Genomic DNA, 121,896 nt, shown 5'->3' with positions numbered 1-121,896 from the left:
AGCAAACTTGAACACAAGTCCAAGCCATTAAATACCCTCTCTTCATTTAATTTGGAAGAAAAAGAAGGAACAGGAAGGATACTAAAAATTTGAAGGCTTTATTTGGAATTTTGTCTCTCATGCATAACGATTGGGGTGACTGATAGTACTGATAATTTCTGCTATAATCATCACTTTCTTTTTCTTTGTAATTTTCAGAGGTGCTGAGTCCCCCTCACCCCACTTGAAATAGTATTTGTGGGCAAACTCCTGTTGTATGTTGGAGACAGAGGTCTTGCACCTTACTCATCCTTTGCTGCACAGCAGAAATCTTGGGCCTGATCCAGAGATACCAGTGCTCAGTGAATCAGGCTCAGTCACTTTAAATGAATGTAGCTTTCAAGGAATTAGCTTTACAAGAGGAAACAAGAGCGGATCATTTTACATTTCTGGCTCATTTTTTTTTAAAACGTGGGAGGCTTCCTCCAGTTCACACATTTGGCATATTGTCCAGTTAGTCCTCCTTCCTGAAAGGAGAACCTGCAAGTGTAGACCGCAAGTCAGGGCAAGGAAGATTTCTTCCTCGGCTATAAACTGCTGCCAATCCCAACGAAGGATTGATCAAAGCTGGGATTTGAATTCAGATCATCTCTGCAGTTATGAAATGCTTAAAGGCTTTCTTCCTCTTTACTGAAGAAGGAAAAGATGACAACTATTTTTTCTGGGAGTAATTCAGTTCCCCTTCCCAGTGATTAACCTGCATTTTGCAGCATTGCTCTGGCTGGAGTTGTCACCTACAATACATACAGCAGTCAGCGTTCAGCTTGTATTCACCGTTGTACATGTGCTCAAGTGAACTCCGATTTTATGATCTCTTTCAGAATCTGAGTTTTTTTTTTTCACTCCAGACAATTGCCACGTCCACCTCACCCAGATGCCTTATCACTATGAGACATGTTTCCAAGGAGTTCACTCAAAGCAGATACTTTGCAGAATAAAGTAAGCATTTTAATATCTCTCTCCTCAAACTAAGATGTTCTTATTGCTAGTACCTCATCATAAGGTTTGCCTTATGCCTTGTATTTTTGTTTTACACTTGCAGCAGAAAAATAGAAGTGTACTGAAAGACTTTACAACCGCTTCACTTTTTGGAAACATATCCCTCTGATCATGAAACAGCACATACAGCACTAAGAAGCATTGACATTAACTAATGTCATCAATCAGGCAGAAAGCACTAAAAAAGAATCTCAGTGTTCTGCCTGTGTGGAATTGCTCACAGGAATGCTGGATGTTGTCTTCTAGGCTCACTAACACTGGGAAAAAAATCAACTCATCTTGAAAGAAAAATACATTTTTTTGATCACAATGAAAAGCAGTGAAGGTAAGATGAAGCAGGAAGACCAACAAGAGGATTAACTCTTGCCTGCAGCAAAAATACAGTTTGCCTGGAGATATGATGATATTCCTGAATATGGGAGCAAGGTTGATGCAGTGTCATCCCATCATGAGCTGGGAATAATGACAAGTCATTCCTATGCTCATCCTCATGCAAAGCACAAGCATAACATAGAAGTAACAGACCCTTTGGTTGAAGATTTTGAAATTGAAATGCTCGTTTCCATGCAGTGTGCCAGTGAATTTGGAGTGGATTTGGAGTGACAGACACTGTCAAACCTGGTATCCTAATGCCTCAGTGGCTTCTTCCTGAAGGAGGACCAGGTTAGGGAACTTTTAAACAAACTGAACATACGTTAAGTCCATGGGGCTTGTTGGGATGCACCCACATGTGCAGAGGGAGCTGGCTGATGGCATTGCGAGGCCGTTCTCAATTATCTTTTTTTCATGGTGATAGGGAGAGGCTTCTGAAGACTGAAAGAAAGCAAATGTCACTCCTATCTTCAGGAAGAGCAAGAAGAGCGAGCCAGGGAACTACAGGTCGGTCAGCCTCACCTCGATCCCCGAGAAAGTGATGGAGCAACTTACACTGGACACCATTTCCAGACACATGAAGGATGGGAAGGTGATCATGAATAGATAGCATGGATTTATGAAGGGGAAATTATGCTTAACCAACATGACAGCCTTCCACAATAAGGTAACTAACTCAGTGAGCAAGGAGAGAGGTGTGGATGTTGTTTACCTCAACATTAGCGAGGCATTTGACATGGTTTGCCATAAAATCGTCATAGATAAGCTGACAAAGCATGGGTTAGGTAAGCGGACAGTGAGGTGGACTGAGAACTGGCTTGGGGCTCACTGTGTGATCAGTGGCCCAAAGTCCAGCTGGAGGCCAGTCAGTGGTGGTGTACCCCAATACCCATACGCATCCCAATACTGTTTAACCTTTTCACTAATGACCTGGATGATGGGTCAGAGCGCGCCCTCAACAAGTTTGCAGGTGATGACACAAAGCTGGGAGGAGTAGCTGATGCACTGGATGGGCGTGCCGCTGTTCAGAGGGACCTCAACAGACTGAAGAAATGGACAGACAGGAATCTCATGAAGTTCCACAAAGATAAATGCACAGTCCTGCCCCTGGGGAGGAACAACCCATGCACCCATACACACTGAGGGCTGAGTGGCTGGAAAGCAGCTTTGCTGAGAAGGACCTTGGCATCCTTCCTGGTGGACACTGAGCTGGCCAAGAGCCAACAATGCACAGCAAAAAAGGCCAACGGTATGCTGAGGTGTGTTAGGAAAAGCATTGCCAGCAGGCTGAGGGAGGTAATCCCTACCGCTACTCAGCCCTGGTGAGACAGGTAAGCAGAAAAGGTTTTACATTTCTCCACCCCATAGATGCTGCCACTTAATTAATTTCCTCTCGGTTTGAAGACATAGCATAAAATGGATAAAAGACTGCCTGGGTAGAGAGACCTGTGTTACTGAATTAGTGTCTTGATATACACGCAGAAGCTCTGGTGAAAAAATGTCGTGTCTGGTACTTAAACTTGTATTTAAAAAGAAGAAGATAAAAAGAGTTAAAGACGACGTTATTTTCACTGAGACTTGAGGAGCTAGATACGGATACAATTTACTCAGCTTACTACTGGGAATGACTTATTAATCTCCTAGAGGGAGATTAAATGCCTGCTGCGTAGCTCACTATTTAGAATCCATGCAGTTCTTTTCAGCCACGGGTACTATGACCATGATCCAGGACTGTAAGGATGAACTGTAAAGGAACGATTGACAAGATTTGCAGACAGAAACAGGTAATCTGGAGATCCTTCAATAGAACAAGGAAAAGAACAGCATGCTAGAGAGAGGGCTTTTATGACAGGCATCTCCTGGGGAACACAACAAAAACCTGTAAACTTTACCATGCTGTCTTATAGAATCACTACCAAGGAATAAAACCATCCCCTACCCTGAGTGAAAGTGAATTTAAAGCAGTCTGTTTATTCAGTCTGCAGCTTTTTTCCATTGTTCATTAAAATATGTTATTGTAGCACAAGTGGAATTCAGGAGGCGATCTCTGGCTGATGGTTTGATTGGTGAGAATATTAGACTTCAACTTTATTTCAGCAAATAGTGGGCTCTCTCTGGAATAGCTGAAACTTTGACAGGAAGGAAGAGACATTAGTGGGAATTTCCCCTAGATAACAGTCCTTGGTTTATAGAAATCCTGTTCCATTATATCTAAATATTATACAGACATAAATACAGAGAGCAACAGCATTTACTGTGCTGAATTTAGAAATACAGTGCTCTGCAAAAATCTTCAATATTTTTGTTTTACATCCCTCTTTATTCTCAAAATGACAATCATAGATTTGGAGAAATTTAGTGACAAAAATACAGAACTTCTATTTTAACAGAATCAGTGCATTTTCTAATTCTTTGTCTACTCCAGTTCTATAAAGTGAAGCATATAGTCTACTTCTTTTTCAGAAAACTTTCTAAGAGAGCAGAACAACTATAAATCCAGACCCCACTGTTTTTTATTATTTTTTGTAAAAGGCTAGATTAACATCTGGCTAAGATTCCTATCTGTAGTCAACTGCGCTTTTTTCTCTTTGATCAGGACTAGTTTACAACATACCAGGTGGAGGAAGTTATCAATAGGTAGTTTATAATTACATTACATGTAGAATGTGAAGGAAATATATACATGGAGATTTTGTTTTATGTAAACGTTTTCTGAAATTTCTGTATCATAAAGCACATTGTTTCTGTATCAGTCCTGTTTTTGTTCTATGCTGAATCTCTTTCTATGTATTTTTGTCAAAGTAGAGGTTGCATATGACACTGCAGCTTGAAACCTGAGGAAAAAAAACATTGCAGAAAATACAAATTTTTTTTTCCCTATTATTTCCTTTATTGGTGAATACTACAAAAGTAAAATGCTCCGCACAAGGTCAGTATCAGCTATGTTTCACTACTTTTTATCGCACTTCACTCCTTATAATTACATTAAAAAATGTAAAAAAAAAAGTTAATCAGTTCTCCATTGGGAAATGAAAATTTGCTGACAGATCCAAAGTATATTTGCTTTTATTATAAGAGTTTATACTATGAAGCAATTCTGACTTAAAAGTATGCTTCACATCCTTAGATGTTTTCCTTACTTGTTATAAATTGCTATTTAATTAGGGATGGTATGCTGACATCACCGTTTATCTTATTATACACTTCATTTAAGATAATGCACATGAGAACCTGTCAGGCAGTCCTTATTCAGGGAACACTCCTATTCTGTTTGGCAAGGATAGGACTACAAGACAATTAGAGATTCATTGGGTAAAGCAGACTGAAGTTTCACATTTGAGATGCAATCCAGTGATGGGCCTCAGTAAAATGTTCTGAGGATTTTACACTCGTGCAGTATTTCCTTTTTATTTCTACAAGTTTCTAAAATTCAGAAGCTTATTTCTAAAATTTTTAAATGTTGCAAAAGGAGGGATACTATTAAAACCCGTGACTTCTAAAAACCTGGAAAAATACTTCTAAGAATATCTGTCACTGTAGTGGTGAGCAAATGAGCTCAGTAGTCCAGCTTTCCATGCTGCCTGTGCACATCTCTCATTCTTGGTCCATTGGGGCAGGAAGGAAGCGCCTGGCTTCAGTTCTTGGTGTTCTGTAAAGCTTCTATGAGAGCTTTGTTGTATTCTGTGACCAGCTTTCTCACGTTCTTCATTATTGGCTGGTAGTCACTCTCCTGACTTTTTGTTGCTATGACTGATTAAAAGAATTAAGGAAACAAACTGCCAGTGTAAAAATTAGCATAATTAGAGATCATAAGGGAACGACAATACAGTAAGTTTCCTTCTGTGAAAACTGTCAGGGGTTGCAAATAATAGAAAAAACTCAAATTGGGTCTAAAAGATTTACACCAATTTACTAGCTTCCATCTCATGCCAAGAATGGTAAAAAAAAAGAGATTACATGCCTGAGTCAGTTCTGTTTTCATATATACAGGCAATAGGTCCCTCGTGGAAGACTCTGCCCATTGTTACACTGCAAACAAAACCATTTCAAGGCACTCAGCTATTTACAGCCATACAGTTTGGCACTTTAGAACTCCGGCTACAAAAGTCCCAGTCCAAGAAAGCAGGACCTTTCTTTCCACTAGCCCACGCAGACGTAAAACTCTGTATAAGGGTCTGCACTTGGATAGGTAATACATTCTAGCAAGTTAGGAGGCACTTTTAATGTCCTGATCAACTTTTTCTCCTGGTTTTAGAGTTTTTTCTGTTAGAAAAAAAAGGATCTAACATTCTTGCCTTAATAAAATATCCCTGTAGACCCTTCTTCGTAGAGGAGGTGGCTCCAATTATATTACGTTGTCCAAGACTTTTTTCAGATTTTTTCTAAGAATCAGAGCACTTACCAGATACGAGAAATGGGATATTTGGTATATGAAAAAGATAACACTATATGCAGATCCTTTTTTTTTTTTTCCCCCCTGATGGCTAGGCTGTTACAGAATTGCCTGAAATATATTCTTATGCCATCTTTTGAGACATTTATCAATGTCCACTGTCCAACCCACAACTCTGGATGATACAGTCTAGTTTTGCTGTTCCTTTTACCGATTACATTTGTACTATGATCACGTAACAGTGATTCTATGCATCTTTGAGATTTCAGATTTTTTGTTTCCTAAATAATTTTAAAGAAGTGAATTTATTGTACTGAATTCAAAGTCCCTAGAATATAAAATAAAAGTGCAACTATGCTCTACTCAGATCTCTACCATAACTATGGAGAATAGTACAAGAAAAACCATCAATTCTAATTAAAAAAACTTGAGTGCTTTTGCTAATTTCAAAAACTACCTCATGAAAGTCACTTGCAGCAAATAAGATTTTGCTGATGTTTTGGAAGGTCTTATATGATTAGTGGAATGTAACTTTTTAATTAGCATGACATAATGAGAGAGCTACAACACAGTTCCCTCATCCCAGCCCATTTTGTAGCTAAAGTATCTCCTTTATGTCTCTCCCAAATATCTTACCACATTTATCTGATTTTTTTCCCCTCTAATATGCAATTCCTCTTCTATTTGATAAGAAATGCATTAAATGCATACAATTTGTTGTTTACTTTTTCATCATTGATATTTATGGTGTTTTAAAACTGCAAAATACCATGCAAAGTCACCACGCTATACATTCAAACAATGCTACACTTGCTGGATAATTTCAGGTAAGACTGGACAGATGTGAAGATGATCTTCATATGAAATCTAATGGCAAAACTGACCCAACAGAAAAAACTCCAGACTGCAAGACAAATCTTACGCTTTAGGACCCCGTAAAATTGTTTCAGACAACACATGCAAGTTTTGCCATATATAATATCTATCAGCTAACCAGACATTTGCAAAGCATTGCCTTTCCCCTCCTCTCCTGTCTCCTGCTCCCCATTCCGTCCTGTCTTATTCTGCTGGAGGAAACAGACTTCTTCCTCAATTAATACAGTGTGTGAATTTTACTTATTTCTTAAAAAAAAGGATACATTCCTTCATCATAAAGTTATTTTGCTCATGGTGCTGCCACTTCCTCTCCAAATTTGTAAGCTGAAAACACAAAAAGAGCCAAAAATGAAAACGATAATTATTACACACGTACTTTATACAAAGAATCTCCCAAAAATGTTGTATCAATACCTTGTACTCTATCACCTGATAAGATCAAAGTTACTTCACAAAAAACCCACAGAAATGAGAAACAATGGCAAAATGATTTTTAAAGCCGCCAATGATTAACCTGTATATAATTAAGCACTTCATACATGTATTTATATAAAAGCACTGCATGCAACTGCAGTGGTAGATGGAAAAAATCAGATGAGAATTCAAGACTTGTCGTATAGGGAAGTCTGTAAGCAAGTCAGAAGTAAAAAGGTGAACACTGCAGGGAGATACTAATTCTCATTACACTTCATATCATTTAAATGATCTCTTCTTAAAATCAGTAAGATCTAAAATCACCAAAGATACAATATTTCCTGACACTGTCTTGGACTTTGAGCTATACAGAAGAAACTTCCTTACTTCCATAGTTAAGTTTCCTGTCTGATGCCAGAAGCTGTGATAAGAACAGAGCTGCAGCGAGAAGATTGTAGGAGTGTGGGTTAAGTGCTGGCACTTCTTCAATACTTTCAGCATCAACAGGAAACTAATGTGGACATTATATCGATGGCTGTTTCCTTACAATACAATTTTATATTTGTTTTTCTGATGCTACTGTTCAAGGTTCTGGATTTCAAGATATGCAGATGTTATTTTTAAATGCAAAAACTGAAAATCATTCTGAGACTGAACTTTCAGTGGAAACTAAGGTAATAAATTAGGAAAATATTGCAACATTTTACTTAAAAGCTTATTCTTAAGCTAGAAGATATGAAAATAGTTGCTGTATTACTCAAAATAAATCTTACAGTGAAGAATCAGCTATCTAGTGTACTGGTTCACAGCAAACATGGCAGTCACTTATTTCCAAGAAATGATATTTCTGACCAATTATAATTTTTATTGCCCCCTTTGTAGCTGTTGCTACATGCAATACAGCTGGTAGAGGAGCCTAGGTTTAAAATACTATCTGATATATATCACAGGAAATATCCAGTGCATTTTTATAGCAACTCCTTGAAGGCCACAACTCATACAGTCAACTGCTTGCAAAATTGCCCAAACCCTCAAGATATGTAAACGCTATTTGTACTTCAAAATGCTTGATGCATGTCAACTAATCAGCTATTTTAAGATATACCTTTATTCACCCTCATGACATTTACACTCATGACATAAAAAGCAAAGAAACAAATCCTTTTTGCACACATTGAAATAGAACTGCCACAAGCTAATGAACTGAAGAAATGCTGTACAACTACCATTTTATATAAACTTTTTAGTATCATTATGCAAGTATCTTAACACTGGCTGGGTATCCATTTCTGATTTACATAATCTCTAGGAATAAGAATCTGATCTTGGCATAAAAAATGTACAATATCTGAAGTCTGGCAGACTTTGGCATGCAGCTTTGGGGATTTATATCATCACCCTAGAGTGAGCCCACAATAATCGTATGCTGTGAATGTATATGTGTACCTCCTCATTTAGAGCTATGCCCTCTCATCTGCTCCATAGAGTTCACTCCAGACGAAAGTTAACTTAAACATGTACAAATATCACCTTCAGCTTTTAACTGAATTAGAAAAAAGTAACAGTTCTAAAGGACAAAGATCTCAACAACCTGAAACAATAAAAATCAGTGCAATGCAGAGAAAATAATAGATTTCCATTTTTCAGCTTATTTTGAGGTTATCAATTTTCCTTCTGCGCATTCAAACCTGTATGCCAGTAAAGTTCTGTTACCAAAATGACAGCAATTTATGGATGTTTATAATGGAAGAATCAAAGCTGCTCAAGAGTTTATAATCTTTTCTGATTCACTTTTGAAATGTAAATGTAAATATACTCATATACCAAAGTTCCCTGGGTTTAAAGAAGTCTGAACAAACCCTAAAACTTCAGTGGTCTGCAAGGAGCAGAAGGACTGGAAAAAGGGAAATGGAATTAATAGTACAGGTTGCAAGAAAAAAAACTTACCACCGTAAGTTTAAAAGCAAAAGTGATCTTATCTAATTAGTAGTGACTTTTTTCCCCTGTAGTTTCTTTCTAAGTTGGTCCTCAAAACTCCTCAAGCAAAGGAAGGGCAAAAGGGGGAGAATTCTGAACAAGATTAATACAAACACTTAAACAAAGGATTCACACAATTTTTAAGTTCAGAAAGACCTCTGCCTAGTAACTCTGAAATCCAAAGCTTACAAGAAATTTATTGGCACGATATTAACTTTTGTTTGAAAACAGAAAATATGGCTAAACATTTACAACACATAACTTTGAAAACTCCCCGAGAAGGAAAAAACTGATTCCGCCCATACAATGCTTCATGTGTATGAGAAAACCGAAACCGCGGTAGAAACAACTGAAGAGATAATACGTAGCTTGAGCTATACCTGAGAATGTGTCTCATTCTCTTGCAGCTCTCTCTTTAGTGTCTCATACTCTGTATTCAAATGTTCCATTATTTTCTTGAAAGCATGGCTACGTTTTGTTAATTTTTCTTTGTCATTCTGGAGTCTCTAGTTGGAAAAAAACCAACACAAACCGATTAATGGATGAGTTCATTTGCTGTGGGCTACAGACAAATTATTTTAATTCAGCTTTCAAGATGCTACTTTTTCTTCCTTTCAGAACAAGATCGTATGTATAAAGAACTCAAAAGGCTTTTCTCTAGCAGTGCATGCTCTATCCTAAAGATAAATATTCAACGGTTATGACCAAGTTGTAGGCTTAGACCATACTATATCAGCACAAGTGGGAACACTGGTGTTAAGCATTTGTAGGAAATTTATCACATGTGAAGTAGGAAGTGCTCTAGATGGAGTTTGTCTTAGAGTAAATACAAGCAGGATAGATTTTTCTTTTTTGTTTGGGTTCTGTGGTTAGATTGCTAAATTCAAACTTATGGGTAGTCGTAAGTTACAGCAGAAAAGTTCAGATGAATCACTAAAATCAATGGGAAATTTTGTGGAAGGAAGTTATCAAAAGGTATCCAGCTGATAGCCTGCTACATGTACCCAGTTAACATGTCACATTTATAAGCAGAGAAGCATTTGGATTCATTTGCACTGGTGTGCAAGCCCAGTTTTCAGCTATCAGACAGGATTCCCAGTCATAGACCTGCACGCCCCTCCACTAGGTGTTCAAAACCACACAAATTCTGTATAATCCAAAGTTTCATTCCTTTCATTACCTTTTTCTTTTCTTCTCCTGATGCTTTCAGAGCTGGCAAATTATTATAGACCTCCAACTCCGTTTTTGTTTGTTCGATTTTCTCTTTAAGAGAAGCCAGTTCATCAACCATCTTGCCCTCCAAAAGTTCCATCTTCTGTAGGTCCATCTGCAGTTTTTGACTCTCTAGATCACCAGATACACAATCTCTAATTAACAGTACTTTTAATTTCAAAATACATTGCCCAGTATATAAACGTTTATGCTATACTTAAGCAATACAAACAGCTCCTACATATCTTTCTGATTTTAATATTCATGGGAATGTTAATGTGAATGAAAGAAAAAAAATTTGATCTTCACAATCATCCCATAAGTCAGACTCCTATATTACAATTACTGTATTATACTCCATAAGTGAAGACTAATGAAAACGTGGTGATTTTCTATATCACAGTGTGGTATTTCTATTGTTACAGTTGTTTATAGCATCAGTCAATTTCAAGTCTTAAAGCAGTGGTTGATACCTTACAAAAAGTTGACTGCAATAATGCAGACAATTAAAAAAAATTATTTTTGTTAGTTTTTAGCATCATGTTCTTTTTATTTATGTTGCTTGCATATGATAAGACTTAGTTTTATGCGAGTAAGTAGCCAAATTTGCTTTAAACATTTGTTCTGTACAGGAAAACACTTCCGTATCTCCACAGAATAAGAACTTACAAAATGAGCATGTGCTACAATATACAGCATTTACTTCTGACAATCCATTAAAAAGTAACAACAGAGATACAGGTAATTAAAGGAGTTAGAAGTATGGATGGATTCTTATACGAAGAGAGCTGTAAAGACTGAAACCATTCAGACATGAGATGTTTAAGAGAGGACACAATAAAGATACACAAAACAAAAAAATATACTTTTATCTCATTTTGAGGATAAGTTATCCACCCTGAGTGCGGAAGGACTAGAGGTGGCTAGACTTGTTTTGGATGGTTTTCTGACCTGCAGCCTTGTCATTGTATTTTCTTCATGTTCCTGAACATTTAAACACATGGCTACATGATCTTATGTTTCAGAGCCGTGTCTAACTCAGAAGAATGATACAAATAATGCAGGGTTTTTTTCTAGGTTCTAAAATATCAGGCAAAGTGGGCTATTGGAAGGGATGAGACAGCACAAGGAAACTGCTCTCAGCATAGACTGTATATTTTGCTCACACACTCAGATTTGTGCCCATCACCTGGAAAAAAGGTAGGGAATTTTCCCCCTAACTTAACCAAGGCAGTAGAGATCTTTATGGCAGAAGGGAGTGGATGTGCATATGTGATAGAGTTCACCTTTCCAGAAACTGTGGGTATTGTTTCATTAGTGGAATTATTTGGGAAAATCTCACCTGATCAAAACCCTGTCATAGCAAGATTTTGGTACTCATCCCTCCTCTTGTGTACTTATGCCATATACTCATTTTTTAGAGTGAAACATTGGCTTTAATCAACATTTCTGGCTTATTACAGAGTGCGTTGGCGATTTCTTTACGAACCTCAAAACAAAAAAACAGACAAGCCAAGATTTTTGTGTACAATATGTAATTAACCTGAGGAACACACTTCCATAAGGTGAGACTGAAAGGGTCCTGTATGTGCAAAGAACATTTATATAAATACAAAATTTCCATACTGGTAAAAAGAATGGTTTAAAAATAAAACGTTTGGAACTGCATTGCATGTCTGTGATTCAATGTTTATGCTGCCTTCGACCCTAAAGGGCTTAAGGGTCGAAAAACACTTCCCCTGTGTCCAGAATATTTCATAACTGCCCATAGTTTCACTTTGAAGTTCCTGGTATTGGTCAATGTCAGATCCTAAAACACAACTGAACAGACCACAGCTCTACTTCTCTTGTTCCTATGGCACTGTGGTTTGGTTTAAAGACAGACAAATGCTTAAGGACCTCAATAAATCAGGGCTTTAACATTAAAACCAGTAAAAAATAGAATTATAAAATAAAAATAATTGAAATTGGAGAGAAATAGCAGAAAACTACTTTATATTTCCTTAAGGATTTATCTAGGCCTAATCACAGCATTTTTGCTTTTTATATAGTTGTTCTAATATTTATATTTTGTATTTTAAAACAATGCATAGTTGACTAATTGGGATTTCTTTTACGTGTAAAGAGTAATAACAACATAAATGCCAAAAAGCTAGAAAGGCTTCTTGGACTGTTCTATCTATATACTAACAAAAACTATGGTGAGACAGCAATGGGCTATTCCTATCCATTCACACTTTCTGGAGAAAAGGGAAGAAGCTAGAAGGGGTGAATTTTATCCTTATCCAGCAGCAGCCTCAATGAAAAAAACTCAAAACTAAAAAACCTCAAAACTTCTCTAGGGGAAGAGACAGGAAGAGGATGCAGCCCAGTTCCTTCTGATACGCCATGAAGTTGCAGTGTCTAGCAGGCGGTGTGTACACAGTAGCAAACTCTCAGACCAAACTACAGTGACCCAGGGAAATGTTTTTGGGAAACTATGCCATCAGCACTTTTGTTTACTCTTCATGGTTTCCTTTTCTTTTTTTTCCCTTTCTTTTTTTCTGTCTTTTTTTTTTTCCTTTCTTTTTTTTTTAAGGGTTCTGCTGGTGGACTTTTTATGTCTGTGTTATGACAAGAAAATATGGAAATCCAGATTTTAAACACAGCAAAAGAATCCTGAAGATGACGGTGCTATAATTCAAGGGTTAGGAAGAACTTCAACTGTGCAAACTGAACATTCACTGTATTTTTGAAAGAATCTTAAGTTGTTTATTACAGTATCTGTGACTCTTTGCTTTCAGAAGTTTACTTATGAATCATTTAAATGATATGCTGAAAATTATGTACTGTAACTTCCTTCTCTCCCCTTGCTAAGAAAGAAATGTCTTTCAATAATGTCTATAGCACTATGTGCTTCCAGAACGTACTTATGTTGTGAAGTAATAAGAATTGATCCTTACACGAAAGAAAAAAAAGCTGTATTTGAACTTGTAATGTATGGCCCAGCTTTTTAAACTATGCTAGAACTACAAAATGAGTATTTGCAGTCAAGCAAACACTAAATGTTCAAACACACAACAGAACAATCAATTTCTGTAACATTTTGTGCATAACAACTTATTTGCACATAACTACTTCGAAGTTACAACACAGGCTCCTATTTTGAAAATTACTACCAAGTACAGCACGTAATAGCCTTCTAACAAAATGATTTATGGTTCTTAATTCCTGCCTTCCTTTCAGCCAAACAAACAAGGAAAGGCTTGCTGAACCAATAATGATATTGGCAAAGGCTTAGAATTATGAGAACAATTCCACTATAAACAGTGCAAATGAAGAACTAAACAGATACTTGTCATGGAAATGAAAGGAAAATACTGTCTGCTTTTTGAAATTACAGGCAAGATCCTGCAGATTCTTACACTTAATTTTAAGTATTTGAGTATTTCCAAAATGAAGTCAAAATGAATATTCACTTTGCAGAATCAAAGCCTGAGAATTTGAGAGCTATTCACCGTTGTTGCCAGTTATTCTCCCATGGTACGTACCCCTTTAGAAAAGCACAAACCATAAGTCAGTGATACTAAGAATTACATTTACAAATAATACATGGTTAGATAACTGTGGAAGTCTCTACTTCAATTTATTAAACACTACTTTAAGGTCGTGAAAAATGTTTGTTTCAAGGTGAATATTAGTAAAGTCAAACTTCTCGCTCAAAGAACTTTGTACCCCTGTATTAAAATACATCTGTTTAATGTATATCTGTGCAAGGAAGCTGATCATTTACTGATCATAGGAAGTGAAATACTCCTGAGGAATATAAATAACTTGTTACCCACAAGAGTTTCAATTTATGAACTTGCCACTGTATTTTAATATGTGGAGATTACTGATCTTGTACTTGTTATTAGTGTAACAACTCAGGTAATTTTAATTTTTTTAAGGAATGAATTTGAAAGTTCATTGCTGATCTCACCTGTAATCAGATTCTTAGCAGTGCTCTGTGATTTCTGCATTTCATTTGATTTAAAAGTGAGGTCTTCCTGCATAATCTTCAGCTCTTGATTGCTAACAGATGAAATTTGTTTCATACGATTCACATTCTGTGTGTTACCAATAACAATAATGAGAACATGCTGTAACTTTGAAACAACAAATGGTAACTGGACAAGTGAAAAACTCTCCTGTCCTAGTACATTGTCTATTATTTGGCTTTTCTACTACAAAGACTGAAAATACTGGAAGTAGTCTGAAGTAATTTGAATGTGAACAATTTTCATTCTGCCAGCTTTTGATAAAAGATGTACTGACAGGTCAGTGAAGATGAAACAAAAATGCAGCAAGTATAAACTGTGTTGCCATATCGATCTCTTCTAAAGTAAGTGTCATTGCCTAAAATATACCTTATGGTATATCACGCTGAAAAGAGTTAGAAGACAATTAAAGTGATGATATAATCAAAGTATTACTCAGCTGGAAGATTTCTATAAGATAAAGAAATCCATGGGAACCAAAAATGTTAAAAGAAAAAATGTTTTGAAAGTGCAAAAAAAAGGCAGACTGCAAATGGTAATAATTTCTAAAGTGTTTACATTAAATATTACACAGCAGGGTATTCCAGACATAATTTTAGTAGGTCAGAGAGATGACTGGAATATTGTCAGTTGCTTAACAGTAGTGACAGAATACCCATGAACTGAGATTTGCAGACTTTAGGTAAATAAAATATTGCAGTAGTTTTATTTGCAGTATTCTGAAATGTTTATCATGAATGGAATAATGTTCATTATAGCAGTGATGATGAGTTACAGTAATTATGCAAACATTTCTTTTATTCTGGTCACAAGTATTATCTAATATTCAAAACTCTTTCCCCAGAAATAAAGAGAAATTAAACAAATCTTTCTTTTTGTTTTGTTTTTTTTTTTAACTACAGCTGTGCATGGCTTAATGTTTAATCATCTTAAGAGATTATTATGCAGGTACTGACTGAATAATATATAAAAACCACTGTCCTTCTTTATCCATTCATTCTCCTGTTCTGTGCTTCAAAATTCCTAGCTTGTCACAGGAGGGAAACGCACTTACCCTGCTTGAGTGCTCCAGGAGTGCAACAATGTTGGCTTCTATTTGGGCCTTTCGTTCCAATTCCTGATTCTTCACCTCTTCAAAAGTCTCAAGAAAATCTAGAGATCAACAAACATGACGAAGAAGGCTGCTCTAAGCATGGGTACAGCACAAGCCTTTGCCATTTCCAGTCAAAACTTTGTATTAAATTGATAAGCTGTACAATTTCAGACAAGTTATTTTACGATTAATAGTTTATTTAAGAGACAGGTGGTAGAGTCCTTAAAACTTGTCAATTTATGGGTTGGAATGAAAAAGAGGACAATTATTCCAGAGACACATATTTGACTGATTAATGACATGAGGTCACCACCTTCTTGGATACTATTTAGGTGAGAGTTGCCACCAAATGGGAAAGCAGTTTCATCACCATCATTTCTGACACCTTTCTGAAGGCTTGTCCCAGCAGCTGTTGGTCTTCATTTTTCTGAAAGCTATCAAAATGGGCTACTAAAATAAAGGAAACAGGTGACTTCACTATCCCTAATGGCCTGGACTAAATGCCAAACACTGCTAAGGACCTGAGACCAATATTCACCTGGTATTATCTCTTTCTGTATGACGTCCCTTTGCTACATCTCTAATTTATATTCATTCTAGTAAGTGTCAAACTGAATCTGACACGACAGTTGTAATGGTGGTATGCACTCTGTATTTGTGTCCTAGGCATACTACATTGTATTTCTGGTGACAGACATATTGAAAAAAAGGTGCTGGACACATCACATGAAAGTCAGTGGTCCATCAAGATGCCACCCAGGGCTGTAAGTTATGATGATCCCTCTCCTGCTGGGCATCCTCCTGAAAGATGGCTTATACACAGGAGCACTCAGGAAACATAAGAGTTTGCAAACTTTCTAGCTGGATGAAAAAGGGGAGAAGTGCTTGTTCGATCAAGAAGGATTAGATAATAGTAAATTCATGTCCTGGTTTCGGCTGGGACAGAGTAACTTTCTTTTTAGTAGCTGGTGCAGTGCTGTGTTTTGGATTTAGTGTGAGAATAATGTTGACAACACTCTGAGGTTTTAGTTGTTGCTAAGTAGCGCTTATCTTAAGCCAAGGACTTTTCAGTTTCCCATGCTCTGCCAGCAAGCAGGTGTGCAAGAAGCTGGGAAGGAGCACAGCCGGGGCAACTGACCCGAACTAGCCAAAGGGCTATTCCATACCATGGAACGTCATGCCCAGTATATAAACAGGGGGGAGTTGGCTGGGAGGTGTGGATCGCGGCTTGGGAACTAACTGGGCATTGGTCAGCGGGAGGTGAGCAATTGCATTGTGCATCACTGGTTTTTTTTCTCCCCCCCCCCCTTCCTTTTTTTGTTATATTCCTTTTTGTTACCTTTATTATTATTATATTTCATTATTACTATTGTTAGTATTATATTTTATTTTAGTTATTAAACTGTTCTTATCTCAACCCACCAGTTTTATTATTTTTTTTCCTTTCCTCCTCACCCCACTGGGAGGGGGAGGGGGAAACGGCTGCGTGGTGCTTAGTTGCTGACTGGGGTTAAACCACGACAATTCAAGATGGATTATTTGGGAAGAGAAAAAGAAGACCTGAGGAACTACTTAATGGAAATACTGACAAATCCTGAAAAGATGAGGGTTGACTGGAGAACTGTGGATCGCAGAGCATCCAGGATTTTTTTAAAATACCTAATTTTAAAATTCTTTACTAATAAAACATTTAAGGATAAGAAAACTATTGTAAAATCTGACATCATCTGCAATGCTGTCCATGAAAGAGTTAACAGAGACACTTCACAGAGTACAGCTTCTAAAACTTTTAGAGTGGAAAACGTGCATTATTCGAGCCCGGGGACAATACTAAGATACACAAAGACTATCTCTGAGGCAGAGATTTCGGGATGAAAGACACCTGGAATTCTTAGAGGTCAATGAATGGCATTAGACAACACATTTGTAATGTGCACAGCTGATTGCTAAAAATAGTGACTAGTTCTGATGCAGATTCAGTTGGCTCAAAAAGTTGAAATAAAATGTCAGTCCACCTGACACTGACTAGTAACTGTAGAGAACAGCACTTGGCAAGAATGTAAGAAGTTTTACCTTTTGACAACACTGCTGTGAACTAGTAAGCAGAAACATAGTTAAAACCAAAGCTTAAACAGCCTGCAATTGAAAAAAGCTAGTCAAGTTCCAAGTGCTGAACAAGACCATTTCCAGGTTGTGTTTTTCTCCAGTACCCAGACTGCAAATGAAGCTATCCTTAAAAAGGGAAGTCTTATTTTCTCTCTGTGATGTTCTTTTCCTTCAGAATGAACTTGTCTTGTTTTATCTTAAAGATAGCACAATTATACTTTAATAAGAGGAGCAACAATGACAGCTCCAAAAAGAGCTCCTTCCTCAAAGGGCACTTACTGGGTATTTCATACCATCTGTTGCTGTGAAATACAGACAGGCATTTTCTATGCTAAGAAAGTATTTGAGCACAACAGAACTAAGGGAAAGGCAGTAACAGCATTGAAATTCTTGCTTAATGTTTTGTGTTTAAAACATTTGAGCTGTTCTTTCCTTTTTTTAAAAAAATATTAAGTGGGTAATTTTTACCAAGAGAATCACTCAGATAACCTAACACAAAACTTTCAATCATATTTAACTGTTTAGTCCTCTAGTGGTGAGCAAAGGTTTCATTAACATCTGTCTCTTTTGGGGGTCTGAGCCACTTCCTTTCAACATAACAGATGATGCCATGGACTCTGATGCATCTTAGCAAGAGGTCTTAAATAAGTTGATTGCAATATCTTGATAAACCTATTTATTTGCTTCCAAGGAAGCTGTAGGCAATGAGGATCTTGAATCTTCCAAAGCAAATATGTAGGGAAGGCAGAGGAGTGAAATAAAAGCACCTTCATGAAAGAAAAGCATTCTCACACATTCATAAATATGAAATGAGAACAAAACTAGAGTACTTTACATCCACAAATACATAATTTTATAAAACTGAGCCCGAAACAGTGGACCTAAGAATTGTACCTATATGATTTGAATAGTGTTTTTCTCCCTTGGCATTCTGGACCTTTTTGGGTGTTTTTTTCCAAACCTTCTTTGAATTTATTTAGAAACATTAAGCAAGGTCCATATTTACATCTCATCTCGTTGTCTTCCTGCTAGCAACTGTCCTTTTTATCACAGCTGTCCGATTGACCTTGTTCCATTTGAGCGCTATGTGTTTCACAGATTCATAAAAAATTGAATGGAAGAGACTGCAAGAGGTGCTCTAATTAATTCACTTGCTCCTGGACAAAAACAACTGTATGCCAGTTATTCAGATGTTTGTCTATACTATTCTTACACACAGCTCATGATAGATACTTTACAATCCTCCTGAACAATCTATTCCAATGCTTGGTGAGTTTTAATGTTAGGAAGGTTTTCCTAACATCCAACCCAAAATCTTTCTGCAACTATTGGTGTATTACACCTTTTCTATCCTCCATGTATATGCAGAGATAGATTATTCAGTTATTATTTGAAACAGTCTTTTTACACATTTGATGACTGTCATAAATTCTCTAAAATAAAAGACTTGTTCTTTAGTATTTCCTTGCAGGTCATGTTTCTGCATCCCTCATCAGTCTCTCTTCAGGACTGTCAACCTTTCTTTATGTTGCAGAACTAGAGACAATACTCCAACTGAAGCCTTCCTCAATGCACAGGGAAGATTACTTCATGTGTCTGACAAATTACACTCCTATGTATACCTACTGCTGTGGTATTTTCTCTTTGTCGTGGTTTAACCCCAGTCAGCAACTAAGCACCACGCATGTTAGCGTGACACTGCTCAGCCATGTTCACTTTGTCTTTCACTATAACGCTGAGCCATACCACAGAGCTGTACCTAATGAATTGCTCTCTATTCTTCATTTTTGCTGTTGATTACTTTGCCCAAGTGTACAAACTTCCACTCAATCCTGTTTGAACTTTTTGTACTGCATTTCTAATCTGCCATATTTTAAATTCTAACCCTGTCTTCCAACATGACTTCAGCTTTTCTGATGTAGCATTTTCTGTGAAACTATGTATTTACTCTCTCTCCTGTCACCCAACTGATTAATAAAAATACTGACTAACCTGAACATCCAACACACTGCAAAACTCTACTCAATACATCCTTTCATCTTGGCAGTGAATCCTTCATAATTAATAATTTTTTAATCAAATGCACAGTATAGGTTAATAATGGACGATATTTCCCTAGCTTGCTTCTAAGAACACCACGAGACAGCATTAGATGTACTGAAGTCAAAGTACACATCATCTGCTGCTCCACCCTTTTTCTGCAATATTTTTCTGTCAAAGAAGGAAATCAGTTGGTTGTTCTTGACAAATCAATACTAGTGTTATTCATATTCCTGTTTCTGTAACGTTTACAAATTGTTTGCTTGCTTATTTTTTTTCACAATCTTTCTGGAAATTGATACTAAGCTGACTGGTATATACTTCCCTGGCTCCTCTTCTTCAAGACAGGTACCATATTTGCTCTTTTCCCATCTTTAAGACTCCTGCATGTTCCCCCAAATCTCCTAGTTAATCTCAAACAGCTCTGGAACTGCATCAATATCCTCTGATGAAGGGCAGAAGTAGAACCAAAACCCAAAGAGTCAAAAGGATCATGAGGCCCCACTTTCACCATCTGTATTCATAATGAAAATCAAAATCAAGCGAGCTTTTGCTCTTCTGCTTCTCAGGAAATCAGGTAATTTGAAAACGCAGAAACTCTCTAAGTACGTTCTTATCCATCTTTCCTTACTGTCAGCTGGGACCTTTCTTTCGGTATCATGCTAGCCATAAGTTACACTGAACATTTTTAGAGAACACCTATTATATACCTGCAAGGTATATAATACCTTACAAAAAGGTATTATATACTTTGGCCTTCATGGCATATTTATTGATCATTTTCCCCTTTTGCTGAGTAACAGACCAGCTTTTTTTGTAAGCTGCCTACTACAGTATACTAGCAATGGTGTATATTTTAAAAACAGTTCTGTTTTCATCCTCTGTTAGTTGCTGCTGAGGTCTCTACAACATTAGAACCTTTTAATATGGAAGAAAGCTTTAGTAGCATTCATCTTGAATAAAATGATATGAGAAGCCTTAATTTTAAAGAATTACGTGATGTCTACGCTTGTCCATTTTGAAGTTCTGCTTTTAATCAGACCTGAACAGCTGGTTTTATGTATCTTTTATTTAAATTAGTTTTAAAATTAATTTCAGCCTTGCTTTCATAAAATAAAGCTGTGTTCCTAAGACCTTTAATGTTTGATGAAAAGCCTTGAAAGATGCTCCAAGTATTTGTGATTGTCATGTAAGTCCTAAGATATCAATTATCTTGTCCTGAGGTAGATCACAGAAACTTTATGCAAAGATCACGACATCAGTTCTTTTCAGCTCTAAATTAACTGAGTGTTAACAATACAAGAAAACCTCTATTTTAGTGGAATTAGGCCTAATTAAAGTATGTTAGACAACTTACTGTCCATGCTTTCTTCCCTCTTCTTCAGCTCCTTGTATTTCCAATTTTCCTCTCCTGCAAGAGATGTAACATTGACTTAACTTTATATTGTCTCAGTCCTGGATTCCTTTAGGTAGGCAAAATGTCAGTTTTACAAACAAAAATTCTACATGTCTAGAAACTACAGGACTCATCCCATGTCATGTAATGTAGTCACTTCAACTGACTATGTCATACACACTTTTATATTAAAAAAAAAGATAATTAGCTTAATAAATCAGCCTCAATGCAATTTTTAGAACCTTTTAGAGGTTACAATTTTTGATAAATAAGAGTGGGATAAATACTTGGTTTGAACAAAGGAAGTTCATGATATTTCTGAATTCAGATGAATTTCAATAATAGAGAACAAATGCTTTTGTGTATTTGGGCACCATGGTTAGTTAAAACTTTCTACAGCTCTGTTTAACGTATGGCATTTTCACGTATTAGAATGGACTTTCATAAGGATACGCAGCTGGTAAGCAACAGTGCGACAATCTCAGGGAAATAAACAGGAAAACTGTACAAGCAATAGTATAGGAAAATAAAACGCACAGAAAGCTTTCTACAATTAAGTTTAAAAGAACATTTCCATACACATTCTTTATAGTGGTAATAGGAGTAATGAATAACATACAATACATAATTCATCTTTAAATGCAACTACTTACTATAAATAGCTCTTAATTAAAATGTACTAGTAAAGTAGGAGACCTGATATATTTGTCACAAGTTTCAAGAAGGTGAGACAACTCAGCTCCTAAGAATAATTTTAAGTTTCAAACATCTAAATTTTTAATTGTTTGAGTCTTGGTCATTGATTAATTTTCAGCATAATCTTGTAACTTCAGAGAATACAAAGAAAAAGAATGAAGTAGATACAGATATAACTGAGCAAGCAAATTTCTCCAGGTCTTTTTACTTATACAACCCCATGCTTTCCTTTTTGTCTAGTATATACAAACAATAAGAACACCCGCGGGCCCCTAAGGGACCGTGATTCTGCTTCAGCTTCCTTGCAGCTGTGCCTTTGTTCCTTTCTGGACTCTCTCTTTCATTTTGCAAGGCAAGTCTCCGATACTTAATAACTCAGTCTGTTTTACTCTTAAAAAGTCCAGTTACAGTGAGCCATGAAACAGAGAGCTACACGATCTGCCAAGTGTTAAAGAAAAACAATATTTGAAATAAAGACCATAACCTTTAAAATGTCTTTACTGATAAGTTTTCTTTAAAATATGGCATTACTACATCAATATCTTAGCCTCTCATACAATTTATGAAGTGTTAAGTCTATTCCATTATTAGTTAATGTTGATTTTGACTAATCAGTTAAAAGTAACTGCTAATATATGAAACATATAATAAGTGGGTGAATTTTTTACTTATTTAGATTTTCTTAAGTGAAAACTAAAAATAGTCATTTGTATTTATGGTCTGTTTATTTTGTTTTTCCTGCTCAAAGATGTTCCTAGCACTGAAATATTTATCCTGAAACATTCAGAAAATCCTTAGCTGTAATTTTTTTTTTTTTTTTAACTGGCTATTTTACCTTAAACTTAACTAAAAAACTTCAGGAGCTGAAGTTTTGGGAATGCCTTGTAATAAACAGTTTAAATACTGAGCCAGAAGTAAGCTGAAGAAGGAGGGAGGGAGGACAGGAATCTCAAGGACACATCAAGATGCTGATTTAGAGCAGAAGTAGGAATGGTCCTCTGGGATTCTCTCTCCATTCACTAGAGAAGAGGGTGTTGGGAGTTTAGATTTCTGTGTCTTAAAGCTACTCCTCATGAATATCTTCTTTATTCCCTCTATATTATGCCACAAGGTAACTCTATTCTGAATATTCTGACTGTTCCTGATATGTTGACAGAGAGTATGTGCTTTCTCCTACATATGCTTTAAACCCTCTTCTTCAACAGAGTTGTTTTTCTAAAACAGTGAAAGACATACAGTCCAGCAATGAATGATTGTGTGTGTAAACCTAACTATAAAATGCAAAAAGCAACTCACTTCTTACCTTCTGCATTTCTCCAAAGATACCAAAAAAAAGAGTTGCAAGCCAAACAAAAAGGAAAAATTAAATCAGAATCATAAAGTTGGCAATGATATTATCTGGAAACAAGAAAGCTAATAAAACAGTCTTAAAGTTTTTGCACAAAAATAATGAAATATCTGGAGAAATATGAAATATTTTGTAATGTAAAAGATGAGAAACAGATGTATCAAACATTTGGTTAGGGTCAATTTTAGAAATATATGTTCACCTTGAAGAAATTTACAGCTAATTTTACACTGATCGCCCAAGAAAAGGTATAAAGTAAAAAGGACACAAACACATTAATTCATCAGTCCTATAGAATGTAAATAACTTGTTACAAAGTTTTCCAGAATGTATGCACATGTTTATGTAACTCCTATCTAAACAAGATTCCTTATAATTAGAAGAAGGTTTTCTGTAGGATGAATTTCCATTTTAAGGAGAATCTTCTACAGCTGTTGAGGGCCTATGCTCAAACTAAGTTACTTCCTCCAGAACCATAACTTCCAGTGCTAGGAGAAATCCCAACCTAACCTAGCCTAATGTACTACAGCAGGTGTTTGCTGGAGGTAAGTTTCTAAGCTAATGCCATTTCTAGGCAGATCCCAAACTCTTCTTGCAAAAATCAACCCAAGAAATTTCAAAGACAGATAAAAATAGTACTGAATTCTGTCTGCTGTACACATTATCATTAAACATTCTCAGTTCCACATTCACTGACAGTGTATCAGATTATATAAAAGGTAAAATAAATAAAAGCTGTTCTAAAGCTGAGCTGGTTCTGCAATGCTGCCAGTAAGAGAAACTTCTATTCCTCAAGTAGTCCTAAAAATAAAATTGGGACAGAAAACCAGACAGCTGTACTATTATTTTATATGGCAGTTTTACTACTCAATATGAACTTGATGAACATGCCACTAAAGGTGGGTACTCCCCATTTCTCACATCTGAAAAGAGAAGCCTGCACCCCCAGACACAAAACGTTCTTCTGATGGTGAATAATGGACATTTGCATAAGCTTAAAAGTTTCAAGCAACTAATGTCCATAACAATATGTGTTATAATACGAACAGATGCAGCTCTGCATAGTTTGCTACAACTCTAGTCATATTACCTTGGTGATTCTCCAGATCCATATCAAGTCGTTGAATGACCTTTTTAAAATGGTTTGTTTTTTCTTTTACTTCTGTCAGCCTGACAAATAGATAATGAAATCCAGGGTTAAAAATGTATTGTAAAATACTTTTTTTTTTTAGACAAAAAAAGGAGAGAGAAGTCAAGAATAAAAATAGAAAACCTAAATTTATCAAAACCAAAACAGTATCAGGAGGATTGCTGTTATTATAAAAGGTATATGTAAAGAACCTGTCACTTTAGTCCCTATATCTATTAAATATAAGTACTGCTGCTCTTTTTTATGGAAAACATTTTTTGTTGAGTCATCAGTAGTTCTTAACTTATTTAACTGGTCCCTCTGCTGGTTGCTATACAGCTTTGCAGAGGTACAACATAATTGGTAAACTGCAACAAGGAACTGTATTCCTTAAAAATTACCTACGTGTTCACTAAAATCCATTAAGAAATTGCCAAGTAAAACACTGTATTACGTAGTCAATCAAAGTGAGAAAGGAAATTACCTTAAAAACATTTCTACGTAAATTCTCAAATATAATTCTGTTACTGTTTCTTTCAAAAAATTCTGTTAAGCAACTTATTATCCAATCAAAGGTGTCAATGCATTAAAAATTAACCAATTATTACAGCTGGGAATACTGCTTAAAAGAATTTAAAATTGTTTCTAGGAGATTTCAGGAATTATCTCAATTTTTCTGTAAAGAGAGAGAAATCAAAAGGCTCAAAATCACAAAAATATTGGGCTGTTTTATCTCCCCCCCAATACAGTACTATTTATTATAACATTTACCAGAGTTTCTGGCAAATCTTCAGAAAGGTCCAGTACCCAAGAATCAAGAAGCAATGCCCTGTTACTCTTTAGAATTGAACTTTCTGTAAGCAACTTTGTAACTCTTAGGTTTTAAGAACACATAACAAACAAACTGCACGTAACTGCAGCGTAATGCAGGCTCAACTTCATAGATGTCCCAGATGAGTAGCTCTTACGGATGAATGTCTTCTTCAGCCTTAAATAAGTTTATATCAGTGCTATTACCAATTTATATTCTCAAGGCATGTTTATAAGGATAGGAAGTTTCTTATGCAGATCTAAATGTCCTATCACTATAAAAGTTGTTTAGTTGAAACAGGATATATTCTGTTCTCTGTGGATGGTTAACACTACCAGAGGCTTGAAAATGTGGTGGTGTTCTAAAAGTCCACAGAAATATGTGATAGAATTCAACTATCTGTCTTCAGGGTCTAAATGTAATTTGCAGCAAGAGTATAATGGGATTACTCACTGTCTTTCCATGCTTGCTATTTCTTGACTATCGTCCTTAACCTATAAAAAAGTATAATAACTTTAACATATGAAATAAAATCTACAGATGAAAAAAGGAAAATCAAAGAGGATTTCTTAATTCAATGAACAGGGAATAGAAACTCAGCATATGAAATCACAAACTTGCTGTCACATTGTCCAACAATGGCTCTTCATCGAAGAGAAGTAGTGATATAAGTGTTACATCTTCCAAATGTTCTCCTGCTTTCTCAATACACTTTTAAAAATCTGACAAACTTATCAGTGTCGTTCAGTCCAATAATCCATACAGTATATATAGATAGTTATATAACACAGCACAGACCCTTGTGTCCTGGTTTCGGCTGGGACAGAGTTAATTTTCTTCTTAGTAGCTGGTACAGTGCTGGGTTTTGGATTTAGTGTGAGAATAATGTTGATAACACGCTGATGTTTTAGTTGTTGCTAAGTAGCGCTTATCTTAAGCCAAGGACTTTTCAGTTTCCCATGCTCTGCCAGCAAGCAGGTGTGCAAGAAGCTGGGAGGGAGCACGGCCAGGGCAGCTGACCCGAACTAGCCAAAGGGATATTCCGTACCATAGAAAGTCATGCTCAGTATATAAACAGGGGGGAGTTGGTCGGGAGGTGTGGATCGCTGCTCGGGCATTGGTCAGTGGGCGGTGAGCAATTGCATTGTGCATCACTTGTCTTTTCTTGGGTGTTATTTCCTTTTCTTTTGTTATATTCCTTTTCATTACAATTATTATTCTTATTCTTATTCTTAGTTAGTAGTGTATTTTATTTTACTTTAGTTATTAAACTGTTCTTATCTCAACCCATGAGTTTTACCTTTCTTTCCCCCCCCTGCTCCCCATCCCACTGGGAGGGGGGAGAGGCAAGCAGCTCAGTGGTGCTTAGTTGCTGGCTGGGGTTAAACCACGACACCTTGTAAACTAACTAAATTGTTCCTGGATTACTACATCTGCTCAGTACCCCACAAGGATACTGTCTGGAGTTATGTTATAGAACTGTTCAACAGGATCAGTTTTCCCATACCAACATGATGGATGAATCGGAACAAGTCAACCAGCTGAAAAGCTGACTGTGCCAATTTTGCTTTGGCTGAACCTGAAACATCCCATTCAGCCAATTCACTAACTGTTCTTAATTTCAGATGATCTGTGCTGCTTAAAGAGCACACGAAGGCAAGATTCAAACCCAAGTATTTTCAAATATTATCATCCCTTAAAATACTGACTTAGAGAATCTTTTACATAATAACATTTTATGTTCTTGCCTGCTTTAATAATCTCTCTCTTTCCTCCTGTGGAGATTCCATGTTCTTATCCTCAGCAACCATTTGATCTCGACGTTCCTCGAGTCCATGGAGCTTTTCATACAGCTGCACAGCCTCCTGTTTCACCTGGGAGTGTGCTATTTCCTGTTGGGAAAAGCAAACACCTACTAGCTATCTTCAGATGGCAAGAGAGCATTGCAGAAATTATGCTTTAGTTAAGCAACACTTATCTATACATTGAAAATGAAGCTTATTTGTTATAAACAGTACAGAGACAGTATAAACAATAAACTTCATAATCCATATTCTCAATATTGCATTTTCTGGAATGGAATATCCCAGTCAGCTATTTCTCGCTTTATGAGTTCATCCTCAGGCCAACTTTCTGAATAGATTTACTACTTCATCATTGCTAGGGGATCACAAACCATATACAGTTTGGACTGGAAAAATGTCTAGTAGTATTTGAAAATTATACTTTCTGAATATATATATGACTGTATGTTTCAGCTCATAGATCCTTTTATCCATGAAAGACCCAATACGAAAAAATTCTCCTCAATCTAGCAATATGACAGTGTATTAGAAGTGTGTGTTTTTGTATGTACGTGGGATAAAAAATATCTTAGCAGGTACCACTTTGTGGTTCAAATGCCAGTTGCCTTTGAAATGGAATGTGGAACAAGAAAATCATTCTCACACATCCTGAAAGTTGAAAACATATGAAAAATTAGGTCTCACAAATCCCTGAGAAGGATGTGAATGATAATTTCACATTTATCTTCAAAGAGTAATTCCAAATCAATCAAATGTCACACAAAACATTTGAAACCACATGAGTAACTAAAGCTAGGAAACCTCACTATTGCTATCAAAATTTTGTATTTGGCATCTAGCAAAAACAATTTTTACCCAAAACTGATTAGAAATTATTGGTGGTAAATAGAGAAGCAGCTTTGCCTTCCCATTCTAGGGCATGATCCTACAGTATCTGAAAAGTTAAGGAGAAAGATTATAGGTATTTTTCTACTGTATTATTTTTTACACTAGAGTTCAGTGAAGATTGGTACAGAGACCACTTGTTATACATACAGCTCTTAGAGCCTCCTCCTTTACATTTAGTGCATCCAATTCTTGCTGTTGAACAACCAATTCCTAAAGAGGAAAAAAACGCAAATTTCAGATAAAAATTACTACTTGATGAGATTACTTTTTTATTCTGCAACTTAGTATTTATAAAACGCTGTAAAGCATCTCACTGCTGCTCTTAAAAACTTAAAAGACAAGACTGTGCCCAGCTTCTCCAAGTAACCCAGATATAATATCCACTTACTTTCAGCATCCAACTTGTCCAATAAACTCTTATCTTTGTTATTTGCAGTTGGGCTATAACCAAAAAATTGTTTGCCCTTTTTCCACTATTTTTCTTAAAATCAGTACTGAGGGTGGAATTTTTCATTTCTACTTCAGAAGTTTAAAGTCAGATTTTAAAATCTGAACTAGCCACCACAGTTTCTTCATAGTCCAGAAAGAGACAGGTAGGCCCTGACTAGTAATTCAGCTTATCCTAAGACAGCTGGGAAGCACTGGCCTCAAAAGATGCCTATCTCTCTGTACAGACTATCCAGAGAAACCTTCTAAGACTGCATGCCTGAAGCTAGATGATCCCAGAGAACCTAGAAATCTCACTGCTTGTGTTAACATTAGGATTAGCGAAGTCACAAAAATTTTACAAAGCCCAGTTCATTTTTCTGATACATTCAGACGTACAACACGAACAGCAAAAAAACCCAGTCAGATTCACTTTTGTACAGAAGAAGGAAACTTCCTACTCAAGTGAACTACAAAAACATCTGGGGTTGTTTTTCCCTTTTGCTTGCTTTTTATACATGATGAAACATCTAAGCGCTACAGTGGCTTTCAAAATCTGCATGTCAGTCCCCAAATTTAAAAGGAAAATGATGAACATAATTTGTTCTTAAAATAAGAAATACAAAAAGACAAAGTATTTGATTTTAGTCAATTGCTCTATCTATTTTTCAGGCACTTCTACAATTGATTAAGATAGCAGCAAGCTTTTTTATTGTATTACTCTGTTCTCAAACTCTTTAATACTTAAATTTTATCTGGAACCAATGGAGCCAGACTGAGAAACATTTTAGGTAAGTACAATGAAACAAACCAACCTGGGAGAGTTTTTCATTTGCAGCCTTCATCTCCATATATTTAGCTTGATTTTCCTGTGACATGTCTTTTATTATGTCATCTGCTACAACCTTTTCATGTTCAATATCTTCTTCTACAGCTTGAATTAACTTTTCTGTGCTGTAAGAATAGAATGTTTTTGTAACTTCTAGTTGACGTTCATTTTAAGCACCCATTTCAAACTCCGGTATTCCTTCAGCCTCACTGAAATGATCCTTTAACACAAAAACTCCACAGACTCTAAAAAAAGGAGTTACCTACTTGTATCTAATCTTCTTGGAGTTGGATTAACTATACAAACATTCACACCATGGAATGCAGAAGATGATGAATTCTTTGCCCTTACAGTACCCAAATAGTACTTTCCAACACTCCCACCCTGTCTACCTGCATAGTCCCCAACACTGGCAAAAGTATACTACTCCCTCTCAGTTCCTCTCAGTCAGTGAATTCCTGGAATAAGAACAGGCAGTTTGAAATAAAGAAGCTGGTATGTGATTTGTGAATGCACATAAAGAAAACATATTATAAACACACCAGGACTTGACAGTACTGGATAATAATGATAAGACGACTTTCTTTTAGCAATGAATTGTTGGATTCCTTAAGAATGGAGAGTGGCTTCAGAGTCTTAAGCAGTGTGGAGCTTCTTAACCATGCAAGAACTAAGAAATCAGCTATTCCTGACATTCCTGAGTCATTACTTTAATCTCATTAGGAAATCAATGGGCCGCAACCATAAAAACTTCTCTACCACTGCAGCTATAGTGAGCTACAAGCAAATGTATTGGCAGATTTAAGGAGGGCATAAAGGAGTTGTTCTCACTCTTTTATGTAATGTCTAGTAATTTCTACGAAATTCCTGAAAGCTAGAGTCAATTTGAGAACGCAGTTAAAGGAAATTAACAAAAACTCCTGAGACCCTGAAGAGTATACCTTCCTTCCCTTCACGGTTCATGAAAGATTGTTTAAACTGTTTGCTCGTTTCCAGAGTGACTTCTGCTATTAAGAATCACAAAATCAGCTGGATACCTTCCTTCAGGATTTATTTTTCTTCTATTTTTCATTAACTCTTCCTGAGTTGCAAGATGCCAAAAAAATTTTAAATTCTGTAACTGACACTATCAGATCAATGATTGCAGCCACGAATGCCCTCAGGCTTAAAAGATGATACAAAATAGTGGAATTGCACAAGGATAATCTCAGGGTAAGGGAAAAATAAAAATTTCATAGAAGCAGACTAGAGCTGATGTTGGAATGGACTTCTGAAGGTCATCTAGTCCAGCCCCACTACTCAAAGCATGGTCACCCAGCTCAGGTTGTCAGTGTCTTGTTCAGGCAGGTTTTGAGTATCTTGAAGGATGGAGACCCCATAATCTGTCTGGGCAATGTTTCGATGTTTGGCCACTCCTACAGTAAAAAGAGTTTTTTCTTACATTTAAACGGAATTTCCTGTTCTCCAATTTGTGGCCATTGTCTCTTGTCCTGCCCTTCAGCATCACTAAGAAGAGACAAGCTCCATTTTCTTTACTCCTGCCCATCAGGTATTTACTTTGATAAGATACCCACTAAGCCTTCTCTTCCAGAGATTAAACAATTCCAGATCCCTCAGCCTTTCCTCATAGTTTTCACCACTTCCGAGGAATTCTCAAAAGAGATTCAAAAGTGTAACCAGTCTTCCAACTGGCTTCAAGAAAGATCTATAACCTCCAGGAATCCGAGGATGTTAAGCAGAAATTCTGTCAGGTTAGCAACTCATGCTGTAAAGATGCTTTGGAGCCTGATGATGAAGAAACAAACTGAAGTGATTATCTCTCATTTTCTGTGGCAAATTTGGAGTGCACTGGGACTGCCCAAGAAATACTGGATGGTTGTAACGTGACATTAAATGGAACACCCTCTTGAAAGCAAAAATGGTTTGTTCAGACCCAGTCCAAAGAATGAGGCCCTCAGTGTAAGTACACCAGTTTATGAACGGATAATTATGTTACACTTGGTAGTGTATAGCAGTAATTTTTTAAGTGAAGCATGTTCTTAAGCTGTAATACTAGTTTGATTCAAGACCCTCTGGAAGGCACGGAACTGGGAGCTGGCAGGGAGCTTTCACGTTACTTCCTTATTGGAGGCTCCTCATCCTTCAATCTGGGCCTACCAAAGCTGTTGCAAGGTCTCAGCAGTGACAGTTTCTCTCAAATCAAGCCCAACTGAAGACGACAGAATGAAAACAGAGAAATAGCAATGAAGAATTCAAGAAAATATTAAGGTTGCTGATTTCCAGAATAAATCTCCACACTAGATGCAATTCACCTGGAGAGACTGTCAGTACTGATCATAGGGAGCTTGTCTTTATGTACAAACAGGGTGCCTTTTCCTGGAGATCACTGGGGCATTTAGGGAGGGAGAGAAGAATACCACTTGCTACATTTCTCCTGTGTTCCACAACACCCTGTGGAAGCAGCTGCCACCGTTGAGGGCAGTGGAGTCTCCAAGCTCTCCTGGATTTTTCTCATCTATGCCTGAAACTGCAAGTATGCATAGCAGAGTAAGGAAATAAAGCCTACTTTTCCAGCCCCACCAATGTAAAGTGTGTGTGGACACATTACAGAGTAGCCTCTTCACCTGAGGCAAGCCTCTTTTTCTTATGTGATATGGCTAAATACTTCAAGGTGATCCAGTATGTCCTTTAGACTAGAAATGTCTGACTTAGCTGTGATGCATCTTCTCTGGTAGAAACCTTTTGACAGAAGATTAAAACTCAGTGACTTTCTAAGAGGCAATAAAAATATCACCAATGGCTGTCACAGGAAGACAATTCATTACCACACGTAATTTGAAGACTACTGATGAAGCTGAATCAGGGATGAGGCTTGGAAAAGTTGCAGAATGTTCTCAGATATTAAGCAAAAAATCAAAGTGGTAATAACATCAAAGAGAGACAGTGAACTAAAATGGTTTCTACAGCCACTTATTTGAGAGAAATGGAGAATGAGAGGAGACTGAACCGTTTGTAGTTTGATGCTGTGCATTGGACAGAATAAGCACCAATGCAAGAAAAAATTTATTGGACATAGTGTTTGTGTATCAATGTAATTGCTTTTTCAACCTGCATATAGACATGCTCTCAAATCAGAGCAAGTATCATTTGTTTTTAGAATTTATTCCTGAAATATAGCCCATATAACAGATGTCCTTAAGTGCTTGTAATTCTTTGTAAATAATGAGCTTTATGTATCACACCCCGGAGCTCCTCTGACGATGTTTCCAAAACAGAAGAATTAACACAGATTTAACTATTAGAGATCTTTACTTCAGTATGCAAATATCTTGAAATTTTCTTCATTTGATGACTGATCACATAAAAAATGCAAGTCTTTTTCTGTCTTCAGCATTTCTTTAATTGATTATAACCCAACTTGCCTGTAAATTCCCTGTGGCATTTTAACTCAGTGCTTCCTATATGGTCTGGAACTTGACACTTGAGCATACTACTATTAGACTTCCCTATTGGCTGCAGATCCAATTAAATCCAAGATGTTTATAAGAAGTTGCTCAACCTAGTCAATCTTTTGCTAAGGATTTTCTAGGTTTATTATTTTTTTATGCTGCCTGCTTATTCATCAGGTACAAAGGTTGAACAAAACCAAAGTGCTGTTGCACCATATTATTTCTTGTCACTGCACTGGAAAACCTACATGTGTACGTATGCTGCCTCTAAGAAGCAACAGAAAGGTAAGACACTTGGCACATCTTTTTCAAAATGTAGGCAAAGATTTATTAGTATATCTTTGTTGCTAGACTGGAAACAAATACATCTTGAGATACATTAAATGTTCCGGAATTACTATGAACCTTGGACATGCCAAGTTGTTAAGTAAATCGTACTTCAGTAGAAAGCCAGGGAACAGTCTGTTTCTTCTCTGAAAACCAGACTACCTGATTATATAAACTCCAGTACCTCCCCAAATCTGCTTTTCTTTACAAATGTAAGAAAAACAAATGTAAGAAAAACAACAGGAATTACATTACTATTAAGCAATAAAATCTTCAAAAGTTCTCCGAGGAAAACTTTTTAAGAAAATGCTTCTAATTACAAGGAAATGTCAAGGTATTACCAATGTATTGCCAGGCTCAGTTTCTTTCCAAAGCAATTACTTCAAACAGCAATTCTTAAAGTCTGGTTCTAGTAAAAAGCTGAAGTGCAATTAAAATTACAAATGTTCTTCTACTTATTATACAGGTTCCCCCCCACACAATGCAGGAAATCAAATTTGTAAGAAACCCCCTAACTTTTCAGTAGAAACTAAACTAAAAAATAGGAACTATGTTTTTGACTTAGACATATGTAGAGTGAATTTTTAGATGAAAAGGATTTTTCAAGTTAATGGCACCCCCTTCATTCAGACATTTTAATTTTTTGCTTGAAGCTTTGAAAAACTTTTAAATTAACTTTCATTTTCAACTTTATTGTTATTGATTAACTTACAGACTAACTCTTAAAATAATACTTTAATATATTTTTCCCACTCTATTGAAGAGAGTATTTTTCTTGAAATATGCAAACTACAATAATACTATTAATCTGTATTTCTAGATTACCTGGTTAAGGCCTGCTCTGTTTCTGAACACCTTGGAAGCGGTATCTTTAAGGTCCAAGTATGCCACAAGATCCAACTGTTAACATAGTCTATATCGGGAGTTCTCAAACTGCATCATGTTTTCCACTAGCAATATACAAACTGGCTCCAAAAAGTATGCAGGCCACCAATACCATCACTGACAAGAACAATACCTAATACAGAACGTAATACCACATTGGCTGCTGCTGCTAGTACCCCTTGTCCCTGCTACTCATAACGTCTAACAAAAAGGTTTATGAACTCTTTTTGTATTTAATGTAAATTTCCAACAGCAGTAGAAAGACTCGATGGATCAGAGCAGTGTAAGTGACATTTATCTTCTCTCCAAGAAGTTAGTAAGTTTCCAGGCTGATTCAGTTAGGTGAATGAGGTCAGTCCTCAGACACACAAATGTATGGAAGCAATCAATTAGACCTGACAGATTTGTTCTGTGACCTCATCTACTCCACACTGATCAATAAAGGCCTCCTGGCACTCTTTTTAAGGATTGGTGGAGTTTTTTAAAATCTGACTGGCTGCCTATATATAGCATTGTTCGTGCAACTGAGCTTCCTTATGTAATTTCCCCCACTCTTCTCTATCAAATTCAGTGAATACTCTCTTCAGCTCAGGATACAATAGGCACTTTAAACAAGTATCTTACACCTTATCTTTTAGGTCTCTTTTAATCTGAAAGACAGAAATCTGGGAAGAAGATATTGAGATTCACTTAGCCCACCATCTTTTCAGATGCTAGAAAAAGTATAAAAATGAAGGGATAATCTACCTTTTACATAACATTTTAATTCAAGTCCAGCATAAACAGGGACTGATTTAACATCTGACAGAGGTGGTTTAACAGTCCTGTTCAAAATTAGTAGATCATGCAAATAACGCCTGATTCAAAGGGGATGGATGAGTGACACTTTCTCTGAGAGATGTTATGTCACAGTGAATACCATTTGTCAGAAAAGCTTTCCTGACTCTCAAAAAAAAAGGTCCAAATCTGTCAAAAAACTCCAGCACAAGAGATTGAACCATGTTTACTTAGTTCCAAAGATCAGAGCAACAACTACACCTTCATAATACAGAGGTCCAGGTTTATGTCATATTATAGATAATAAAGAGAGTAGATCAATCTACTAATTAAAAATTCACAAAAAAAGCTTAATAACTTACGTAAGAACGTAAGCGGAATCTGACTGGATAAACCAACAATCCATCTAGTACAGTACTCTGCCTCTGTCAGTGGCAATGAGAGAAATCATTTAGGGAGAGCATGCAAGCCTGAATAATTTCTGCAGTTTACTGCTATCATAGTCTTCCAGTACCCATAATTGCTTTAACAGGGATATTAATGAGTACATCCCTGCCTATTCGTTTTATCCATTTATGAAACTGTTGTCTACTAACTTGTCTAATCAATCCCTTTTCTATTTGCTGATACAGTCTGCTCACTGGATTTTAGGTTTGGCTCAATTAAGTAAAAGCTGAACGCATTAATTCTCATAACCTATGTTTTTCCTCATAATTTTACGTTTCATAGTATTTATGTAGAACAAAATTTATTAAATTATCATTGAAATAACTGTATCTATTAATTTGTTAAACTACCACTACCGAAGACACTGGTATTCTGGTCTTGGTATACAAAAGTGTTGTTTTTTACTAGGCTCTAAACATGAAACTCTCTTGGCTTGTGATCTGGGCTGGAACACTGTTTGTGAATCCAGTCACTACTGACTGCAACATTACTTCTCAAACTGTAAGTTTTATATGTATGTAAATTACTCTTATTTTTGAAAGATACACTAGACGCTAAAGGCATTTTAAAAACTACCTTGTAAACATAAAATTCCTGAAGAAAGAAGCACATAGAGACAAATAAGAAGATGTGGTTTTCTGTGAAATGGACAATTAGCTGCTGGCAATCATTGTAAGTGGGTGAATAACACTGAAACTTATTTGAGATGGTTTTATATCTCAGTCAAATCTCTCTGCAGACAACAGGAGTGCCTCCTTTATCTTTACATCATTTTGGAATAGACCTAAAAAGCAACAGTTATTTGGACAAGGCCAGCTACTGCTCAAGTTAGAGAGATTTATTGAGTTAGCACTTGCCCAAGTCAGGTCCAAATGTATATAAGGAATTTTAAAGGTTTTTTTCAGAGATTAATTTAATGGATTTTGTATTTATTGGGGAATGGAGGGGAAGGAAGAAGTCGTAATTAACAGTCAAGTGATAAAACTGGTATTGCACTATTTGCTCTGACTCACTGCCTACAGGTCCAGTACTGTATCTACTGCTTCTTCATCCTTGGGACAAACATGAAGAACAAAAAAACCACACAATGGGTCTATACAGTGTAGAAAAGGCATTCCATCTAAATTTGTTTTTAAATAAGCTATCTAGACTCAGTCTGGTCACAGCAATAACAAGCTGAACATAGGCTATTTACTTAGGAAGAGGGATAACACAACCAATCTGTTTCCAGTACTTAGAATCTCCTTTAAAGCCAGTTCAAGTATCTTGACACTAAACCATAGTCTACAGTGATGTATACATATACGTATAAAGAAATCTACTCTTTTCAGAAAACAAAAGTGTTTCAAGGTATTGAGAGGAAACATTCTCAAACCTGAAAAGACTGCAGCTATGCTAAACTACAACTGAGAAAAACAAAATGAATTAAAGTGCTATATTTATAATAAAAATATACACTAAAGGTTTTCTTGAAGGTCTGCTTCAAAGATGCTTTAAAGAGTAAAGATAGCTGTTTTTAAAACAAAGCAATACATCTGAAAAGGCATATTTGAATTAATTTTCAGCCTTGAATCCACTTCCTCTATGACACCTTCTTTCCAGATTATGTGGGAAAGGAATCCTTTTTCTAACCAGCCAACCTTCACATAGAATTCTAAAACAGACAGCCCTACTAATTCCAAAATAGCATGCCAAACTGGTTATATTTTGGATGACCATCACATAAAGAGCCTTGCATGTCAAACGGAGTTTAAGCATGAAGTGATCTGGAACTTCAGGTATCAATACACTAAGAGGATTCATTCCCCTGTATCACCAGCGCACGAGTATATTAAGAAAAACATAAATAAAATTGCATGAAGAGCAGTAGAACTTTTCTTTTAAAGTGCTGGCATTAAAAAATACAAGAAAGATTTTTCATGCCCTTAATAGTCATCACTGAGACACCTTCATCACTGGACTGCCCTACAGTATTTAATTGTCGTCATTCTCTTTTTTTCAACAGGTCATTTGTGAGGAGTCTGGAAAGAACCTCTCTAATATCCCCACTAACCTTTTCCAAAATGTTACTAAATTAAGCCTCAAAAATAATAAAATCACTTTTAGTGACAAAGAGATTCTTCAAAGTTTTATTAACCTCACTGAACTTTATCTGAATGAAAACATGATTACTGTACTGTATAATAACAGCTTCTGCAATCTGACAAAACTTGTAATTCTGGATATCAGCAACAATCATATTAGCACAGTTCATAAAGCAGCATTTGCAGGATTAAATCAACTCTCAGTGCTGAATCTATCCTATAACATGATTACTCAACTAGATTCAGATGTATTTACTTCTCTAAAAAGTCTGACAGTTTTAAATCTACAGTGCAACTTTCTGAAATCTTTTCATATAAAATCACCTTTTAAATTGATTAAAATTGTTTTAGCTGGAAACCCATGGACCTGCTCCTGTGACCTCCTTGATTTACAGATATGGCTAACTGCCTCCAGTGTGACAATGGGTAAGTTTTGGTAAGAGCAGCATTTCATATTTGTTCACATCAAACAGCCTTATCTTGTTTTTTCCTGATCTGGATAATATCCATCAACTTATCTGTATTTTGCAGTAATTCATTAGTTATCCATGAAAATGTTTTAGAGATTACAGTGCATATTAATTAACAATATTTCATAGCCTTTCCACTGTTCACATTCACAGAAAATGAAAACAACACTACATGTACATTCCCAAACACCAAGGAAAAATTCTCCATCAGGATGGCAGCTATCCAACCAGCTGACTGCAAAATTGAAAAAGCTTCTTCAGAAAACACTATAACTTTCACTTCTGCCATTAAGCTTAAAAGTAGTGCCTTACTAACAGCTCTGACTCCAAACAACATCACTGGAAACAACGGAACACATGCAGGTAATATACTGATGTATTGCTTTACTGCTTACAAGCTGTTTGATTTGCTGTTCCATTATTTCATACCGGTTTGTATTCCTAGTACACTGTAATTCTTCCATAAAAGCCAGGGCTACAGCACAAGCGTATTTCCAGGTTTTGGTAGCCTGTACACACATTATGGTGAATGTTAAGCTCTACTGAGTAAGTGTTCAAAATGGATAAACAACACCTGAATTCTCAAATAACAGTACAAACTGATGATGAAATTTCAAAAGCTTGAAATTCAGATAATTGTCCAGATCTCTGCCTAACAGAACTAGGGAAGCATCTTTAAAAAAATTCAATTACTTCTTCCAAACTAACTGCTTTCTGGATGTAGCCATCTTCTTAAAATGTGAAAGAGTGAGCCTATTAATTTTCCTCCTGCCCTCAACTGTGTTCAGTGTAAAGGGCGCAGATGTACCCTTCCCATATTCTTTGAAAATTTCCGTGATAGTCTCCTTACTTTTCTTCACCTTTTGATGTTAATTCCATCATCACTCTGTAATATTCTAGCTTTTCTTTTGGCAAAGTCAATTTTTTTTTGCTTACATGCAAATTAATGTTCTTCTCCACTCTTCCATACTGAGATGCTTTACTTCTTGCATCTGGCTAAAGCAGAAGAAATATCAATCTTCAGGTACATATACAAACTGTAAGCCACCACTGCCACGCAGTTCTTTTGCTGCAGCAGCTATAATCTGTTTTAGGACACTGGCCAGCACACAAAAACAGATTCTAAAAAAAGACTACTGGCAACTACAGTCTACTGAAGTTTTTTATAATAAAAGAAATACAACTGAAAGGATATGCCAGACAAAAGATGTAATATTTTAGGGTGCAGACATCATCACCATACAGAAATTTAAGCCTGGGAAATAGAATTAAGTCAATTACTGATTTTTTTTTTTCCAAAGCCCAGTCTTGGAATTTAAATTCTGAAAAAATGATTATTTTATCTTTTATATGTCCCCAGAACTTTATCTGACTTTGACACTATTATTTTTGATAAATATGCGTGGTGGATTTATATTGCTAAGAAATATGAGATGCACATGCGTTTTTGGTCTGAGTGATGTTACTAACTCCCTCATAACATAGCAATAACATTCTCCTAAAGCTTTGGAGACACTCAGTAATTCCCCTATCTTTGTTTATTTTGTGAGTTCTCAATTCAACTGTGAAAAAATTCATAGTAGAGTTCTTGCTGGCATTCCTCATGAAGATGACTCTTCTTTTTTTCCTGTCTGTTTTAAAGCGTTACCACTTCTTGGCAAAAGTTGGACCTTCCTAGTGGGTGTCCTCGGGTTTGTCCTAAGCACTACACTCCTGATTTTTACTGCTATAAAATGCCCGACATGGTATCGCTATTTGGTTAGCTACAGTCACCGTCGTCTGGAAGAAAATGACTCAGAGATGTTTGAACAGGAGTTCTCAGCTGACATGACTTCTTCTCCTACAGTATCGGGTACACACAATGAAGATCCCATAGTAATATTTGGGAAAACTCATGCCTTTGCGCCTGGGGAAGATGGATTTATTGAGGATAAATACATAGATTCTTATGTAACTGAGGAGAGTTAACATCTTAAACAATGGATGATGAACTGACTTTTCAAAACTGTAGTACACTTGTACTTCCATATTACGCTACTTATGTACAATACAAAATTAAGCTAAGCAGTCCATCTCCTTTTGTCTCGTCAAATCCATAAAGGTATTGCTGCATGAATCATGGAGCTAAAAAATGTGGTGATGTGCATGCATTAGTGTCACAATACGTATTTCAAAACATGCAAAAAATATTTACAATCCACCTTTTATAAAAACCTACTTGGTTACTTATGGCAGGGGGGGAGAGCTTATTGTATATTGCTTAACATGAGCAAGTCTTTACAAAGTAGCTTGTGAAGCTGGCATAATCACTAATGCTTTAATCGTGAAGAAGTCAAGAAAAGAAAAATAATTTCTCTAAAATGTTGAAGCAGGCCGCAGCCAGAGTGGGGACTGAATCCAAATCAATGGTGTCACAGCTCAGCAGTCTATTAGGCAAAACTAACACAATCAGAGAACAGAGCATTTGGGTTTTTTTTTTCCTGAATTAGCAGAGCAAGAAAGACCAACTGTTCCATTCCCTTAAATGTGTCTACATACAGTACAACAATAAATTATCATTACTGCCTATCTAATGCCTTTATGCCTTAGTTTGCTAATGAACCAAGTTTTTTCTCTTCATATTTTCTTAACACTTAAAAATGCATTCAGAGGTAGAATAGACACATTTGTGAGCTGTTGAAAACGGCAGTATTATTGAAAAGTGACTTATTATTAAATGGTAAATTGTTTTTTAAAAGTGTTTATTTATAAATAAAATCTCATCGTTGATATTGCTCTTTCTCCTGCACATCTCCTGTCTCTAAATTAAACACCTCAGAAACTCACCCTCTCCACCTATCAGAACACAAGCCATTCTCATGGCTTAAAAATTCTTACTGCAAGCATCTCACTGTCCTCATGTTCCCCTCCACACACCCTTACCTCACCAGACAGGAATCTCAGTTCTAGTTCCCACTTCTGCTTGCTTTCCCCGCTATGCTACTCCACAACACAACCTCCAAAATTCAGGACCTTGACAGCGGGTTGCCAAAAGAACGGAGTCTCCACTGCCACCAAACTCCTCCTGGATGACATGGTAAGTATCTCCCCAGCAGTTACTCAGAAGAGTTTAAAGCTAGGAACTGCAGCTGCAGCCTGGCACTGATGTATCATATCATAGAATGGTTTGGGTTGGAAGGGACCTTAAAGATCTTTGTGTTGGGTTTGTGTGGTGGGGTTTTGGTAGCGGGGGAGGGGCTACAGGGGTGGCTCCTGTGAGAAGCTGCTAGAAGCTTCCCCGGTTTCAATTCGGACCCGCCTCTGGCCAAGGCTGAGCCCATCAGCAACAGTGGTAGCGCCTCTGGGATAACATTTAAGAAGGGGAAAAAGACAGCCGAAAGACCAGCAGCAGAGAGAGCAGTGAGATGTGAGAGAAACAGCCACGCAGACCCCGAGGTCAGTGAGGAAGGCAAGGGAGGAGGCGCGGGGGAGCAGAGGTTCCCCTGCAGCCCGTGGTGAGGGGGCAGGCTGTCCCCCTGCAGCCCATGGAGGTTAACGGTGGAGCAGAGATTCCCCTGCAGCCCCTGGAGGACCCCACGCCGGAGCAGGTGGCTGGGCCCGGAGGAGGCCATGGCTCTGTGGGAGAGCCCACGCTGGAGCAGTTTGCAGAGGACTGCAGCCGTGGAAAGGACTTGAGTTGGAGAAACTCATGGAGGGCTGACGCCCGTGGGAGGGACCCCACACTGGAGCAGGGGAAGAGTGTGAGGAGTCCTCCCCCTGAGGAGGAAGGAGCGGCAGAAACAATGTGTGATGAACTGACCGCAATCCCATTCCTGTACCCCTACATCGCTGGAGGGGGAGGAGGTAGAGGAATTGGGAGCAAAGCTGAGCCTGGAAAGAAGGGAGGGGTGGGGGGAAGGTGTGTTTTTAAGATATGGTTCTATTTCTCACTACCCTACTCCGATTTGATTGGTATTTAATTTTTTAAAATTAAATTGATTTCTTTTATCCCAAGTCGAGTCTGTTTTGCCTGTGACCATAATTGGTGAGTGATGCCTCCCTGTCCTTGTCTCGACTCATGAGCCTTTCATTAAATTTTCTCCTCCCTATCCTGCCGGGGGGGAGGAGTGAGAGGCTGTATGGTGCTTTGTTGCCGGCTGGGCCTAAACCATGACAATCATCTAGTTCCAACCCCCCTGCCACGGGCAGGGACACCTTCCACTAGACCAGGTTGCTCAAAGCCCCATCCAACCTGGCCTTGAACACTTCCAGGCATGGGGCATCCACAACTTCTCTGTGCAACCTGTTCCAGTGACTCACCACCCTCGTCTTGAAATTGCTCAGGTATCCCTTGTGGCACACATCACATTGTTAAGGAACTTCTGAATCAGATAACACCTCAATTTTGCCAAGTTCAGTTACGATTTTAACAGCTTTGGAGAAGCATACACTTCATTTACTTACGCTTGTCTTTCTGTGAAAATTTTATCCACGCTCTGAGTGTCTCGGTCATTCTGAACCTTTAACTTAAAAAAAAAAAGATATTTTGATATAATATATAATAATAAAGATACAGATTTTATACACAAATTCAAAGTTTCCTTTAAATGATCAAGAAGCTGCTCAGAATGCAGTAGAGGAAGGAGCAGCAGAGGCCGCCTGCTCCAGAGGTTTTTCGCAATTGATACTGAAGAAAGACCTTCTGAAATTGCAGTCTTTCACTGGAAACCAAAGGAAGTAAGAAGGCATCTCTACGTTTGAAAAAGAAATACAATCAAGTTTGTAACAAACCAATTCACTTACTATTACTGTGGGACCTATTCCTGGAACACTTAGTAAAATACTGTTTAAGCCTACAGACAGAATGAAAAAAACACTTCCAAAGTATTCTTCTCTTTATGACATAGACATTGTGACTGTATTTTTCAATCAAATGCAGGGGGAAAAAAATTTGTTTTGACCAAGAAATACTCAGGTGGTTTTTCAAGTTACCAAAATAACCTTTTCTAAAAGTAGTTTCTTTTGCTTATGGACAAAGTGATCCTAAGAAATGGAACATGCTTAATGCCAATCTTGCCTTAATACTTAAAGGAACACTCTATCTGTGTTAGAAAATAAAGAAATAAAGTAAAGGAAGAACAAAGCTCTGATTTTGTGGTTGGCCATGTCAGAGACCTATTTAATATTTACTATGCTGGAGTAATTTAAAAGACAGAAGACAACACAGAACTACATTTCCAGAAGACCAGGCAGCTTTGCAAGGCAGTGCAGTCTAGCGAATTTGACTTTCATAAGACTAGTGTTCTATGCTCCCAAGTCAAATAAAGAATATATTTTAACACTCATAATTTGGGTTGGGACAACAGCCTTCTCAAATCTAAAACACAGAAAACTATCATGGGGCTGTTAATGCAACACTTCAGACAATTGTCTCACTACAAACATGTTGCCAATATTATGGTTAATTTAACTGGAAAAAGTGGGTAAGTTTTAAATTAGTGCTATGCTTTTTTAGATATGTCATACGTTCAAAGCACCAAGAATGTAACACAACCCTTTCACTGTTCAAACACAGCAAATATCCTAATTATTACCATATTGTAATCTCGAATCACTTCTGCCATATCCGTATTGGTGTTAAGTATATCCACAACCTGCAATGAGACAAAATTCTAACCTGTTATTGCTTTCCTGTTTTTTTAATTACACACAAAAAAATCAGACAAATAGGTAGCAACTCACAACGTGCTCATGAAAACACAGCAATTTTCTGTTATTGCAAATGGAAAAAACATGATTTGGGAATCTGAATATATTACATGCAGTTTTCAGAACTAATCATCACTATATGTAGCTGTAAAAAACCCACAAATACTACACAGCAGTAATTTCTTAAATCCATATGAACTGCTTCTCCTAATGTATAGTACACGTGCTTTTTTTTTCTTTTATGCTGTCCTTAGTTTCCATCTTTTTCCCTTCCAATAACTGAATAAAAGGCAGTATTAACCAGTATATTTTTACAGAGGAATGTCAATAAAAACGATGATGAAGCAAAGCAAAAGCAATACAAAGTAAATGAGATAAGCGAGAGCATTCAGTATCAAAAATTGACAGCAGCATACCATGTTGTAGTCTGCTAGCTGACCTTGAAATTCTTTGATTTCACCAGCTAAAGCCTCTGCCCTAAAGACAAAACAAAAAGTCAACCTGAAGATCGGAAGATTCATATATGTAAAAATAAAGTAATGAAAAAAAGAATTATTTAATGGTTCCTTGAAGCTTGCACAATACCCAAGAATAGTCTTGTGACTGAGAAAGTTAGCACTGCATTAGCTGCAATACATCTAACCTTTTTTCATATGACAAATAGACAGATTTCTCTTGCTTGTACATTTCTACTTCTTCCTGCAGCTTGTTAATTTCTGTTGTGAGTTCATTTGTTTTGCTTCTGCAAATAAACAAAAAAGAATCATTAACATTTGAATGTACAACTAAAACACAGATAGAACAGAAATTATATTTTACTATAGGAGATGTGCAATCAGTATCTCTTTCTCATGCTGCACCATGTTTCAGATCAGTATTTCAAAGAAGAGCTGGATAAGTGAGGAAAAAAGCAGAGTGGTTCTATCAGATAAAATCGTAAGTAGTTGTTAGAAAACCTGGATATGAAATAAAATGTTTTAATTAGCTTTTTGTCCCTGCTGGTGAAATAGATGTGAATTATTTTCAAATGGACAGGAAAAAAAAATCACAGTATCATTTCACAGAACGTGGATATCATCCATATTTAAAAGGACATCTTTTAGGACTGATTATTCAATACTGCAATATAATCAACTGCCAAAGTAGTGTATGCAATACAGTTTCGGCAAGGCCTTGCCTTTGTCAGCGTTAGCTCAATGTATAATCCAAGTAAACCACCTGAAATGTACACTAAAAAGTGCTTAGTTTGTGATGCTACTCCTTACAAATGGAGCTATCAGACCCATCAAGCGTTACAGGTGGCAGCTCAAAATCACTGACCCTCCTTTTACTAACGCGGTGAGAGTGCATTTAACTTTGCAAGCCTAATAACAAAATGTCAAAGGAATCTACTTGTACTTGGACATAAGCATAAAATTCCTTTCCTCCTACAAACTATATGCAAAATGACCTTAACTCTTATAACAGGACAGATTTCATTATAAGTGAACATCACTTATCCCATGCTATTGTTAAGCACAACAAACTTCATGTCAGAAAGAGAACAGAGTATTAAACCTTCTGCAGTTTGAATATGTTGTTAAGACATACCTCAGCAGTCCAAGGTAATATGTTTTATCCATTATCTGTCTCTGAGGACCTGACAAAGGAGAGTAATATGACATTTTGTTAGAAAACAACTAATTTTGATGAACTGTAAATTATGAAAACAATCTGCAGAATCTGCAGGCAGAGAACTGCCATCTTCTCAGTGTTCTTAAATAGATTTTACCTCATTAAAACAAATGAAGGCAGAAATTAATTTTAGACTGTTGTGAACATGAACATTACTTTTTCAGCTATATGAATAGTTACTATATAACACAGTATTTTAATTATACTGCAGTGACAGAAGACGACACAATTTATCTTGTTCTATTCTTTTGAATGATTTTTAAAGACAGGTCAAGCAGAGAAAAGCCTTTGTCTTCTCTGACTGCCAAGAGCAAAGAAAATAAGAGGGATGCTTTAATCTTCCTTTCCTTTCTCTTGCTCCTATTAAGCACAGCTATTCACTCTGCAATTTATACAGCGACAAAAAGTTTTCCTTTAAAAATTTAAATAGTCCTTTAAAACGTTTGCAGATACCTTGATAGCTATTTTCAGTAAAAAATACCTTTCACTGCAGTTTTCATTCCACTTAATCCCTGTTGAGTCACTGGACGGTCTGCAACTTTAATCTGAGATGATAAGACTCCTCCAGTAGCCGAAGAACCACCACGAGAACCGGGTCTTGATGTACTAGGAGGCAGCTATAAAAAAAGAAAAGAAAACAAAACAAAACACAAACCTCCCAACTCTGAATTATGAATTTATTATCCTTATGCAACTGCCAAAGCAATTAAAAACTCAAGTTAGTCTCTATACTGTTCCTATAAGAATCTTTTAGCATTTACATCTCCTCAGGGAAACAAAGCTTCAGTCAAATGTCTGCTGCAGAAGTGTAAGAGATTACCTTTGAGCAGCTGCTCATTGTTCCCTCTGTCTGCAACATTAATGCTATTAAGGTCTCCCAGGTGAACTCTTGATGCAAGACCTCCTTGACCCCTTTTAGTCAAAATTAGAAAATAAAACTCTCTACAAAATTAAAATCTTAAAATTCGTCCTGGGAAACTATTGCTCCAGTCATGATACTAAAAAAATTACCAAAAAATGGATAAAAATCTAAATACATTGAAGCTAGTGTTAATTTTTTTCAGCATACCCCTGTTCCTATTCTGGTTGCTGATGGAGTCCTTGATGAAGAGGTAGGCCTTGTGGTCAGCCCTATTCCTGCTCTTGAAGAAGGACGAGCTATTGGAGGTCTGTGAGTGCTGGCCATATTTGTTCCTTTTTGAACTTCTCTCTGGAAAGAAGGATAGAAATAGTCCTTTAATTCACACAAGTCCTTTAAAACTACCAGAGGTCAACTCTTTAAAGCTTAATTTTTCTCCCTATTAAAAGGAGTTTAGTTTTCTTCAGAAATCTGCAAAGCACTTCCTTACTGGAGAAGCATGGTATGAGACAGAGACAGTGCCCAGAAGGGACCACAGAAGGTCCATGAGTGAGGCGAGACAGCAGTCTCTTTTCAGTGCTTAGTCAGATAATGCCTGCTAATTCTTGTGGCATCTATTGTTTCAGCATCTGCCCACAGAATTCAAGTCTCTCATGAAACAAACTGGAGGTGAACAGCTGTTGTAAAAATCCACTTGGGTTATCTGGAGACAGTCCTTCAGGCATCACCAGTCACCAATGCAAAAACCCAGACTGCGCTACCCCTGACAAATCCTGGTAGCTTTCACCAGCCCCTTGAGGAGCTCCTCCCCAGCCGCAGCATACAGAGACAGCCCTTCCATCGCGGAAGCTGCCAAGCAGTTGCTTGGAGGGGCCTGTGACATGGCGGTACTGTTGGCCATCAGCTAAGCAGGCAGGAAATACCCTTGTTCCCCCGGGGCGATAAAAACCCGCCCCCAGAGAGGCTGAGGGCGTCTGGAGCCGGGGAGGCGCGGAGGCGGCAGGGCCAACGGCCCCTGCTACAGAACCGGGAAGCCCCGCGGAGCCGCAGACAGGCGCGGACCCTGCTCCGCGGGCGGCAGCAGCCCCTTCCTCTCACCAGACTCCCAAGCAGCCATTAAGCCTCCGCCGCCAACAGCACCGGTATCGCAGCAACCACCCAGCCACACAGCGCAGCGCCCGGCTATCGCGACATTCAGAAATCTCGTTCCGGCCGCCGGGGGAAGGCCGCCCGCAGCGGCCCGCAAAGACTACACCTCCCGGAGTGCTTCGCGGCGGAAGAGCGGCGGCTCTGCCCCCGGGACATGGCACCTCACCGCCCCTCCCCGGCGGGCCCAGTGACACCTCTTCCGGCGCGGCGCTTGGCGGCTTCCGGTGGCGGCGGCGGCCGCGGCGGCGGGGATAGTTGCTGTGTCAGGACACCTCGGCGGCCTCCCGCCATGGCGGGCGAGGGCGGCGCGTACCGGCTTCGCTGCTCCCTAGCGGGGCACGGGCAGGACGTGCGGGGCCTGACCCGCGGCCTCTTTCCCCAGGGCGGTTTCGTATCCGTCTCCCGGGACCGAACTGCGAGGCTCTGGGCTCCTGACGGGTGAGTGCCGGGCCGCGGCCCTCGTCGGCAGAGCCGCCGGGGCCGCGCGGGCCTGGGCGGCCGCTCCGGGTTGCGCTCTGCGGGAGGAAGGGCGCGGAGGTGCAGCCGCTGGGGGCCGCCCGTGCCCCGCCGGCTTGGTCCCCGCGGCCGTGTCCTCTTTTGGGACTCCCGGCTGGACCGGCGGGGGCCTGGGGAGGTGGCGGGTTTGTGCGTGGCGGTGGGAGTCTGTTCGCTGGAGGTGTTTTGATGAGCTCGCCGATGGCTAAGGCATTACCGCTTGCATGCCTGCTTTTGGGGAAGGTTGTATTTGCTCGGACAGTTAACTGTACGTCGATATTTTTAGCGTGCTTTGCAGCCGCTAATAATGTTTGTAACTGGGCGTCTTTTTTTCCAGGTGGTATTAACGTTGTTTCTACCTCTTGGTATTCAGTACCAAAGTAATCCTGCTAAGTAACAATGCTGCATTTTTGACAGTAAGGGAGTATGCTTTGAATATTTTTAAAAAACTCTTTTCTCGCCCTTGCTGAGCAGACTTCTTTGAACATAAAATGGACTATGAACCAAAAACTACACAGAAAATTTAAATACACAAAGATATTGGAAAAGGAAAAAAACCAACATTATCTTCTATGATATTCCTGTTGTACAGGGTTGTCTACTACTGGATTTGTCTTTTTGAATTCACTCAGTGAATTTTTCAGTATATCATTGTGACCAGAAGAGGTACTGCTAAGCAATGTGAATAGGAGATGGTGGAGATGAAGGGTACTGCAGGAAGCTACAGGACGTATCTTCTCACCTGTCTATAGTTTCAAATTGTGAACTGCATTCTGAAGTTGCTAGGTGTAGATATTCTTTCCACCACCTTCCAGCAAAACAGAGATAATTGGCAAATTTGCCTGAATGCTCACGTGTGTTTCAATTGATCTCTGTAGCTCTGCAGTTGAGGGGGACGAAGAGTAATCTCATTAAGTGTGTCTTGTTAAATCTCTCATTACAAGGGGAAGAACTTGTTAAATTACATAGAAATTTATTGCAGGAAAGGAAGTTTAATTCTAACCCACAATTTTTGAGGGCTGTATGAGGAAGACATGAGTAACTTATGCAGAGTCACTGCACTGGTAATGATTATCTCTCTCTGCTTTGAAGACTCTGGGATTACAGTAGGCAGGGTTCAGTGGGTAAGCAAACTGCTGTATGTTATTTTTGTTATTTAAATTTTACAGGAAGATATGTTACCTTCATTTGTTCTCTGTACCTTCAGCAGAGAAGACATTTTAGAATTTAGAATAGTATCATGATTTCCCTACATTTTCCAAGCATCAGAGTATGAAGGATGACAGTGTGATATGTTATGGTCTTTATGAGGGGGAAAGGGGAAACAAACACAGAAAGGAAAAAAACCCCAAACCAAACAAACACCACCACAACCCACACATTTATTGTGTGGGGATAAGTAGCTCTTTCCCATTAGTGCTGTAACTATTGAGGCTGGATCGTGATGAAGAAATAAGGTGTCGCGTTTTAACCCCAGTCAGCAGCTAAGCCCTGCGCAGCTGCTCCCTCACTTGCCCCCCGCTCCCAGTGGGATGGGGAGGAGAATCGGGAAAGAAGGTAAAACTTGTGGGTTGAGATAAGAATGGTTTAATAACTAAAGGAAAATATAATACTAACAATAATAATAATGAAATATAATGAAAAGGAATATAACAAAAAAAACTAAGGAGGGGAAAAAAAAAAACCCAACCAGTGATGCACAGTGCAGTTGCTTACTACCCACTGACTGATGCCCGAGCAGCGATGCGCCCCTCCCGGCCAACTCCCCCCTGTTTATATAGTGGGCATGACGTTCCATGGTATGGAATATCCCTTTGGCTAGTTTGGGTCAGCTGTCCTGGCTGTGTTCCCTCCCAGCTTCTTGCACACTTGCTTGCTGGCAGAGCATGGGAAACTGAAAAAATCCTTGACTTAACATAAGCACTACTTAGCAAGAACTAAAACATCATCGTGTTATCAACATCATTCTCACACTAAATCCAAAACCCAGCACTGTACCAGCTACTAAGAAGAGAGTTAACTCTGTTCCAGCTGAAACTGGGACATAAGGGTGCTGCTTGAATCAGTTATAATCTATTTAACTATTAAACCTCTACAGAGCTCCTAATTAAGAGTCAGTGAATAGATTTGGCAGGCAGTAAACTTTCTTCATGTATGTGCTCTGTTATTTTGGAGTGTTTTGGGATACATATTTGAGTCTTGAGACAGCAAAAGATTTCATAAAGCCAAACTCTAACTTCTTGTGCTCAAATTGGGCATAGTGTTTGCCAATAAGCAAGGAAAACCAAAATTAAGTCCTTCCAGGCCTACCATTACTGAAAAATAAGTGGAAAGCTTTAAATATTGCTTACTGGGTTGGAATGCTGGGATATAATTTTTCTCTTAAGTTTTTCATTCTTTCTAGGTTATCCATAGTATTTATTCAGCACAATGCAAGCATAGTTATTAATTCACGAGTTGGAGTATAAAACACCTGTTGTAATTCAGTGCCTCAAATAAGTACTGTTTCTGTCATGACTCTGAACTGATTATCATATATGTTTAGTCTTAACAGGGGTTTTACTGAAATGCACTGTATGAGTGGCCACTCCAATTTTGTATCTTGTGTGTGCATCATACCTCCAAGTGACCTCTATCCTCGTGGGCTGATTGCAACTGGTGGCAATGATCATAATATTTGCATTTTCACAGTTGACAACCCAGCTCCTCTTTACGTCCTTAAGGGTCATAAGAACACAGGTATGTAGACATTTTATTGTCGCATAAAAGTTAAGGTGATTTGTTAGAGAGGAAATGAAGTTGAAGTTATAAAACTCAATTTTGATTTCTTTGGTATTTAACGTAGCGAACTATTTAATTATGGCCTCTGCAAATAGGATTTTATAATCTTAATTCATGCCGTGACAGTTCATTGCAAGGACTTGCAAGTTTACACTGATGAATGCTTGAGCTTTTACTGTATATGTGAACACATGGCAATTTACGGAATGATTACCCTTTTGCGAAGAGTTGCATTTTTAAGCAGCAGTTAATTTAATTCTCCATGTATTAAGCTTAATTTTTATGTCAAAGTTGATAGAAGTAGAAAAAGTCAGCTTCCTAAATAAACAAATTTTCAGTGCCCATTTTGTTACCTAGATGGGTAGCTAATATTAATTGGTGCTTTAAATACATAGTAAAGACTAAAAGCTCACTGCAGAAATTTTATCTCTCTTTAGTCAGGTCAGTGCAACGTGTGACGTATTAAACCAACTTTGTATATCTCTTCTTGAGCTATATAATAAAAGATTCAGCAGTTCTCATAATAGCATACTAAGTTTTTCTTTTTGTGAGCTGATCTAGTATTTAATAGACCTTTAAACAGCCTAATCATGTAATTATAGGGTGTCAAAAATAAACATTTCAAGTCTTGGAGTTTTTGGGGCTTTTTTTAACTGTCTTAAAGAATGGTTGTGGAGACCAGTTTGAAAATACCCTGGACTGCTAAACAGCACCTAAAATTTATTTTTGTATTATAAACCTGTTGGCTTTCTCTGAGAAAGAAAGAAAATAATGTCACTGTGTAAGGAGGCATGGAATAGCTTATGTACTTTATCAAAAAGCTGGGATAGATGAGTAGTTAAAATAACATGTGACATGCTCCCTCCACAGGTGTAAAAAGGAATGAGGTGTTCTAGACAAGTTATAGATTCCCCTACAAAAAAGTATTTGTAGCAATTTTTACACAATGTAAAGCATTAAAAAAATGTAAAATTACATTAATTGTAAAATCTGTTTTAAAATGGGGAAAAAGTAGGACATGACAAGTGACAGAGGTAGAATACTGTCCAGTTCTCACTGTGGAGTCACAGAAGCAAGAAACATAAGGCCATACTTTCCTTTTATGAACAATTAGATGGACAGGGTACTCTCTGTTTATGACTTAGCTCTTTTTGTAAACTTATTAGTAAACCTTATTGGCACCATGTGGCTTCAGTTTTATACTTGTGTATTACTGGAGCATTTGCAGATTATCTTTTTGCTAAATCTTTAAATGTCACCACAATTTCTTGGTAGTAGTGTTTTGCCTTCCAAGAAGATGAGCGAAGTATTTTTTGTATGAAATCTTGCTTCTTGAGGACATAAATTAATACATGTTGATGAAATCTTGGCTTTCTCTGTAATCTTAAAACTAAACCTTTGCATTAATTCTGTGTCTTGACTAGTTATCTAACCTGCTTGTCAACATACTCTAGTCTGAGGAGAAGAGCTCTGGTACTAAGAGAAATTTAAAAATACAAATGGCAAAAAGATGTGAAATTTTGTAATCCAAAGTGAAGAGATTTTTAAGCAGCTCCTTTCTAGGTTGCAGTGCAACTACTGTTCTACTTAATTCTTCCCCAAAGTCAACGCTAAATATGCTACTAATACCAAGTAAATCTCCTTAAATAAATCTGTTTAAATTGCTGGAATAAGATTGGTGGCAATGAAGGGAACTTGTCAGTGCTGATTTGAATGTTCATTCCAGTTTGCAGCCTTTCATCTGGGAAATTTGGCACATTATTAAGTGGATCATGGGATACAACAGCCAAGGTCTGGTTGAATGACAGATGTATGATGACATTACAGGTATGAAGTTCCTCTGCATGAATATAAAATAGGTACTCTGAATTTGATTCTGACAAGTCTAACAATGTTCGTTTTTTGCAGGGTCACACAGCTGCAATATGGGCAGTGAAAATACTGCCTGAACAGGGATTAATGTTGACTGGTTCAGCTGACAAAACTATTAAACTGTGGAAGGCAGGCAGATGCGAAAGAACATTCACTGGTAAATGTTGCTGCAGTTGGTAATTTCATCAGGATCATGTGCTCTTTTAAGAAGAGAAAAAAATTAAAACCCCGCCAAACAGTAGATGAATTTAACAATTTTTAGGCAGGATTTTTAAAGTCTCTCAAGTTGTATGCCCAGAAATCCCATCACTTTTAAAAGAATTAGATTTTTTCAGAGAGTGATGAGCAATGAATTGCCTTTTTTTTTTTAAACTGCTCCCATAATGAAGATTCGTTGCCAGGATTTAGATGTGAGCTAAATAGAAATGGTATATTGCTGCTAATGGAAAGAAAAGCTACATTAAAAGTTCTCCTTTCTTTTATAAAGGACATGAAGATTGTGTGAGAGGTTTAGCTATTCTTAGTGAAATGGAATTCCTTTCCTGTGCTAATGATGCTAGTGTTCGAAGATGGAAGATCTCTGGCGAGTGTCTGCAGGTGTATTATGGACATACAAATTATATATACAGCATCTCTGTCTTCCCTCAATGTAAAGGTAGGATTATTTTTGTGACTATTACCCAACACTCTTCCAAAATGAAATGACAAGGTAGGCATTCTGTAGTTCTGTGGAGCTGCCACAACTAGAGAACTCAGGTAGTGTTTAATTTACTTCTTTCCTTTAGCATAAATAATTAAAAAAAATTACTGTGATTGGCTCCAAATGACACCTCTGGTAGAATTGCTCTGGCAGTAGGTGAGATGAAAGGTCCTGGATTAGGCCTAATTGTAAGGCTTAAGTGAAACTTTGGCAAAGCGATAGGCAAACCTATCATCTAGGTTGCCACCTATATTTCAGCACTGTTGCAGAGTACTAAAATGGTAATGTGTGGCTTACCAGTTGGAGATAATGTAAATTTAGATATTTCCACAGAAAGCTTTCAAAGTACATTACAAATAGTTAAGGTTAAGAATTTTATGTGTGGGGCTTAATTGCATTTGTTTTCAGAGTTACGTTTAGAGGTTCGGAATTAACTGTTGCAGACAGTTGCAGAAGAAATTCCAAGCCAGTGACCTTTGTGTGGTGCATGGGACACTTGTGTGTTTGTTCAACAGGTAAAGTGCATGTATATTACTGCTGTGGTTTAACCCCAGCTGGCAACTAAGCACCACACAGCCACTCACTCATTCCCCTCCGGTGGGATGGGGGAGAGAATCGGAAGAGTAAAAGTGAGAAAACTCATGGGTTGAGATAAAGACAGTTTAAGTAAAGCAAAAGCCACGCACAAACAAAGCAAAAGAAGGAATTCATTCACCACTTCCCATCGGCAGGCAGGTGTTCAGCCATCTCCAGGAAAGCAGGGCTCCATCATGTGTAACAATTACTTGGGAAGACAAATGCCATCACTCCGAACGTCCCCTCCTTCCTTCTTCTTCCCCCAGCTTTATATGCTGAGCATGATGTCATATGGTATGGAATATTCCTTTGGTCAGCTGGGGTCAGCTGTCCCAGCTGTGTCCCCTCCCAACCTCTTGTGCACCCTGTTATGGTGTAGGCCCAGCTGGCAACAAAGCACCACATGGCTGCTCGCTTGCTCCTCCCCCCTCCTCCGGTGGGATGGGGAGGAGAAAATACAATGAAAAGGTTCGTAAGCCAAGGCAAGGACAGGGAGGCATCACTCACCAATTATGGTCGCAGGCAAAACAGACTCAGCTTGGGGGCGGGGGGGGGGGAGAAATAAATTTAATTTGTTACCAATCAAATCAGAGTAGGATAATGAGAAATAGAACCATATCTTAAAAACACACCTTCCCCCTCCCTTCTTCCCAGGCTTGGCTTTGCTCCCAATTCCTCCACTTCCTCCCTCCCAACAGTGCAGGGGGACCGGAGTGGGGATTGCAGTTGGTTCATCACACGCTGTCTCTGCTGCTCCTTCCTCCTCAGGGGGAGGGCTCCTCACACTCTTCCCCTGCTCCAGCGAGCGGTCATGCCCATGGGCGTCAGCCCTCCATGGGTTTCTTCAACACGAGTCCTTTCCACGGCTGCAGTCCTCTGCAAACTGCCCCAGCGTGGGCTCTCCCACGGAGTCATGGTCTTCCCTGGGCCCAGCCACCGGCTCCGGCGTGGGGTCCTCCAGGGGCTGCAGGGGAATCTCTGCTCCACCGTTAACCTCCGTGGGCTGCAGGGGGACAGCCTGCCCCCTCACCATGGGCTGCAGGGGAATCTCTGCTCCCCCGCACCTCCTCCCTCGCCTTCTTCACTGACCTTGGGGTCTGCATGGCTGTTTCTCTCACATCCCACTCGTCTCTCTGCTGCTGGTCTTTCAGCAGTCTTTTTCCCCTTCTTAAATATGCTATCCCAGAGGCGCTACCACTGTCACTGATGGGCTCAGCCTTGGCCAGAGGCGGGTTTGAATTGAAACTGGGGAAGCTTCTAGCAGCTTCTCACAGGAGCCACCCCTGTAGCTCCTCGCCGCTACGCAAACCCCTGCCACACAAACCCAACACACACCCCAGCCTCCTCGCTGGTGGGGTGGTGTGAGAAGCAGAAAAGGCCTTGACTCTGTAAGCACTGCTCAGCAATAACGAAAACATCCCTGTGTTATCAGCACTGTTTACAGCACAAATCCAGAACATAGCCCCATAGTAGCTACTATGAAGAAAATTAACACCACCCCAGCCAAAACCAGCACAATTAGTGGATGTGTATGTCGTAAATCTCTTATGCCTTAAAATTCCTCATTGAGGAGTTTAGAGACTTTTGAGAGTGCTTTATGCGTGTTTCCTCAAAAAGCAGGCCTACCTTGTAAAAATCTGAATTTAAAACAAATGTGAAACTATGCAAGTATAGTGAAAGATAAAACAGTGATGGTTACAAAATTGTTCAAAGTTCTTTGTTTAAACTCTTGAAAGGAGGAAGGAATCTTTTGTTTGTCTTGAGCATAATTTCATTCCCTGGCTGGCTGCTTAGTCCACAATTTATGCACTTTATTTTCTTTGAGGAGACAACTATGCAGTGGCTTTCTTTCAGCTCTCCTCTTGCAATTGAGAGAAGTACTAAATTGTAGAAAAGTTCTTTTACTGCTCTAATTTTTAGATACCTAGTTGCAGAATGGCATCTAGTATCACAGTACACAAAAAATATACTTTAAAAGTTTTCATATTTTTTTCTTTTCAGATTTTGTAACTACTGGAGAGGATAGATCTCTTAGAATCTGGAAACAAGGGGAATGTGCTCAAACAATCAGACTCCCAGCTCAGTCTGTATGGTGCTGCTGTGTGTTAGACAATGGTGACATCGTAGTTGGTGCAAGGTATCCAGGTTTTACTCTCAGTGTATTTTTAGATTTAAATCTGCAAACCCTTTGTGAAATTGGAAGCATTGCTTTGGGTATCAGTTTCATCTATATTTAAAAATACAGCCATCAAAGTGTGTGTAGGGATTAAATTTAAACATGTGCTATACTTCATCCAAAAAATCATTCTTCTGTTATGTGAATAGCAGAGTTAGAGTGAGTTCTTTGGGAATGTGGTAAACCATGGATAGACTGAGAATGGACTTACAAGTACTGTGTAAAGAACCCTTTTGACAGGCATATCCTACCTTGATTTTAAAATTATACTACAGATAGGGTTACCTGCTTAAGTCCTTCTCTGGGTGTTTTTAGCATGCGAGTGAATTCCTTTCATAAAAGTAACTGGGAGGGATTGTTAGAAATAATGATGGTTTTTCATGACTTAGAAGTCACCATTAGAATGTATGTAATCATTTTGACATTTAAAATGGTATTTTTGTTTGAATGTTTTCTCACCATTCAGTGATGGAATTATAAGAGTGTTTACAGAGTCTTTGGAACGTACAGCAAGTGCTGAGGAGATTCAAGCTTTTGAAAATGAGCTTTCACAAGCATCCATTGACCCTAAAACTGGTGATTTAGGAGATATTAATGCTGATGACCTTCCTGGAAGAGAACATCTTAAGGATCCTGGTAAGTTATTGTACTTTTGTCATGTTAGAGATGCCTCCAAATTTTGGTTCTGAGATATTGAAATTTTCCATAGTTCCCAAAATTAAGGCTTTGATCACTTTCAATAGAGTTGCTGAAGAAAGCAGCTTAATTTTGCTCTACTATCCTTTCATTGATTCTTTTGGAGGCAACACTCTAGTTTTAATATATATTTTTGTAGACTAAAATGGCAAAAAGTATTTCTCTTATGAAATAATTTAGAAAAAGGTGGAATTCAGGATGCTGCAGTGTGTTCGAGATGTTTTGGATCTGTTATGCCAGCTGTGCCAATAGTATATGAGACAGTTACATAATTGGGAAAAGGAATACTGAATGTGGAATTTTTTTCCTAAAAGAAAAGTAGATGCAAATTTTCTGCTTTAGCTTTTGGCTTGAAAAATAGTTTGTCTTGACTGATGCAGTTCACACTTTCCAGGTACTCGGGAGATAACTGAGAATACAGTGGAAGCAGTGGTAGTTAAGATTACTCCTAGGCAAATACTTTTTCCCAAGGCGAAGTAATAAGTCACCTCAGCCCTTGGCTCTGATGAGCAAGTGGCATAAATCTTACAATCGCATGAAGCTTTCCATCTTGTTAGACCATGGGAGAATATCACCTTTCTTGATTGTCATCTCCCTCGGAAAATGGTAAACTTTTGAAATACTTGACTTAAGGATTGCTTTTGCAACTTAGTCTGGTGGCAGATACCATTACCGTAACTGTAAAAAGCAGTTGTCAAGATTTCTGCTATTCTTTTTACGATATGTAGTGTCTACTTACTTCCTGTGCTGTGACTTCAAGTGTTGGTGAACTATCTTTTCATCTTTAAATTTGAGTGCTATTTGAAGACTTTTTTTTCTCTCCTAAAGTAAATCGTTATTCTTGAATTTATTCAAACTCGTAAACACTCCTGTCTACAGGAACAAGAGATGGACAGACACGGCTTGTTAAAGATAATGGGAAAGTAGAAGCGTATCAGTGGAGTGTTAGTGAAGCAAGATGGATAAAGATTGGCGATGTTGTCGGTTCTTCTGGAGCCACACAACAAACATCTGGAAAGGTTTTATTTGAAGGAAAGGTATATGCAAACTTTAATTGCTTTTATTCCTTCCGAAGTAAAATGCTTAATTTCCCATTAAAAATTTATTCCAATCTTGGCTTAGATAAAATATAATTTAGAAAATAGGTATTTGTTGGTACTCTTTTGTCTTCTTTGATCTATTAAAACTCACAGGTAGAAATATAAATAAGTACTACTTGCTTTATTACTTTTGAAACACATTTTGTAAAATGAGCAAGCCAATGGAGACAAATAATTTCGGAGAAAGGTAAACTATTAGTAGAGAAATAATCAAGTTCTTTAGTATTTATTGCTAATACCTTGAAAAGTTAGTTTTAACTTCCTTTCCAAAGGAAGTGAACCATACAATTTATAACGCAAGGCTTACCTAAAATACTAGGTACCAGGCTTTCTGTACCACTTTTCTATAGTAACTTTTGAACCTAAAGACAGGTAAGCTGAAAAATGTTTCCTTTACTGAAATATACACAGAAAAAAGTCTAGTGCCAACACAGAAGGAATGCCTTTGAGATACTAATTTTCCTCTCACATAGTTTAAAGAAATCTTAGGAATTTGTTGTTTTCTAGTATTAGAAATGTGCTTTTAAGACTGAAGTTTTTTGAGGTATCTGACTGCCCTATAGCTTTGCAGGCAGCCAGAGCTGTCCATGAGAGTTACCTGATGCATCTGTTATTTTGTAATATATCTGCACACACATTATCGTCATATGTTGTTGTCATGGCTTAACCCCAGTCAGCAGCCAAGCACCACACAACCGCTCCCTCACTCCCTGTCCCGTCCCATCCCCCCCGCTCCCGGTGGGATGGGGAGGAGAGTCGGGAAAGAAGGCAGAACTCGTGGGTTGAGATAAGAACAGTTTAATAGCTAAAGTAAAATATAATATTAACAACAATAATAATGAAATATAATAATAATAGTAATGAAAAGGAATATAACAAAAAATAAGGAAAGGGGGGGAGGAAAAACACTCCCGTGATGCACAGTGCAGTTGCTCACCACCTGCTGACCAATGCCAGAGCCGTGATCCGCACCTCCTGGCTAACTCCCCCCTGTTTATATACTGGGCATGAGGTTCCATGGTATGGAATAGCCCTTTGGCTAGTTCGGGTCAGCTGCCCTGGCCATGCTCCCTCCCAGCTTCTTGCACACCTGCTTGCTGGCAGAGCATGGGAAACTGAAAAGTCCTTGGCTTAAGATAAGCGCTACTTAGCAACAACTAAACCATCAGCATGTTATCAACGTTATTCTCACACTAAATCCAAAACACAGCACTGTACCAGCTACTAAGAAGAAAATGAACTCTGTCCCAGCTGAAACCAGGACAGTTGTTCTAGCCTGCTCTTCTTGAGACAGAGAATTCTGGAAAACACAGAGTATGGTTTAAGTATTTTTTACTTGCAGCCTGTGTAGGAGAGCATTACTGATACAATCTGCAAGTAGCAGTATTAAAGTTTTTCAGGCTTAGCCCTGGGCCATTATTAGTCTGCATTTGATACATCCTTATGTAAAAAGTGCTGAAAAACTTCTAATTTGTTTTTATTTTTATTCTGCTTAAAGGAGTATGACTATGTTTTCACTATTGATGTAAATGAAAGTGGGCCTTCCTACAAACTACCATATAACATCTCTGATGATCCTTGGCTGACTGCATACAACTTCCTGCAAAAGAACGATCTAAATCCTATGTTTCTGGATCAGGTGGCCAACTTTATTATGGACAACACTAAGGGGCAAACACTGTTGAGTACAAGTGCTCAATTTTCAGATCCGTTTACAGGTAAAAATTTTAAACTTAAATGATGACATCAGTCACTCCTCCCAGTTTTGTGTCATCAGCAAACTTGCTGAGGGTGCAGTCTGACCCATCTTCCAGATCATTAATGAAGATGTTGAACAGGACTGGATGCAGTGCTGACCCCTGGGGTGCACCACCAGTGACTGGCCTCCAACTAGATGTTGTGCCACTGATGACTACCCTCTGGGCCTGGCTGTGCAGTCAGTTTTCAGTCCACCTCACTGTCTGCTCAGGCAGACTTCAGTGTCGTAGCTCCTGCACTTCTTGTACAGAACTCTCATGTCCTGAAATGATTGAGGGCAAGGCCCAGATAGATCTGCCAAGAAAAATGTAAAAACTTGACAAACTTCTGAAGTATTTGTCAGAACAAATCTTCAACAGAACTTTAATCAAGCCAGTTGTATTTTTCAGTCTAGTCTTTTTTTCCAGTGGAAGAACACTCCACTTTTCATACTACTCTAAGAGATGGCCAGATGCTGTTAAGGCAATTAATAAAATACAGAAATTTAGCTAGAGAATGAACTGAAATTAAGTGAAATACATAAATGACCCTTTTTCAGGCAGGAAGTGGAACTAGAACAAGTTAATTACTCATAAGCTGAACTATATTAATCAATTACATCTTGCTTATCACATTTACAAAATAAACCACTCATTTCAACTAGTTTCACAAAGATGAAGTTAGGAATAAAATGTCATTAAAATAATGAACTAGAAATGAGAATACAGGCTAATCAGGTTCAGATGTAACTCACGGAGCTGCAGTCATCTGAACTTACACACATACTTTTGATTTGCCTGTGTCCAAATGTGTAATGCGTGTGCCCCAAAGAAGGAAGAATTTGTTGAGCATCAGGGGACTTTTGTGTGGATAGGATCAGATTTCTTAAAATGCCACAATAAACAATAAGACGTATTTGATATTTGGCTTTATTTTTCAGCTGCTTCTGTATGAAAAGTATAGACATTTTAATAACATCAAGCTGTGTATAGTAGTCATTGCTTTTCTTACTGTTTCACTAGGTGCTGGACGTTATGTTCCAGGCTCTTCATCTGGATCAAGTACAATACCTGCGGCAGATCCATTTACAGGTAATGTAAAATTCATAATCTGTCTTGATAGCATTTAAGATGCGTATTTTATCATGTTCCGTTGCATTCAGTGTTTGGCTCCAGACCACTTTTATTGCAGTTCTCCATTTGGGGCAGTAGTGTGGGACAGACTGGTAAGGTGAACTCCGCCACTGTCAAAGCATGTCCAGATTTGTTTAGTAGAGGAGATCCCTCTGCTGTCTGGTCTGCCCCATGTCACTCTGTCCTCTACAGCAGAGGAGTAAGGTCTTAAACCTTACGTTTTGTCAAACTCTCATATGCAGGGCCAACACAGGAATGGGCATATTCATAGTAGTTTTCTTTTTTCCTTAATATTCCTTTTTTATTATTACATGACCTTTATTGGTACCTTCCACCTTAAATTTTAGATTCTAACCCTCCCTGGCACAGCTAGTTTAAAGTCCTCCTTGCTAGCTTAGCAAGCCTCTTTGCAAAGACATCCCAGCCCTGCTTTGTCAGACTTATCCCATCCCTGATCAGTAGCTCTTGCTCCTCAAAGAGGGTCCTGTAATCATTGATGCCGAAGTCCTGCCTGCAAAACCAGCCATGCAGCAAATTGCTGACCCACTTGATGAGTGTTTCTACTCAAATGTTTTTGCTTTGCTGGCAGCATCAAAGAAACACCACCTGGGCCCCTCACCCTTGCCCCCAGAGCTCTCTAATCACTCTTGATACTCTCCAGGACTTGCCAATATCATTGATGCCCATGTGGAAGAGTAGCAGGGTAATAGTCTGAAAGCCAGGCAAGCCTTAGCAGTCTTTCTGCATCATCCTGGCCCCCAGCAGACAGCAACCTCCCAAGATACCAGGTCATGTCAGTAGATGGGTGCCTCCATACCCTGCAGGGCGAAGCCTCCCATCACTGCTGCTTGCCTTTCCCCTTTTTGCAGAGGTGAGGTGCAGTCTTAGCTGGCTCTGATGCATCCCCTCTTGGGTGTTTGTCCTCTCCAGTGCCAGGGCACTGTGCCTGTTCTGCAGCTGCAGATCTACAGGTGGAGCAGAAGCCTTCATGCTGTTGCCAAAAGCCACAGCCTTCAGCCTTCCCCATCTTGGCAGTCTTCCTCCATTCTTATTCTACTGTGGTCTCCAGCTGTCTCTCCTCCTTTGCTTTGTGTGGCTCAGGCTGTGGACTCTGCAGATGCAAAGACCCTGCAGTTCCTTCACCTGAGGCCTCAGTGCCACAGGAGAGGCCACTGCTGGCCCCAGGCACAGAGAGAGGCCAGGCCTGAGCAGTGGTGCCCTTCCCCTGGAGCTTGTCATGGATAAGGTGTCTGCTGTGCTGAGGGCCTTTGCACCAGTGGGTGCCAGAGACCATGCCAGAATGTCTCCCAGCTGTGGGTCACTTAGCTTGTGAATGCCATCGTCACCACCAGCACCACCCTCACACATAAGCATAGATTTAATCCTTAAATTTCAGGAAGTCTGGAAGACTTCTTTTTAATTCCTTTAGTGCAAAATAACATCTTTAATAGTGATGTTTGAAAACTAGTAACTAACTACAGGTATACATTACCTCTTTACCAGTGGTGGTGTTTAAAAAGCCTAATGTCTCTGTTCAGGTGCTGGTCGCTATGTTCCTGGTTCAGCATCAAATGCAGTAGCTCCAGTGGGTGGGGTTGATCCATATACAGGTAAGAGATGATGCCTACCAATGAAAAGCATCAAAGCATCCCTGATCTTTTGCTTCAGTTTTTCCTTTGACATGGATTCGATATTGATGCAAATTTATACTTAATTAAAAATGAGCAGATTGAAGCTGCTTAAACTCTGGAAATTATTCAGAAAACAGGGATAACAGAGCCTTCCTTTACATGGAGGAATCATGCACAGAAGCGTTAAAGTATGTGATAGTAATCTGTTTTTGAGAGGACTTTTGGTTTCTTACTAGTTGTTGATCAAAGAAACTGATATATGTAGTTAATGGGAATTAGACAATATCAGCCACTAATTCACCTGTGGTTCTAGGAAATCATTTCAGGTCAAGATTAAAGCTTTTTATTACTCTTTTTCTAAAGAGATTTCAGGCTACTGTTGCATGTGACATAACTTGGTCATATCTGCAGATCTTCCAATATAGAAAAACTTTGCCTATTCATTATGAAAATAATCAAAAGATAAAGATTTCAGGGGCAGGAGGGATCTTTGTTCTAAAATGACCCTTGCCATTTTCATGTCTTAACTGCAATACCCATTCCTATGAATGACTGTGTATTTAGTTCATGTAATTCAGAAATCACTGTTAATAATTTATACTTGTATAGTAAATTTTTACATGGGGGGAGAACAGTTTGTGAAGGTATTGCTTTAAGCTTTAACCCTTGAATGTAAAAATAACGTAAGGAATGACAGCTATTTGCATAAGCATTCAATTGTTTTTTTTAAAGATATTCTTCCGAGTAACGTCCAGCAGGAGAGACTTACTGGTAGGATATTGTTCTATGTCAGACACTTTGGTACACTGTTGAACTTCTTGTATTTCCTTTATGTAGGAATGGGTGCCTACCAATCAACTGCACCTAAAGTTGAAAATATTTATTTTCCAAAGAAGGATGCTGTCACCTTTGACCAGGCCAATCCTATGCAGATACTGGGTCAGTATTTAATTTCAAGGATGGTTTTATTTTTCATCTGTTTGCAGTAACTTTGCTTTTGATCTTTATGAAAGCTATGGGAAATCACTTAGCTTTTTGAACTGTTTCTTGGTTTTGACCTTTTTAAAATTGCATTCATCACTTTAATGGTGGATGTATTTGAAGGCTTAGGAGTATGAGTAAATTTCACAAGAACTAATACAAGATATCCATTTTTCCCCCCCTCAGCTTATATCTGCTGGTGTTAGTCATCTTTTTTATCAAGCTGGTACATTTGAATACTGTACTTTTTTTTTGCCTAGCTGCTGGGTATGCAGGTCATGTGCAATCCCTTTCTGATTTTGCTCATGAAAGTTGTAGTTCACCAGATAGCCATACAATGTAATCTATGAAGTTTTAAAGTAAGGCATTCTGCAGTTTCAAAGGTTGCAATGGTCACATCTATATTTAAAAGGAACATTCTGCATAACAGAAAAGGAAAACAGTGTACAATATTTAGTAATTATACACATCTTTGGTAAGTGTTATTATTGGCTTGTTTTTCCCTCTCTTTTCCCATGCTTCATTCCTATTCTACTATCTCTTCCTCTGTTTTTTCTGTAAATGTTCCACAGAATCTCTACCCTGTTTGTCACCAGTTTATTTCAGTATGTTTTTGTAGAGTGCCTTAGTACATTTAAGGGTTTTGTAAAACTAGTTTGTATTCACAATGTACCTGTCTTGAAGATCTCCAAATTAAAATTCTCTCACTTCCTTCCCTCCCTTTTATATATGGAGCTTGAAAATGTTGTATTTGTCTAGATAGTCTGATGAGGAAACTTAAAACCAGAGATTCTGCTTTTTAGAAAAAGTATACCTTCACCTTTATCCGACTTCTTGAAGAGGGCAAGCTCCTGGCCTTAAAGTCATGGAATCATAGAATGGTTTGGATTGGAAGGGACCTTTAAAGATCATATAGTCCAACCCAGGGGGGTGCAGGGACATCTCTCACTAGGTCAGCTTGCTGAAAGCCCCATCCAACCTGACCTTAAACACTTCAGGGAGGGGGCATCCAGAACTTCTCTGGACAGTCTGTTCTGTGTCTCTTTCGGTTTAAAACCATTACTCCTTGTCCTGTCACTACAGGCCCTGATAAAAAGTCTCCCTCCATCTTTCTTATAAGCCCCCTTTATATATTGAAAGGCTGCAATAAGGTCTCCCCGGAGCCTTCTCTTCTCCGGGCTGAACACCCAGGCTGAACTCTCTCAGCCTTTCTTCACAGGAGAGGTGCTCCAGCCCTCTGATCATCTTTGTGGCCTTCCTCTGGACTTGCTCCAACAGGTCCATGTCTGTCTTATGTTGGGGGCCCCAGAGCTGGATGCAGTACTCCAGGTGGGGTCTCGCGAGAGCGGAGAATCACCGCCCTCAACCTGCTGGCCATGCTTCTTTTGATGCAGCCCAGGATACGGTTGGCTTTCTGGGCTGCAAGTGCACATTGCTGGCTCATGTCCAATTTTTAATCCACCAGTATCCCCAAGTCGTCCTCCTCACGGCTGTTCTCAACCCATTCATTGCCCAGTCTGTACTGATACTGGGGATTGCCCCAACCTAGGTGCAGGACCCTTGCACTTGGCCGTGTTGAACTTCACGAGGTTCACATGGGTCCACTTCTCAAGCCTGTCAAGGTCTTGCTGGGGCCTTCTGTGTGCAGTATTGCTCTTCTGTTTAAAAATATCAGTCAGAATCTTCAGTCAGCCTCGTCCTGTTTCCCTGAATTTTCTTGTGCTCTGGTATTTGTTTGTTTAGGGAGAAGATAAGGGATTCACAAACTAGAATTTTTTTTTCTGGAGGTTGTTGCCAGTAAGTAGATTTAGGCTCCTCTTAGTTTTGCACAGATTTTACAGTAAAATTTTGTCCAGAACTTCCTAAGAGGGAGAACGGCAAGACAGGCTGACTTTTCTTCTGCTATGTTATAGCAAAGCAGAGACTTTTACTTAGTCTTAAAAACGTACTGCATCAGTTTATTTTTGTCCAGTATTCTTGAAGGATAACCGTATTAGCCACAGGCTTAGTGGGTTGTTTGGCTTTTTGAAGCTTAGAATCTGAAAACTAGGTTTACTGGGTTTTCTGCAGTTTTGTAACAGTGCATGGCTAAATACACTTGTAAATATTATGGCTGGACTGGGATAGATTTAATAGCTGTATGGTTTTTTTTCATAAGAGGCCCACAGTTGATTTTTGTGCATACTATAAAACTCATAAGGGTGTACTAATGTAATGCTGCCTGCTTGTGTGTTTATTGACATGGCCCTCATCAATTCTGGAAGAACCATGATTGGCAGGTGCTTAATGCTAGATCCATTTTAAACAAAATGCTGTACATTAAAAATATTTTTCCAATACTTTGATTTTTAAATTACATTGAAATTTGAATATAGGACATGGTGCAATTATATTTTGCTTATAGCACTTAAGTAAAAATACAAAAACTGTGATCACACTAAGAACATATACTGTCTTTATTGCTTTTACTATCTAATAGAAAAGAGCAAAAAAGGAATCATATTTCACTTATGAAAACTAATGGTCTTGTGATTTTTTTTTTCTGTATTTTTGCCTGTATGCAGGCTAAGATGTGAATTCTGAATCTTTGTGTTGCAGTATTAGAGGGGGCTTAATAGCAGCAATCATTGTGATGATTAAAAACTTAAAACTAGAAAATGATGACACTGGGAAAAGTAATGTTTAAAAATCTAAAATCCCCCAAAACAATTACAATAGTTGTAACTTGTTTTTAAAGTGCTTTTGTACTATTTTATTAAAGATCTGGGTTTGTGAAGTTCTGATGTCAGAAAGCCATGCCTCTTCTATTGGTCTTACAGGTAAATTAAAGGAACTTAATGGCAGTGCAACTGAAGAACATAAGCTTACAGAAGATGACTTGATAATCCTAGAAAAGTTATTGTCTGCAACATGCAACACCTCTGCAGAAACACCTACAGCACAGCAACTTCAGACTTTATGGAGAGCAGTTAACTGGCCAGAAGGTAAACACTTGCAATTATTTTTTTGTACCGTCATCTCATCAATACCTCACCATGAACCAAAAGTCTTGTTACGCTGGCTGTTACACAGAGTCTGTCCCAAAGAGTTTATAACCCAAGTAGAAACCAGAAGGTGATAAACAGATGCTAGTAGCACTGATTGGTAGCAGGGGCAGTGGCATGAATTGCAAAATTGGTAATTGGTTGTCAGGTTTTCTTGTTGGCACAACAGTAAACATAAAGGAGAAACTTGACATAAACATCAGTCATGGTTATTTCATTAGCAGGAGCATCCTCAAGAAAGAAGTGTGAGGCTTGTTTGGAAATAGAGCAAAGTATTGTGAGGTTGGAGTCCTAAGTTGTTATCAAATGAGAGATGAAATTATGGAGATAAATTATTTAAAAAAATCTCAAAAGTAGTTCCTGTTTAATATGGTAGAAAAGAAGTTGTTACTGATGCTAGGTTATGTGGTCAGAACTGCATTAGTGAAATGACATTCTGAATGACTGCAAGTGGAGGTGATAGAATTTCATTTGACAATGTGTCATTGTCAGCACTGATGGATTGGAAAGGCTATTTTGGTTGTTACCGCACATTCTGAAAAAAATGATACATTGCATATACAAATATCTAAACATGCAGTTAAAATGAACTGCTTTCGTGAAATTGCAGTTAAAGATTTATTAATGGGAAGAATATTTTGGTATTAAAAATTCATGTTCATTACATAACGTCATTTAAGCAAACTTTTGCACAGCTGGGAGCTGGCGATGGCTAATGTCTTCATACCTTTCAAACTCTTTGTATTGCACAAAGCATTAATTCTCAAGATTCTGCATATCTGCAGGAAAAACTGCTCAATAAGTAGCTAAGCAGGTTCAGCTTTGATTGGGTTGTAAGCATAGGATACCAATAGTAGAACCCAAGGAGACAGATATATTTGAAATTTGGGAAAGTGGGGGGGTACTACTGAACAAACTCTCAGTTCAGCTTCCTTACAATGATTTCCAGCTGATCAGTTGAGGACATCTTTTTTTTTTTTTCTTTGCTAATTATGTCTGAGAGTTGAAGGTAGTCTAAAAATTTTTTTCTCCTTTTTCTTTCTGTAAGCAGTTTTGTAGTTATACTAAACTGTGAGATATGGAACGAGGGCAAAGGGAGATGCTGCCTGTGTAGGGGTGTTCAGTCTCTGAGAAGCTTTCAGAGACCTTTTTGGATAAGTTATTGTATTATGTGCTTGCCTTTAGTGTTATCAATTGGAGCTTTTAGGAAAGATTTTAAGATTTTTTTTTTTTTTTGCAAAGCACTGTGTTTATCCTAAATTAAGGATCACGGGTTTTGTGATTAATTGAAGTGTTACTAGAATGGGCTTGTCAATACTTGTCTTTATGAATTTCCAACAACTTGTGCTTTACCTGAATCTCTTTCTGCATGAAACTGTTACTGTCTGTTCCCAAAGGCAGGGGTTTAAGAAGGTCTCTATCTCAAAGGAACTCACCAGCACATTTGCAGATAATGCAATATTAATACTAAAATATTTTTGTTTTGTTTCTTAGATATTGTCTTTCCAGCCCTAGACATTCTTAGATTGTCTGTCAGGCATCCTACTGTGAATGAGAACTTCTGCAGTGAAAAGGATCACGTACAATTTATCATCCTTCTCCTTAAATTTCTGAACCCTAAAGGAAAGCAAGCAAACCAGCTGTTGGCACTCAGAGCTCTTTGCAATTGTTTTGTCAGCCAGGCAGGCCAGAAGCTCATGATGGAACAGAGGGATGAAATAATGACACAAGCAATAGAGATGAAATCGGGCAATAATAAGAACATCCACATTGCGCTTGCCACGCTGACGTTGAACTATGCTGTATGTTTACATAAAGTTAACAACATTGAGGGCAAAGCTCAATGTTTATCAGTAATCAGCACAGTTATGGAAGTTGTTCAAGATCTTGAAGCCATTTTTAGACTGCTTGTGGCTCTTGGGACGCTAATCAGTGATGATACAAATGCTGTGCAATTAGCTAAGTCTCTTGGAGTTGACTCTCAAATAAAAAAGTATGCCTCTGTATCAGAACCAGCTAAAGTAAAGGAATGCTGTAGGTTTGTTCTTAATCTGCTATAATTCTTTGTTTTTCTTAGCACTTGGGAGACACAGTATATGCAGAAAAAAAGATGCTTTTGTTCATATTTTGTGACAGACTATAACTGAGGAAAATACTGTGGATGAATTACCCTTGATTTGTTGAAAGACACAGAGCAAATAAAACTTTTTACACTGTTTGTCATTTGACTGCTTTTCTGAAGTCTACAGTGCACAGGATCTTTGCAAGAAGTCCTTCTGACATAGCTCAGATCAAAATAGATCACCGAGAAGTCAAACCATCTCTGTACTTAAAGGTCATCTAGATGGAAATGTAGGAAATGGCTGTGATTCAGTGACTGTCAACTCCAACACTCACCGCAACCACATTTCTGCGTTTCAGCACAATGAGCGTGTTTCTTGACCATGCTTCTTGTCAGCAGAGAAGGGGCCCTGAGAACTGTTCAGTTCAGTGGTGCTTTTCACAAGCTTATTAGTTAACATTGGTTAATACTAACCCTTGTCAAATATCCTCATAAGGAAACGGCATTTACCTAATTTTCCATCAGCTTTTCTCCACTTCCTTTTTGAAACCTAGCTGTTTTATGGCTCTTACTGTTTTTAACCTAGAACTAGGTGACTTTTTGAGGGGTAGAGTCTTTAACTGCCATATAGATGTTGTGCTTCACTGTTAAGTGAATATCTTGTAGCTTGTAAAATGGCTTGAACTTCTACAAATGCTTTTACATGACTTTTAACTTTTAATGACTGGAATACTCCACCAGTTGATAGCAAGTGTCTTACCCTATGTTGTAAAGTATTAGATGATTTAAAAAAAAAAAAAAAAAGTCATTTTGAAGAGTGGGAGAGAAATTTAGGTGCAGAGAACAGATTAAGCAGCAGAAACTGGACAGGCTTCCTAGAGGTGGTCGATGCCTCATGCCTGTCAGTGTTTAAGGCATTTGGACAACGCCCTTAATAACATGCTTTAACTTTGGGTCAGCCCTGAAGTGGTCAGGCAGTTGGACTGGATGATCATTATAGGGACCTTACAACTGAAATACTCTATTCTAAATGAAACATATATAAAGTCAAGTTTTATGGAGTAGCTTTAACATAATAACTGTGGTAACTGTGAAAAGGGAAAATAATATTTTACAGCTATTCCAGCAGATCCAAGATGTTCAGCTCAAAAGGGGGATGTTAGTTCCTATGACTCCTGCAAACGTTACGCTTTGGTTTAGAATTAAGATGAAGTCAAGATGGTCAATGTTCAAGTTACATTTTTCATTAGACTAATAGAATGGAAAACATGAAAAAAATGGGTTAGCTTTTCTGGCATATGAGCTCTTCATCACGACACCTGTCTGCCTTATCTGTGCCAGATGTGAAGGATTTTGTGACCAAGAGCTCTGACTTTTTTTGCTCCATCTAACTGAACTGTCTGAATTACTACATTACTTCCAGAAAACATTCTCAGATCCTTAGTTGCACACTTGTACTCTTACACTTCTGATGAATTTCCAGATACATACCCTCACAGTCTTGATCATGGCTTTAGTCACAGGTTTTCTCATTTGATCCATTGCAAGTTCATGTATAAGGCAGTCCAAGAGATTATTCAGGACTTAAGACTGCTTAACAATAGATCAGCCCCTTCCTGGGAAAACATCTAAGAAGCTACCTTTAGGAAACGTGTCTGTGAAATAATGTGCCTGTCTGTTGAATTTTGGTTGCCTACTATACAATTGTTCTTGAAGCTTTAGCTTTCTAATGTGCTTTTCAACTGTGTTTGTACATGTACTATTTTAAGAAATCATTTTGGTTTTGTTATTGTGGGATTGCTCTGTTACAGATTACCTCTTTACGTGAAAATTGTCATGAATTTCCCAGACCAAAAATTAATGTTTATATTAATAAACATACTCTGGCAACTCCAAGAAATGGTATATTAAGAGATATTACAAAATTCACTTAAATTTGCAGGGAAATGATGGGGGACAGCAAAAAATCCTTCATCTGGGGACTGCAGCATTACATGTTAGGCAAGATAACAAAGCAGGCCAGGAATATTTGAATAGAAGGACAGCTGCTGCCACAGCGTACTGTGAGACCTGACCCTTCCATGATTTAGCATTGTCTGAGGGAACAGAGGGCATGGGGGACGTTGGATTTCATCCCCACAGGAGCTGTCCTTGGAGGGTCTGTCCCCATAGAGACATGCAGTGGCAGCATAGGCAGCAGAGGTAATATGTAAAGGAGGTAATGAAAAAAAAAGTTACAACACAGCAAGATCCTGCAGTATGTTGTAAGATCTTACAACAAGGGTTTTGGTTTTTTTTTTAAATTGACACAGAAGCATGTTGGCATTCTTATGCCTTCATGCATTTGTGCAGTAGCTTTCAGTGAGGATTTTCCCAAGCTAGCAAAACTGGGTACATGCTAACACAGTCTGAGTGCAAAAAGGGGAGAAACTCACATCTTTTACAAAGCAGTGGACATTTTTTTCTGTCTTCTGACGTACAACAACTAGATACCCTCTTTTTGTCAGTATTATCTTGAAAATGAATAATCGCTATTGCTCATTTTAAATGACACTGTTCTAAAACTCCATTGTACACGTAAGCATGCATGTGCATAAACACACAAATATATGTCAGTTGTACTACAAAATCTGCTGCTGAGATCACCAACAATTGGAAAACCTTAAGGATGTCACCAGCATGAAGTTTTCGTTTCAGTGAACGGATGTTAAATCTATGCCTAGGAAACATGCCAGACAGGAGGTCCATGGTATACAATCTTTTGAGACCAGAGGACACTGAAAACAAGTATGTGCCTAGCACAGAACTCGGAGCTGGCTTGCTATCTACAGCAATAAACCTCAAATAAGTTGATCTGTGTGCTAAGTGCTCCTGATTTGATTCATCAGGGGAATAGTAAAAGTATGTTTGAGAAGGAATTCCAGCCAGTAAGTCAGCTTGATCGGGGGTCCAACTTCAATGCCTCTATGCAAATGCATGTAGCATGGGGAATAAACAAATTAGAGGTGTGTGCATGCTTGCAGGGCTATGATCTTATTGGCATCATGGAGGCGTGGTGGGATGGCTGTGATTCTAGTGTTGGCATGGAAGGATACAGGCTCTGCAGGAAGGACAGACAGGGGAGAGGAGGAGGGGGTGTTGCCCTCTATGTCGATGACCAGCTGGAGTGCATGGAGCTCCACCTGGGGGTGGATGAGGACACAACTGAGAGCTTATGGGTCAGAATTAAAGGGAAGGCAGGGACAGGTGACATTATAGTGGGAGTCTCCTAGTGGGAGTCTGCTACAGGCCACCTGACCAGGAAGACTGAGCAGATGAGGCCCTCTATAGACAGATAGGAGCAGCCTCACTTTCACAAGCCCTGGTCCTCATGGGGGACTTAAACCACCCCAATATCTGTTGGAGGGACAACACAGCAGGGCATAAGCAATCCAGGAGGTTCCTGGACTGCATTGATGATAACTTCCTTCTCCAAGTGATAAGAGGAGCCAATGAGGAGAGGTGCTATGCTGGACCTTGTTCTCACCAACAAGGAAGGGCTGGTGGGGAATGTGAAGCTCAAGGGCAGCCTTGGCTGCAGTGACCATGAAATGGTGGAGTTCAAGATCCTTAGGGCAGTGAGGAGGGCGCACAGCAAGCTTGCTACCCTGGACTTCAGGAGAGCAGCCTTTGGCCTCTTCAGTGATCTGCTTGGTGGAGTACCATGGGATACAGCCCTGGAGGGAAGAGGAGCCCAAGAAAGCTGGTTAATATTCAAGGATCACCTCGTCCAAGCTCTGGAGTGATGCATCCCATCAAAGAGGAAGTCAGGCAAAAACGCCAGGAGGCCTGCATGGATGAACAAGGAGCTCCTGGACAAACTCAAACACAAAAAAGTAGCCTACAGAGGGTGGAAGCAGGGACAGGCAGCCTGAGAGGAATACAGAGAAATTGTCCAAGCAGCCAGGGATCACGTTAGGAAAGCCAAAACCCTGACAGAATTAAATCTGGCCAGGGACATCAAGGGCAACGAGAAAAGCTTCTATAGATACACTGGTGATAAAAGGAAGACTAGGGAAAATATGGGCCCTCTCTGGGAGGAAACAGAAGACCTGGTTACCCAGGACATGGAGAAGGCTGAGGTACTCAATGACTTCTTTGCCTCAGTCTTCACCGGCAAGTGCTCCAGCCACACTGCCCAAGTCGCAGAAGGCAAAGGCAGGGACTGGGAGAATGAAGAACTGCCCACCATAGGAGATGATCAGGTTTGAGACCATCTAAGGAACCTGAAGGTGCACAAGTCCATGGGACCTGATGAGATGCATCCGTGGGTCCTGACGGAACTGGTGGGTGAAGTGACTAAGCCGCTATCCATCATCTGAGAAGTCGTGGCAGTCCGGTGAAGTTCCCACTGCCTGGAAAAGGGGAAACATAACCCCCATTTTTAAAAAGGGAAAAAAGGAAGACCCAGGGAACTACAGGCCAGTCAGTCTCACCTCTGTGCCAGGCAAGATCATGGAGCAGATCCTCCTGGAAACTATGCTAGGGCACATGGAAAATAAGGAGGTGATTGGTGACAGCCAACATAGCTTCACTAAGGGCAAATCCTGCCTGACAAATTTGGTGGCCTTTTACAATGGTGTTACAGCATTGGTGGATAAGGGAAGAGCAACTGACGTCATCTCCCTGGACTTGTGCAAAGCATTTGACAGTGTCCTGCACGACATCCTTGTCTCTAAATTGGAGAGACATGGATTTGACGTATGGACCACTCAGTGGATAAGGAATTGGCTGGACGGTCACACCCAGAGTTGCGGTCAAAAGCTCGATATCCGAGTGGAGACCAGTGACAAGTGGCATTCCTCAGGGGTTGGTATTGGGACCAGCGCTGTTTAACATCTTTGTCGGCGACATGGACAGTGGGATGAAGTGCAACCTCAGCAAGTTTGCCGACGACACCAAGCTGTGTGGTGTGGTCGACATGCTGGAGGGAAGGGATGCTATCCAGAGGGATCCTGACAGGCTTGAGAGGTGGGCCCATGCGAACCTCGCGAGGTTCAACAAGGCCAAGTGCAACGTCCTGCACATGGGTCAGGGCAATCCCAAGCACAAATACAGGCTGGGCGATGAGTGGATTGAGAACAGCCCTGCGGAGAAGGACTTGGGGGTATTAGTGGATGAAAAACTTAGTATGAGCCAGCAACGTGCGCTCACAGCCCAGAACGCCAATTGCATCCTGGGCTGCATCAAAAGAAGTGTGGCTAGCAGGTCGAGGGAGGTGATTCTCCCCCTCTGCTCTGCTCTTGTGAGACCCCACCTGGAGTACTGCATCCAGCTCTGGGGCCCCCAACATAAGAAAGACATGGACCTGTTGAAGTGGGTCCAGAGGAGGGCCACGAAGATGATCAGAGGGCTGGAGCACCTCTCCTATGAAGACAGGCTGAGAGAGTCGGGGTTGTTCCGCCTGGAGAAGAGAAGGCTCCGGGGAGACCTTATAGCAGCCTTCCAGTACCTAAAGGGGGCCTACAAGAAAGCCAGAGAGGGACTTTTTAGAAGCGCATGTAGTGATAGGATGAGGGGTAACGGTTTTAAACTGAAAGAGGGTAGATTTAGATTAGATATAAGGAAGAAGTTCTTCACTGTGAGGGTGGTGAGGCACTGGAACAGGTTGCCCAGAGAAGTTGTGGATGCCCCCTCCCTGGAAGTGTTCAAGGCCAGGTTGGATGGGGCTTTGAGCAACCTGCTCTAGTGGAAGGTGTCCCTGCCCACGGCAGGGGGGCTGGAACTAGATGATCTTTAAGGTCCCTTCCAACCCAAACCATTCCATGATTCTATGATTTCAAGAGCCCCTTGAAGAGAAATTGTGTGTTCTGCTAAGAATTCAAAGCTTCTCAGTAGATGTAATTCTTTTGGCATCTTTTTGTAAGCTAGAATGGAAGCTCTTAGAACAGCAAACAGCATGTAGTAGTACTTCACATTTAAACCTTTGTTGTTAGGCCTGCCTTAGATTTTATGAAGTGGAAGTACTTGGGATCTACTTAGACCAGAACTCAGCATACAATATAAAATGCCTTACTAGGGAACTGAAGGAGAAATCAAAGCTGACTTAGGTCAGCGCCAACTGCTGTACTTGTCACGACAAATGGAGACTATAGTGACATAACCTGGGATACATAAATCACAAGATTTCTGTAATGTTTATTATTATGATGCACCTTGCTCTCATCAGGGCCTGATCTTAAGCAGACTTTTAAAAACTACTCAATCATGTTCAAGTTGCAGACAGAAATAGACTAACTTCAGTCTGCAAACCTATTTCATTAAAAGCACTGTATACTGAACTATACATTCATGAATCATTGGATGCAGTCACTTCTCTATAACATAGTATGCTAAAGTTATTATAGAAGAGTAGTACCACAGATCAGTACTAAAGAGGTAACTAAATGCTTTAGGAAATGTTATAACCTACTGGTTCCAACTGTGTGAAGTTCTTTGTTTAAAAATATTTAGTTAAGCTGTCTTAGCTGAATTTGATCCATTACTATATACTGTGATCACTTTCCTTTTTTTTCTCCCTCTCTTAAACTATTAACAAATCCAAAGTCTAGGAACAGTAGATGTTTCCCACCTTTTCAAAATGTGTACTGAATAGACTGTGAAATTACATGTTCAGCAACAAGGTGCCATATGCAACTGCTGAAAGGCTAAAGGAATATCTGGGCATTTTCAGATTTCCTGTTCTTCCAATGGATTTTTTATGTTTGTTCACTGTAGAGATTGAGCTTTCCATTTTGGTGGGAAATTTTTTTTTCTAGACTTTCCAATTGCAAAGATGAATTTGCAAATGTGGACCAAGTCACTGTTGATCTGCATCAAACACATGGAAAAAATAAGTGTTAAGTATGAACTATCCCTTTTGACAGTAAATTTTGAAGCCTAACTGTGACCACATAAATGCCAATATTGTTAGAAATCATTTTATCAACACACCCAGTTAGCTTCTGTACTCTGTGTGAATAGATGCTGCATTCACTGAAAACATAGTCCACACAAATAAAGGTGCAGGTTTTGTACAAAAATAGCAGCTCAGGCAGTTATTAGGTATTTCGTTATTCCTGATTGATCTTCAACATTTGTCCTGTTTGCATGCCTAAACATATACTGCTTAACCTTTTATTTTCTGTATAGTTGCTCAAGGGATCCTATTTTCATCTCAAACTTGTACACCCCTCATCAACATTTCCTAATTGCATTACCTCTGCCATCTTCAGAGTACACTAACGCTGTCATTTTGTGATGATAAATACGAAGATCTATTCCCACCCATCCAGGTAATCTAACACCACAGACTGATCAGGATCAACTCTTACCCTGCGACTGCACATTATCCGACTCCGCAGGGACTCACGCTTACTGAAAAAAGAACAGATGATACTTAATAAATTCTTCTAACCCTTTTGAAAACACAATGTCAACCACTGTGTTACCTATCATCTGGCCACAGTGCTTTTGATCACTGCTAGGTTTGTACAACTTGCATTCAGTGGACCTCTACTTAAATGGGGCAATACCACCAATGCTGTTTGACGATCCAACACCATGTGGAATATATCAAACTGGAAGGCAACGTGTTTGAATCTGGGAAAAAAAACAGACCCAGAAGAAAGATGAATGGACACTCTGGTGCATTAAATAAAGAAGAAAATTGTTGCATGTCTCTGCACAGAAAAAGAGGTTCCTCATGCAAATTCTTTCTGTGTAATGAGGAACATTCGTCTACCCTGGTCTTTATTTTCGGCTCACTATCTTCTTTAATTGGCATTTCCATCTACAGCTAATCTTGGCATTGGTGCCTCAAGGCTGATCAGTGTCTTACAGAATTGCACAGAGCAGGCATCTGCCTTTAACAGGCTTCTCCGCTGCTATTCCTACTTGTTTGCATCCCATGAAAAATAGTTTGTGCCACACTTCTGCAATACTCATGAAATATCACAGAAAAACTAAATTATGGTTGACATCAGTGTTCACTAGGATATGGATATTTGATTTTTTATTATGGTTATTTCCACGCTTGAACCATTTTTAATGGGGCGTGTCTCAGTAGAAGTTAGCAATACATCAACCAAATCATTAAGAACAAATTTCTGGGGACAAAAGGTTGCATGAGAACCAAGTTAAGGTGTTTACTGTGATGTGGAACCTGTTGCTTAAAGTTCCATACTAGGGGGTCAGAACAGCTGCTCTAGCAATTTTTAAGCAAGTCTGAGAGGTGGCTCTCTGGAACAAAAAACAATTAAGTCGAATGTCTCTCTGCTGGGCAGATTATATGGACTATAGCAAAGACTAGAACCCGACTAGACAAATCAGCATTAAAGATTTTTTTTTTCCCCTCCCAGGCAGAACATCTTACAAATCTATTCAGATGTTCTGCAGGTGCCGCTGAGCACAAAGACGGTGTTACCTGGATAATGTAGTTTGCTTGTATTTTATGTCATCTACTTAGGTTTCCGAAAGGCTTCGGACAGGATCTTTGGTTCCAAAGAGCTGCCAAGGGAAGAGAATGAAGGCCCTCACATTGTTGAAACAGGTTGAAAGCCAGGGAAAAACGGTCAAGATTAAGTAGTAATTACAGAGGATCAAAGATATTTGTATAAACGGGTGGCTTGCCTACGTTTGCAAACAGTTTTATTCCACCTCGGTACCCGAAAAAAAAATACTCAACAAAATTAAAAAGCATCCGAGACCACTCCAAACCCAGGCAGCCGGAAAGCCACGGTGCGGAGCCGCCGCTGCCGCCGCCAGCAGCGCCCGCGGCGCGGCACAGGCGCGACGCAGCGGCCCCAGCCGGAGCCCGAGGCGTGCGGGGGCTCGGCAGAGAGCCGCCAGCAGCGCCGCCACGCAAAACCCCCGCGGGGCGACGCCTGAGGCCGGAGGCCGGCCCCCATCCCCACCGGGGGCGGCGGGGCTGCAGCGCAGCGGGGCCCGCCCGGCCCGCGCGCCCCACCGCTAACGGACTGCCCCAACGGCTCCCCGCCGGAAAGAGCGCCGACGCGTTGCGAGGCGGCCTATCAGGAGCTCCGCCGGAAACACGCCTCGCCCTGGGCGCGGGCCTGCCCGGCGCGCGGGTGGTGGGGCGCGCCGGGCCCCGGCGGGGCGATGCCGGGCAGGAAGTCGTCCAAGGAGAAGAAGCGGCGCCGTTCGCGTTCCTGCTGTCCGGAGGGAGCCCCGGGGCCGGGAGGCAGCGAGAGGAAGCGGCGGAGCACCGAGTCCAGCCACGGTGCCCCGGAGGTAGCGGGGGAATGGAGGGGCGGGCGGACCGCCTCGCGGCTCTGGCCGCCGCTTTCCCCCCTCCGCCTCGGAGTGACGGGGCTCGGGCCCGGCCGTGCCTTCTGGGGCGCAGCCCGCCCGTCCCCGCCACCGCCGCGCCCGCCTTCCCTGGCGCCGCGGCGGGTGAGGCCTGGCCGTTGTCACTGCCGTGAGCTGGCTGCGGGAAGGGTCGGGGGGCAGGCGGCTGTGCCCGCTTCTCGGCCGGCTGGTTGCGGCTGGCTCCTGTCCGGAGCTGTGGCCTAAGCACGGGGCCGCTTACGTTCCGTCAGAACTTGTCGGCGTGCAGCTGCGCGGAGGCGAAAGCTCGGACGGGCAGTGCCGTGGTGCTCCCCGTGCGCGTCCCGGGAAGGGCGGTCTGTGTTTTGCCAGGTGTAAGAGATGTGGGGCACAAGCTCAGGGGTGACCCCAGTCGCGGTGCTCGTGCTTGCAGGGCTGAGAGTCTGTTCTGGGAGGCGTTGGTGCGCGAGTACGAAAATTAGCGTGACACGCGCTCCGGAGTGAATTGTGGGGCTGTCAAAATGTGTTCCTAGCTGGTTTTTTTTAAGTGTAGAGGTCTCCCACTGATGTGTGGAAGATACATTTTCGGATATGAAGCTCACTTCTATTTTCGGAAGACTGTGCCACACAGGGAATTGTATGCCAATTTCCTTCTTAGCAGGGTAGCTGTAAATTATGAGATTAGTGATTTAATTGCACAGCAAATTAGAGAGATGGATGTCTTCGGCCTTATAGCATGCTTTCATGTATAAGCAGCAGCTAGGTATTTGCAGATAATATTTTCCAGTTAATATTTAAAAGTACTTTTTGTCTCTTGAGCCTTTTAAAATTTCCCCTAGCTTAAGAATGGCTTCAGTAACCAAAAATGTAGCTTCTGTAATGCAGTTACCCTGCAAACTAAAACACTGTCTGGAAGCTCAGAAGTCCACCTTAAGATATACCTTGCAATTATGAAGGGAAAACTATTGCAAGCACAAATGAAGCTGTAAGTTTCCTTCTTCTCTAGTTCACTAGAAAATGTGAAAATTGTATTTGTCCTCCTTGATTTTTAGGAAGCAAAATGCAATGTACCACCTGGAGACAAAGTGGAAGAAGCTGAACAACCTAGTGATATAGAAGAAGGAGGATTAGATCTCAGTGTGTCACTCAAACCTGTCAGTTTCTACATCGCGGACAAAAAAGAAATGCTTCAACAGTGTTTCTGTGTCATAGGGGAGAAAAAACTACAGAAGATGCTGCCTGATATTTTAAAGGTACTGAAATACACTTACCATTTATATACTTTTTACAAGCTTGAATGCTTATGTAACAAAGCACACTTATCTCTCAAGTCTAGTGGACTTCCAGCTTAAAAACTGCCTGTATATTTCTTAAATAAAGATTATATCAAGTCTCTGAAAGGGAGACTTTTAAGATTTGACATAGTTATTCCAGTTTACTCCTTTTTCCACTGCTCAGCCATTGCTGAACTGCAGGCTGCTTATTTTTATACTGTCTGTCTGTACTGGTTAGTTAAATGCAAAAGGAATTTCATAATTGCGTGGAGTAAATTCAGTAGTGTTGTTCACTAATAAATATGCTGATTTGTTAATAAACGTTTGATTTCTGTTTGTGTCAGCTGAATTTCTTTGTATGGTGTTAAATTAATGTCTGAAATAAGGCAATAAAACCCCTTCTTGATAAACAACTGCTGAAGCTGTAACTTCTGTGGACTTTAGTGGTAGTATTGCTAGAGCTTTACTGGCTTGGAACACATGCTTTTTGAGTCTTGTGAACTGCGGGACTTGGTAAAAATAAATTAGGCTAGCAGCCTGTACAGAAGAAGAGGCTGCAGGTGAAATGCCATTTGTGTGATGTTTGTTAATAGTTTTAAAATTTTTGTCTCCAATTTTTATCTTTATGAGTCATAATATAAGTGAGGCAGGACTTCTTCATTTTAAACACATAGTGAATTGCATACAGTCTCATCCATTTCTCTTCTCTGGGAGAAGAAAAGAGGTCTGGAGCCGCTGGAGGCAAAGGTGTGACTGAGTTTGAAAGGAATTTACCTGGTGATGTAGAACCAAACCTACAGTAGGGTTGTGAATGTTACAATATGCTCAGCACTTCCTGATTTTGGTACTTGTATGTGGTATCATAGTTCATTTGAAAGTGTGAAGTTATCACTTTATTTCACCAAGAGGACACCAAGTAGTGTGAAAGATGTGAAGGTAGCTGGAATACCCATGAAACCTGTGGCAGTGTGTGGTATGTATCAAGCATGAGAAATGCATCACAATTTACATATTTGTTTTCTTTATTGCGATGTACAACTGTTGGTGTGTTGTCAATAGCAGTGTTTGCTTCAGTTCGTGAACTTGGATTCAACAGTTGGCTCTGGTCTTTGCAGGCTTAATTATGTAATCCACCTGCTCCTGAGTGACGGAGAATTAGGAGTAATCAGGGCTACAGTTATTTGCTGTTCCATGCTTCACACATATGGCCTCATATTTCTACTGCTCAGTGTTGCAGCTGCAGTGAAAACTCCAAGCCATAGGTCAAGTAACTAATAGTGTGTATTGCTTAATTTTTCAGAAAAAAACACACACACGCTATTTCTGGTAGTTGTCAAAACTGAAGCACCTACTTGCTGTTTTTCAGCAGTTGCTGAAGGTCAGTGCAGGTCAGAATAGGGAAGGGACTTGCAATCTGAGTTAACTCTTCCTTCAGTACAGTTGGAGTACTACTTACAGTTCGTAATTACTCTGTCCTCAGAAATTTTTAGTAGCTCGTGGTCTGTCTTATCTGTCTTCTTAGAACTGTTCCATGGACGAAATCAAAAGGCTTTGCTTGGAGCAGTTGGAGCTGTTATCTGAAAAAAAACTCTTGAAGATACTTGAAGGTATGAATGAAACTTTTAAGCACCACTGTACACCAGAGAATTGTCTGCCTCTAAACTGGATTTTCACTGTTTCTAGCTGGTAATATATATATACACACACTAATAAGTATGTATCAGTGTGTGTATATATACGTGTATATATATTCGTATGCATATATATTAGTATTACATATATACACATGCTAATATTATATATATATATAGTGTGTATATGTATATATGCTGGTTTTGATCTTTTAAGCTTGGATGAAATCGTCCGTTGATTTAGAAGCTATTAAGGACACATTCAGAAAACAGTATTATAAGCTCCTTTTCCTTAGTACCCAAACTAAGAACAAAGCGTGTGACTTGGTGGAAAAAACAAAGCTAGGAATGTAGAAGTATTGTTTGAAATCCATTATTTTAGGTAAACAGACATTAAGTTGTCTCCTGGTTCTCTGCAGGGGAAATCTGACATACTGCAATACTGGTTCAATTGTATTAGCAATTGCACTGGAGTAGTCAGTGTAGTTAAAGGATTCTTGGCGGATCCTTCTGCTCTGCTGAGACATACAGTTCATGTAATTTCATTAAGGATATGACATTCCAGCTTTTCAGTATCTTATTGAACTTCCACTTGATATTTAAGGCTGTAGAATTTATTAGTAAACGTATTGCTGTCTTCTCAAGGAGGTGAAACTCTTCGAATCTTGAATGCTGTGGAGTACCTTCTATTAATTCTGTCTCCTGCGCTTTATTTTTAGTGCCTATAGTATTGTACTAGCAGTAGCTATTCTGTTTTTTTATAATACAGTGTAACTGAAAAATGCCAACCATGTGGCTAGCGGAAAACTCAAAAATGAGGTTTTCGGTTTTGACTAAGTCTTTTAGAATATCTGCTTTAACTGAGGAAAAAAACCCTCTTCTGCTGATTGCAATAAAGTTAATCATTAAGAGTAAGCCTAACTATATAGCATTAATTATATTACCTGCCTAAATTTTCATGTTTGAAACTGTATACCTAGGCAAGATTGGAGCTGATTCTGATACTGACGAGGAGGCAGATGGAGGAGACAAGACTGGAGGTGAATCAGTCAGTCAGTGAGTAAAAGACAAGACACTTAAAAACTTAATTTAAGAATTAAGGGGGTTATTAAGATTAATTAAATTATTAAATTAATTATTAAATTAAATTAAGAATACAGGGATTTTTCATGAGAAATGATCAAAAGTAATGTTGAAAGACCCAAACGCTATATCCTTAATTATGTGATTACTTTAGTTGGATGATGTCCTGGTTTCGGCTAGGACAGAGTTAATTTTCTTCCTAGTAGCTGGTATAGTGCTGTGTTTTGGATTTAGTAGGAAAAGAATGTTGATAACACACCGATGTTTTTAGTTGTTGCTAAGTAGTGTTTATACTAAGTCAAGGATTTTTCAGCTTCTCGTGCCCAGCCAGCAAGAAGGCTGGAGGGGCACAAGAAGCTGGGAGGGGACACCATCAGGACAGCTGACCCAAACTGGCCAAAGAGCTATTCCATATCATATGACATCATGCCCAGTATATAAACTGGGGGGAGTTAACTGGGGGGGGGGGATCGCGGCTTGGGAACTAACTGGGCATCGGTCAACGAGTGGTGAGCAATTGCATTGTGCACCACTTACTTTGTATAGTTTAATTCTTTTAGTATTGCTATTGTCATATTATTATTATTATCATTATCATTGTTTTTCATTCCTTTCTGTCCTATTAAACTGTCTTTATCTCAACTCACGAGTTTTTTTTTCCTGATTCTCTCCCCCATCCCAGGGGTGGGGGGGGCAGTGAGCAAGCGGCTGCGTGGTGCTTAGCTGCCGGCTGGGGTTAAACCACGACAGATGACAATGAGCCGTGACTGCTAACAAGCACTAAACTTATAAACATGGCATTGTCACCTTAAAACATTAAATGTGTCTTGAGCACATAACTGGGTTTCATAGTGGTGTTACTGCCCATCAGTTGAGTTGTGGTAATTGAACATGTGCACACTCCTAGCCTGCAGCAGAAGTGAAGTAGTATAATTTAGGTTAACCCTCTTTGAGTGAGCTAAAGCAGGTTGAGTAACCCCTTCTCACGGAGGTCAGTGAATTGTGTGTGTTTTCAGTTCAGCTGAGATGTATTCCTTCTCTTCCACTTTTCTTTCTGGTCCTTCATTCCTGCCGCAGTTGAAGCAGCACTGACACTCACCTGTTCCCATGTTCTCTGTTAGGAATGCTGTAGAACGTCTAGAGTTTCAAGAACAGAGACTTCTGGTTTCTTATTCTTAGGTTGTCATCTGTCAGTTTTGTAAATGCCAACACTTTTTAACCTTTTCTTAAAATATGTGTCTGTTTTCTAAAGACAAGTCTTGCATAGTATATTACTAAGTCACTTTATTGAATGGGTGAACCCTTTCTGACAGTTTCCACGGATGTAGTGAAAGGGAAAAGAAAGTTACTAGTTATCACCTACAATGTATCAAATTTTATGACTCTAACTTGCTTGTGGAAGACAAAAAGGTTTTCTGTTTTCATTGCTGACCTGATTACATCTGGTCCACAGATTCAGTGCACAAACTTAATAAATCTCTGAGACAATACACCAGTGTTGGGCAGATTAAAGTACCTCCTAGTTGCTGGTTTGGTTAGTTCATCGAGACCTACTAAATAGAAAGAAATGGATGAGAAAGGTAGTGATAGTAATCCAAATTTCAGATTCTGGTCAGTATTTTTGATTTAACAGAGACCTGGTTTCTGATACTGTCTTTGATTCAGAACAAGTTAGGAAGTTATTGAATGAAGTAATTTTCTTTGATCACATCTCATCATCATACAAATATACTAGAAAATGGAGTGATACTAAGTTAAGTGATGTTTCAGTTTTTCTCATGATGCAGTTTTAATACCCTCTGACACTGTTTCTTCTAGGGTTCCATTTGGAGCCAATTTGTGACTGTATTCCCCCTTTGCTTTTCGTTGCCTACATGATCTGGGAATGGGTGTCTGTACATCCATTTATGTGGACTAATTCTCTTATTTTGGACATTGCCCTCTGCTGGCTATTTAAAAAAGCAAAATAAAAAAATCATAAACTACAAAATACACTAAATATCAGGTCTCTTTACGTAAAGGAGTCTCTGTTAAATGATTGATGTTTTGCAAGTGAACTTCTAAATAGAATGGGGAGACAAACTTGTTGGCTAAGGAAACCATGAAAAATGCCTCAGGATTTTGATTTCTGGAGAAATTATATATTTTCTTAAGGCCTAATTCACAAGCTCTTTACTGGTGCAAAATACATGAAATGTTCTTCATCTTAAAGACGTACTGCAGGATTAGTGCTGCTAGGTTTCAGAAAGGTAGTTCAGTGGCTGCAAGGTGTTTCAAAGCTACTGATGACACATGTATTTATGACCCTCAGTTACAGTAGATTGAGTAAAGTCTTGCTTATATGCAAATAAAGTAAAGAGTTGAGCTGGTAAAAACCTAAAAAGGGGAAATTGTTGTTGTCAATTAATGAATAAAACAACAAAATAAGGAGAGCAAGCAGGATTTACCATTTTTTAACTACCAGGTATATGAAGACACTTAACCCATTTGCCCATGGGAAGTAGGAAAGTTTCAGGAAAACAACGTCTTATAGGATCTAAATTGCGGTTTGGAAGTCTGGTGGTTTTACACTGTACAGATAATATTCCAGGCATAAGCAGTGAGTAAACCAAAGTGAGTTGGTGTTGTCCACCTTTTCTCATAGCTGTGTTGAAGTACAGCAGAATTAAAACTGACTAAGTTATTTAACTGTTGCTGCAGTTACCAAAAACTTACAAAGCTAGGTCAACTTAAGTTGCTGATGAGAAAGATGTGAGCAGTAACTGACAGCAAAATCAAGAAGCAGTTGTGTTTAAAAAAAGTAAAAGTAACAGAGGTGTTGATCAAAGTTATACAGCAGATTACTTCCTTTGAAGAACAGGATGGTTGAGGTGCTCCCCCCTGGTTCTTGTATCTCTGTCTCCATCCTGATAGTTTAATATTTCAGACCCTTCCAAACTGGCCAGGCAAGATATGTTGGTGTAGGAATTGTGGCTTTTCTTCTATTTTTAATGCAGTGGGTTAAAAAATATTATGCTACACACATGGGTGCTATCTCAGAACCTTGGCTCATAGGTTCAGCTCTGTGCTAGCTTTAACAAAAAACAAAAAGGGAAAGCTGTTTAGATGATAGAGAAATAAAGGGATATGAAGAAATAGGTGAAACGAGGAAAATTAAGGTTTTAAATTAATCATTAAGCCCAGTGCTAAGTAAGTAGAGCAATGTTATGCTTTTACAACTGTAAAATGTCACAGGCCCTTTTTGCTAAATAGGTCTAATCTTTGAGCATTTAGGTTAACTTTTTTTGCAGCCTGTGTGTAAATAAAAACAAACACAAGTTTGCAAAACTTCAGAAAACTGTGTTTCAGCCAGAACAGCAACAAGTCAGTCAGTAGGCAGGGAGGCTAAAGATGCAACAGTGAAGAAATAGTGACAACTGCATTGCTAAGCTAAACTTTGGTTGTTTGTAATCATTAATATGTTTTTAATTATCATCTGAGTTTAAATGGGTGAATTTGTTTGCCCTGAGAAGAGCTTTTTTAAAGCTTTTTTGTTTTGAATCCAACTTGTTTTAGTTGTTTTCATGGAAATGTAAACAAGGGAAGGGAAAATGTGAATGGCAAGTCTTACTCTAGTCAAAAATTTAACTGATTGGAAACATCAGTTTGTTTGTTTCATCCTTATTCTTTAAGAAAAAAAATACAATTTGACAAACTTACACTTTCAGCAATATCCGTATATCAATAGAAATCCAGAAAGCTTAAATCAATACATCTGAAGAAATTACAAGTGTATCAAAATATACAGGCTTTCTTAGAAGGGTATAGTTTGTACTGTGTCTTCTTTTTCCCAAAATAGGCAAATACCTAGATGTCTCTCAAGACTTGCTTCCTGTCTCTACCGTCTAAAAGCAGCAAGGATTTAGAGAAGTTTCTCCAAGTACAGGGAAGATTGCAAAATTCAGATCTTTATCTGAAGCTTTTGGATGGTATTGCATCTGTAATTGTAAAATGAACCTTCCTTTTTCTGATGCACATATCCTCATTCTGCCACCAGAACCAGAAGTCCTGAGGCTTTTCCTAAATTACAGCTCTGTAAAAGCTTCACGTTTCCATTAGCATGTAAAACACTTGCTGTGTTATTTTGTCACCAGCTTCTTCTAAGTTAAACACTAGGAATCCTAGAATAAGCATGCAGAAGAACTGAAGAAGCAGGGCCTATGTTTGCCACTAACTGGAAATTGCTATTACAATAGATAGGCTTCATTACTTGTGAGCTCTGTGTAGATTTTTGACTACGCAGTTCTCAGATTTTTGTTATTGTTTCTGTGTTACTGTCTGCAACAGAATACTGTTAAACCAACAGAATTGCTGTATACCAAGCTTCCAACTAAATGACAGATATGTAATTAATTGGCTAACTCCTTTCAATGTCCTGCAAAACCAAGCAGGCGTTCTTCCCATCTCACTCAAAAGGTATTAGCATGTTCTTGAGCTATTTCTTTCCTGTTCCCTGAATTGGCTCTTTAAATACCCTACAACAGAAGGACTGAAAGTAAGTTATTTGCTGTAGTAATAAAACATGTATTAAAAGAACAAGCATGCTAATATCATTATAGTGATCATATGTTCATATGTATAATGTGAGTAAATGATCTTTTGCTTTGAAAATCTAATGTGCTTTTTTTTTCACTGTGTGAAAATTTGCAGTTTAACATTTGCTCTTTCAAGAGTTTATAGGCTTTTTACTGCTTTGCAGTCATAAGTGCAGTTTTTGCTTGTTTTGTTTTTAGAAAGGCTACCAGTTTAAAGGCTTGCCTTGTATAAACATGTTTTGCTCCTGGGTACTGGGCTGTTCACAAGCATGCAATTGCCATCTGATACTTAACCAGATTGTCGTAGATGGGTATCTTCACCATTTAGAATCACTGAAAGAATAGGCTACATGAGTTACTAAACAGATACATTAGCATTTGGCATCTGTTCACTGTCTTCTGTTCTTGTGGTGTCCTCAAACTTCACCTGTAATCGAAGTGATGGACCTTTCATAGCTCATTAAACTATTTGATTAGCATCTGTCACTGGGGATAGCTTTCCTGAGGAGCACTACTTCATAAGGATTTTTTTCCTTTCTTTTTTTTTTGTTTGAATGGTTTGCTCTTAGTTATTTTAGTTCTCATTTGTCATGGAAAACTACCCTTGGAACAAAAATTTGCAGGAAACTTATGAGGACTTGGGACTTCTAGAAATATTTTTTAGACTTGGAACTGCAAAGGCATCTTCTTTATGTCAAGAGTAGCAGAGGTACTGATCTCAAGCCTCATTCCAGAGATTTAGGTGAATGTTTCTTAACGACAGTGAAAAGCCCTGTAAGGAAAGTATCAGCATGACTGTATCTCGTGTTATCAGACTGTCTTCTAGTCCAGTACATTAAGATTTTTTTCTGTCACAAAACTTTTCCTGCTGGTCTCCAACCCCAATTACTACTCAAGCTTGGAATCCCAGCCACCAGTATTGCAGTGCTATTGTATTAATCCTTAGCTTTAGCCGTCCACTCCTTTGACCAGTACCCCTTTTCCTAACCTGTGCTGCTGTCTTACTTCACCCTGCATAATCTGCTGGAGTTGTGGTACCAAATCACTCTCGAACCCAGATTTCTTTGACAGCTATGCAGATTACTGAAAGTAATAGGTTCTGTACAGAATCCGTGTGCCTGAGCCCAGGTAAGCATTGCACTAGTGTGGAGCATGCCAACATGGAAAGCTAGCATAGGGCAAATTTAAATTTACCACATTTGTCACCAACAACCTGTAATAGCTTCTTTCTGCTGAAAAGAACATACTGTGCAAATGTTGTTCTATCTAAAAAAAATAATGCTGAGTTTATCTCTTGGAAGAGTGACTTTGAAGTTAGCTGTCATCCTGAGGGAGAAATATATTTGAAGACTGATAAAAAGAGGGAGCTCCAAATTACTGTGGTCATTTACTAGCATGGCATGAAAGAAGAGGGTATTAGATTTGTACACACTGTGCCTTAATTTTACATTAGCATACCTTCTGCTTCCGTTGTTTAGAGACATGATGTTGTGCTACCCTTTCTTAAATCTATACTGCAATATAGATTATAAGAAATACCTTTTTCCTAACTAACAAACAGATTAAACAAGGTTAACAAGTTGAGAGCAAAACTGAACTGTGAACTGAAATGCTTCTGCTTGGCCACAAGATGGTGCAAAATGCCCACCTATGAAATGAAGTAGTGCAGGTTCACCAGCAATACAGTCCAATCCCATCAATTCTGAAAGAGTAAAATGTGCTGTAAAAGTCCTTTTGGGTTCTAAAAATTCTTTTGCTCGCAGTAGGTAGTCTTTAAAGGAACGTGGTTTTACTGTAATCATTGATAGTGTCAAGGCAACAGGAGGAAACTTTACAACAAGTTTTAATGCGTGATTTTTTCAGTCGATAATTTCTTTTTATGTAGCTGTTAAAATGGGTGTAGGTAATTTCACAGCCAGTGTTTGAACCATAGAGGTCACTCTGAGTTTTCTGTCAAAGGGGTGTTTATAATCCCTCAGTGAAATTTGGCTTTGGAGCTCATGGTGATACCAGAGATGTGAAGTTTCTTGCCTGGATACTGTTTGTGCAAGATCAGACTTTCCCAAGTGACACATTGCTGTCCAGTGCAGAGATGACTACTCAGTTCAAAATGATGAAGCATGTGTGTGAGGGAGGATGGGGTAGGGGCACCCTAAGCAGCTTTTGCTCTTAGTGATGAGCAGGGTATATCACAACCTTACTTTGGTCAAGAGTTGAGTGACTTAGTATAACGAATTGTTAGGAGTTGCTTAAAAAGAAAAAGAAGGTGGATCCTTCCAGATCTGTTGACCAGTAGCTGGTCCCAGATCCACTGCTCTCCCCAGTTGCTGGCACTTGGATGTACAAGCCCGCAAGGTTTGCATCCCCACTCCGGTTGCCGTTCAGACCTCGTTGCGCACACAGGCCTCTCTGATAGCTGGTGCAGACCTATGATTGTCCCCAGTAGCTGACAGTCAGACTGTTGATCTCTTGGGTATCTAGCAGAGCTATGGTCCCTCAACTCGCCTACTTGCAGACCCTGGTCTCTCTCAGGAATTTGGCCTCTGATCTTACAGTCTGTTTGGTACCTGACTCCCAGACCTCTCATCCTACTTGCTGGCTAGACTAGCCTGAGGTTTGCTGGTGAATTACAAGCATCTGCATACACACTGATGCATGACGTTGATGTTCCCCAAGGAAGTGTGCACATTTTTCATTCTGTCTGGTTTCTGGCAGCACAGTCCTGCAGGCCCCTATGACCTATGGTCCCCTTTGCAGTTGCTGGCACTTAGACACACACACGCGCGAGCGCACGCATATATACAGAAATTAGTGTCCTCTCATTTTGAAAAATAGTTAGTATAGCAATAGAGTTCAATAAGAAGGCAGGACAGACTGTGGTGATTGGGTCCAGGGCTTGGCCAGACAAGTGCACTGACCAACAACCTGTTTATGCTCTGCTGGTCCTGTATCTTCTTTTTTTTTTTCCTTTTTTTCCCCATGCTTGTTCCTTCTCAATCTGCCTCGGTCTCTCCCTTTTCCCACGTTTGGTTCTTCCTCTAAACATCCCATGCTGCCTTACACGTTCCTACACTCCCCTTAAAAACATTCGCCAGTAAGTTTTATGCAATCCTGAAGTGCTTTTCCCCAGCATCCTATACACACCCCCTTGCTCCTTGTAACAGTAACACCCTTCAGCCTATAAGGTGATTTCTCTAGCTGACTGCTCTTAGTAGGTTTCATTCCCAGAAAATGGGCTGGTTGCTCTCCTTTCACAACCCTACAAGCAACTCAGGCGGGGTGATCCCTCTGCACTGATGAAGTTACTAGGGTTCCTCTGCTCCTCACTAGGCCTTTGTGCTTATGGTGACTCACCACTAAATGCATAACCTAATGGGCAGGACAATACAAGGGAGAACTGAGTGTGATAAACCTTGGCAAGTGACAGGAGAGCAAAACCTGATATTTCTGGGAAGGTGTGCTATGACAGCATCATGGACTGATTTAGTTGGTGGTCTGTGCTGGCATCTGGCCTAACCCCACCAGTAATGGAGGTGGGTGGGGAAATGTTGCTACCCAGGAGTTTGGCACTGTCTCAAAGCAGAGAACCAGTTAGGCTTTGGTCCTAAGCTGCGGACTGGAGCCTGGCACTGAGAGTCCTGAGAGGGTGTTTCCCCTGGGCTAGGCTGTGCAGGCTCACTGGAGTGGTAATTGGGGTGGGTCTCAGTTAACTCTGACTGTATGGGCGTGTGTATGCGTGCAAAACTTTTCCTCGCAGCCTATCCTCTGCTTGATCCACTTAACAAATTGAACGTGGTAATGTCATGTTGTCCAATGTTCCTTCTCCCCCATGACAGCAGGCAGATTGAGACTGGTTAACATGTCTAAACCGTCACATACAGCAGACTTAATTTTATCTGTTGAATTCCTGGGCTTATTTTACATCTAACATGTGAGGGCTGTAATCCATCTTGCAACACCTCTGGCCTTTGTAGTACAAGACTAATGACTGGAATAGAAAATAAATGAGCAAACTCTCTTTGTTCGTGAAGAGGCAAAGTTTAAATAATTTTCTGAGGGGGTTAGCCGTATATACAGAACTTCCCACTCAGCATAGCTATTTGAACATCTAGTTTGTATCCATTCCTTCTCTTTCAGCCCTGCCTGGGAATGGAAAGTCCAACAGAAATTAAAAGGTTGGGAGGATACTTCTTGAGTTGACCAAGTAGGAAAGCAAACTGAAAGGATACATACCACTGAGTTCTGAGAAAAATGCATCACAGTAAATAGTCTATTCCCAGTTTATTATAATGGCATTGGTCAGTACGTTTCTTTCCTTACTTAAGGTGCAGAACATTTGAAAATCTTTTTTTTCAGGTGCTGTGTGCATATGAAAACAGCTACACATTCTCCTTAATCAATTATTGCATGCTACGATACACATTTATGTTGCAATGGGTACAAAAAGTGGGGAAAACAGAAGAGTCTATTGATTTGTAACCTTTGCTACTACAGAAAAGGAAATAGCAATCAAAATAACTCTGTCTCTTAGACCAAGATGGCTAGAAGTATTACGATGTTCTTCCTCCTGACATAACCGTTGGACACTTGAACAAAAATTTATCTTTGAGAGCGTGGGGAAAATAGATGTGTATTCAATTTTAGGAAAAGCCTTCAGGCCATTACTGAAAAACAAATTGTTAAAGTCATTATATTTACATCTGTGATACCAGAATACTGCTATCCTTTTTATAGTGCTGTTTAGCTCCCACAGGCAGGATAGTTGCATTGATTCCATATTAATATGTATGAAACCAATGCCACACGGACATTCAGGGTAGGAAATTGGCGATTCTACTGTCAAAATGCTCGCTGAACATGGCAATTGAATTCTTCCTGTGATTCTGGGTCCTTCTACCTTCCTTCTTCCTGTATATTTCACAGTATTTTCACAGTTTGTATAACTAGTACATGCAAAATGTGTGAAGGACATGAACATTTCACAAAAGTATCTCTTCCTTATCACTTGTATAAAGCAGTTGAAACCTTACAGGTCAAGGGTAGAAATCTTTAAATAGAAGAAATAGAGAAATGCAGATACTGAATACAATTTAACAGTTGAGTTGTGTTTCGTTTTAAAAAAAATGTCCCTTTGTGAAACTATGAGATTATGATGTAGGAGAGATGGATGGTGGTAGGGTGATGGTAGCTTCGTGAAAATAGCTTCTTAATTTCAAAAGAAAACAGTAAACAGTATTTGAATGCAACTGAAACTATAATTTTTTCAAATCATTTAACTGTGTGACAATTTTTTCTGAGTTTTAGAGAAAAGTGAGGGTTGTTATTCTGAAAGGCTGGGGTGTAGTGGAAATAATTACTTTATCCTTATGTATCGCTAGGCAAAGCAAAAAAAAGCTCATTCTCAGGCGCTTAGATTAGCACTCTGTACGTTCTTTTTGCCTTTATTCATACTGTAGCTGGCCTATTGGCCTACCACCACATAATTTCTTTAGTTAAAGTAAACATTTCTTAGAAAAGTTCTCTTAAATTGTAAAAGACGTAGATTAAAATGTCTTCTTATTTGCTTCCAGACAGGACAACAGTATAGATTCTACTTCTTCTCTCAGAGAAGACAACAAGCTGGAAAGTCAGGAATCAAAACAAGGTATGTAGTGGAGAAAGCTGAAATTTTGTTTTCGTGATGTTGGGCAGTGACTAATTCCAGATAACTGATAGCTCTCTTTTGAACAGTAGCTGCAATCACAGAGAAGCATGCTCTTAGAAATTGGCTGGTGAAGGGTTACAACCTCTCCCTTGGGCCCAATTCCAGAAAAGGAGAGGGGAACATTGAAGAAGACATTGTAGGAACTTTGGTTTGTTAATTCTCTGAGATTGGAGAGTTTTTTGTGGCTAGAAGCAAATTGCAGCTCTTCAGAGTTTGCTAGTTTAGCTTCTGGAACATGACTGAAGCTCTTGCAAGGCTCATTTGGCTCTTCATGTCTGGTTTTTCAGCTGAAGAGGAACTTCAGTCATTTCAATTTCTTGGTATACAGGTGATTGCTAATATTGCTGTTACCATTTGCTGAATTCTTCGAGAGTCAGTTTTACTTTCTGTTGAGATGATCATAAGAGTCTACAGTACTCTGTTTTGACATTCATAGAAATCCATTATAATAATTGTTTGCCAAAGGACTGCTTGTAATTTCATAATTTTGTTCAGTCTTGATATACGATACTTTGCTTTGTTGGATTGTGCAGAGCTGAGGTCCAATGGAATGTGCTTAACACCCACCACTCCTGATAACTGGCATATTTTACTTGAAGTCAATGCCAGTGGAAGTACACACTGAAATCTTTGAATCTCTGAGGACGAACGTTTTGTCTTGTATATTTTCTCTTTTTAAATGCAAAAATGTAGTAGGTGAGACATTCAGGTACTAGAGTGATTGGCAGAATAGGAAATGTAAAAGCATGTAAGTTAGTGGTACACATTTGAGTACCTGCTGCGTAAGGAAACAGTTTTCTTAACCTGCAGCAGTATTTGTTTCATTCCAGTCATTAAATCAGCACCATATAACAACTGCCAGTATTATTTTGTGCATGAGGCACTAGAATTGTAGGTGTTTCTGTCTCAGTCTGTTTATTTTCATTTGGAGTAGCTGTATGCGGTAACATCAGAAATAGCTTTTCCAATCAAAGAATGTTGCAAATTCTTATAAGCTATATTTCTCTTCTGCAAAGATCTAACATTATTTGCTTCCTGCAGCTCCTATTTCACAATTCAGAATGTAGTCTGAAAGATGTCTCTTGGACTAACTTTGTGAAACATGTTTTTTTCTGAAGTTACTAGTGAGGGGAATTAAACAGAGAAGGAAAGAGTCATAATAAAAGCATCAAAACTTTTAGGAGCAGGTTGCTATGGCTTTGTGAGGAATGCTTTAAATGTTGCTGCTTGTGCTATATGGAGTGACCTTAGAACTGACAGATTTCCTGCAGATCTCTTCCACTTTTGTATTATCAAAGGGAATTGATGACTGTTGCAGGTGATTGCTTCATTGTTGTTTTTTATGACTTAATCAACCAGAGTATCATGATGGCTTTGGGCTATAACAGTGGCTCCACTCAAGATGTTAGCTTTAAAGAGCTTTTGAGAGTGTCAATATAAATTTAAAAATATAACTCTAATAATTCTACTGAGCTGCAGCCTGTGATGCTATGGGAAAAGAAGAGAGAATGAGAGGATAAGCAAAAGTGGATAAAATAAAATTAAAAAACAGAATTAAGTGTGCTAAAATGAATTTCGCAACTGTAACTGAAGGAAAAAGTAAAAGTTGTCAAAATGAAAAAGATAATAAGAAATGCCAGCCATGATCTTTATTACTGGGTAAAATTACAACTGCAAAAGAGGGAAATAAAGCCCGTCAGCTAATTAATCATCTGTAGGCCAGTGAGCTTGTATGAACAATTTGGAGGCTCCAAATTCTGCATGGAACCCAAAGCGGCTTTGCCCACCTTCCTGGTCCATACTAATTCTGGGACAGACATGAATGACTGTTAATATTTTGTTTCTTCTTAGTATGTGGCCAATACGAAAAGGAATCCTGTGGTGGGTTGACCCCAGCCAGCAGTAGACACCCACCAGCCGCTCAATTACTCCTCCTCCAGTGGGGTGGGGGAGATGATCAGAAGAGCAAAAGCGAGAAAAACTTACGGGTCAAGATAAAGACAGTTTAATAAGCGAAGCAAAAGCTGTGCACTGAAACAAAGCAAAATAAGGGTTTTTTTCACTACTTCCCATTGGCAGCCAGATTTTTAGCCACTTCCTGGAAAGCAGAGCCTCAGCATGCGTAACAGTTACTTGGGAAGACAAATGCCATAACCATGAACATCCCTCTTTCCTCCTTTTTGCTTTGACCTCTTATTGCTGAGCACAATGTCATATGGTAGAGAATATCCCTTTGGTCAATTGGGCTCAGCTGCCCTGGCTGCGTGTCCCTCCCAACCTCTTGCCCACCCCTAGACTACTCGCTATGGCATCAGAGTGAGAAACAGAGAAAGCCCTGAGGCTGTGCAAGCACTGTTCAGCACTAGCGGAAACACTGGTGTTTATCAACACTGTTTCAGAAACAAATCCAAAGCACAGTGCCTTGCAGGCTGCTGTGAAGAAAATTAACTCCATCCCAGCCAGACCCAGTTCAATTTGGCAGTGAATTAGGATGAGTATGCTCAGAAGATAACTTTCAGGTGCACCTATTTTTTTTGATCCGTGGAAATCCTGCTTGGTTGAGCAGCATGTTACGTAAATACTGACTAATGCTGTGCAGCAAGACAGAAGAATTTCCATTTCTTAATCATGTTGATTTCCATTTCTTTTGATCTTTCACATACTTTGTGTCTTGCAAGGTAAAGTTGAAAAGATAGTGTTCAAAGTTGATTTGATGGTATGGGAAATAGGTAAAACTGCATCTGAAACTGAAATATTAATCTTGAAGTTACTGTCACAGCAGGAATGGGGCAAAACTACTTAGGATTGAAGAAGACCTTGGTACGTTCATCTCTTATGAGTAGTTGTTATAGACACTGCTGTGAGGAGGATTTTTTATAGCTTCAGAATCATTTATGGTTTAGGCTTTCAGCTTTTATTGCATGAAAATTGTGATTTATCTTACAAAAAACGAAGACCAGAAGTTCTCTGGAAACTTCATCTATATGGCTTATCGTACATTTTCCAGAGTTGAATTTGCTTTCTTGTCAGCTTTGATTAGAACATTGGAGGTGCCACATACCTTAGCTGTATATGTTCCCATATACGCTATATTTGCCAGTGTCATGGCCAGTTTTTGCAATCCAGTAAACCAGTGTTATGAGGTACTGGATTGATAACTACGTAAGATCCTAAATCAGGAGTGCATTCTCAGTCAGGGTAACACGCAGTGTTCCTAAATTGGGACTTAAATACTGTGACAAATCATAGCCTGTGATCAGGAGTCAATATCTGAATATCTTTTTTTAAGTGTATATAGTAAAAAAATCTTTAATCCTGAATCAATAAAACCATTGGAGTTATGTTTTAAAATGTTACTATTGTTTATAAAACCAATTTGAGATTTTTTTGACCAGAAAAAAAAAATTATTTTCTCTTTCCCTGCCTGCCTGCCTCCCTCCCTCCCGTCCTTTCTCTTCTTTGTTTTTTTGTTTTTTAAGCAGAGAAAGTGCATTTATAGCTTTCTTAGTAGTCAGTATTGATTCTTTTTTTCACACCCTCAGGATAGCAGGGATGTCGTAAACCCCAAGAAAAATAGATCTTTCCTAAGGTTTTTCTGCACTGCTTATGAATTAAAACCAAATGAATGCATGTACCAAAAGCTGTTTTAAACGTTTAAAAAAAGAGTAATATTTTTCTAAAGCCTTATTTGTTTTTCCTTTAAAAGTGGTGTCTTTTAAGGTTGGTTTATTAAACTGATTTTGAACAAGGAACAATTTCATTTTTCTAATCCATCCTCTACTGCTACTCTTTGTACAGAACTTTCACCTAGTCTGAGGGGTTTGCACAAAAACTCAAGAAGAAAATATAAATCACTGTATGAATGGGGAGTTTTTTACACTTCACACTTGTGTTTTCAAGAAAAGTCTCGCATTCTTTTTGTTGCTTTTTAAATATTTCCTGTATAATAAAAGAAACTGAAACATTAACAGTGTAAAACAAAGAGTTCTAAAAATGTTGTTTCAAAGATGCTTTACTCTTTTTTGAAAGGGGAGAAAATTGTTTGTATTGAATCTGAAACCCACATCAAAGGAACATTCTTATTGAGTGGAATTATTAAAATAAAATTTCCAGAATTTTTCCAACAGTAAAACATCAAATGTGAGCATCTTGAACAAAAAAGCCAGTGATAGGAAGATAACTAGGTAAAGGTATTAAAATCATAGGTCCCTGCTGTGTTAGACTGCATTATCAATGGCTTGGTTTTTTTATAGTTTGAATATCAGTAAAATTCTGATTGCCAGATATTAAAAAAGAGCAATTCACAGAGGAAGTACTTGCATGGGTTTCCAGTATGTTGGTTGTTTTGTTGTTGATGAGCAATCCTTGCAAATCAGTACTTCTAGCCCTGCAGATTTGAGGTTCAGGAACCAAAGATCTGGATGGATGAAACTAGGAATTCCAAAAAAAAAATTAACAGTTCAGTGAAAGGGAACCTTTTAAAGCCGGATGTCAACATACTAATTTTAAGAATCAAAGAGTCACAGAATTGTTTAGGTTAAAAGGACTGTTTTGAGGTCATCGAAGCCAATGCTTCTGCTCAAGCAGATCAGGTGGAGCAGGTTGCTCAGGACCGCGTGCTGTTGAGTTTTGAATATGTGCAAGAATGGAGACTCCACAACCTCTCTGGGAAACCTGCTCCAGTGTTTGACCACCCTCACAGTAAAAAAGTTTTTACATGTGTTCAGATGGAATTTCCTGTGTTTTAATTTTTGCCCATTGCCCCTAGTCCTGTCAGTGTGCAGTACTGAGAAGAGTTTGACTCCCTTGTGTTCATGCTCTCCCATATTTTTAAAGGAGAATTAAAGAAAATTTAAAAAACCAGGTTTGTAATACTGTCTGAATATATATTAAATAAAGAATATTTTTTTATATAGAGAGGATCATTATAGACTAAAGTAGCTTACATAGGAATGTAAACTTTCTTTGAATCTTCATGGTCAGAAATTGTATGTATTTCAAAACCACAGATCTTTAGCTCTAAATCCTCATTATTAATTAACAGGGAACACAACCATACCTTTGGATAGTGGTACTACCAAAAGCAATTATAAAGCCTTTAGAATCAGTGACTTTACCATCATCTGACTGTAAATTGTTCATTTTAAGCAGGAACCAATCCTACTGTAAGTTTCCACAGATACAAAGGTTGGAGAAGGACTAATAATTTCTGAGGCCAGTGTGTCAAAAGCAATAGTCTCTCTGTAGCCAAATTGTGAGAACAGTTACTCAGATTGTGTTAGAGTTTGCTTTTATTTTATTGCACTGTCTCTTCTAATTATTTTTTTTTTTAAATAAACTCCAACTTTTAGCCAGCATTAAAAGCCAATGCCATAACTTTCTCCATGATTTTACTGAGTTAAATACATCTGAAATACTTGTGGTAGATTCTGAATAGTTGCACTATAAGTGGAGTTTCTATTAGGTTTTAGTACTGTGCCTGACTATAGTGTCCCACTCCTTTTAAAATACATAAAATAGTTTTAAAGTGTCATTTTAAAAACTGCATTTTGAAAACTGAGTTTACTTTAAAGATAATAAACAATAATCAATTTTGCACTGCAGAGGCTTCCTTGTGATATAAAACCTTATGACATTTTAATTAGGAAAATAGATCATATAACTTCATAGGATGGAATAAATTTTCCTGGTACTGCTGCTTTGCTATACTGCATGTTCTTCTAAATTGGCATAAAAATGCATTAACACTTGTCTAAATTAGATCAGCCTTACAAGTTGGCAGAGAAAAAGAAGAGGAATTAGTTGTCTTAAATTCATAGATCTTTTTGCCACTCTCTTAATCTGCTGAGAAACACTTTAAGCAGAAGCGATTTTGTAAGTTGAAAGAAAAATGGTTCTGTTAGGCAACTATATGATTGTTACATTTGTGTTACAGGCAAGGGAGAAGATAGTGATGTCCTCAGCATAAATGCAGATGCCTATGATAGTGACATAGAAGGCCCATGCAATGAAGAAGATGGCCCAGATGTGCAAGAAAACACTGTCAGAAGTGGAGCTGGTCAGATAGATGACCTTCAGAAGGACATTGAGAAAAGCGTGAATGAGATTCTGGGGTTGGCAGAGTCCAGCCCAAAGGAGCCCAAAGCAGCAACCTTAGCCGTTCCTCTGTCAGAAGATGTTCAGCCATCAGCACAGCAGCTGGAGCTTCTGGAGCTTGAGATGAGGGCCAGAGCTATTAAGGCTCTGATGAAAGCTGGTGATGTAAAAAAACAGCCCTGAGATTGCTTAGATTTAATTTTCAGTATTTGTTTTGAAGGATGTGATGTCTGTTCTCTTCAGTGCTAAAGTATATTTGGGTTGGGTATGACATTCCTCATTCAAACCCTGTTGTGTATCCTGACCTGTGGCTTAAGCCACTGATAGTTGGTTTCATTGCCTTTAGTGTGCTGCTTCCATGACATGCATAAACAGACTGGTTTGATGCTTCACTGAGATCAGGGCTCTTTGTGCTGAGTTGTCTCTTCAAGGAGTCACACAATGTATAGAGCTATGCCAGGAACCTGGTGCCTTCTAGAAATGTTAGAAGAATCAGGTTCTGTATAACGCCATGGTTAGAAATTATCAGCTATTTTATTTATTAGCAACTTGTTAAACTACTTGAGAAACTTGATTTATATGTACTTCATTAAAAATACCATTTTGAAGAGGTCTTTTGTCATGTGACTGCCTTCAGCAGTCTGTGATGGGATTTGAGATTGCTTATTTCTCCTTGGGGCCCAGCTCATCATAATGTAGATCTTCTAGTTAAAATGAATGATGATTCACTTAAAAGCATACTTAATTTTTAGAAAGTTGAATTCCTAAAGGGAGGGATTTTTTCCTTTCAAATAAACAGTTGAACAATGTTATTTTCAGAGTTATGAAAGTGCCTGAAAGTGACAAATACCAGGGTTTTTATACTGTTGGTCATGTAATTTTGTCACTCTTCTCCGCTGTTTATCTTCTGTGTCATAACTGAAATAAAGAAAACAGAGTTTTTTTCTTGACTGTGAAGCTTTTTTGTTGAATATTTGGCATAATATTTAGGGCAATGCAGCAAATCAGACTATTTAGAAGACCTTGAGTTTTTAAGACTTAACTGATGTAGTCATTTCATATGCCCTGTAAATAGGAAAATCTACCTAATTTCAGTATAAATGTTTTCTAGAAAAGGCATTTAATTTATTTATTATATGAGGTTTTAGAATAATAATTCTACTTTTATCCATTTCAACGGTATTTCTTTGTAAGTAAATAGTATTATAGGATTAATTTTCCTGCTACAATTTCTTACAGCAATTAAAATAATTCTGATTTTGTTTAGAATTAGTGCTGATTTTATACTTGGCTGCCAATCAAATGCATATTAAAATATTTGTGTGTGTGTTTGTGTATGTAAAAAAACACACACAAATCGATTTATTTTTTAAGGTATGAAATTTACGAATGTGGTCCCTGTTAAGTAAAATGATGTATTATATATTGGTACTTCTGATTTTCCCTTGGTTGTTACTTAGAAAGCAAATTAGATACTTTGCAACAGTAGCATAATTTCCACATGCTATTTTGTAATATTACTGCAGACCTTGTTCTATTCAAATATTATGTCTTGAATTCTCCTGCAAGGTTTATAATTTTCTTTTTCTCCTTCCTTTTTTCCTTTTATTCTCTTTTTTCCTCTTCTTTTTTTCCCCTTTCCTTTTAACCCCTTTTCTACCCTTTTCCCTTTCTTTATTGGTAGTCAAGTGCATTTTCTTTAGTAGCAAGCTTCTTATATATTTCTTAAAGTATGATTGATTTCCTCTAGAATCAACAGTATTATGAGTAAAATGGTAGCAAAATGGTGCAGTGTAAATTTGATTATGAACTAAAACCTTCATTAAATACAGCTGAGAAAATTACAGTGTGCATTCACTAAATGATGGCAGTGACCTGAGTAAATTTCACCTGACTGTAATCCGTTATCCACGGCAACAACATTTTTCTATTATTTTTAGCAAACAGAGGATGTAAGTTAGAATATATATATCCAATTCAAAATTAACTGTCTCAGAATATGTGTGTGTTGTCTTCAGTTAATTTCATTTGGCTGTTTGGTGAGCTTGTGATTTATTTGAGTACAGAGAAGCAAAAGCAGGTAATGAGAAAAAGACAGCTGGCAAAACCTAGATGTGCTGTCTTGTTATTTTTAAGGTCATAGGCTAGTGGAACTGTGTTAGACTGTAAAAATAAGTTTTACTGCTGCTATCCTTAGATCCTTAAGGCATTGAATACCTCACTTTGCCTGCTGTGGAAGCAAAAAAGCTCGCCTGCAAGGACACTTGCTTCCTAGTCCTACTGTGCAACCTTGTATATCTTAACCAATAGGGAAACTTGTTCTTTATTGTTCGCCTCTCTTCTTTCATGTCAATGTTCATTTGCCAGTTCTACGATCTGCCATAGCATAGATGAGGCTTGCAAAATCCCAAGCAATGTGTATAAACAAAAATCAATCCGTAATATTGAAGGAAAATGTACAGTACAGTAATAGTTGGCCAATAGGACAAATGCTTATAGACCTGTATCTTTCCTTTTTTACTGGTACTCCCAGCACCTGTGGTTTTATCACCCACAGAGGAGATTCCTTGCTGACTGCATACTCCTGTGTGGTTTCCATGTATTTCTACCAACCACTGAACAGCAAAAGGTTACTTCATGCAGAAGCCATGCCTTGGTAAGGCATAAGTTAGGGTGTTCTATGAAAGCTGAATGTAAATCAGGTTTAATTAGAGATATGCTTCCTGTTCCACCAGAAGAATTGATACAGCCAAAGGTATGAAGTCCATTCAGTGACGTCGCAGAACGGTATATCTGCAGTTGTTTGGCAACAAGGAAATACTGCTAGAAGTAATGATAAACTAGAATGTAGTTCCCTTCTACTGCCTACTTGCTGGAGGTATAGGGCATTTATTTCTGAACTGAGCTTCATTTTCCTGTTGGTTTTCCAAGTCACCTTTAAAAGTTCATTTTTTAGTGTGTTGAACTGTCAAAGGTTATTATTTCAAGGTCTGTATCAAGAAGTTGCATATACTAACTTTAAGATGTAGTGTAACAAAGATGAAACAGGTTTGCTATGCATATGACAGAGAAGATTTGTAATTACAGCTTAATTAAATTTGAAATTAAAAGAGAAGGATTCCAAGAAAATTAAATTAAGCTGTTTACAAAAATAAAAAAAAATATATACCATAAGAGAGACTTCATGTGATTGATTACACAGTGCTAATTCATTTTTAGGATATTCTGCTATTGCTGCTTCGGTTAAAAGCAGATCAGCTAAATTATAGGGGTTCCTGCATTGATTCATATCACTGCACAGTTAAGAAAATCCAGTATATTTAAAATAATTATTGTACAACTGTTTTGTTGTTCAGTTTTAAATATCTCTTTGATTTTTTCCTTGAAAAATAAATTTAATATTTCACTTGGAGGAAGAGGTAATTTGTATGTAAAATGGAGTCATGAATTATTTATGAAAACTTAAAATAATTTTACTGGTTTTGATCAACCACTTTGTTGGGAAAAAATATTATACACTCGGTGTTGGTCAGCATGAGGAAAAAGATCCTGATTATACTCTGGACTGCAACAGAAATATTTTCTAATGAATCTTGACTGTCCTTATAGATGAAGCACAGTGCTTTCTTGAGGAGGAGGGTTGATTGTGTTTGTATTAGGTAAATAGAAAAGCGTGACTCCCCAGAGAGCCAAAAGTATCTATTATTTCTGTTTAGAGGCTTTGATGTTATTTTTATGGTGATTTCATAGAGAATAATCATTAGACTTCAAGGTGCCACTTTGGAGAGACAAATCACAGGCATTTCCTCAGAAAAGAATTAGTTCTGTTTGTAACACACTTTTCATTACGGTATTTGCTCTCAAAAATGTTTTGCTGAAGAGACTTAATGCCTTGCATAAATTTTTTTTAAGCTATGTTATAAAATATGTTCTTTGCTGTTTAAAATCATTGTAATTATTAATCACAGTGAATGAAAGTTTTGATCACTGACTTCAGGGTGCTTCTAAGTAGACACAAAGGTAGCATGTAGGGAATCAAATCATCTGTGTAGATGATTTAAGATGCTGCTCTTCTAACCGGATACTGTTGAAATGCCACATTAAACATGAGCAGTATGGCACTGCATTGTGAATCTCACCAAGCAAGGTTGCTGGGTAGCACTCTCCTGCAGCGCTGTCTGTATTTGAGGGAGCACGGTTTCACAAGCAGCAGTCACCGTGGGGGAACCCTGAGTGGGGCAAAACGTCTCTTCGCCAGCTGATTCCTTACATGGTCAGAGCTTTAAAGATTGTAAATAGTTGCTTGGTTATTAGTATTATTTTTTAAATATTGGCCTACAAAAGCAGTTGTCTTAACTGAAGTTACTTCATTTTCATCTGTGGATAAAGCATGTCAAGGGTTTTCTAAAAAACAGCAACTGAAAAAAGGCTTTGTGCACGTGAATGCGTAGTAAGTTGTTCTATGGCATTTTACATGCCCATCTTAAAATTATAAGCACTGATTTAGCTTTATGAGATCACTGATGCTGGTAAACGTGCCCTTTTCACAGAAGATAATTGAAGATTAATTGTGAAATAGGCCCTTTAGTCAGGAAGGGAGATGAGGTGGTTAATTGATGCAGAAGCATAAAGAAGAACAGCATAACTTTAGGAGCATAGACACCAAATTAAAAACTGATTAAAAAGTCCTGCAATGTAGTCCCGGTAATACAAACCTTCATGTTTATTGCTAAGTCAATCTGCAATACATGGAAAGAAAAAAATGTTTGTTGGCCTTATTTATGGCCAAATTTAAATGTTGAACTAGTGGATTTTTTTTTGTCAAGTCTCATGTTTCATGGGCCTTTATTGGCATTAATATTAAAATATGTGAACAGAATACGTAAAAGGTGAAGAAAAATCTGAAGCTTATGAAAAGGTTTATCCACATACCAGTTAATCAAACTGACTCTCTAGTCAGACAGGGAAAGACCCCAAAAGCATAAATGTAAATACTGCATGGTTATTATATTGTAGAGCACAAGTAATCATCTCTCTTAAAAAATACATGTTCATTCAGTGCATCATCGCCTCCTTAAACACAAGGGAAAATGTCATCTTTTTTCATGGGATCTGTCTTGATTATTGTCAGACTCAAAACTGAGTTTTCGTCATTTGTATCTAATGGTTCTGCAAAGTTGTTCTAGACGAGTATCTTATACCATGAATTGTCGAATCTATGATCTTGCATCCCGTCTTCCATTTTCAGACTCCAGTCAATCTTACTTAACTTACAAAATCTCAGCTTTACTTACCTGGAATACTGTGTGCAGTTCTGCATGTCTGTATTGAAGACGTATCTATTGGGAGTGAAACAAATGCAGACAAAGACTTCTAAGGTCACCAGAGGAACAGAGGACATGAGACACGACTAGAAAAGCTTGCTTAGCCTAAGCATGTTGGAACTTGTCTGGAAAGACAGGCAGAAATAAAGTACTGGGAAAGACATTTAAGCTTAATATGAATACTGGCGAGGAACTGTTAATATATTTTGGCTAGGTTACCTGTTCCCAGGGTGCCTCCTTGTCTCTTCCCTCCCGTACCACTGCTGTGCAGCTAGTGTTTACATGGGTATGTAGAGAACCACATCAGGAAGCTCATTCGAGCAGGGAATCCTGTCCATTTGCTCCTCCCAACCTGGATCAGCATCCTGATTGACTTTGCTGTGTTGGCACAACAGAATGAGTAGTGAAAATCTAACTGCTGAAAATGGTGCTGGATTATTTTACGCAAGTGATACCCCAGATTCTTCCAGTCCTTGAGATATGAGGCATCAGAATTAAGGTCCATGATTTAATTCCATCTTGTTGAGGAGATGGCACATCTTCACTCAAAAATGGTAGCCGAACTGCTCCAAATGTAAACTATTTTAGCTATTAAATTTACCAATCTACATACTTCTGATTATAGGTTTGTTTTTTTAAGCGAAGTCACTGTAATTGTTACCATGTGTAGTCTGGTTCAAGTTAGTGTCTCGTAATTGTATGGAAATTAAACTTGTGAATTGCATCCACACTAGGGGGCTGTGTTGCTTTAACAATGTCCGTTTCAAAGAGCTATATACTAAGAGCAGAACCCAAACTGTATAAACAAGCTGTAAGCAGTACTTTTCCCTACATTAAAAAGGGGATGGGAGCAGAATAGTAAAGAGGAGTGACTTGCAATTTAGACAAATATAAGGTAGGAGCAAGGAAATTTTGTTATATGTATACTTAAATGAAATGTTGAAGTTTAAGGATGAAGTGATGCTCTCATTGTCTTGAGATGAGTGGAAAGGCTGAGACCAGCACCCTGGTTACTTCAGTCCTAATGTGGCGCTTCAGACCTAGGATGCATAACCCACTTTGCTGGAATTGGGGACAGGTAGGTTGCTCTTCATCAAGATTTAGCAACCGTAGCATTTTCTCCTCCATAAAGGGGAATGTCTATATACTGCATATCCCAGTGCTTCTGCTTTAGTGTCCTATTTCTTTTGCTGCACCAGTTCCTGTATCACTACAGGCTGTAGGATTGCTTTGTTACAAATACAGGCATTCCTTAAACTATCTTTTTAGGAAGCTGTCTGCTCTATATCCCAAGCAAAATTAAGATTAATCATTTGGTATCTTCTCCAACTTTCTTTCCAGGCCTCATCAGGACATTGTCATATAGCGAAACTTGACTGGATGCAATATTGGAAAATTAACTGAAGGGACCTCCTGCCATTATAAAGGCAGGTAATGTCTTTTCTGTCTTCAGTTTCTACTAACCCTTTTAAATACTCTGTGGATCTAAGCAACTCTATTAATGGATTGCCTCCTTGTTTAACTGTGTAAAAAAGGGTATTTTAAAGAAATAGGTTTCTTACGGAATTTATCTTTGTACTAAAATGGCATAGAGCTATTCATATTGTTCCCAGGAAGTTAAAATATGTAGCATCTACCATTGTAGGGCCCTATTTTATACAATCTAAGTTCCCTTTAAATTCCTGAGCCTATACTTTTATATTGTTTGGGCACCTTTGAAGAGCTAGAAACCACTAATAGAAAGAGTTAGGTATCAGGATTTAGGACATTCAAATATGTCTCCTTGCCAAATATTGGTGTCAGGTCACATAATACTAGAGCTTCATCAGTTGTTTCACTAACTAATCTGCATATCTGCTTTGCAGGAGAGCCCATTGTGGCGATTTCTGTGCTTTCATTGTTTTAAGAGTATGCCTCTATAGATGTCTTGGTGTGATGATGTTTATCATCAGTAAATTACTCATTTGGTGAATTAAACTGATACAGGAATTGGTAGATCATGGTTTTACTAAATCTCCCATTGGTAAATGTTGCTCCTGTAGCAAGAATAACGAGGCTCTGCAGGCACCTATGTCTGTTTGCAGGCTAAGGTCATTCCAGTCTGGTGAATCCCGTTCCTTGCACTTTTGCTACATTGGGATATTTTAATAAAAACATTGGCTGTCTGAGAACTGAGAAATTAAGTTTACTGAGATTTTTATTGTCTCATGAAAAGTATGACATGTCAAAGATATGAATGACTGAAATGCTTTTTAGTGGGCCAGTTTTTGAAAATATGTTACTTCACTGCCACAGCCCTAATTTAACACTGAAATTTGTATTGGGAAGCCAAACCATGAACAACAGAGGGGGAGAACAGGGAGCCACTGGGCCCCTAATTACACCTCCACTTGCTGCAGAAAAAGGTAATGTTGCCAGTATTGTTCACTAAATACCAACAGGCCAAAGGCAATGAACTTAACTGAAGTGAGAGCTGTGGTCAGCAAAGAATGGCAGCTCCTAAAGCTTTTGGAGTATAATACATGCTTATCATTGAGAACTGGAATCAGGGTCAGGAATCAATGGGCAGTGTTTGACAGGGTTGACATGTAAACTAGGTTAGAATTGCAATTCAGACTATCCTTTTAATGTTGAAAAAGGGTTGGGTAGAGTAACTTTAATTTATTGTTACTTTAGCAAAGATGTGTATTAAGCAAATCTCCAAATGCCCTATTTTCTATGGACCAGTAGATTTTATATTTATATTATTTATTTTATGTTTTATATTTATATTTGTAAGGAAGGCTTTCCATGTTAATTGTACTGTTAAGCAAAGAACAGTTAGTCCTCTTATGAGGAACAAGAATTCTGTTATCTACCCTCATCATGTCTTAAACAAAGGACAAGGATGCAGGAGGAAAGGCAGTACTGAAATGTATGTGAGGGTTTTTTTACGTCTATGATTATATTGTGAAATGGCATGTACATTTACTACTAACGTTATAAATTATATACATGCCCATATATAAAAATTAGGAGTTTTCATTCCTTATTCCTTTGTATGCAAAAGGGAGAAAATGTTTGCTGTTTGCAGCTCCCTATATTTTTATTGATAAAATGTTGTAATCAACACTTTGTCTCACTACTTAATTTCATTTTTTTTTATGTGTATCTCAGTGGGGAACTCTAAACTGTACTTTTATAATGTCCTCTCTCTCTGCTAACTTTTATCTTTAGCTACTGAAGAAGATTAATAATCCCCATACCTTAGCTGCAGAAGTTTAATAAACAGAGCTTAATTAAAACAAGAGAAGCACAATAAACCCAAAGGGTTCTGCTTTAGCACTGCAGATTCATGTCATTTTTCTTGTTTGTTTTGTGTTTTTAAAAATTGGGGTGCGGGGAGGGGTGGAAGAGAACTTCAGGTTTTTATATTTAATTGAACTAACAGCATGTGCTGATAAGTAATAAATAACAGTGACACAGAGTGACTAAATAAATTGGTTTCCTCAAGCAATGATTCATTTGCTGTCTTTCATTGTCATCAGCTTAAGAGACAGCTTCTTTTTGTCAGCCTACAGGAGAAATATTTGATAGTCTAACAACCTCTGTTCCATTCCAGCCACAGCAGCCTTTTAAATGCATTGAATTAATATAGATAAAAATGCAGCAATTAAACAATACTTGGTCTGCTCATTGACTTACCAAAAAAATCCCTGCAGCATCAGTTATCAAGAAAGCATCTTGCAGTGATTCAGTGCACTTTGCAGGAAAGAGACACTGCTGATGGGCAAGGTTCTTGTACTTTTGCAGAAAAAGAACCATTAGTATTGGATCATGGATAAAGTCCCTGATCTTACTAGGCTTCTGCTAAGCACTCATCATTCAAGAATATGATAAATACAGACCATGTTCTTGCAAAAATTCTTTGCTGTCAGACCTATACCCACTTATGAAACAGATTGGTCAGTTCTTTAAGTGTGCACCATTTGGAATATTTTCTAGTAGCTTAATGTATCGTGTGTTTTTACTAACCTTATATGGGGTCATTGCTACGGAGACTGGAAAACAAGAAACTAAAGAGAAAAACTAAAAATCAGCTTTTCTGACCTTCCCATCACATAGTCCAACACCAGGATGATAGAGTAGCTTTGGAGGGATACTGCCAGAGTGAAATCTATGGGGCTGCTATAACTTGCACATATAATTCAGATTGAAGAAGTCACTGCATTCATTGTACTGATACTCTGCTCATTTCTTTAATTGGATTCCTTTCAGGATTTTGGGTCTGAAGAGCCTAGCTGGTCAAAAGATCATTTTTCATAGAAGATAATTGGGGCAGCTGGAAGAATGTGCTTATAGAGGAGATGGTGGCAGTTCAAGAGTTGCTCATATGGCAGGCTCCTTGTTGCACAGCTCTTTGTTAGGAACCTTACTCTGACCGTCTGCATGGCGTGGTATGCAACTGATGTGGTATTGCATGGTGTCCGCAACAGCTCAGCCTCTGGCCCACTAGGTATCCATGCAGCACTTAGGAAATAGGAAACATTAGTGAAAAGGAGGGAATTAAAACATACTAGGCTTTTTAGATATAATGAATCTTGCCACTTGTCTGCTTAAGTGTTATGAAAGTCATTTTCAATGCCCGGAAGGCATCCTCAAGCTTTTTCACACCAGAAACCACGCCTACTAGGAATTAATTTTTTTGGATCAGCTCTACAGTTTCCCTTGTCAGAGCTCTTTTCTCCGCTCACTTGCCATACTAACACCCCCTAATGTAACTAAAGCAACGTCCAACATAGGCTTTAATACAAAGAGAAATGTTTGCTAGTTATTTTCTATGTCTTTTAAAAGAGTGAATCTGATTTGATCAGGAAGTACACTCCTGATCACACTGAAAACTCACTGTTTGTAATATATTCTTAATGCCACTATGGTATTAGGACAGGTGTTGACTGTAGCTTCTGCTTCTAGCTCAGCACCAGACCTGCATGCAGTATTGAAATTCTCCATTAATTATGCCATTTCTCCCAAACGCCTGTGCTTTATACCTACACGTATTAGTGCATTTTCAGCTAATTATTGCTCTCTTCTGTTGTGTTTGTACTAGATTTTTTTCCTTCCATAGGCTCTCTTCCTACACTTTATTTTTGCATCTTCTCAGTCAACGGCTGATATGCATCTTTCATTGTGTTTTGTCAGAAAAAACTCTATCCTGTGTTTATCCTTTTTGAAAAAGAAATGTTAATTCAACGCTCAACGTTCCTAGAATAAAAAGCCCAAATGCCAACTACAGTTGAGCCTACTTACATTCTGTTGAGAGTAGAGGATTTCCACAAATTAAATACTTAATTATGTTCATTTAAAAAAATGTGTATGTTTTTTCTTTCTGAGACTTTCTTTGTCTCAGTCGTTGGATCCTGTTATACCTTCTCCTGGCAGACTGAAGAGCCCTCTGTTATCAAGTTTGTGCTTCCTAAGTGGTGCTTAAGGACAGTGATCAATGCATCCACTAACCTGCTTCTTAATGAGGTAAAAAGATTGAGATCCTTAAAATCTTCCTCTACACTGCACCATTTCCAGTTACTTAATTCATCCTTAATTAGGTCTTCCAGGAATCCTCTCCAGCATTCTGATGTCCTCCTTGAATTGAGAACATTGGATCATCATAAGATACATCAGGCCAGCAGGGACCTCGGGTGGTCCCCACTCCAACCCCCCTGTCCAGAGCAGGCTCAGCCGTGGGGTCAGACCAGGGCTCAGGGCGTTATTCCATGGGGGCTGGAAACCCTCCAAGGAGGGAGATGGCACCACCTCCCTGGGCCGAGCCCCACTGCCCAGCTCTCCTCATGGGGGAAGAGCTTTTCCTTACCTCCAGGCTCTCTGGGCACCAGGATCCAGCACCTTCTCCACAGAGCTGCCCCTAGCCCCACCAGCATCAATGGTGGGGCTTTGCCTGCCTGGGACATGGCTGCACGGTGCTCCTGCCCCAAGTACATGGCGGTCCTGGTGGACCCTTCCTCCCGCCGATCCCGGTCCCTCTGGGAGGGACATCAGAACTAGAAAGATTATTTTATTATCATTAGCACTCATGCCAGCTAGAGAGTACATTTCCTTTCTCCACTCCTTGGTAATTTCCTGGGTTTACTACTCAGGCGCCTCCTCCTGCAACAGGGTCCCACATTCTGAATTACAGCTTTCGTGGATGTGGGATCCCCAGCATTTTTTATCAGCTCTTTGATATTACTTTTGTGTGCCCATGGTGAAAAAACTCACTCTGCCTAATTTCAGCCTCATCATTTAGAATGAATGAGAATCTTAATGAACTGCCCTGTGGAGCAGGGCAATCCTGTGCTTTCCTTTACTGAGGTGGGCAACTGAGGCATAGAGATTTCAAGTTCAGTCCACAAAGCTACTCAGGCGTTGTCATGCTGACTATTAGAATGACTACCTTTTTTAGCTGCTGCTCTGAGTTAGGCTTAAGGTTCCCATCTTACTCTTTATTTTCACAACAAAATGGGCATCAGGCATCCTCTTCACTGTTCCCTGCGTGATCTCTTGCTCTGCTCTCAGTCTAGTGTTTGGTAGTGGTAGAGGTACCTCTTTCGTATCTATGGGAGAAAACTGGCACTCTCTTATGGGCAAACTCTGATAATCTATAAAACTTCTTGGTTCAGCACATTAATATTGGTCCTGCAGACTTACCTCCAAGGCTAGAGCTGTTGTGCAGTTACAGTAAATACTAATGAGGTTTTCATAAAGACGGAACTCATGCACCTTCACAGGGCGGTTGTCTCTGCATTCGTGTTCAAATCAGTTTTTCTTTTTTTACTTCTACTGTACCTGTTCATCATGCCTCCTTGCTCCTGTCTCTCTGGTTTTAGGTTGTGGCTCAGTCTCCCTGTGAAGGTTTCTGCTAGCGGTGTTTTGCTCTCTTGGACCACCCTATATGCCTTCCCAGATAAGTAGAAATTTCTCTTTTGTCTTTAAAAGTACAACCAGTTCTTGGGGTAATCCTGAGGCTTATATGGAGGAAAATGACTACAAATAGCATCCTTACCTGCCAGACACTTTTCCTGATCCTGTACCTTTCATATCCTTTCTCTCTTCCTTCTCTGCTTGTGAAGCACAGCCTAGTTTTAATGAACCCAATCTTTCCTTCAATTAATGAAAACAGAAAGGATTTGTGTTGTTCACAGCCAACAAGTGTTTTACTGGCAGCAGCTAGAGGTTGTTAACATACTTTTTTGTCCATGGGGAAAGAAGTATTGAACAGGTGCTTTATATATATTAGGAAAAGAAAGAGGGAGGATATATTACTTTATACAGAGAATGGGTTTGTGACCCAGGTTATTAAATGCAATGAAGTTGGTAATCTGATTTCTTGGTGTTTGATATAACATTGTCCTTGAAACAAAACTGACAAAATCCAATATGCATTTACCTTTGGAAAAATATACTTTCATAAGTTCTTAGGGCAATAGAGCTTTTCTCAAAATCGAGTATAGAAATTTTTTCTGCCGTAGATATCTGACTCGACAGTGCTCAAAACATGTTCCAGTACCCAGATGGTGCAAAGTTCCAAGCTAAGAGAAAAGCTGATCATGAAGTGCATGAGTAACAAATAACATTAAAAATGGCTTCATTGTTCAAGGGTCTACATTACTACTAGTAAAGAATGGAAAAGTGAAGGAGAGTGTTTACAGCAGTTCGCACCCTTCTTTTTGAAGAACTGCATGCTCCACATTAGAGTCTTTGTGTTATGTCACCCCACTGTACCATGTCCTCTTGTTCCACGAGAGACCAAATATTTCCAATGACTAGCCTATCATTGTCCATCCTGTATGCATAACATGCATTTATAGATTATTAAATAAAAATAAAAGAATTGCCTGAACAGTGTTGTGCCTATTTATAGCATATGATGCTCTGACTCAATATTTCCTTTTCATTTGATGTATTTCTGTTATTGAAAATATTTATTTTGCTAACACTGCTAATGAATGCAGTGCTGTCATATCTGAAAATGATTTGCAGGTGCCATCTGCAAAGAACAAGGAACAGCTCTCTAAATAGTTTTTTAGACTGCCTAAATTTGTATGCTGGTCATACTGCAAAATTCAATTGAGGGGTGATTTCTTTTGTCAAGTTTTAGGCCTGCTGTTAATACGGGGCTGCAAGTTTTTCTGACTCAGAAATGCAGCAAAACTGTTGGCTTGTGAAGGTTTTACCATGTATAATAGGCTGTTTCCGTGTGAATAAAGAGAAGTAAAAGCACCCTGCTACTGTTTCCTGTGTGTGCATATATGCACAGTATGTATGTGTGTACACAAATAAGAAGCCTCTCTTTCTTTTTTTACCAGCACATGGAGGTAACAAAGACCATCCTTGGGAAAGGAATAACTGGAAAACAATATGGGAGACTGGGAGACTGGATGGATGAAGTCTCTGCGTAGAAATTCTTGGAAGAAAAATCAGAGATAAATCATGGCAAGTATTTATGAAATCAGTGGCTGTCAACATTTTCCTCAACTAAATGTTTTCATTCCATGAAAAACCACTGCCAGTGTACAGGAAGGCTGAATGGAATCATTCAGCAAGTGTGCCTGAACTAAAGGCTTTTTAGGAAATAGGATTATCTTCTGAATCCTGGCCTTTTGGTCAGGGAGTCGGTGGGCTTTGCAGATTCCATGCTGATTTCTGGTTTTTCCTAGCTCCTTAATATGAGTCTCTCTATAGCTGTAGTAGTGGAGTGAGAGGGAATAATAGACAAGGCACTACAAGGGACTTGGTAGACATTTTAATTTCTCCATTTGTAACTGGAAAAATTCTAAGTAAGGGCAGGAATGAAGTTTACTTATGTATTTTTGATGGGAGGACATGAGCAAAGCAGGATGTATTTCTTTAGTAATAAAGTAATTTTGTGCCATACAAATTCATGCCTAGCTTTTTAAGAGCTAATGAAAAATTAAAACAGTGCTGAAGCCTTTCTGATAAGACAAATTTCTCCCCTGAAGTAGAAATCTAAGTTAGCATAATCCTGCAGCAGAGCTCCAGGTAGCCTCTCCCTGGGCACAACAGTGGCTGAGGCCCTTCTGCCGCGCTGAAGCATCCTCCTACCTGAAAAGCCAGGCTCAGCCCATTACAGCAGGCATGTTAAACTGGTCAGTGAGCTAAGGGGGTTTTGAGGTACCCAAGATTTTCCATTTTGACAGCATTGCTTTTAACCCAGGTGCTGCTTACTGTACAGCCTTACTGACAAGTTGTGTCAGCGTAACTGAGGGGCAGCACAGGGGGAAGAATAAGACCCAACATCTGGGGCAGGAACTCCTTAAATTGACATTTCCTCTGGGACAAAAGCCCATGACACTGTGTACTAACATCTACAAAACTCTATTAATACATGTGTACTTCATGGAACATGTACATGCATCTGTCTTACCCAATGACAGCTTTTAATGGAGGAATTGTTAGTCCATTTCTTGCACGTATCATTTCTGTAAAGTACCAAGTTGCTAAATTATGGATAAAGTTCCTGAAGTAATTCCTTGCTAGGGTGACCTGAGTGATTTAAGACACAAAGTCACTTTTGTGAAAAATCTGAGGTTATTGAGGTCTTTGGAAAATGATACTCCTGGCCATGCATTAACCAGGTCAACTCTTGGTAAAATTTGCATCTCAGTCTGAAAGCGTCTCTTGAAGGAACTGACCGAGCTTCCTCATTAACCAAAAAAATGGCAGCAGTGGAAATGGAAGTAACAACGGGAAGAGAAAAATGTGGAGAAGAGCAGGCAGGTGGCCAGGGCCCACAGATGTTGAACTGCATACAGAGGTGTTACAACCACGCTGGCCAGCCCCGCTGCAGGGATGGGGAGCTTTCATCTCTGGCAGCAGCGGACGGCCGGCGCAAGCCAGCAGCTCTGAGTCACTTCTGGCGAGGGTAGTGGAACACAGGATTTAGGCAACTCATGGCGTGTAGCTGGAAAACGTGTGCATACCTTGACTGGGAGCCTGTCTGGGCCTTGCAATGCTATGCTTGAGGGGCTTTATTGTACTGTTGCAGGATGCACTGAATGAATTCACAGGCTCTATTTGTAGTGATGCTCCTTAAGCATTAACAATCAAAACAAAGTTGTAATTTTCGCAGAAGTATTACAGGAATTAGCATATAAACAAATGCAGGAGAAAGACAAAAACTGCGCAAGCTGTTTTGCTTCTGATATCATTTTCTCAAATGAATTGACTTCAAACTCCAACCCTGGGGCTGTGTCTGACCCTGGGTCCCCTCACCGGGCCTGATCCTGACCCCTCCCACAGGCTAATGTCCCTGCCCAGCCTCTCCCATCCCTGTCCTCAGGGAGGTGCCCGATGCCCAGGGCTGGGGCTGCCCCGGCTGCCCCCCAGCTGCCCTGCAGACTGGTGGGGCAGTGGGATGGTCCTGGCTGCCAGGTCCTGCCCTGCCAGCCCCGGGGGAGCCCCCGATGCTCCCGTCCCCAGCGGCCCCTGGCCCCTGTGGCATGCTGGCAAAGGTGATTTCTTGACCTTTGCTTTATTTTCCTTCTTCAGTGACTTCTGGCGGGACTGTATGATCACGTGGCGTTTATTCATGCCCATGCTTAAGAAGCATATTGGCTCTAGGGGAAAGCAAGTAATTATGTATTAACATGAAGAAGAATCAACAAACTGTTCTGTGCCCGTCACAGTCATTTGACAAATGTCCAGCTTCCTCTTCCCATCTCCTTATACACCTTATACACAATTGTTGAGAGCAGGATCTGAAAGCCACAGAAGTCAAATGTCTTCTTCCCACCAATAAGTCTGATATCAGTCCACCCATGATTAGATTAACTGAGATGGCTTCTCAGGGCTTTGTGGTAGCACATTTGCAGCCCAGGAAAGCCTGTGACCCTGGGTGTACTGCCCTGCAGAAATACGGCATATAAAGAGCTTTATACTAAATGAGTCTCTTGGGAAAATAGCTTCATTTTGTTATTTTTGTCAATCTGTCTTTCTAATCTTTTGAAGAGACTTGACTTTGTTCTGCTTTAACTGGTGTTTGCAGCTTCTCTACATTTAGTATAATTTGCAGCTTTCACAAACGTAATATTTATTCCCTCTAAAAAACTATGCAAGGGAGGCTTTAAATAAAACCAAACCTGACACAGCTCCTTTTCCCTGAATATCTGTGTGCCTTTGAAAGTCTACACCACTGTCTTTCACTTTTGACCCTTCCATTCAGTCTCTGTAAAAGTTTGTCTTTTATCCAAACAAATTTGAGTGAGTTTTGAGGTGAGTTTTCATAAAAATGCTGAAAGCTGTACCAGCATCCAAATACACTTCATCTAGTCCCATGTTCCCTTTATTGCCTGATCTTAGAAGTCAAATAACAGGAAAAAACAGTTCAGTTTGATTGCATTTGATCTTTAAATCCTCTGTCTGGTGCTAGAACCAAGGAGACACAGATATGAGCCTCTGTGCCAGTGCAACCAGTTGCTTTCTGAAAGCAGTGCAAAACCAGTGTCCCTTCTCTGAAGAACTGCTAATACAAGGAAATAAAAAGTTCTAGAAATCCCCTGGTTCAGTGCTACCAACAAGTGTTTTGCACACAGAAGTCTCTATATTGTGAACCAAGACCTTGCTTTTTAACCATCAGTTCTTGAAGTTTTGGAACTTTCTGCATAATTATTTTTCTCCATTTTTTTTTCTTTGATCAGATTTATATGTAAGAGATGGTAATTGGCAAGACAGCTTTTTATCCTGGAAAAGCAGCATGGCACTTGTTAGCTTTTCTGTCCAGGAGTTTTGAAAAAGGAGTGAAACTGATCTCAAGCATGATAAATCAAGATTTCAAAAATCTTGAAAGTGACATTCTTTAAAATGTTTAAAACTATGTTTTGTAAACATGAAGTTCTTTTTATTTGCTTTCTGCTCTTTTAATCTTGGGCTGGTGTCTCCAATTTTTGCTCCACAGATGGGAAGACAAAAAGCTTACTTTTGAAATATGAGCACAAACCAAGAATTTCCCTGTGTCACATGGCTCTGGCAGCAGAGGCTTTATGAACAACACATTTTGTGATATTAGTGATAAAATAACACATATTCCAGCGAGCTTGGCAGTTAATTCCCTTAGTGCCCAGACTTGTGTATCAATGTCATTAGGCTGTTACCCTGCACTGAAAACCATCTGGGCAGATAAAATCAGTGAAGATTCAGGAGAGAAGCATTTTAGGCAGTGGTTTGTCCATCTGGCTCCTACCACAACTTTGAGGGCTATGTCATTTTTTTTTTTCCTTCTCACAGTATTCTTTGTTTCTGCTTGCTGAAGGTGCATTTTACAGAGAGGAGAGCATTTCTGCTAATTGTACCTCCGGAGCAGGTGGACTGCCTGTGCACTTGTATGAAGGACATACTTGAGAGCTTGACACTGTACGCTGTGGTCCCAGGACAATAATGTACCCTTTCCTCAGTTTAGATTTCAAGCCACCTGTACTCTTAATTCTGTCACCTTACACTAATCCTTGCTTTTGTTTTGTTGCCTTTACGCTTTCCCCTGCAAGCTTAAACTAACCTTCAATAGTTGTGGTTCTTTCTTCCATGTTCTTTTTTTAATTTTCTTGTTTTTCTTCTTGAACTTCTGGGTCTCTGAGCAGTTTATCCGTGGCTCTTGTGTTGACTGCCCCTTCTACTCCTTTTTTTTCCTTTCTTTTTGCATTCTTCTTTTTCAGAGAAGTTGATGTCTGCTGTGTTTTAATTATAGAGGTTTCCCCCAGCTGCTTTCTGCACACTCTGCTCCCCTCCACCTCCTACCAGTGTCTACATAAGGTTATCTTGCTTTATTTAGAGTTATTGTCCACTTGACCAGCACCGTCTCCCTCTGGACTCCTAGTCATGCTCTCTGAAATGATTCCTGTAAACGGAGGTGCAGTGGGGTTGCTTTGTGCTGTAGCCTGTTTGGGGGATGTGGCATCCCTGGTGTCCTTCTGACTGTTGGAAGCAGAACTGATGGGGGCAGGGATGGGCAGGCATTAGCTATTTTATGCTTTTGCTTGTTTATTGAGCATTTACCTGCATCTGTCAAGTCAGAGCTATTGGAAGTTGAGCAGGATCACAAGAGGTTACACTAAAACAGCCAAAGGAGAGGAATAACATCTAGAGATGACCACATCTGGAGTGCTGTGCCCAGTCCTGGGCTCCCCAATGAAAAACAGGCATGGACTTACTGGAGTGAGTCCAGAACAAAGCCACAAAGATGATGAAAGGACTGCAGCATCTCTCCTATGAGGACAGGCTGAGAGAGCTGGGACTGTTCAGCATGGAGAAGAGAAGGCTCGGGGTTGACCTTATCGATGTGTAGAAATACCTCATGGGGGAAGTAAAGAAGATGGAGCCAGACTCTCCTCAGAGGTGCCCAGTGACAGGACAAGAGGCAATGAGCATGAACTGAAAGGCAGGAAAGTCCATTTAAACACAAGAAAACACTTTTTTACTGTGTGGGTTTTTGAGCACAGGAACAGGTTAACTTTAAGATTAACTTTATTATATCTGTGTATTGATCTCAGATGAAGTCCCTTTCCCCTGCTACCCTGATCTGCTGTTCAGATATGCTGTAAGTGATTCCTGCACATTTCTCCAGGGAATCCTGAAGCCCTGTACCCACAGTAAGCTTTGTGATGAGGAGAGGAAGGGTCCACAGAGCTTTTACAGAAATGTGTGGGTCCCTTCTGCACCCTTTGAAAGCAGCTAAAATGCTTGGTTTGTTGGTGATCTTGTTTTTTATTCAGTCCTATTATTGATAATGTTCCATGTGGCAATAACTTCACCAAGAGATACTTAATGAACTTAAAAAAAGTTGTGAATATAAAGGTTATATTATCAACAAACGGTGGTTTGAAAGAACTAAATAGGATTATGAAGATTATCCTTCTTTAACAATGCCTTAAATTTTTATCTCCTTATCCCTTCCTCATTGCTTTCTCTCTCAAGACATTATGGTTTATTGTGTCTCCACTAGGTACCTTGCATATGATTTACACACTGAATGACTCTGCTTTCAGAGCAACGTAATGATATAATATCCCCATTTATATTCAGAGCAGTCAACACTTTCTAGGTCTCTGAATAATAAAACCACCTGCATTTAATATACATGGAAAAATGGGAAGGCAAATAGCAGATATGGCACAATCAGATAAGTGTAATCAGATAAAATATCACAATATTATAGCAGATCAGCATCTGGTAATGACTTGAATTTTAAAAGACTGACAAACAGCATGGCCTAAAGCAATCAGGCATACCTCATTCGGAGCTACTTATCCCAGATTTGATTGCTCTTCTCATATGTTTCTGGCAGATTAAACATTCAGGCTTTCTTATTTTAACTCTTCCTATGCTGTGTCTCTTTAAGTGGAAAAACACTAGCTTTTTACCTTTTTCTCCCAGAGTGAGAAAGCAACAACAAATTGTGTAGTGGAGGCAGCAGCCCAGCTCCCCTCAATGGTTGCAGTAAACTGAGCCAAGCAGCCCTTCTGCAGTGTGCGCGCAGTTGCACATCAGTCTGTCCTCTGTCTCTGCAGCTGCTGCCAGGGCTTTGGGATCTGTCCCAGCTACTGGAGAATTAGTGGAAACTGAAAGGGTTTTTTTTTATCTGGCAACCCCTGGATGAGTGGCCTGTGGAAGACTTTGTTTGTGCATCCCACTGCACTCAGGAGGACCCTGGTCACCCTTTGGGGCGTCCTGCAGTTACTGTAACACAAAAAACATGAATCAAGCAACATCACGGTAGAGCTGGTGCTCTATGGAGGTGGGAGCTCTGTGGGGGTGCTATCTCTGTCAATAGCAAGTCTTAGTTGTTAATGCAGGTACTGGAGTAGCACCCAAAAATGATGTTAGGAGCATGTTTCTCTCTCCTCCCCTCTCCCTTGCCTCCTCCCTGACCTTTTTATGGTGTATTCTCCTCTCATTTGGACAAACGCTTCTGGTCTTGTCAGGACTGTTGATCATGTGCAATAAAACATAGCTGCAACCTCTCTCATGTACAGCTTGGTTTAATGCAAGCATTGGTGGTGAGGAGCTGCTCTAGTGTCTTCTTTCTGATTTGGTGTCCCAGGTAATGCTACTCCCAGAGAGCATATCCCTTGCCTCACATCTTGAGTATGGGGAGTTCATTCGTTCCTGATTACTGAGCTTGTGATTGGACTTTGCGTGCTGCGAATTGAAATACTGTGTCTCCAGAGTATATTGGGAGCTACATGCTTGCACTTGAACTAAATGTTATGCAAGTCTTTTTTTTTTTTTTTCTTTTACATCACAGGACTCTGTGCTTACTGTAGCACCAGAAAACTTTTTACTATAGCTAAAAACATGCAACAACAGAGCATCTGAGGAAGAAAGGGAACATCCTACAGCCATGTTATTTCCCCATTTGATCACACGTGAGATTAAATAATATCTCAGATATTTTGCATGTAACTATGAGAGAGATTCTACGGTCAGAGGATATCAGCATGCTTTATAAATGTAAAATCTGAAAGCTAAATTGTGCCACTGGGCCCCACATACATGGTTAATAGCAAGCTGCACCAGCCCTGGAAGAAATCATGTCCAAAGAGGAGTGTGCACCTTGGAGAGTGACCTATGGAAGATATTATCCTAGCAAAGACAAGGCACTTTTAATATCAGCACAGGTTAAGTGCTTGTTTTAACTCACCAGTCCTCAATAAATAGTAACAAGTGTTACTATTACATTGAGCCTTCTTTTCATGAGAAACTGTCTGGGCGTCATTTTGGCTCCCATGAACTGGCCCATGTGAAGATCCTCACCAGTAACTGTGGAACTCGAAAATGATGCTTTCCTGCCTTTGTTTCCTCTCCTGCTTTCTGGCTGTTCAGGGTGCAAAAAGCAGATTTTAGAATAACACATACAGCTTAGACCCAACATAGCTCTTCCTGTAAAATCCTGCCCCACAGTTCCCTCACCTCTTCGAGAGGCTGCATTTTGTTCTCTGCTGCCTCCTGGTGAGTGGGGATGAGGCTCTACCCTCTCCCTCGACTGCTGGTGTACACATATAGTATCAGCTAGAAAGCAAGGAATAACAGAACTAAACACATGATCCAGACAGTTCAAGAAACCGGTACTCACAAAACTTGGTGTATCCTATGCAAACTCACTTCATCTGTGGGTAAAAAAATGCATGGAAGGCATGACTGAAATGTCACAGCAAATCAGGAGCAGAGCAAGGAAAAAAGGTTAAAATGTAAGTGTTGCTTCTTGTCATATGTTTAAACTTTGTGGAATACAAATATATACATTTTTTTCTTTCTTTTTCAAATAACACAGATTTCTTCAATTTGGAGAAGGAGACTCAAAGTGTTTCTGCCATTATATTCACTGTTACAAGTGTATATTCTTGTCCTGCTTCATTACTGCAGGGGATCAGTGACCAAATATATTAGACATCCATTGTGTACAAGGAAAATAAATGAGGGATGATTTGTCATGAGTTCTTTCTTCGCATTAATAAGATGTGTGGCACAGAGATGAGATATGATCTTGTTTCCTTTTGTCTTCCATCCTTTAATGCTTCTGATTCCCATTTCATTGTCCTCACATCTTTATTAGGCTCCTTTGGTTTTCAGTGTTGTGTTATAATGACTTTGTCTTTCACAGGTCAGTGCTGTTGATTGCATTACAGCCGGCCTGGACTACAGCTGAATCAGTTTTGGGGACCCAGTACAAAGTTACTGCTGTCACTGCCCACAGCTTGTTCTTTGGTACAAGTATATGTTATTGCTGCTTAAAAATTACTAAAGCACATACCAACCAGCACTAAATGTGCTTGCCGGGGGCTACCAAAATTAAGAGTGTGAAGCCCTGGCCACAGTGAAATGAGAGACAAATCTTTCACTTTTTCACTGGAGATAAGACTTTATGCAAAATGTGTGTCTGTCAGTGTAATGTGGCTTTAGAAAGGTGGTCCAATGAGTATCCCCAGGATGTTGCCTCTAGAGTTATTTCATGCCTGCATTGAGGGGATGAGGGAAGAAACATTTTGATCTCAAACAAGTGAGAAGTTCAAATTTTCACTCTATTTTTTTGTCTAAAGGATGGAAAGGGAGTCAAACTCAATCAAACTCTAGCAACATTTTTTCTGTTTCTAAGGCATACGTGGGGAATTTCTCTCCTTTCACAAGAGTTTCTCTTTTGCCTTTCCTTATAGGTTAAGAAAATGAAGTATATTTATAGTTTTACGCACAGCTTGGGGCTAGCTTTAGGTCTTGAATTAGGATTGATTGAGAGGTCCAGCAGGACCACTCATGGAGGAAAGTCCCCCAGTGGGGCAGGAATCTGGGCATAGGCTTTCCAAAGGCATGGGACATGAGATACCTTCTTACAGCATCCGATACAAGCCTTATCCTTCACCCAGTGTTGGATGCTCGCTGTCACTGCACAGTCAGGCAGAAATCCTGTTTGAACACCACATGGAGTATGAATGGTTCAGCCCTTCTCAGCAGGAGCCAACAAGCAATTTAAACTCAATTTCAGATCAACTTTATAAGAACCTCTAACACGTTTTCTTTCCCAAGCTAAGGGGTAACAACTAGTAATCAACAGAAAGATGCTACAGCTTTTTAGATATGTCACCAGCATTGTCTGGTTGGGCTTGGGAGTGCCCCTGAATGCACTGATGTCCGGCAGCTGTAAATTCATTAGGTCTAACTGTCATGGCCTCAGATTGAACTGTCTCAGTCTACTGGGATTGCTGCTAGTCTAAGACCACAGGTAAAATGGCTGATTCCCTCTTTTTCTCCCACTTTTTAGGAATTTCTTCTTCCTTTAGAGCACTACCATATAATGCTCTGAAGGTGCATACCTCTACATGGACAGTACTATTTATACATGCGGATTTTCTGCCTCTGTTTTCTGCTAAAAATAATGTTGAACTCTAGGCTTATTTTTATAGACATGCAGAGCATCCCTTGTCTCTCATAGCATGGAGAGTTGTTTAGAACCTATTGAATATCTTACATGCAACTTGGTAGGATTTGAGTGCCAGATCACCCAAAGGTTTCTTTGAAAATCCGAGCCTAAATGCTTAAGTCACAGAGAATTTCTAGGTTACGGATACTGATTTCCTTTGAGAACAACTTGCAGGAGCAAAATTCCCTCCTCTTGAAATTCTGAATCTGTATCCTCCTCTTCCTTCTCTTCCTTGGATGATGTTTTTTTTCTTCTTCTTTGTCTTTGGCTTGTGATCTGGAGTATTACGTACATGAATATGTGCAAAATGAGTGTGGTTTGGTGTGCTAAGAAGTGAGATTTGTCTGCACCTCCTGGATAAATAATTTCCTCCAGTGTCAGAGAAGGGTGAGGTACAGAAACTTGGCGAGGAGTAGAGACAAAGGAGTTATAGCCCATAAGATTATTGTCAGTCATTTTAAAGAGAGTACAAGTGGCAAAAATGATCACCTTTTGCACTCTCTCCTCGCCCCCCCCCCGCCCCCCCCTCTTTCTTGCATTCACTCACGAAGACATCTCCTGAGTCATTACTTGAAAGGCTGCCATCTCTCCATCACTTGGAAGGGAACTTTTTTTTTTTAAGAAGTGGGTAGATAAGAACTCAGGCAGTCCAAAAGATATTGCAACCCACAAATGAAATATCAGCATGGGGAACTTGACATCTAAATGTCAAAAGAGCTATTACTCCATACACATCCAAAAACCCACCACTCGGTGTCCTCCCAAAAGCTAAAATGGAGTAGGACCCTCCAGTATTCCAGGTTTCCATAGAGAAAGTGGAAAATTATGCATTAAATCACAGTTAATATTCATTATGCTTCCTTAGACACACAGATATGCTGTAAGACTGACAATTTGCAGTCTGAGGGGCATATAGGGGCATTATTGCACAGGCATGCCTATATTAGCGTTAGTAGGAATCACTCAGGCTTGCTGGGGAGAAAAACATACTCCCTTGCTTACTTCCCATTTTACAACTACCGCAGATACTTTGCAACAGAAGTGTGACTGAACTGTTTGCAGCTGTTCTGAACCCAGGTTGAGAACTGCTGGTACTGAAAGATAGTTAGCACTTCTGCTGAGTTGAGATAGCTAATTTTCATTAGTAATTGAGGTTGAAAAGCAGTCAATAGTGTGTACCAAATGTACATTAACTTCTATCACTGATTGGTGATTTCTCTACAAAAATCCTCATGAAACCTATTTTTCAATTAGTGGGAAAACTGTCGCGTTTCAAAGGAACTC

At 39.1% G+C, this 121,896-nt stretch overlaps 4 protein-coding genes across 6 annotated transcripts; 3 read left to right on the top strand and 1 right to left on the bottom strand.

The window, feature by feature from the left end:
• Positions 1 to 3,730: 3,730 nt before the first annotated feature.
• Positions 3,731 to 46,745, bottom strand: IFT74 (intraflagellar transport 74). Its single transcript, XM_050913450.1, has 21 exons — positions 46,627 to 46,745; positions 45,739 to 45,879; positions 45,151 to 45,286; positions 44,586 to 44,634; positions 43,639 to 43,737; positions 43,412 to 43,472; positions 42,881 to 42,940; positions 41,751 to 41,812; positions 28,855 to 28,993; positions 27,761 to 27,823; positions 26,669 to 26,812; positions 25,374 to 25,414; positions 24,071 to 24,150; positions 22,936 to 22,938; positions 20,898 to 20,951; positions 15,356 to 15,453; positions 14,244 to 14,370; positions 10,251 to 10,414; positions 9,451 to 9,576; positions 6,943 to 7,003; positions 3,731 to 5,160 (listed from the first exon to the last, which is right to left on the bottom strand). Exons 2-21 carry the CDS (start codon positions 45,853 to 45,855, stop codon positions 5,045 to 5,047), a joined length of 1,800 nt encoding a protein of 599 aa, XP_050769407.1. The 5' UTR covers positions 45,856 to 45,879; positions 46,627 to 46,745; the 3' UTR covers positions 3,731 to 5,044.
• LRRC19 (leucine rich repeat containing 19) lies at positions 32,576 to 39,275 on the top strand. Its single transcript, XM_050913451.1, has 5 exons — positions 32,576 to 32,602; positions 35,162 to 35,254; positions 36,759 to 37,263; positions 37,461 to 37,670; positions 38,950 to 39,275. The coding sequence occupies exons 1-5, from the start codon at positions 32,576 to 32,578 to the stop codon at positions 39,273 to 39,275; spliced, it is 1,161 nt and encodes a 386-aa protein (XP_050769408.1).
• Positions 46,746 to 46,847: 102 nt separating the features above from the next.
• On the top strand, positions 46,848 to 67,817 carry PLAA (phospholipase A2 activating protein). Of its 3 annotated transcripts, none has more exons than XM_050913224.1 (14): positions 46,848 to 47,115; positions 49,718 to 49,911; positions 51,680 to 51,780; positions 51,862 to 51,982; positions 52,313 to 52,480; positions 55,103 to 55,238; positions 55,744 to 55,913; positions 56,853 to 57,010; positions 58,572 to 58,791; positions 59,833 to 59,901; positions 61,482 to 61,553; positions 62,412 to 62,513; positions 65,375 to 65,539; positions 67,094 to 67,817. In XM_050913224.1, exons 1-14 carry the CDS (start codon positions 46,967 to 46,969, stop codon positions 67,657 to 67,659), a joined length of 2,391 nt encoding a protein of 796 aa, XP_050769181.1. In that variant the 5' UTR covers positions 46,848 to 46,966; the 3' UTR covers positions 67,660 to 67,817. The 3 variants fall into 3 exon arrangements, with proteins under 3 accessions (XP_050769181.1, XP_050769182.1, XP_050769183.1); XM_050913226.1 differs by lacking the exon at positions 46,848 to 47,115 and adding an exon at positions 47,541 to 47,588; XM_050913225.1 differs by lacking the exon at positions 61,482 to 61,553.
• An 8,982-nt stretch (positions 67,818 to 76,799) lies between these two features.
• Positions 76,800 to 98,281, top strand: CAAP1 (caspase activity and apoptosis inhibitor 1). The gene is made up of 6 exons (XM_050912977.1): positions 76,800 to 76,931; positions 78,020 to 78,220; positions 79,764 to 79,848; positions 80,853 to 80,928; positions 91,100 to 91,173; positions 97,169 to 98,281. The coding sequence occupies exons 1-6, from the start codon at positions 76,800 to 76,802 to the stop codon at positions 97,510 to 97,512; spliced, it is 912 nt and encodes a 303-aa protein (XP_050768934.1). The 3' UTR covers positions 97,513 to 98,281.
• Positions 98,282 to 121,896: the final 23,615 nt, after the last annotated feature.

This window comes from Gymnogyps californianus, chromosome Z, assembly GCF_018139145.2.
Source record: "Gymnogyps californianus isolate 813 chromosome Z, ASM1813914v2, whole genome shotgun sequence".
NCBI classification, from domain to species: domain Eukaryota; kingdom Metazoa; phylum Chordata; class Aves; order Accipitriformes; family Cathartidae; genus Gymnogyps; species Gymnogyps californianus.
This window is presented reverse-complemented; position numbering and strand designations above follow the sequence as displayed.

What these genes read in the sequence shown, in the direction of transcription:
- LRRC19 (XM_050913451.1), top strand. Translation starts at nt 32,576, where the DNA reads ATGCTGCCTCTAAGAAGCAACAGAAAG. An exon ending in GCAACATTACTTCTCAAACT is followed by an intron (nt 35,255 to 36,758) that starts GTAAGTTTTATA and finishes TTTTTTCAACAG; the next exon opens with GTCATTTGTGAGGAGTCTGG. An exon ending in AAACAACGGAACACATGCAG is followed by an intron (nt 37,671 to 38,949) that starts GTAATATACTGA and finishes TCTGTTTTAAAG; the next exon opens with CGTTACCACTTCTTGGCAAA.
- IFT74 (XM_050913450.1), bottom strand. Translation starts at nt 45,855, where the DNA reads ATGGCCAGCACTCACAGACCTCCAATAGCTCGTCCTTCTTCAAGAGCA. An exon ending in TGATTCGAGATTACAATATG is followed by an intron (nt 41,813 to 42,880) that starts GTAATAATTAGG and finishes TTTTTTTTTAAG; the next exon opens with TTAAAGGTTCAGAATGACCG. An exon ending in AGGAGGAGGCTCTAAGAGCT is followed by an intron (nt 26,813 to 27,760) that starts GTATGTATAACA and finishes TTTTCCCAACAG; the next exon opens with GAAATAGCACACTCCCAGGT.
- PLAA (XM_050913224.1), top strand. Translation starts at nt 46,967, where the DNA reads ATGGCGGGCGAGGGCGGCGCGTACCGGCTTCGCTGCTCCCTAGCGGGG. An exon ending in AGGCTCTGGGCTCCTGACGG is followed by an intron (nt 47,116 to 49,717) that starts GTGAGTGCCGGG and finishes ATATATGTTTAG; the next exon opens with TCTTAACAGGGGTTTTACTG. An exon ending in TAAGGGTCATAAGAACACAG is followed by an intron (nt 49,912 to 51,679) that starts GTATGTAGACAT and finishes TGTTCATTCCAG; the next exon opens with TTTGCAGCCTTTCATCTGGG.
- CAAP1 (XM_050912977.1), top strand. Translation starts at nt 76,800, where the DNA reads ATGCCGGGCAGGAAGTCGTCCAAGGAGAAGAAGCGGCGCCGTTCGCGT. An exon ending in ACTCTTGAAGATACTTGAAG is followed by an intron (nt 79,849 to 80,852) that starts GTATGAATGAAA and finishes CTGTATACCTAG; the next exon opens with GCAAGATTGGAGCTGATTCT. An exon ending in GGAGGTGAATCAGTCAGTCA is followed by an intron (nt 80,929 to 91,099) that starts GTGAGTAAAAGA and finishes ATTTGCTTCCAG; the next exon opens with ACAGGACAACAGTATAGATT.